The sequence below is a fragment of the Lepeophtheirus salmonis genome, chromosome 10 (genome assembly GCF_016086655.4).
Source record: "Lepeophtheirus salmonis chromosome 10, UVic_Lsal_1.4, whole genome shotgun sequence".
Taxonomy (NCBI): domain Eukaryota; kingdom Metazoa; phylum Arthropoda; class Copepoda; order Siphonostomatoida; family Caligidae; genus Lepeophtheirus; species Lepeophtheirus salmonis.
This window is the reverse complement of record NC_052140.2, coordinates 6,869,052-7,013,230: the sequence shown is the minus strand read 5'-3', so window position 1 is coordinate 7,013,230 and position 144,179 is coordinate 6,869,052. Positions and strand designations below refer to the sequence as shown.

At 32.1% G+C, this 144,179-nt stretch overlaps 2 protein-coding genes across 2 annotated transcripts; one reads left to right on the top strand and one right to left on the bottom strand.

Annotated features, from left to right (window-relative positions):
* The first annotated feature begins 27,038 nt into the window (after positions 1–27,038).
* On the top strand, positions 27,039–125,907 carry disp (RND transporter family member dispatched). Its single transcript, XM_040720330.2, has 10 exons — positions 27,039–27,438; positions 99,308–99,614; positions 101,889–102,043; positions 110,970–111,156; positions 112,567–112,758; positions 112,826–112,967; positions 114,204–114,437; positions 115,181–115,367; positions 123,060–123,419; positions 123,502–125,907. The coding sequence occupies exons 1-10, from the start codon at positions 27,413–27,415 to the stop codon at positions 125,777–125,779; spliced, it is 4,068 nt and encodes a 1,355-aa protein (XP_040576264.1). The 5' UTR covers positions 27,039–27,412; the 3' UTR covers positions 125,780–125,907.
* On the bottom strand, positions 103,453–104,632 carry LOC121125197 (uncharacterized). The gene is made up of 4 exons (XM_040720331.2): positions 104,511–104,632; positions 104,234–104,447; positions 103,990–104,178; positions 103,453–103,923 (listed from the first exon to the last, which is right to left on the bottom strand). Exons 1-4 carry the CDS (start codon positions 104,618–104,620, stop codon positions 103,639–103,641), a joined length of 798 nt encoding a protein of 265 aa, XP_040576265.1. The 5' UTR covers positions 104,621–104,632; the 3' UTR covers positions 103,453–103,638.
* Positions 125,908–144,179: the final 18,272 nt, after the last annotated feature.

Sequence of the window (144,179 nt, the reverse complement as noted above, 5' to 3'; positions counted from 1 at the left end):
AAAGGCCTGCAAATCCTTTTAGGTCAAGTATCCAGCGAATGATTGGTGAAAATGGGACCATACATACAATGATTTTTCTATTTTTCATTATTAGAGATTGTAAATGAAATTTCAAACCTCTGATTGCTTCCTTTATTGATCAAGATGCAGTTAAAGGTAGTTCAGATTTACATGACCGACCCTATATTATTTACTTTAAGAACAAAACGAGAAAGGATCAGGTATATCAGTATTATTTATTACTTATTGCCAATATAAAGAAGCTGAGAAACCAAGAAAATCCTCACTCACCTCAACATAAGTTGCAGTTAAAAAACACAGTACATTAATAATGTCAACGTCTTTTTTGAACACACTCTATCAGTAAATAAACATTATAGTCACTTATACATTGTGCATACTAAACAACAATGGAATAATCCTAAGAGGCTTTCATCTTGAGACAGATGTAGAACTACTACGACTTACTTAGTCTTTCCCTATATATGTAATTAATAAGTAACAACATTTTCTCTTACTCATCAAATATTCCTACTTATAACCACTTAATTTTATCTTATTGTTTCTTCCCCATTGCACAAATTATCTGTAGATACATACATGTACAGTAGACCGGTTTGATTTACAATTTCTTTCGAATTTCGATTACGGATAGGGCGGAAAAGTTGCCTAGAGCTATACAAATATCTAAGGTGTACAAAATTGCATCATTCTATAATTTCATCTTCAGGGGGCACATTTTGTTCAAATTTTTTTAAAGTAATGATAAAATTACCTTATTTTGCCTATATTTTTTGATAAACGCATATATCAGATTTTTTTAATATTCAATTGTTAAATATTAGTATAGTGTGCATTTAATATTTTCTAAACTTTTCCATAAAATGATAGTTTATCCTTCAAAAAGGGAAATCTCCTACTATTTTTTATGACTCGCGTATAATGTGTACCTGTTTAATGCATTTCAATGACTGATAGTTGAATAGTTGATTGTCCTTTTGTGGGAATACTTAAAGAGTTCTTATCATTGAACATAGAATTGACAAACCACAAGAGAGGGGAAATTAATGTGTTCATTTTATTCGGTCTTTCATACAGAAAATTGTCAAACGAAAGGCAAGCCATGCATTTTGCTTTGTTAAGGGCATCAAAGCTAACTAAGCGCGAAAATATTTGCAGGTTAGATTTAAGATCAATAATTATATTTGTATCCGCGAAATATTCTGCTTTTTATCACAAAATCCCAAACTTGGATGGTAGCTCCTGGGTCTAAGCCCTTGAGGTAATTCGGTATTCCCTCCGATACTATTGGACGTTAAATAGGATCGTCCGACGGTATGAACATTTTATGAAGAGGTCAACGTTTTAAATTGAGGAATTTTTCACAAGTTTTACATTATTTTATCTCTATTATGATTAATTAGTTAGTCAATACTTGTACTGTTGTTAGATTTCGTAGGCTAATGTGCTTCCAACCATCTGGACATATTAAGAAGTTATTTTTGGTATCAAATGCAACTAAAAAAAACGTCAAAGGATTCGTCTCATAAACTCATTTCTAAAACACTTTTTTTGAAACTTACCGGTATATGAGAATCATCGTCGATACAAATCGTCTCTGAAGCAAGAATATTTCAAAACATTGACAACCTCCATGATCAATATAAAAGCCTACTTAAAGTGAGCAAGGATAGAAGAAATTCGGCTGACTATCAAAAAAGCTAATAGTATTCAAAAATGTATTAAACCAATTATTCAATATTGCTTTATGATGATTTCGAAAAATTGAGAATGTGAACCAAAAATCAAAGTACCGAAAGAAGAAAGGAGTTTTATAGTAGGTCAACATGGACTTAGATGGATTTGTATTGGTTGGGTGGATGACAAGAATTCTGGATTGATTCAAAATAGAAAAAAAGTCTCAAAATATTAGGAATCGAATATATTTGAGTTAAAAAGAACATTCAGCCAACTCATCTTATGTGTGAGTCTTCTGAAACTTCAAATTGTACATATGCACGTCTGATTATGAAAAAAGTTTGCCAAACAGTTATTTAAGGAATTATATCAACTATAACTCAACTAAAAAACTACCACCCTTAATTGAAATTTGTGACTGAGCAGAAATTTCTAATAATGCTACGGCTCTGGTTGCTAATGCAGTAGTTCAAAATTTTGGAATAATTAATCATCAAAACAAAACAAACATGATTGATTGTAAAAAAGGCTTAGAGACAAAGATTAAAAAGTTGTGAAGCTCACATGAACTCAAATTTGCATAAAACTATAGGAGCAATCTATCTTGACGGAAGATAAGATAAAACATTAACCTCGATTGATGGTAATACAAAAACATTGGAAGTAATTACAAAGGAACACATTACGATTGTTGAAGAACCTGAATCAGACTATCTAGGACATATTACTTCTGGATCTGCCCACTGGTTACATGGATTATTTCTTCCCTTACATATTATTTCTTCCCTTGTTAGTTTTATAGCAAATAAAGATGTCAATATTGAAGACTTAAAGGGTATGATGGAAAAGTGAACAACACAGGGTTCAAAAATGGGATTATTTATTGCCTGGAAAGAACTCTTGAAAGACCTCATCAATGGGTGATTTGCCTTGTACATCAAAATGAACTTCAGCTAAGGTACCTTGTTACAACTTTGGATAGTAAAACTTCAAGACCCACTGGTTTAAGTGGAGAAATAGGGAAATAGCTTGCACAAGTTCAAAATTGTACAATACAAACCCCATCCATCAATCCCAACTTTTTTAATAAATTCTTTAATATTATTGTAATGACCAAGAATACCTGTTATATATTTGCAATGCAGTGCTTGTAGCAACTCACTGTCCAATAGAAATCCCGGGACATTGTCAAAGTCTAGATAGATTACAACTGCCTATAACATTTGAAGGCTTTATGTTTCCACAAAAAATCCATCTGAAAGCCTGGAAGAAATTGTCATTTTCATAATGTCGAAACCTAAAGCGTCCCTATGTATATTGTCCGATGTGGTTCCAAATAAAATAAAATTAAACCATCTGTTATAAACGGATCAAAACACCTATTTGAGTTCATAAAACGACTTTATGTCTTCAAACCCAAAAAATTGTCAAGCATATTATACAACAAAATGGCTACTTTTGTCATCCTGAATACATTTTGATGTCTATTTTAACCGATGACATCAGATATTTGAAGCAACGAAAAGTAATACTTCAGACACAGCTAGAAAATTTAGAATTCCAACTATTCAATTTCATGCGAAATATTATTATGAAATGATAGAAGGGAAAGAAAATGTTACAGGACCGCCAATGACAATGCACTTGACAAACAAATATATACAAAAAATAATTATATCAAAAGGAAAATATGAAAGCTTTTGGGATATACCATACCACACACAGGCGGTAGAGCGTATGATAAAAATGAGTTACAAAATCATCGGAGAGCGAATATGAAGAAAATAATAGAAATTGACATGTAAAAGCAACACCAACATTAAGAAATAAAAATGCCTGTATTTGAAACTAAAGATTAATATAAATTTTGTAAATTATGTAATACTAACTTAATACGTATAGGTTTTTATGTTTTTGTTTAAAAGCTTATAAGGATATAATTAGGAATAATCAGAGAGTTAGTCCGCTCAAGAAATCCTGAGCACGCTCTCGCTCAATCACTAATTTTGTGAGCGTGCTCCCGCTCAATGAAAAATGAGCGGCGCTCATTTTTTCGCCCGTATTGGAACCTGACCTTTATGTATGTATGTTACAAAAAAAAAAATACAATTAAATTTTTTTTCCCTAACAAACCTCTTTGTTCTAATAGACAATGGTAAAAAAGACATTTTGATAATAAAATCATGTATCCAACTTCAATATTAAGGCAGTTATGACCAATTTATCATCAGAATTTCACGTCATTTTTTCGTAGTGTTAAATCTGTTAATGTTATAACCTACACCAAAATCTGTGAAAAATAAAATATGATATTTCAAAAAAACAACACAACTTTCTTAAACATTAAGACAATTGAATAAAATTTTCATGAATTACAGAATACAGCACTGTACAAAAGATCATATCTTTCAAAATAGGTTAAAAATGAAGACAAAGTACTTTCATATTGCGCAGTAATAAAGATAGAAAGTGCTAATATCGGGTTTAAACTGGTGTATGTCGTATAACCAGATTTTTTGAAGTTTAATCAAATACTAGAAAAATAATTTTTTTCAAGTCCATTTTGCCTTTTATATAATCCATTACACTTTATTTGTAATTTTGAAAGTTATCTTGAAATGACTTTATGATTTATGAAAACCATACATGTTTTGCAATAGCTTATAATAATCAAAATGGTTGGTTCAATTAAAATAGGTATATGAAGAAATATATATGTCTTTTGTTGTGCATGGGATACAAAAAGTTTGGGAATCACTGTCATCACTGAGGTATTGTGCAATTTCCTGATAACTAGTTTGAGATTAAACATAGGGTTCTCAAATTTTTTAACTTAGGCTTGCTTAGATTTTGAGATCTTATGTCAATTTACAACATAAAAATATCAGAAAAGGGTATTTCAGTTAGGAAAATTTGTTTTACAAAATAGAAAGATTTATCTTCCAACGTAATTTCCACACACGAAGGAGATGGGAGTGTCTCTGAGGGAACTGATGTCTGAGTCTTCATAGAGTGACCAGCTTCGTGAGAGGCAGCAGAGAGCCACAGATACAGCATAAAAAAATATTCTAGCTTTTCTTGAGACATAACTTTAACTGTCTTTTCTTGTAATCTTTAAAATTATTCTTTAACTCTCAAACTTTTCGATGTTATCTCATAAGATGCAGAAAACTTAAAAATTAATACAAATTGATATAAATAAGCGAAAATTCGAGCAATTTTTTCACTCTTCTAAAATGGTGGACGCGCTCTCGCTCGTTATTCAAAATAATGACCGCACTCTCGCTCAAGAATTTTGAGCGGCGCTCTAAGGAGGGGCACTTATTAATGCTTTGTATTCTGCCGTAATAGGTATAAATTTAATAAGCTGGGTGTTTCCCCTCTGGATGTAAAATAATATATAAACATAACAGTTTAATACATTTTTCAAGATCAGGATATTTATTATGTGTCTGACTAACAAAACCATGGATTACTTAATATCCGCTCTCTCTCTCTATTTATATATGTACAGGGGAGGACGAGGCATCCTTGATAGTAAATTCTTCAAAAATGAACCACAAATTCTTCTTGGAAATCAAATACGAAACACTTTTAATCCATTAGAAAAGAAAAACCAAATCAATTTGACTAGAGGTGAGATATGAATTACGGAAGATGCAAACAGCTACATCAAGAGACACTCTTCTCCAATACAAGAGGAATATGATAAACTACGAATGAACTGACAATATCATTAGTATGTCATGGATATTCCCTCAAAAATGACTTCCTTCGATGAAGTTTGATGGGAGGTCCTTCCTCCAACCTCACTAATAAAGGTGATCTTCAATTCAAAGTTAGATCTGAAAGGAATAAAAGGAAATCTTGTATAACAAGTTAGAGCTCTTTCTTCGACAGAATTGAAACATACTTGATAATTGCTTTTGGAAGATTCTCTCAAGTTTTAACTTCAAAAAATGATATTTCATCACAAAATCTTTCACTGGACGATCCACAATTCCATGATTAATTATTTAGATCACAATTGAGGGTTTTTAATGGACAATCGATAAGTCCCTATCATGATTCATCACTTTTTAACAACTATTCTATTCTATAATTGTTATTTAATAAAAAAATGATTTATTTTAAAAGTTCTAATAGCGAGGTTGTGTGACTTGTGTCCATCCAGATGTTAAGTAATGTATGACTGGACCAAATTTGTTATCTCTATATTTTTATTTATCTATTGGTAGGAATTAATGTTATTTTTCTTTGTTCCCAGATATGATTAAATATATATGGGACACAATCCCCTTAAGTTTTTAAATTTTGGCCATAGGTCTTACAAAGTCAACTCACATTCGATATGTGTCGACCCAAATAATTTGTGCCTTATTTATAATATCCTTAGTGTATATATTTAAAATCAAGGATTTTGGTTTGTCAGGTAGCTCATTTATCGACACGAAAAAAATGAGCACCCAAAATATCAAAATTGAGCAAGTTTTACTTAAAGAAAAATGAAGTTTTATAAGAATAATGTAGAAGAATTAGAGTATTTTTTTATATATATTTTTATGACAGTTTATTCATATATTATATTATTTCGACAATTACATATTTTAGAAAGATTTTATGCCGATTACTTTTACCTTCAATCCGTATTTGTAGTTTTAAACATACTAAAAGACCGCTACACGTTAACATTAAAAGTTGGAGAAAATTTGAAGTTGGCTTGATTTTCAAAAATTTGGCAGAATTTTTTTTCAGTTGTTGCAAGGTTCAAGGGGATTATTCAGCAGTCAATTTTGCACCAAATGGATCATACCTTTAATTGAGTGTTGTCGGAATTTGGCTACCTCACATATCCGATCATGTAATCCTGACCCTGATTTCATATTATACCAAAATCAGTCCCCACAGAGAGCCTTATAAGGAGAGTGTAGGCGAAGATAGACGCAAACCCTCGCGACAACATCCTCAAAATGGCCAGGGACCTCAGGATTCGCAAAACGGCTGTCCGAAAAATCGTTAAGGAGGATTTGCACCTCAAGTCTAGGACAGACACAAAAGTTCATGATTTGACGACTTTACACAGACAAAGAAGGCTGGAACGATCGAAGATCCTCCTTAACAAAGTGAAAAAACCTAATAGGAACGTCCTCATTTTTTGAAGGAAATTTTTTTCACAGTTAGCCCAGTCTGCTGCTCCAACAGTACATCGTCAAGACCTCCAAGGACGCCCCTCCAGAGGTAAAATTCACCAGACGTTTGAAACAACCAGCCAATGCTATGATGCTCGGTGTCTGAACCCAAGACGGTATGATATTTCTACCGCTGTGGATAAAATATTCCTTGAAGGCCTATGAACATAAAATTATCTGGGCCAAGAAGTTGTTACCCGCCCTTAACGCAACCTACGACAATGGAACTCTGGGACTCAGTGAGACGGTTGTTTGCAAGATTAGGACGGAATTTGACGTCTCTAAATGTGATTTTGAGGCAAACGCATTACAAAAAAAAAATTCTTAAATGGCTCTCAGACAATTTTGACGACTTCATTACCCAAGAGTTTAGGCATCCAAACTCTCTGGATCTAAATTTGATGGAATTCTTTTTGCGTGGGCGTGATCAAATGACAAAGATAGCTTGCACACCCTGTATGTATATATGTAGTTTGGGTATAATGAGGATATTTTGGAGTTTGGATGCTTGTCCCAAGAAATTGGGTCAAATTTTCAAATTGTCCCTGTTTTCATGTAAGAATTACATTTCTTATCTAGTGTTGTGTCATTTAGGACGCAAAATTTCAGTCCCTTCTTAGTTCAGTCTTAGTCTGGTCAAGTTTAGCACTGTTTGTTAGTCCAACAGCTTATAAAGTTCGGTCCTTGATGAAGTTACTCCACTTTATTTCTGTTGTGTCTTGACGAGGGAGAGACACAAACTTATTTATAGGTGGAGAGATCCAGGATGACCGAGAGACAAATGAAAAGAAGAAATGGCGTGGAGGAATAAGACTACACTTATTATAAGATCATGTGTATTATTTATAATACAAAACCATACTCTAATTTATTTACAAAATACATGACTATTTATACTACGTAAAACACAGTACTTATAATACATACAAGAAAATACAAGACGATAAGAACATGAAAGGAAATATGAAAAACATAACAATTTCTTCTTTTTTTTAATGAGTTCTAGTACTGACAGTCCGGAGGACTAATAGAATCGGTCCAAAGACTGTACTGGACCGAATAAAGAAGGATCCCCCCAAATATAGTTCTAGCTACAATTACACTTAGACGTCATTAATATGTAATTTAAAAATAATATTGAAAATTTAAATTAAAGAAAAAACTCAGGTATACTTTTTGACCTCATATGTGGGGTCAAATTTGTCTTATCTGACTTTGTGTAGATGTCCATTTATTAAAAAAAAAAGGGAACCTTGTCACTTTTATAAAACGTAATGAATTTATTACGTTTTATTCTATATCGAAGAAAAAGCAATATTTTAATACAAAGAAACAGGTAAATCAATGATGTATCTATTAAATGGAGATTGAAAAGAATTTTTGAAACACATTATATACAGGGTGCGTCCTTTATTTAACAACAACCCCTTCCTTTTTTATAGATTTTCTACTAAACTAATCGAGGTTAATAAAAATACAAGGTTAGACCCTCATGAAATCTTGCTTGCTATAATTCTCAATTTGATGTATCGTAATAACTGCTGGACAAAGCAAACATATTTTGACAAAGCACGCTACAAAATATAATCTATGACGCCACTATTAAAAAGTGTGGTGGAAGTCAGCCGTACACGTTTTATGGTATAACCTTTTATTTTTATTAACCTTCAGTGAAACTATTGGCTCCAATATCAAATCTTCAAAAACCAGTAGATCTCTTAGTAAGTTAGAAGTAATGATGGGATTACACCATTGTTTTTCTGCTAATTATTAATCTACTACTTTTACTTAGTACACTAATTAGTGGAAATTATTAGAGGAATGCCCACCTAAATTGATTGAGTTAGTTTGAAGGCTAAGTGTAAAATATAAATAGTTGGATCCAACAGTTGTTATTACAAGGCTATAATCACCGAGGGGCCTGGATCCCCAATAATTTGTTCAATAATAGCATTTATCGGCTAATTATTGGTGAGTCATCCAAAAGTATATTTATTCGTTTTACACAAAAGAATAAAACAGAGAAAATGGAGAAAAATAGTAAAATCAGCATTCATCAAAATATACAATAAAAATCACAAAGTAATTGAAAATACATTAATATTCGTCCACAAATATTTTACCATTGTAATTACGGAAATATGGTTAATCGATTAATTATATTTTATGTTCATTTTGAAAGGTACAGTGACTTAGGAATTTAAAAAAATCCGATTTTTATAAAATATCTTCCTGCTCCATATAAATCATATCTTAGAGGGTCCGCGAAAAGTTCTGCTAAATATTTATTAAAGTACTAATGATATAACTATATACATAATTTGCATATAATTATAGACATAGGTCAATACAAGATTCAAAAACATGTGACATAACTCTCCTTCGAAATGGTCACCTTAGCCTTAACCACAGTCCGAAGTCTGTCTAGAAAGGACTTGCATACTACACTCATGGTGTGCAATCTCCTCCGTGCACAAGTCCATCTCGGACAAGAAGATCTTCACAGTGGCGCTTTTCTGAACAGGAGAAATGATCGCTTCTTGTCTGAATCAAGAGCTCAGATCGAGGGAACCTTCAGAACCAAACACTCAGGTCATGGTCCTCGGCATCGTAGCGTCCGACGGTAGCAAGATGCCTCCCTAATTCTTCAAGGTCAACGAGAAAATCAACACGGACGTCTACTACAAGGTCCTCAGGTACCACCATCTCTTGACATGGTTGAAGAGCACGCTCCCCAAGGAGAACTATGTTTTTACCTAAGAGAAGAGCCCCGACTGTTTATCTTTGCCCTAGATCTCATTAAGGGTACAAACGGGCATGCCAATAAGGTGTTGTCTTCTATTATGTTTTGAGAAGTAAAAATGTGCCCATTTCTAATGGTTACAGGTGAAGTCATGACTTCTTTGAAAAAACTAAGTAGTCATTGGGCTGCTATGAGTAGATCCTGGAACTCAATTCTGCACCACATTTTACCGCTCCTCCGGGCCGATGAACATATTATTTACAATTGGTTCTATAATAGTTTAGATTAAGTTTTTAAATTAAGTGGGCTTTCCTCGGTAAGAGAAATTGAATGTATAAACGTAGAACCAGATGGGACTAATTTTCTGACACTTAAAAGAATCCAAATGAAGACAAACTCATCTTTCGAGATATAATTCCGACCCTTTACTCCCTCAATGATTGGACTCCCAAATAAAAAAATAAAAAAGGCGGTGAGTACTCCGAATATAATTCGAAAATTAACAGTTGAGGGAAGTTTCTTAGGGTACGGCGGATCCAGGGAGAACGTCAATGACCATAATCCATAGACTGTCATGCGGAACCCTTTTTTTAAACGAAAACAAAAATGGTTTCGCTATAGAATGGCGACTTCGAGCTTCTTCACGAATAAATCGATTCCAGAAAAGGATAGACAGAGTTGTTCTCTTTGGAAGGAAGTAAAAGAAACAAGCTGGCACCTCTTCTACGACTGTTTGAGGATAATGGAAGTCCGTACCATCCTAGAGGCAAAAAATTAAGATGAATACGGGGTGGATATGACTATACAGGACTAAATGATCGCTACCTCAAATCAACATACATCGCATTTTAAAATTGACTTTTTAATAACACGTGTTTTGAGCATAGTGTATGCCATCGTTTCCCAAAGCGGGAGTTACAGCCTCCTGGGGGCGGTGCTTTTATGCAAAAAGGGGCGATTGGTAGGGCAAAAAACTGGTGATTTCATATTTTTACATGAAACAAACAAAATTTATTTACATATTTGTATACAAAATTTAAAAAATGGGATTACAAGTTAGCAGAATTGAATATATGGAATATTATCCGTTTGATAGGATAGAAATATGTTATATTGAGATCGTATTATGTTACTTTAGTATTGGTGCCTTTATTTTTTATCCTATAAACAGTATAATATCACTCTCTAATACGAACAGACTACTTAGAATAAATACTTATGCTTTAGTTAAAAACAGGGAATTACAAAAAAAAGTAAGATCAATAAGCTAAACTCATGGCTATCTACCCTAAAACAACAAACAAGTACTTAAAGTACCTCCAGTAATTATAAAGCTTTTGTATCAATAATCCTTTATTTTTTAAACTATTTAAGACACAAAAGTCCCTGAGTATCATGAAACCTATTTGTCTGCTCCTTCAAGAAATGTACAAGGCACGAAAAACTATCGGAAATATGGTTTTAATCAGTTCACAACAATCCACTAACGGGTTGCGTGCTTCATACAACATATCATTGATGATTGCTAGATCTGGTAAGGCTTACACGATTTGGCAGTTAGAAAGATTTTGTACAGAGTTGTACATAAGCCACCAGGCCAAATTATGGAGCTTATACCTTTCCCTAATAACTCAGTTCAAGGAAAAATAGATTAAATTCCTGAAAACTTAGAAGATAAATTATGCAGTATTCTTGCAGCAACATAATTTAGCTGGTAGTTAGATGAGTCCATTTTACTAGGAATATGTGCTTCTTGCTTATGTTTGTTTTTGTCGGAGCTGAAAAGTTGGTTCAAGAAATGATATTTGTAAGAAATATTAAACTTAATACTGAAGAAGAGTCAGTATTTGATACCATTGATAATTCTTTAAAGAGAAAAATAAACCATTTGCTAACATTCTTGCAGTGCAATAAATGGTGGGCCATCCATGATAGGTTGTCAAACCTGTATCTAGTGTACTTGATGTAATATGTGCAATCCACAGGCAGCATCTGGTAGGATAAAAATCTTAGAGGTCGACTTCACAAATTAATTTATAATGTTATCACAACAGTAAAGAAGATTTAGGCTCATTTCTTCCATTGACATTGATAATAATGAACAGTTTTATTGTTTATTCCTATACAGAAAAGTTACATGGCTATCAAAGGGAAACTTCCTAAAGTTCTTTTATTCTTTCTTCGACTCTAAAACTGGGCCTAGTGATGATCTAAAAAAAAACATCAAGGAGGGCATAGCTTATTGTCAGATATATTCAAAAAATTCAATGAAATTAATTTGCAGTGTCAAGGAAATTATACCGATCATTTCTAAGTTAGATCTATTATCTCATATTAGATATCTAAGTGTAAGTTATTGAAACGAAATTTAGCCCACAAGGAAACTTTAAATGTTTCCAAGCCGCTGTGAATTGGATAAAGAAAATAACATCTCAGATTATCACCTTCAAGTGTATTGTGCTTTCCTAGAAGAGTTGCAAAGATACATGTCTTACCGATTTCCGGATTTTTATAGCTAATTGGACTAGACTGGGTTGTTAATACAATCTTAGAAGTCAGCAGTGCAGAAACAAGAGAGGCAGAGCAAGAATGATTTTTAATCAAGAAGGATGGGTACATTGTATAAGTTTGTTCGTACGTCCTACTTTCTCGAGTTATTCGGACAGTTAGCACTTTGGGGGGATCATGAAAGTAAATGAAGGTCACATTATATGGAGGAGGTGTTTCGTGGACTGAGGGATGAGGCCGTAGGAGATCATATCTAATTAAGTAAAGCACTATAAACATAAAAAATAGAAATATACAACACAAACTCAAATGATTCTCTAATCTTAAGTGGAAACTGATTCAAGCAATTATGATCAATTGAGTCGATATCCATCTCCTCTTACTCCAATAACATATTCTTCGTTTCAAAGTTATTTTATTAATATTAAAGGCTACAATAACTGATTTTATACTATCCGCTGTCGCTGTCACCAATTTCGAGAAAGAAAGAGAAAGTATGACGTGCGGGCAAACTTATACAATGTACCAAGAGTTTTGGCTACAAAAAAAAGTATGGGACCTCTATTTAGTAATATGAAAGATAGTGAAAATATATGTCATTGCTTTTACATCATCATACTTTTATTCATTGGAGTATAACTTTTTTGAGGAGGTTTTACTACAAGGGGTCAGGGAAAATGTCATGTTTTATGTTATTAAATGTATTTTTTTCTTTGAATAACACCCACGACATTATATTAATTTTAATCTGTCGGAACAATTTAAAAAAATCAACGCAACACCGAATGTTTTAAAAATATAATTCGTACCTATATGGTTAGTGAAAATGTATTATTATTTTAAGATCTGAATAAAAAAATATATAATTTATAGTCCTTTTTGGACTCTGATTAGAATTGAGGATCGACGTCAGAGTAATTATTGCCAATGTCCTTGTTTAGTTCCTTCTCCCTCTCACGACTAGCTTTTTTATCCACTCTGAACCTCGATTGATAAAAGGGAAAGGAAATATTTAAAAAAAAACATATTGCATTTTCCTTATAATTATTATTTAGATAGTAATTATTAATTATTAAAACCATTGAATTTATTATCATATCAATAACTGAGTATGAAATGAAACAAATTCTATAGGAAGGCCAAAGATTGCAATGAATTAATATAAAAATCTTAAGTTTATGCAATACCTTTTTTAAGTTCCATTAAATTATACAGTTTTCATGTTATGAAAATTAATCAAAACAGCCGAAAGTGTGCTGTTTTTTGTTTTTTTAACATGTCCAAAGTACAATCAATATTCATCACTTTGTATAATAAATATCCCAGTTCAGTTACGGAGGATTAAGAGTATAAGGACACAATTGTATTTATGTTGAAATTTGTGATCTCAAATAAATACCTCTCTAATCTACTCTGGTAGAGTCATATCTCTTACTTATTGGTAATTCGATGTTACAAACTCAATGAATTGACATTATATATAATAGAAACCTATGTATATGTTATGGGTGATAAGATATCGAAAATACTTTTTGTATTTTGAAAAGATTAGGACAATAGGACATCATCCTTTGTCATAGACTTTATTAATTTTATATATGTATAGAAATTTTTATATCCTACACGGAAAAATTATTAAAGCCATATTTTATTGGAAAATGTACACATGTTCCTTGAAAACTATATAAATACACCTAAAAGAAACATTTCATGCCTATCTCTAAGGAGGAAAAAATGTACTAAGAACCGCAAGAATTGCTTTGCAATAATTATAACCAAATTTGAATCAAGAATCAAATGGACATTTTAAAAATACTTTTTATATTTTATGTATATTGATTTGACAAAAAAGAATGAATGTTTATTTTATTTTTTATATATGCTTGTGAATTTTGAATTATGTAAAGAAAATATACATATTGGATTGTTCCGAAATGATTGAGACTGCCCCAGTAAGATAAGAAACTACATTCAAAAGTTTTAAAAAAAGTACTCAATCATGTCACATAGTCTCCTCCGACTGGTCATGTCAATGGTTCTCCAACTCTTACACCTAGCTGCAGAGCTTCTCTTCGTTCCCTAACTTAATCATCCACTGAACGCGCCGTGCTAAGTCTTCATGACTATCAAAATCATAATCTCGGAGCAGGTGCTTCAGCTTACGGAAGAGAAATCGGTCGCAGAGATTTAGATCCGGGATATAGAGACTCTGTTTGATCGTTTCCATCTTTCTCCACTTTAAGAACTGCCTGGTGTAATTGTCTATGTGGGGGCGTGCGTTGTCCTACATGAGCAGAAGTTACTTCAGGGGAGCTTTGTTCTTCTTTAGGCTTCGGGGCTTGTCCTTTACCAGCTACTTGACTTGGGCAATATTGATGGGTGTCCTTGGGCGCCCCTGTTTATGACAAATTATACTCTCTTCTAAAACATTATTCAACTTGTGGGAAATGCCATGTAGATTTTTTGGTTTCTTATTTTTTTACAAGACAAAAGAGCTTAAAATTAACAGCATTTGTTTTGAAAGATTGGATGTACTAGTTGTAATATATATTGTATGCCGTGCAAGGATTCTGGTGAACTTTTAATGACACTTTACATGGAGCAACATATGCTGCACTTCCCATTAAATTCCCGTCTTTGGGGAATGAACGTGAACTTTGGCTGGAGAAGAAATTAAGTACCTTATGTCAACTTCAAAACACAATGTAAAGGCATTTTAAGGCAACCTAAATTTTAAATATAAGGCTTGTTATTAGTATTTTTATGAATTATCTTAGTTTTTTTACTGCCGATAGTATCAATTTTATATACGTATTTTTTGTAAATTTTAGTAGCAATGGGATGTAATCTTACCCCGAAGACATAATTTTAAACTAAAATGTTTTTTAATGTATATATTTTACGTAATGCTTTGGTATTTAAGTGTAAGAACGAAAAAAAATCTAGATTATTTTGATGCAATGTGTGTATATGATTTATATTTCCCGGTAAATTGTTTTTAAGCAGGACACTGCCGAATAAAAATATTAGATATCGGGAACCCGGGGAATATTAGGAATCTCTAGAAAATAATAAATACTATGAAATGGTAGGTATATGTTTTTAAAAAAGAATATTTTTTAACTAATGTCACCCAAATATTCTCTATTCTAAAAAAATCTGTAGTAAGCTGTCTGACAAAGGAAGTTGAAAAAGCAACCGCTCTTCTTAAACTATGTTTCCTATTTTGAAATTGAAAAAAAAACTATCATAGTCACCGCCATGAGGACACAGTACGATAAGAGTATTAAGATAGCATTGTTTCAGAAGGCCGTTGGAGAGCAGAATGGGGCCTCAAAGAGGATGATTTACAATCTCTCCATGCATTCCGCGCGGAGGAACACTGCTATCTCAATCCTCTTTTTGTACTGTGTGCTTATGGTGGCGACTAGGAAAATGTTTTTCTTAGCAATCGATAGCTAATTATGTGGTTTACAACATTGGTACTTAAAAATTGTCAAAAAATTACTCTTAACCTCAGTTGACACAGTTTGACTGTAAATTATGTGTACCAAATGCAAACATGTGACAAGGCTTAGGACACAAAATGCCGCAAACTTTTTGTATGTACCTACTTTATACCTGCCTCCTTATCACTTAGAGTGTGCATGATGGTTTTTTACAAGTCACGGATCCCGGTTTTTAAAGCTGAAATGTCAATTTCAGTCTACTTCAAAAACAGAACGTTTGTCCAATAAGTGATAGTTTACAAATCTTTTACTTGACACATAAATCATGTTCCAGCTCTTTGGTAAAATTCATTGCAGTGATGGTGGGTGCTTGAACTCAAGACTTGGGACTCGAATTAGACTTGAGGCCATATTTTGAAGACTTAAACAGCGTATTGCGTTTGTGAAAAAATATAAAGGTAATGATTGTACTTAAGAAATATGAGTGATAGTATTTGAGATTGAGGTTTGTGTATAAAAAAAAATTGACAAAAAGTTTAAATAAATTAACCTTTCTACATATTTTTATTGAAACTTTGTAATAATTTTTCAAATGAAAAATTAGTTATAAAATGTTGATCCACTCACAAATGAACAGATTACGTTTCTTAAAACTCTCAAAACTGTTAAGTATAGTTATTAAGAAATAAGTTTTTGGAAATGATTTTGATAATTACTTTAATGTTTGTACAGGCATGTATGAATACTTACTAAAAATTGCAATTTGAAGAGGATGTTTTATTTTCCAAAGCTGTTATAATTATTATTTTATTCTTGAAAAGAGATCAATTAAAACACAGTGGGGAATTTATTCACGAGTTTATATTTGTCTTTTTTCAAATTGGTTGATAGGAAACTACCACAAAAGTTGGAACTTGTATCAACTAATTGTACAAGTTTCAATTACTTCGTTTTAATTTCCATTATTTAATTACAACATTGATCATTCTAATGAACCAACTATTAATTGATACTAGGATTTCATTTGAATCTATTAAAATTACATGATTATGATGTATTTATGAGTAACGTACCTGTAGGAATTTGAACTTTATAATGTCCCACAGAATAATTATATTTTAGTCATTTGATTGAGAATAGACAAAAATAACACAATTAATATATCGATCATCAATGGAATATTCAATTAGTCCTCTCATGTACTGTAAATCCTTCATTTTAAATTAGTCATCTCATTTTTTGGTTGCAAGTTGTACACTGTATATATAATAAATCAATTTATATAAGTAATATGTTAATAATTTTTGGGCTAAGCAGCCCCTCCCACATGATGAAAGCAAGCAACAACCCTGAGTAGGGCTGGGACAACACGCTAAACCTACAGTTCGGGACAAACCGCTTCACGGCACACTAATCGGTACAGTATAATAGTCAAATGTTTTTTTCAATCTAATTAATGTAGTTTTTTGATATTTTATTCAAAAATATATTTTTTCTCTACAATTAAATTATTCTTAAATATACTGAACTTCTCTAAAAATTAAAGGTTGATATGAAATAAACACGGGTTATATAATACTATTATTCTTGAAGTTATAAAAAAAAATACAAAAATATGAGCTTGTCTACATTTTCCGTTAATAAACCAGACCGATTAGAAGACACAATATCACCAGCTGTCGAAAAAATTATTTCGCTTGATACAGTTGTACCTATGTTTGCAAAGTATCGTGAAGCTAACTTTGAAACATTGACAATTTTATATAAATTATCCCTTTACTATAGCAGAGGGGTTTCATCAACTGGGTTGCATTTTATGATTTTGGTGGTCTATCAATTTTTGTTCGAAAGATCTGTTTACTAAAAATTATACAAATGCAAAAGTTATTTCCTATATAAAAGGATGCTTATGGATTAAAATCATGCCTCACTATCCAGATCTATTAATTTGTTGATCGATATCAAAATATTGAATATGTAATTATATATATACGTACCACACCAAGGGAAAAACGTATCAAGCTGTAAGGGTGGTACTGAACCGAACCCTGTATCGTACCAGGCTTGTCCCTGACCTAAGATCACAATATTTTGATTTCCAAAATAAGGCATGGTAAATATTTTGAATTTTTTTAAATTGAAGGTTAAATTTTGATTCTTGTTCATTATTTTAAAACAAAAATAATATGAAACTAAATTTGGTCCTTCTTTTCTTTTTTAAAGTGACTTTTATTTATAAGTTTTTATTATTACTGAAAATCCTTGATGTATACTAAAATAAGGATACTAATTCGTCGCCTTTGAATTAAAATATCTTCTTTTTTCATAATAAAATAATTGATTTATCTATAAAAACACGGATATTTCCTGGAGTTTTAATAAAAGTCAACCGGACACACTGTTTAGGATATAAAAAGAGTAAGTGTCCGTTCAAATTAGAACAATTGGTCACCCTACAAGAAAAAATCTTGTTTTTTTAAATTTATGATTGTAGCCCCTCTACTTTGAAAAACAATGCATGGAGCCTCCATTAAAAAAAATTTGAACTTCTTTAACTTAACAAGATTTGAAAAATTATTCTAATTAGAAAAAAACTGGGCCTAACATATTTATTGATGTCCAATCCACTAATTTGAAAAGTTTCTCATATCAGGGGAGTCCGCAAGATTATGTATTTTTTTTAGAGGAAGTCTTGGTTTTTGTAATTTTTATGAAAAAAAATCCAAAAATTATGTTTTATTTCTAACAAAAAATTCAAAGATCAATTGCTATTCACAAAAAATTAAATTTTTTAAAAATTTTTTCAGAAATCTATAACGATTCTCAAAAAATTAATTAAAAAATCTACAGCTGAAATAAATTTTTCCAAAAAAAAATTTAAAATATTACATTTTTGGAGAAAACTTTCAAAACTCCAAGGCAATGCACAGAAAATTTAATTTTTTTGTAAAAAATTTGAAAATTATAATTAAATTTCAAATATTAAATTTTCTAGAAAAAAGAAAAATTCCTAAATTCCTCTAACTCACCCCCTCGGACGCCCCTGCATATTAATATTATTTAACTGGGATTAAATGATCGCCAAACAGGAGTTGAGTTGGAAAACATTCAACATTTTCAGGATTCAAAGTCGAAATTTCAGAGATTTTGTTGATTACAAAAATATGAATATTTTTCTAGCCAGATATTAATAAATAATTTTATTTTGAATAATACAAAAATGAGCCTTTCAACCTAAAAAGTGTGCTATTATGGTTAACAAATCTATTTTTATGTGAATTGATGATTAAAAACTCCTTTTTCAACTAAAATAAAATACAAAATTGAGTATAAAAGGGACTGATATATATTCTATTAATTTTAAATTCCTTTATTTAAAAATACCCCACAAATGTTTAAAAATTGAATAAATGATTAAATATTTATTTGACCAACTTTTTCTATAACCGGACTTCTTCTTCCTAAACTACAGTATTTTTCATATTCATATAATTTGTGTGGGAGTTTTAATGGTTCCTCCAATGAATTACTTTTTTTCTCTCTTTTATAGACCAAAGCTATTAAAAAACATGAAATTTGTAGACTCCAAAAACCTTAAAACACAAAATAGCACAACATTTCCTAAAAATACATTATCTACTATGAAAAAAGAAAAGAAAAAAAAGCTGAGAATTCCTAATATTTACACATAAAAGTTCAAAAATGAAACCACAGAATGGGTTTTATACATACAGAGGAGAAAATAAGTATTTGATCCCTTATCGATTTTGTAAGTTTACCCACTGAGAAAGAAAAAGACAGTCAATTAAAAATTTAATTTAAAAAAATAGATATTAGGTTAAAAAAGAATCGAATTGACTTTCTGAAATGTTAAATACTTAAGTGAATTTTACACTATAAACTCAAACAATGTTATTAGGAACTAAAACATTTGAATAATTAATTATAATTAAATTTGGGCAATTATCAAGACATGTTTTCAATAATTTAATGCATACTTGCACTTTTACTAGGCCGAACATTGTTCTTCATACCTCTGTTCGTCTCTTTCAAGAAAGTTTTACCGGTATCTTAACTCGAACTTGACAATATTTTCAAATAATTTTTGTCTTAATATTATGACAATCGGCTAGGAATATATTTGTTGTTTCTTTTTCAATTAGATTTTGCAGGATTTTGGTTATATTTGATAAAGTTTGAGGTTTAGTAAGGCTGCAAAACTGCTTTCCGACTGTAATGAATATATTTTTCAAAGACTTCCTTAATAAGGCGGCAAAAGGATTGACTGGTATAATCTTTTAGTTTTCAATATGGCCCAATATCACTAATTCCCAAAATAATTAAACTAATATAATATAAGTTTGTTGTTCAGACAATACAGTATCTTCTTGTAGCTGATGAGTTAGTTGTTTAAGAAAAGATGCACTATCCGTTTTGTTTGATTTATTTCTTCCTTCCTTTAAATCATCTAAGAAATCGATTAGATATTCGCCATGATCAAATTGATTATTGGAAGATCCATTTTTCTTCATGAACTAACGTAAAACAATTATTCAAAGATTAATGATGTTGTAGTTGGGCTCTTGTACCCAATAGGGCAGAATACATTTTCCATAATATCTTGAGTAAATCTTCCAGTTGAAATGAATGAAAATAATTCATCAAGGACCTCCTTATGCAACGGAAAGATGGAAGTTGTCGACAGTATGACCTTTTTCCTGCATGACATTGACGAATGGCTTCCATCACCTTTTTTAAAGTCCCAATAGCTTCATTTTATTCGTCAACATTTTGATGGCTTAAAGCCGTCATCGGTGATCGAGAGGTCATGAGTTCAAACCAGGAACGAATCAGATCAATAAATTCTGCCATTAATAAGATTGACCCATCAGACTCCTGGATTGTACAATATCTGAGGCCCACAATTGTTGAAAGGGGAAAAAGTCATTGTATCCGCAACATCCATTTTTGAAAAGTGGCTGGCGTTTATGTCAATTTCAATTTTAAATTCCTGTACTTTTTCTAACTCTACTAGTTTTTGATAATATTTTACATAAACAATAGGGGGTTGATAAATTTCTTTCTTCCCCAAAAAAGAATGGCAAAATAATTTCAATATTGTTTACTAAAGATGAAAAAAGATTTTTTAGAGGATGAGGAACATCATAAAGAATGGATAAATTTTCTTTCGGCTTATCTGGATGTGGGACAAAGTTGATAATTTCAGTTTTTCTTCCAAATTTAACTCACTACCAACGAAACATTATCTTTGGTAATTGATCTTACACGTAAATCAATTTTAGAAGCTCAATAAATATGTTAGGCCCAGTTTTTTTTTAATTGAAATCATTTTTCAAATCTTGTTAATTTAAAGAAGTTCAAATTTTGTTTTAATGGAGGCCCCACGCATCGTTTTTCCACAGTACAGATCCATTGAATGAATCTTGAGTATATAAATAACCAACAACTTCCTTCCATCTACTATCAATTCCAGCGAGCATGATGACAAGAATATCTGTCGCATATTCACTTGTGTGCTCTGGAAGAGTAACCTGGCCCATTTAGCCGTTGATCATCATCATTAGACTTTTTAATGACCATTTTATCCATCAATAATACATAATTTTTGCCCTTGTCACTGAAGGTTGATATTTTCAACGTCAAAAACTCAAAAACATCATTAGAGATAACGCTTTAAAATGAAATTCCTTCAGTTTCTCTTCGTTGTGTCCTCGGCGATGTTAAAGGAAATCCTTGGTAAAGAAGAGATTCACACCCTGACGAACCACAAGTAAATCTGAAAAGTATAATAAACCATTACAAATTCGGACGAATTTGTCTTTGAATTCTGTCTCAAAATAAGACATAAAATAATCGTAAATTATTTCTTTCTATTTATCTGATTACCTTAATTTTAGGGCTTTTTTAACTGTCGGACTTGACCAATTGATTCTAGAGTTCTTTCCTGTCTTTGACAAGCGTCATAATTGATTCTTCAAAGTGAGCCTAAATCAAATAATTTAAGTATGAATTGACTATATTACTTGAGTATTTGGCGAGAGTCCATTTCTGATGTTTGATGGCATTGATCAACAAGTTCCTTCGATAGATGTCTTTTGGAAAGTTGAAGATTTTTATGGGGGATCACCCTGAAGACTTTTTACTTGAAATTGATCTATTATTACAATGCACTGCACTACACTTTATCATTATGAAAAATATATTGTGATTAATAAGTATTGGCGGCTAATTATTATAATAATTAAATAAAGCCCAGAAAGTAGTACATCAATTGCCTTCAAGACCTATAAAATAAACCTTATGGCATCTGACAATTTAAAGCCAGTCAGCAAAGAAAGGAAAAAAACATGTTCTTTTTCTACTGAGTGTCCACTCTTGCCCTCGAGTCCTTTAGTAATAACCAGTGATGAAAATCTGGTGTATTTTTATGCTTGCCCATTATCTTGGATTTAGGAGTTGGTAGTCTGAAGAATGTTTTTTTTTTTCTGTAGCAGTTGTCATTATTATTTAATTTCTGAGTAGGGAGCATCTTTTCCTAAATAGATTCAATTATATTCAAAACCTGATTGAACATTAATACATAATACAGTATGCCCAAAAATTGATGGTGTTTTAAAAAAAAAAAATCATGAAATAACCTAAACAAGGGATTTTTTTTGCCGAAAAACTTTATTTAATTCCCAATATGACGACGACCTTTAAGCTTAATACATTTTTTATGCGTTTTGGTATCCCTTCATACGGATTATTCAAAGTATTGGGATAAATTTTTTCCCCAGCTTTTGTCAGTTTTTTTTCAACTCATCCCCTGAAGTTGCTGGCGTATTTTCATTGATTTCCCTCTGGACCAATGCTTACAAATTTTATTCACAAATAAATCAGGACAGTTGGCAGGCCATGTGCCTTTGCCCCCAGAAAGAAACCAAGTTGTCTGAACACCACTTTTGTGCCTTTTTGGATTTGTGAGCAGGGGCACCATCCTACAGGAAAATGGCTCTTGATGTGTCAGACAACATTTTCCTCTTCAAAGGAGATCCAGTTTCTTCAGCACGAGACAAAGCTGACATCAGAAACTTGCAGAGGATCTCCGTTACGTAGTACTCGGCCGTACCAGTTTGGTTTCGTGGAACCAGGTGAAGATCTGACACTACCTGGTGGCTGATAACGGCCCAAACCTGAATTTTCAAAGGAAATTTCACACTTGGAGTGGGTTCCACATCTCCTTTATCTCTTGGTCAAACCCGATCTGTTTGGGAATTTAGGGCATTAAATAGCTCAAAGGGACTTTCATCACTGAAGAGGATACATTTCTAGTCATCTGCAGTCCACTGTTTCCACTCACAACAGAATTGAAGCCGGGCCTTCCTTTGGTTTTCTGAAAGCTTGGGGTGCAGACGAGGTTTGTATGGCAAATCATTCAATGAGTGCCTCAGGTAGTTAAGGACAGATGACTTGGATATTGGATAGCCCTTTGAAGTCAATCTTGCTGCAAGTTTTTTTGTGGATTGCCTCTTTTTGTTCAAGGATTTTGAAATCACCGGTTTGCTAATTTTTTTCTTCCTTCTCGACCCTCATGATTTGCAAGGGGTAGTGTATCCTTCCTTTTCTTACACCAATTCTCAATGGTCCTGAGAAGAATCTGTAAACTTTGAGCAACGTCTCTCTGGCTTGATCCGCCCTCTATCATGCCAACAGCCTTGGTCCTAGTCTCCAAAGAGTGCTCTCACACCATTACGTATATTAAATTTCAACTAACATCCTGTGGTATTTTCTGGGCCCTTTTCAACTGATGTATGATGTAATCATCGAAAAGTATTGCATCAGAAAAATTCAATATTGCCTAATGATTGTATCAGCCAAATTTCATTTTATGTCGACGAAAAATATTTTTTTTTACTACAAAACGGATATTTTTAATTCCACCATCAATTTGGACATACTGTAGTCCGAGCGTAACCCTGATTGTTTGTTGCAGAGTTATAATTGTGAGGCTTTTTTGGACTCAAAGTAGAATTGGCGATCGATATCGGAGTAATTCTAGCAAATGTCCTTTTTTATATCCTTTTCTCCTTTATCTCTTGTAACAGCTGATTGTGGCTGATCTAATGAAACGTCAGTGGCATTATTCTTTATCTCCTCCCAAACATTCTTCAAATTGTCAGAGTTACCATGTTGATTTTCGGACTTTTTTTTTTAATTTGTACATTCTACACTGGGTTTTAATCATTAGTAATAACTTATAACTATGTTCATTGAATCTTCAACACAGCAATGAATTTGTTTAAATGATTTTTAGAAAATATATTTATGTTCATACAGGAGAGTCTGTATGTATCTATGTTGAAAGTAAGTCATTTTTGAGTGTAGATACTCGATCTAAGAAATAACAATACTATTGAGCGTCGTACAAGTAAATAAAAAGAGAGTATTTGTATGACTTTTATAGGACAACAGAGTTTTAGTCTGTACCAAAGTTAATACCATTGCGCGTGTACGACTGGTGTTTGACTTCCACCACGCTTTTTAATAGTGACGTCATAGAATATGATCAGTGCCCTGTTTTTTCAAAATATACTGGTCTTGCCTGGCAGTCAGTACGATACATTAAATTGAAAATTTTAGCAATAGTGACGTCATAGAATATGATTAGTTGCGTGTTTTGTCAAAATCTATATGCCCAGCAGACGGTACGATACATCTAATTGAAAACTCTAGTAAGCCCGATTACATGATGGTCTAAAATTGTATTTCTATTAACATTGTTCTGTTCAGGAAATCATGAACTCGTTCACGCTCAATTAAAAATGAGCAACGGTTATTTTTTCACTCGTATAGTTGTAATTGAATTTGACAAGTTTTAATGATTAGTTCAATTAAAATAGGTTTGTCTAGAAATTTTTATTTGTCTTTTGTTGTGCCTTGGTCACAAAAAGTTTGGGAGCCACTCTTCTCTAGTTTTTCTATTTATATTCAGGTTATATTAGGATTTATTTGGATTTTTAGATAACTAAGGATTTGATGCCGATTTATAGTTGTGAAATCCTTGTTGGACTCAAAGTACATAAGCTGCTCTCCTTCAAGTCCAAAGCATTTTCAAATATTTAGGGTACAATTTTGATTTGCGGTTTCTTTTTTTTAACATGCCCAAAATACACACGATTTTCATCACAAGTTATAATTCCACAGCAAATCTTCAAGTTTAATCTCTGTCTTTTATGACCATACACGAAAGTTCAATTTTGAAATAATTGTATGTAATAGGAAAGGAAGTTTCACTGCTCCAAAATTAAATAATAATGCCAACACCTAAGGAAAACTTATACGAAACATTTAGATTATTACTATTTATATTCTAAGCACATTTTGTATGTTAATTTTTTTTAATGTTCCTTTAATTGATTAGATGGAGTTGCACTGATTAAGTATAAGTAAACATTATAGTTACTTTTACTCCATCTGACCTAGAAATCTTTTGGTGAAATCCATATCTATATGGTATATTTCTTTCTCTAGGAATTAGCGGGTTTTTTTTTTAATAAACTAAACTTTGTCAATATTTCATTTAGTGACTTTTTTTTAAAGTAAAAAACCCCGTGACAACGGTGCTGAGAAGATGTTCTATCCTCAATAGTTAATAGAATAATGATAACAACAGCTTTATAAAATAAAATAAAAACAATGTTCAGATTACCTACTCAGATATTAAACTCACACTTGCTAAAATGCTAAAAATAAAACTTGTGTAAACACCCTAAAAGATCATCAGGACCATTTCTAGGACTGACAAATTTTATTAGGAACGGACTGATAAGACGCAAGTCGATGATTTTTTTAAATACCGCTCCATAGTGATAAAAATCGTATCTATTATGGATATATTAAAAAATTAAGAAACCGACAATCAATATGGTAACCCTGACATTTTGAAAAATATTTTGGGGGAGAGCAGCTTAGCTGTCATGACGTTTCATTGGATCAGCTACAAATCAGTTGTGTCGAGGGAGATAAGAGAATAAACAAGTATATAGGCAAGAATTACACCGATGTCAACCTCAATTCTACTCACACCCACACAAGGACTTACAATTATAACTCTGTAACAAATCCTCAAGCTCACTTAAGGTCTTTTATGAGCATACAACAATGTTCAATCAAGTTTTGAATATAATTGAATGTAGTAGGATAGGAGTTAAATAATAAAGGCAGGAAAAGAAAATTCATTCTTCACATTCCCAATTCCAAATAATAAACTGGATTTTAATCCCTACCGATTCAATTCCCCCTAAATCTTTTTTAAATTCAAGGAGGAAGCGATGTCATGAGTAGACTTTGGATTTGTGTGCAATCAATCAAAAATTGCTCATTTCAACTTCTTCTTTTTTTTTGAGAAACTGCTTATTTTTCTTTTTTTTGGTTTGAAAATTACTCATTTTTCTAAAATTGAATGAAATAAATATGGAAAGTTTGGGCTCTAGTTAGATTGTACAACAACTTTTCATGATTATATGTTGATATTTTTCGAGGGAATTTATCTACCTTCCAAAAACCTCCTTCATTAGGCTCTCTTTTTCGGGATAAAATATGTTTATGATGAATTCAGGGTTATGATTACATGATTTGATATGTGAGGGAGGCAGATTCTGACAACAAGCAATTAGAGGAAGGACATTGAATCTTTCAACAAATGATAAATACATTTGCACAAAATTCATCTTCCATTTATGCAAAAGATTAAACGTAATATCTGTGGTGGTGATGAGGAGATGCTTTCATCTAACAAGACTCCTGAAGATCTCGACAACTTCCAATTTCCTTCGCCTACTAATGTGGATGTCGTCTTTTAGTATGTTTAAAACTATCAATGGCAAAAATTAACAGAAGAACATTTCTCTAAAATATTGATTTGTCGATGTAATATAGAAAGATTTATGAATGAATTTTCATAGGTATATATAAAACAACACTAATTACTTTAAGTTATTCTGATAAAAATGTATTTTTCTTTAAATAAAAATGGCTCAGTTTGGATATTTTGGATCCTCATTTATCAAAATTTTAGCACTCTTTTTTTCCTCATTTTGGCCAAAAAAATAGCTTTAAAATCCTAAGTCTATTCATAGGCAATCTCACTTTTTGTTTGTGCCTCGTTGATGTTCTCTCTTTAAGAATAAGAATAACAACTTCAAAAAATAAAATAAAAACAATGTTCGGATTGTCTACTATGAACCAATGTCATTTTTTAAACATTTGTAGCTATATAATTAATAAACACTTTGACCCTTTGCTGGGGGAGGAAGACACATAATAGGTAATAAAATGGTAGTTGGTATGTGTGTTCTATTGAATCCAAGACGGCTGCTGAGGGAGCCGGGAGTGAAGGGAGAAAAAGCGGGAGAGAGGAAGAGATTATACTACAATAAATAAAGAAGAGAGTAATTCTTTACAATAACGAAAAGAAGAAGAAGAATAATAACAAACTCCAGGCTCTTAACATCTTCTTAATATAAGGTCTAACTCCTCTTAGATAAAAACCAGTCAATGAAGAGAAACCAAGAAGGTTGCTTCGCGCCACATTACACACACAAACGTCAGTCAGCGTCGTGAATATGGTGATACATTGTGCAGAGGGTTTCGCATCCCTATCTACTAGGAATCTTTCGGCGTATTGAAGACCACCTAAGACGAAAAAGATAATCATAAAAACATTACGAGTGTGTTTGCTTGTTGCTGCCTTGCTTCTGTCTCAATCATACTCATTAAAGCATTAAAACCCCCATTCAACAAAAACAACAAAATTGGGCAAAATGTTATTTAATAAAATATATTCAAGGTAAGAATAACCACTTGTTGCTCATTCAATTTGTTGCTAGATATGTATTATTATTAATCCTATAGATAGCTAAATGTAGTCCAATTAGAAATTATATAATTATGACGTACATGGACTGTTTTTAATTAAAAATTACAATGGGGCTCAGAATTTATAAATAAATTCCCGAATTCTTCCACGATTTTTTAATCAAATATTGTTAGATATGTGATATTGTATTGGATAAATGTCGTGGTTATGATGTACATGATTGCTTTTAATTACAAAGTCCTATATTGATCAGAATTATAAAATAAATTTGCGAATCCTTCCATGATTTTTTACTCAAACTTAACTAAATAATTGTTAGATATGTTTTATTAATAGCTACACGTAACCTAATTATACGTAAAGGTCGTCATTATGACGTACAGGGGTTGTTTTTTGCTACGAATTTTGGGCGTCCGCAGAGGGGCAGCTCCTTCCCTAATGAAGGAATGTTTGCTTTTTACTTGAAAATGTTTTCGGGTGGAGGAAAATGGGGATATTTTTTTTCCAAGGGTTTATTTTGAAAAAAAAGGGCATTTAACCAAATGATGGAGTAGAGGAAAATTTTTCCTTTTGAAATCTTTTGGGAAAAATCTCCAAAACCCCATCCAAAAAAAAAAATACATATTATATATATATATAATTCTGCGGACACCCCTGGAATTACAATTTTGATAAGAATTATTAAAAAATTCGCCAACTTTTATCGATTTGCCCAAATAATTGCTAAATATATTTTACATTATACCTAAATCATGTAACTCAGTTGTACATTAATGTCTTATTTATGACGTACACGAACTGCTTTGAATCACAAATAACAATATTCATCAGAATTATTTCCCAATCCTTCCACAATTTTTTTCAATCAAATTAAACAATAACTTTATTTTTCTATTTTAAGTAATAGCTAAACGTAACCAAATGATATAAAAATGTTATAATTATGACATACATGGACTACTTTTAAATAAAAATTTATAAAATAAAATTGCCAATCATCCTACGGTTTTATACTTCAACTTCAATCCAATCATTGCTTCATATATGACATACATATTTAATATTCACCCACTTTAACTTTAAAATATCATGATTATGACATACATAGACTTCTTTTAATTACAATGTTGATCATAATTTTATATCAATACGCCAATTCTATTACAATTTCTTTCTTTTGAGTTTAAACAAATAGTTGCTAGATAATTTTTACATAGCTAAAAGTAACCTAGTTTTACATTAGTGGAATTATTGTGAAGTAAATTGAATCCTTTTAAATTAAAATGTATAAAAATTCACAAATTCTCAAAAAAATTATTTCAATTTTAATCCAATTATTGATAGATATTTTACATACTAGCCACACGTAATCTAGTTATACATAAATGACATAATTTGACGTTCATGGACTGTTTTTAATTAATAATTACAATGTTGATCTAAGGTATTGCAAATTTGCCAATCCTTCCACGATTTTTTTATCAAATTTAATTAAATGCATACATAACAATTAAAGGTACCCATTTGTATTCAAATGACATGGTTTTGACGTCAAGGGACTGATTTTAATTACAATTTTGATCAAAATTATAATAAATTCACCAATCCTTCCTCGATTATTTCCTTCAATTTTAATCCAATAATTGCTAGATATTGTACTATATGGTTCTAGGGCAATTGCTCAAAAACATTTTTGTGTAATGAAATTTTGCTGAAGGAACATTTGATACATTTGGCCGAAAAATTAGATATAATTTATTGATATATTCCTTTATAGAGTTGTAATATTTATATTCTTTGACAAATACAACTTAAGACAATTATTACAATTGAAGTTAGATATTTAAGTGTCATAATATCATTTTAGAAAAATAAACTGAAAGAAATTGTTGAATTAGCTTATAAGTTACTTGTTATGTTCTCATAACTTGGCTAGAGATTGGTTTGAATTAGTTGTAGGTGTGAATTCAGAGTCCTAGATATTCAATTCCGATGATTTGAGTCCCTTAAGTGCACTTATTCCATTAGAATCCCTGTCGTGTTTGTTTATTATTTAATTTATTTAAAGTACTACAATGGCAAAGATTTGAAACAAATTCGAATCACATTCTACTGTGTTGTGTTTATATAATGATAATTAATGAATATAATTAATAAAATAATATTTTTCTGCAAAAGTAACCTCATTAATTTATTTATATTGTACATATATAACATATGAACAAAACCTATTTATCTTAATATAATTTTAAATTGAAATAAAATATAAAATCGCATATATCAATATATTAAGTATCATTTTTTGGTCAAATGTCCCAAATGGTTTTTCGGTAAATTACCTTGAGTAAATTGTCCTTTGACAAAAAAAAAAAAAAAAATCGGCTAATAGAACGCTTATGGAACTATACATTGTTAATGTATACATGTATAATATTATGAATTAGGAAAACAAAAATATTGTGATGATTCATTTTGGAGTAAGACAATATTATTAGTTGGACTTAAGAGACAAAAAAATATTTTTTCAGAATACAAAAATATATTTCAATCTTTCTTGTGAGCCTTTTCAATTGGTACTGAAAAATATTTTGTTATAAACTTCAAATAACATAGGAACATTTATGCATAAAAAAATTGTCAGATGAGAAGTCCATTTTTTATTTTTGTCTAAAAATTGCCAAATCAAAATTCGCGGAGAAAATTGCAAAATTAGCAATAATTTTTCCATAAAATGGCAAATATAATTAATTGGAATTGTAAAGAGGAATAAACAAATACCAATTTTTTTTTCGTACATAAAAAACAATAAATTTCCGGAGAGTAATGTCATTGAAAAAATAAACCGCGATAAATGGTTCATTTTTGAAAATATTTCAAAAATTTTATATAATAAAATCTTTTGGAAACTGTAAATACTTTTATGAACTCTGAGAGTGTATATTTTTTTGTCCCAAAATGCATCGTTTTGTGGCATTTTTTCGTAAAAATTGAAAATGAACGTTTGATGAAAAAAAGAGGAAAAAATGAAAAAAATTGAACAAATGACAAATATTTCATAAAGCATAATCCCCCCTTATATGACCCCCCCCCTTCCCAAAAAAAAAAAAGAAGCACCCATGCAAATTTTCAGAATGTAGAGATGCCTATGTTTCGAATGTTTATCAGAATTATAATACATTCCCCATAGACAATTTTGCATGTCAACTTAACTCGTTGACGAATTGATATTTTTTTCAAATACATGTCAATTTCTTGAGGAATCAAATTCTTAAAAAAATATGATTATTTATTCTAAAATAACCACACCTGAGATAATATGGAATAAATATATCTAGTCCTGAATCCTGAGAACCAGTGTATGAGCTGTCGATATTCGAATTTTTCGAGAAGGGGCGGGTGGAGTCATCAATCATCATCAAGCTGCAAGAGAAGAATTTGAAGACCCATGGATCTTTTAGGGAGAGTTAGAGAGAAGTTTCTCTATCAATTCCCAACACAGCATTGTCTCCTTGAAGGCCTCCATCATCAAGTACTCGAACAAAGTCTCCCCCGCGGACGTAGTCAAGGCCTGCAAATCCTTTAGTCCTCGTATGGAGCGAATGATTCGCAAAAATGAATTCTATGAATTTTTTCTTCTGAATTATTAGAAATTGTTAATTAAATTTCAAACCTCTACTTGCCTCCCTTATTGATCAAGATACAGTTCAAGGCTGTCCGGATTTACTAGAACGACCCTGTAGATAACGAATTATTTTCAATTTAGTTCATACCTACGGGTTGTCTTTCGAATCCCTCGAATCCCACTCTAAGGACGATGACATTATCTAATTTCGCCGCTTAAGACGATATGTCACGTCTGCTGCAATTAAAAAGAAGTAGAAATTGAAACAAGATATCCTGGATGAAATCTGTTAAAGGGATCGAATAATTGTTCGATATTTTACATAATAACTTAATGTAACCCAGTTATATCTAAATGACGTCATTATGACATACTTGGCTGCTTTGAAGTACAATTTTATTCAAAATTATAATAAATTCGCTAATCCTCCCACGATTATTTATTTCAATTTTAAACAAATAGATGATAATTCGTCTTGGTTAGCAAGGAACACGTCTTTGACTTACTGATGACCATTAGTTTTCTGAACTACATAACCTCATTCGAAGTAATTAGTTGCGATGTGTTCTACTATAGGCTAAGAAACGCAATCTATTTTTTCTAATTTCCCCTAATTACCATTCTATTTACATATGCGTACATAATAAAGATAGAAACACACTTCTTCAGTTTGTCATCTCTAATTGGATTGTGAATGAATATTTTTCTATTCTTTTACTTCATAAGTGTATATAAAAAATCCTTTGGCTCTTATGGTATGTTCTAAGTTGTTGTGTGTAGTCTAGGAATCCTCATTAAGATATAGCTGATATTATTAATTTAATTATAATTAGGAAATAGTACATTTTTATAGGATGTTGATGTTAATATTTAGGGTTGTAAATCATGTGTATTTTTTGGTGTGCGAGTTTTGTTGTTCTTGGCAATCTGAAGATTGTTTTTTTGTTTTTTAAATGTCTATAGCTGCTATCAATATTCTTTCATTCTTGAAGGGATACATCTAAGTACAAGGTCATCACAAGTGCATGAAATACGAAGAATAGGGGTAACAGGATAATATGGGTCCCGTGGTAATATGATTTATGAGTAAAGAAGGGATATTTGTAAAGAAAAAACAAAGTATAGCGATTAGGAAAGGAAAAACGGTTGATGCGTGTGCTCTTTTTTTTGTTTATTATTTCATACGTCTTGGGTAAGTTATCATCTTTCTCTCAAAGAAAAATTCTCACGTATCTTTGGTGTAAATTGATTTAAAAATCCATAATAAAATAAATACAGTATGTATGAATTTTAATATTTTCCATCTACTAATGCTATTTTAAATGTAAAAAGTACTCTTCTTTAGACCAGTATTTCATTTTCTCCCCTAAAATCATATAATAGCAGCTGATATTAATAATGGTTTTAATTCAGGATTACCATAGGTCTTGCTCCTGCATTCTCCTCGCGCTCTTACCCAAATCCCATCTCTACTTATGATTAAATAGGGGATCTGTTCAAAGAAATCGATTAGATAAGGAAAACCTTTTTACACATTCTTCAAATAGTAGTCAGGGTTACCATGTTCATTTTCGGTTTCTTTTTAACACAAATGCTTATAATTTATAACTCTACTAATAATTATACAAAAAAGGATTGCAATTCTAGAGATGTCAAACGAACAAATTATATTCGAATGGTGGTCTTTCTAAGTTTATGCTATTCAAACAGCAGTGATGGAATTAAATATTTCAAATAAAACTAAAAAAATGATAAGCTATTTTATACGGATTTCTTATCGAGACAACTAAGAAAATTAAATGACGTCCTCATCTGTTTTTTTTTGCAATCCTTCGTTTACTTATGATAATGTCATTAATGTTCATTAATACATCTTAATTAAAAACAGATTTATCATTTATAAGCATATCTTTCAATAGCCATTTCACATTAGAGAGTTTTATATATTAGAAGAGATGGATAAATTGGAGGAATTACAATGAGCAGAGGGAACTTGAATTCTCTCCTACCAAAAAGGTCATTCTAAAAATTAAAAGAAATATATACGTATATGGTGTATACGATGGTGATCTCTTTAAGTGGTACACTTTATATCATTTTCAATTCGGAATAATCACGGAGGACAACAAGACATCTTAACTCTGAACAGAGCAGCTGAGACGGTTAGAAAGAGGAAAAAAAATTATCAATTTTCTCAAGGCCAACAAAAGTTTGGACAAAGTTGATGATTTTTTTTACTGTTGATGCCATAGTGAATAAGTAGAACAGCCACTAAATCACAACCAAACATCCAGACAATGTCTTAGATTATGTTAGACATGTCTTCATAACTAAATATTCAGTGGCCAGCACATGCAATGTCTGTCCTCCTATTTTTGAAGAGATGAAGGAGCCGGCTCAATGCAGATCGAACTTTTGGATAAGAAAGTGCTATCTTAGGCCAGAGAAAAGTTAGGGGACTTTTGGGACCCCAACATGTGGCTGCCTTCCTCTCCATACGCAAACCCCTTGAACTACTCCATCTAGTTTAGTTTGGAGGAGAGGATGTGTGCTACTCCTCAGAAGAGTGTCCAGTCTCTAGAAGCTTCCATCAATATGTTGTTTACCAAGCTCGATTCGAAATGGATCGTACTTTTCATTTTTTCGAAAATCTAAAACCGGTAGTGTTTTTTTACTGTTGTTTTTATACCTAGATTTCAAAAATGTAATTTTCGATTTCACTTTAAAAATTAGAAAAATTTTATTTTCTAGTGCTGAGTTTCTTTATATAATTTATAGATATTCATATTAAGGGAATACATATGTACTGTCCTTGATGTGAAGAGGTCAAATATAAAGGAAATTTAATCATTAAATGATTTTAACCTAGTTATTTGTGCACTTTAAAATAGATAAATAAGAAGTAATTTCAATACTGTTTTATTTGGATAATTCCTAAAAATACATACTTATATTTATTAACCTTATAATGTATATCTGTTGATGCTATATTTTATCAATTTGTTTATTTTGATTTTAAATATCTATTAAGAGAAAATAAATATCATAATCCAGAATAATTTATGTACAAAAATTTTGCTTCATTAAATGATTAAAATATATAAATTAAATTCTAAGAAATTAAAGAGTTTCAACTTTTTCTTTCAGTATATCTTTCTTATAATTTATTTAATCATTAAAAGATTATAGAGGTCTTGCTTGGAGTCATTCTTTGACAACTCTCTACAGCTGACCTCCTGATTCCTAATTACTCCATATCTCCTTTCTTGTGAGAAGTACTGGGAAGGAGCTTATGTGATCATTTTAAAAACCCTCTCACAACTTTGTGCGTGGCATGGCCATTTCAACACTTTCATTGGTGCTTGGATAGAGTTTTTCAACTTGGAAGTTGTTAAGGAGCAGTTAAGAGGTAGCTCTGATACTCCGTCTGACAAGTTAATCAGATCAATGATGCTAGAAGCCCTATTGTTTGTAGCAGCATACATTTTCCTGATGCTGACAGATAGGCTACCCGGGTTTTCGGTTTATCAACTCTCTCCCATGATAGCCAGAATTCGTTCTACCCCTATGATTATCTACTTCTGGTCATCAGAGCAAACTAGAGCTTGTAAGATCATTTAACTGTGAGCATACCAAGCAGATCTTTTCACTTTTGGCATCACGAGTTCAAGGACCTATTTTTTCAGGGACGTGAGACTATTCAGTTGAAATATGACGTACTTTGGCAATTCTTTCCAACAGTACTCCTTCACCCCTTGGTATTGAACCAAGATGGATAATATACACGAATTATACACTCGACTATGAATTGCAAATTTTTTAGATTTGTCCTCTTTTGTTCATAATTTGAAAACCAGAGTCTTAAAAGTACTTTAGCGTTGGTGAGCCAGCGTCTCTTGTAAATATGTCCGATCTCCAAGAAAGCCATCCTTCCAGAAAAAAAACTCCTTCCCTGAAAACACATAACCGTAGTTTTAATCTAAAGAAAAATATTAAATAACCTCATCATAAAGTTTTACTGGTGGTGGCCAATAGAATTTGGGTAAATTTTGAATAGATATCCAAGCCTGTAACCGAGTATAGCATCTTTCCTATTGTTTCAGATAAAAAGAAAGAGTTGGGCCATCAAACACAAGAATTAGACAGCATAATAGAAATTCATTACTATGTAGTTTTCGCATAACTCCAGTATTTACACCAGTGTTCACTTTTGTTGAGCCCCTCCAATGGCCATGCCTTTTTTTTTTTTACCATACCCCTTTTCTTTTAACCATTTATATTTAAATCTTGCAATTTGTGTAGCGTAGTATTTTTCCTTGTTTGCTTTCTCTGGTATTAAATCTGGAAACAATTATCTACACACAAACTATACTTTATGGTTTTAAAAATTGATAAATGAAGTTCCAAATATTTAATTTTTTAGAAAAAAAAAAAAAAAATACAGAAATCCATAGTTACTTCGAATAATACATTTTTCAGAAAGAAAATTTCAAAAATCTATAGCTATTTACAAAAAATGAAATTTTTTAGAGAATTTTTTTCAAATATTACATTTCTTCGAAAATAATTCAAAATTCACAGCTATTCACAAAAAATCAATTTTTTTTGGAAAGAAGTACCATTTCAATTTAAATTTCAAATATAAAATATTATCCCTATTTTCGTGTAATTTTTTGCTTGCTGACTAAAAAATTTTTTTTTTTTAAATTGTAGTAAACAGCAAAAATTCGCCTCCAGCCACTCCTTGCAGACGCCCCTGAGTTGTGTCATTTCAAAGATCTATTGATTGCAATAAAAAAGTCATTACGCCCTGCGGACGCTCTGACAGGTGTTATTTAATAAATCTATAGATTGCAATAAAGAAGTCATTGCCTGAAATTTTAGAACTAAAATATGAATTTTGATTTCTTTTTAAATTATTTTCCAAATTCCAGAGGTTTCCTAATCTAATAATATTACCTTGAGTAGGAACCTAAGGCTTGAGTTGATTTATTTTAATACAATCATATATTATATATTATTATTAAATAATGTAAATATATATATATCCTCTCAAGTAAAATGCTTTTCTTACTAATAGATAAAAAATATAATTCATTTTATTTTCTTGAGCGTCATGCAAAACAATTAATTACAACTAATTTATAGTAGAATATTACATATAATTAATGATGTTGGTTTCCTGAAATACACAAGTAGTATTTCTTGTTCTTACTGATTTGAATCTTCCATCCATTTTTCATAAGAGTGTAATTTTCCCGGTGTTGCCGGGACATTAGGAAATGTAAATTAATTAAGAACTTTTCTGCTTAGCATAAAACCAAAAATAAAGACCGTAATATTTAAAAAAACTATTCTTATGTTGGTTATACTCAAGGTTAATATAAATACAAGGTTAGACAATTATGTAATCAAGCTTGGTAGAATTTTCAATTTGATGTATCGTACCAACTGTTGGGCAAGAAAGGCAGATTTTCTCAAAACATGCAACCACTCATAGTCTATGACGTCACTATTGCTAGAATTTTCAATTTGATGTAACGTACGGACTGCTAGGCAAGACATATAGATTGTGACAAAACAGGCGACCGATCATATTCAATGACGTCACTATTAAAAAGCGTCTCAAACATCAGTCGTACATGCGTGATGGTATAACCTTTTATTTCTATTAACCTTGGGATATACTAATGTATAGCCATTATATAGGCCCCTTTTCCTTCACACGATAAGGAAGTAATTGCTTTATTCTGGGTGAGACGCCGAACTTGCAGTATCGCAGGTGCTTAAAGGAGCATCAAGGAAACCTCCTAATATGCCAAAATACATCCTGGCTCTTTGAATGTATAGGTGAAGTACTTGGCTAAAATACAGTTTAAACCTTACCGCCGCCGCGTTTCTAGGGACCAAGGAACCCTTTTAATATAACCCAGTTCACGGGATGTGCAGGGCAACTGCTGGTACCGATTCAAGGTAAATTTCACCGCTGCCTCTTCTCTGACCGTCAAAAAACGCACATAATATCCCAAAATACACCCCGGCTCTCATGTTGTACAGGTGAAGTGCTGGGCCAAGATACAATGAAAGCTCTACCGCCACCGTGTTTCTAGGCACCGGAGAACACTTTTAATATTCTATAGTACACCCTATCCTACGGGTTGTGCAAACTGATGGGCCCGAAACAAGTTAATTTTCTCTGCCGTCCCTTCCCTGAGCATCAAGGAACTCCCTTAATATCCCAAAATACACCCTGGCTCTCAGGTTGTACTGTTTAATTACTGGGCTTCAAGGCAACTGCATTTATAAGCACCAAAAACCCCTTTCTAATATGTTAGAATATACCCTCTTATGGGTTATGTATATGAGCTACTGATCCCTAATGCAGGTGAAATTATTCCATTGCCACTTCCCTGAGCATCAAAGAACCCGTTTAATATCCAAAATACACCCTGGCCCTCAGGTTGTACAGGTGAAGGGCTAAAAAAATGCTACTTTATGAGTACTATGGCCTTGAAAGCCAAAAAATTGATACCAGAAACGTTTTTGGAGCCTTATAAACCTTACATAAAAATTTCAAGAAAATCCATTAATTAGTTTGGTCGTGATTGAAGGATAAACACACACACACACATTCACTTTTAATATATAGATATTTATTTATTCTAGTAGCTGGTGTTGTATCGATCATTATATAGTCCCGGTCAAGTTCAGTCCTAAAACTTATAAAGTTCGATCCTTGATGACGTCAATCAACTTTATTTCTTTACTTTTTTTTATCAGTTCTAGTACTAACAGTACCTATGGTCCTCAAGGACTTATAGGACTGGTCCTATATTAGGAAAAACCAAATAATGATTGACAGAACGCTACTTCTAGTCATCCCTAGTGAAGCAAATTTGCTGCACGCCATATTTCTATGTCAAAATTGGAGACAGCGACAGAGGATAATTTAAATATAATAATCGCAAACTTTTAAGAATAAGGATTATATTATAGGAAATATATTGTATATATCTACCCAATAATTCCCCGAGAAATCCTCAGCGTTACTTTCCATTTTTCATTATTGCTCATACGCAACTACTCAAAACTGATACCACAGGCTAGGTTTTTTTATTTTTTATTTATTATAATTCTCTTGAAAAAAATTTGAAAAAGGAAATTTCAAATATTACATTTTTTGAAATTTTCACAAGACGTGTTCTGTTCTCGAGAATTTGAGTTTGAGAAAAAAAAATTATCGTGTTGGGATGATGACGGATGAGTAGGGATATGACAATATTCCAAACCGAGCAGTATACTTCAATATTTTTCAGTGGATATGTCGTCCATCGAAGTGGCCAACATATACTCTACGTTTCTTTTTGATTAATTCTCTAGAGGATTTATAAAATTTTCCGATCTTTGCTGATGAGTACTTTCTGCTTCAGAGCGTTCACAAATACGAAGAAACAAAACTCCTTTGAACACACCAGTCTTTATATTTAGTTCAAATCAAAGACCTATCACAAAAACAAACAGAAAATGTGCCCTTATTATTTATGCACACGCCCTCAATATATAATTAATACGACAACAATATTGTTTTGTTGTCGTATAATGATAGTATTCATTTTGTTGAAATTATATTCTTAATTAATAAATTATATCTTGTTGAAGTTTAAAATTCAAAGTGTTCAGATTTTAATGGACCACTCGGTTTTCATTAATTTTCAACGGATCTCAATTATTAGCTTACGTTTTTTAAAGCGTTTAATTCTGTGAAAGTTGTTTGTGGTTAATTTAAAGTATTAAATATTGCTAATCGGTTATGAAAAAAAAAAAGGCAAAAATCTTTTTTTTCCGAATTGGTTCTGAAAAGAGAACATCACATAAACCATAAATGTTGAAATGGTTGCAAATTATGTTTAAGGGGATCATGAATTAAATAATATATATTTTGTGTTAAATTAGATCGAGTTTGAATTTTACGGATAAACACTTTTATCTATCGATAATAGCAGCTGTCTTTACGTACTCCAGAGCAAAATTATACCATATTTATAATAATATTTTTGATTGATAAATATAATTCCATTTCAATCTTCTTCGAAACAGATTCGACGAATGAAGCCAATATTTTTTTCATGATTTTATTTATCTGTTTAATATCTAATATTATTCATCAAAATCTCCTCCTTTGTCAGTAATATAAACCTCCAATCCATTCCTATGCAATGGGGGTCTTTAGGTTGTTGACATTGTGATAATCAGTACGACAGGTTCTAGCCTCCACATGCTGCAATATACTGAAGTCAGGTTTGGGCTAGATGGGAGGTAAAATCCCTTCGACTCTCAACAAGTCCCGTTGTTGTAAAGTATTCACCATTGAAATTCAGTACTTCCCAAGGCTTTTTAAACCCAAATATTTATTTATCAAGTCCCTCATAGTTTTCTCAGCGAGGTTATTTTCTCTTGCAAGCTTCCTTATGGTAGTTGAAGTATTAGATTGTATAATGGAGTTTATTTCCTTCATCTTGGCCTTGGTACGGACTGTGCGGAGTCTTCTATTGCTCCAGGCTATTTTAAAGGTTCCAGTAGCTTCAAAAAAAAAAAATGTTGGTGACAGTGTTCACTTGAACTACAAAGATATTGACTATGTCAACAAATCTGTCTACATTACAAATCTCCGCTTATACTTTTCGGACATCTATAATGAAGAAAAAAAACATGACATTTCTTTTAGATTTAGAAATAATACGTAAAGTTAAGAATATACCACGAAACCTTGTTGAAAATGTCATAACAATCATTACGAAGTAAGCAGTTTTTGAAATCACTGACATACGGTATATAATATTTCAGGTAAATACAATTAAATAGGGTCAGGCTCACACTTTTTCCATTCATTTCTGAAAAATTTCCGTTGAGGCGCTAATTTGTTCATTTTGTTCTTTTATTTGTTAATTTTTCCTTGTAAGATGTCCATTTTGAAGTACCACAGATGACGTCACTTAATCATTTTTTTTGTAGTATATGCTCGTATCCGGTTCCAAGACCCATCCTATCTCAAGAAAAAGTTTGGAAAAAATGGAATTTCACTTATTTTTCGAACTACCTATGACTTTATCATCAGGTAACACAGTAATTAGTAGTGATGTGCCGCGAGCTGAATTTTTGCTGTATGAGTATTTTTGAGTTTCTAAAAAAACTTGAGGAATTGCGAGCTTACTTGTTACTCGTTTGAATACTCGTTACTCACTCTAACACTTTTTGCTTTCTAAAAAACTCGTTACGAAAAAAAAATCATTTTTTTAAGAGTTATTGAAACAATAGATAAAATTTTTTAGATACTTGATTGGAGTCTAAGCTGCCTTTTGTTCAAGCATTTCTTTTTGGGCTACAGAAAATTTTTCTTGGACATAGTCATAGACTCATAGTTGTAAAGTTTTATTATTGGTAAAACAATTCAAAGTGACTTCAGGGATGTTTTCCATGTGGCGTTTCACACCAGAAACTTTTATATTTTTTCTATATTTTACATAGACTGATTTTATCTTTTTTAGATCTAGTAAAAAATTCTAAACACTCCAATTTTTACATTTTACCTTTTTCAAACTGGATAGTGAATGGGTAGATGGAGAGGAATTATTTCCATGATTTGAATTAAAACCTGGTATAACTGTTATAGTATATGCAAGGTTGACAATTTCCAATCTTGTGGTTCAACTAGAGATTCGAAAAGATAAACAGGGTCACATGTCATCAAATTCACCATTACTTTCCTCATCATTAAAATTATTAATGGCCAATTTATTATTACTATTTATCGAATACGAATACATTTTAAAATTTTAACCAATAAATTCATCTAAATATGTAATTATTATATATACAAAAAGTATAATGATGGTTAGAAAGTTAATACCCTAATACTAAAATGCTGCAAAAGAAATGTGGATTATGTTTAAGCTTAAATTTCAAGGGATCCACCAAACAAAATTGTAGCTAGCAGAGTGAAAATCAGAATTGAACATTCCAATTTATATTTAATGACGTTGACGTCTTCTCCCTCATACATTTAGAAATATTTATTAGTCTAGATAAATACCTACGATTTTGGCCTATGTCTTTTTGTCTGAGGATAACTTTTGAGTGTGTGCTTATTGAACTGCATAATTCCATGCAATGTCGATTACTCCCGCTAGACTTAAAACATTCAGACAAAGATTAATATTAAAACCAACTGGGATTATAAGTACACATTTAAAAAAAAGTCAACAGATTGTTGCCTCTGGGAAAACATAAATTCTAAATTTCAAATAGAAAGAAAGTTTGTCTAGGAATATTTACATGTTAGGATGGGGTCGAAAAATGAAAACTGAGCATCCCAAGTTCAGAGGTTTTGACGGGTTCCGAGCCTTTGAAGAGTTACCAGCTCTTTACACTCTGCTTTTAAAAAATCAAAGTACTTCTGTTTAAATTTTAGTTTAATAAAAAAACATGTTTTTGCCATTCTTGCTGTTAGTTTTTTTCAAAATAAGCAGATGTGATATCATTCCAAGCATTTTTTAAATGTTCAACTTACTTGTGGAGCACTTTTCTCGAACTTTTCTGTACAGGTGTTCCCACAATAGCTCTATTAGGTTCACATCAGGAGATTGAGCTGGTCATTGCATAATAGATAAGATTTGACAGGCTTCTTTCTTTTCTAAGAAGTTTTGCCGGGCGTGGATGTATATGTTGGGTGGTTGTCTAGTTGAAAAACAAACTTCCCTTCCAATTAATCGCTGTCCAAAAGGAATTACTTGTGTCTTGAGGATAGGATGATAACCATTCTGAAGAATTAACTACCAGACTCTCATACTTGCCAGACATGAGCATTACCTATGAAATTAAGCCGGGCCAAAACAACTAGATTTTTACAGACAAATAATGAAAAATATTTTATGGATCTGTTTTTTTAAGTCATAAACATTTATGAAAATGACGAAAAAGTATTTTTTTTTCCTAACTTTTTCTTGTCTGTGTACATGAATGCTATTTTTAAAGACTTCATATAAATTTATGGTCATGATTAGTAGTGTTGAGTTGATTGAGAGTATTCATTCGGTACTTTCCAGTTCTATTTGTGCCGGTTTTATTGGAATTTTTCATCCTAATATCGATGGTTTATAAAGACAAATAAGATATAATATAATAGTTGTTGAGAAAATAAATAAATTATTTTCCCAATAGATGGCTTTACCAATGTGTTTTTCACGGGCTATAATTTTGATTGGTGTACGCTAAATGGCGTTAGAAAGATAAGATTTTGTACTAAAAAACAGTTATGTCATTGTTTGACTAAGAATTGTTTCGGCGTGCGTCAAAGATGCGCACCAGGAAAGAGAAAATACTTCATATTTTACAGTTGATCTTTGAACAAGGCTAAAACTGATGCCAAGCAGCTGAAAATGGGGATATTGTTAATGGGTTTGATACTATAAGAGCCAATGATGCGGTATTTTGGTTTTGTGGATTCCACTTTCGTAATTTTGATGTCAAAGGTGCACCGTGCTCTGGAAGGCATATTGTCGAAAATAATTATAAAATAGTAGAACACGTCGAATTCTACCTTTATGTAAGCATTGTTTTAATTGCCAAAGAGATAAACATTAATTTAAAAAATATTATCCATTAAAAATAATGCTTCTATTTTTATAACACTATATAATAAAGAAGATTACACATATTTTACAAAAAAATATTCAGGTTTGTGCTATAATGCAATGTAAAACAAACATATTGTTATTTACTTAGTTATACAATTTGTTTTATTATATAAAATAAATACATACACGAAGGGATTTATTTGACCTCCAAGAAGTGGGATTGAATTGGATTGCAGTCCTTGGTCCTAAATAAGGGCGGATACATCACTAAAGATGTGCATAATTGAGTCTAAAAAAGTATTTGACACTTTGTGGAACAAATTAAACGATAAATAAATTAATTTTTTAAATAATAAATGACAATGTAGTCATTTTAATTCAATTTTGCAGGAGTCTTGCATGTGGCATCGAGCATGTATAGAGTATACGCCGTAGATAGAGCTCCCTCATGTATATCATATACATATTTTTGATCCAAGAAATAACAATATACTCCTATTCATAAAATATTGCAAGTGTTTTACATGTGGCATCAAGTGTGTCTATAGAGATACTGTTTATGTTAGTAACTGCTCTAAAGACTAAAGTACTCCCTGGCTCATTAGTCATCAGATCAATTTTTTTATTTAATTATCTCACTGTAAGAATAAAATTAAATAAAACACACCAAGAGTCCTAAATTTATGTTTGCTGATTTTGGATGGAGAAAATGAATTACTGCTATAAACTACATTTCAACTAACATTAGTGCAAGGAAAATATTATAATTATATTTAAATTCATGTATATTTTATTTTTATTCTGCATTTGAAAATCATTTTACACCGAAGATAGGCGATAATTTTTCTTTCAGAGGGAGATGTTAACACACGCATGACTTATAAAATAATGAACAAAAGAGAAGAAAGAGCACACGCAACAACGTTTTTCCTTTTCTAATCGCTATATCTTGTTTTTTTCTTTACACACATCCTCTCTTTATATATAAAATAATATACAACCACAATGTTGAAATATATCCCTCTAACAAAAAGAAAATGATACACACACAAAGGAGGGAGGGGGTATAAACTGGACTCTTAATCCTTAATAGGTTGAAGTAAAAGTAGATGTTATTCACACTTACATATGTTTTAAAATTATAAATTTTCTATCTATAAATTCATCTAAACCAGATGTTCCCAGAGTTTTTACAAAACGTTCTGTACCGGTAAATTTAGGATAGTATCCTTGAAAAGATGGAGTCTGTTTTTAAATGGGATCGAGTCCTGGGAGGCATAGTAGCTAGCCGCCAGTCTTCTTTAAAAAGTTATAGGTCGTATTCACCTTGTAATTTTATCTCCACTAACTTTCTGAGAGGTTCCACGATTTCACATTCGTCAAAGTGAAGAAAGAAGGACTTAACGAGCTTCTTAACAAATCTCTTTCATCTAGTATAGACTTATTTGTAAATACTGTGGATGTGGCAAGACGATATCTCATTCACTTCTCCCTTGAGTATGTAAACGGACTCATTATTACCGATTTCCATCCCACTTTCTCGATACCAGGATCTTCCGGACCGACCTTATGAAGCCGTTTGGAGACCAAAAACACCGGAAGGGTTGATCTCTTCTTGTTTTAATCCTATTAATTTAATAAATATGATTATATATCTACTAACGTATATTTTATCTTTGACACAGTGTAGTGCACGAGAGAAAAGGTCCTGAGGCAGTATAGTGCAAAGAATATAGATACATTCACTAAACTTCTTTTGTATCCTCCCTTCCAATTTTAATCCCATTTCCAATAAAATATTCTGCCTTAGACTTGCTATGCTTCCTAAAGGAAAATATAGATAGTGTTTAGAATATACATATATTCCATTATGGATTTTGCTAGTATATGTGGAAAAGCCTTCAAATGGAAAAGGTTCCTTGAATATTAATCAGTTCAAAGACTGTTTAATCAATTAAGTTGTATATGTTTCGTGAGGGGATCAACTAATTGCTATTGGAGGGAAATGCAGGAGTGCTGAAAATTGGGGGAAAAAATATAGCCGTCTAGGTGGTTAGATACCTTAGAGCCAACTAAATCAAAAAATATTTTATTTTATCATTATCTATTAGGCGTTATGGGTATTAATTAGACTTAGAATTTCTGAGCGAATTTCCTCAAAACATTGGTCACTTTTTTGGGGGGATGGGGGGAATACTCATTTTCCCTTGAATCGTGTGAAAAATGAGCTTTCCATATAATAATAGAAGCATGCAAGTGAAGGCTCAAGCTTGTGCCCAACAAAAACAGTAAAATAACTGAAAAATTACTCAAATGACAAAACGTAAGTTCATAACAACATTTCTCATATTTTATACTGACAATAAAATACAACGAAAGAATAAAACAATGATCTATTAAATGATTTTTAAAGTGGATTCATTTGTTCAAAGACATTCAAAATACAGTGATTTAAAAATGGGATAGGTGGCATTTAGGCCAGAACTTTAGAAGCATCTACATCCTGAACTGGAGAACAAAAAAGGCTGACTTTTTAACTAATATTAGAATATGTGCCAAATTTAAAAAAAGACAATCAAAGATGACGCTGTTTTTGAGTGAGTGACTTGACTTGGAATAACACACATATAACTCTCCAACTAATCCTCAAGGACTTTACGTCATTAATGAGATCACACAGTCGTGGGTATACTTTATACTCAGGTGTTTTCTCCTCAAGAATTATGATAACATAATTAGAAAATAAGAAATACTCTGTTCAGGCTACCAACAACAAATTAAGTTGGACACTAAAAAAATTCTTAGGATTTACAACTTGAAGTATGACAGTTGAGAAGAATGATGTTATTGCCTAGCTATCAGTTATTTTCCTTTAGCTTTTTGAAAGAAAGGTTTAGTGACTCAGGTTGAAGATCCCTACAATGGTTAAAAACACGTACTTATTCTTGTGTTTATTTATATATCAAACATAAATACTAGATTTACAAAAAAGTTTTCAAAGGAAAAAAGCTCTTTTTGACAGATTTTAATTTCCCTTGAGAAATTCAGTGGAAATTGAACTTTTTTATTGAGTACATAGTGTTATAGATCCTTGATTCTTATCTTCTCATATCTCAATATAATGTATTTAAAGTACATCCTGGTATTCGTTCCCCTATTTTGGCGTTCCGTTCATTTTTTTTCTTCGTTCTGCTATTATTTCTGACCGTTTCGCGTTCCAATCATAAGGTAGTAGTACCATATACCATATACGACAGCAAATTTCAACTTCCATTTTGAAAGGGTCAGGGAAGCCGCATTTGGGATCGAGGTTTCTATATTTTTTAACTCAATAATTTGGTGAATATTAGCATTCAAATGAGTTACAACAGATAGAAATCAGTTCCTTCATTGTCGAGATGGAGGCCAAAAGGCTAAGTATTTCCATTTTGATTCGCACCCAGCACAGCAACGAGACACGAAAAGCTGGACTATGAATTGGTCAATAAACTCCAGGAACAATCGCTACCTCTCTTACAAAAATAAACCTTAAGTTAACTGGATACTCGTCAACAGGTATAATTTGAGGGATGTTTGAAAGGTCTCCTGTCACTTTGTATTTGAAATTTGATGTTCTCCAAAGCGATTTGTAGTTTTTAAATTTCTTTTCAGCATCAGGATCTTTGGGGTTAGGCTCAGTAGAAGAACCTTACATAACTTTGAAATCCATTCTCTCAATTTACATTCATCAACTCTTGAAAGTGTTGACTGCGATAATGGTACTTCTTTTTTCTTTTTCAATCTCAAAATGATCGATATCCCTTATTTTCATACATACAGATTTCATTTCACCATTGGACCCTTCAATGTTAACAGTGTAGAATTTCTTCAATATCTGTAGCCGAGAGCGCACATCTATAGGTGCATGTGTATAGAAAGATGCATAACCAAAGCCATATCGAGCTTGAGCCCCAGCAATTTCATTTTCTGTTTAGCCAAAAAACAGAGCAGCATTATAAGCCATGAGTTGTTTCATATTAACATTATTGAATACACAAATTGTATGTCATTCTGTTGACGTCAAAACAAACTTTTCCCATTTGAACGCTGTGTCCAAATTTATCATTTTTCTCCCTTTTGGAGATAACTTTGGCATAAGACATTTTTCTTTGCTTAGATTTTTAAAAACATCCTCTGGAGGACGATCCGTTGGTTTGTCTTCCATAATGTTTTCGAAAGATTTTATCTAAAAGGTGATTGAATTAATTAATTGAGGGAGTATCTCTAATTAAAGTAATTCTTCACACGCTTGCGCAGAGAGACAATAATAAAAAGGAAGATCGTCAGAAAAAAATAATAATACCAGGGTAGTTAGCGTACACAGTAGTATGTTGGTCGAATGTAGATTCTGCAATCTTAATCTTCTTCTTGCACTGAGTCCTGATGGTGGTGACTATGACAATTTCTTTCTTAGCAATCGACAGCTAATTATGGGTTTTACAACATTGCTTATGGGAACTTTGGAAAAATAAAAAGAAGACACCTCTCAAAATTTGGATAATAGGGATGAGTAAATACTAACGGTTGGCCTGGCACTGAATCAGTGCACCTTTATCTGAACAATTAAAGGAACACTAAAATAACAATTGCTGCACCTTGTACATATAATAATTTATGAGTAATTGATTTTTTTGTATGGGGAACTAATTCGGGAGCACTCCTTAGGTATATAGCCATGCATTGGACGGACATAGGGTAAGGAATTTGAAATGCTTATATAATTTAATCATTGCAGTTCAAGATTTATTGCTATTCTTACATTGGGGTCTATAGGTATATATACATATATAATTATAGATATATTTCAGGTATTTATGGCTCAATATAAAGAAGAATTATCGAACGTGTTGCGTACCTTTTTATTATTTTATAGCTTACCAGGTTTACATAGAATTAGGTTAATGGAATTCTTGAATAATACATGTAGGTAAAAAGGAAAAGAATAATGTCAAAAGGACTTGTCAAATTGCTTTATTGGAAAATGAGTCGAGAAAAATATGAACTGACCGTATTCTTAATAAAAAAAGATTTAGAAAATCAGTCTGACAATTTGAAAAATGTTTGATAGATGAGATGCTCAACAGTCATGAGGTTTTATTAGATCAGCTACAAGCAGTCGTTTGAGTAAAGAAATAGACACAACCCCATTCTTTTCTCTCCAAGGCAAACTAATCCCAGGACAAGTTCTCCTCAAGACAAGTTCATCCCAATGCTAGTTCAACTCGAAGAAAGTTCATCTCTATGAAAAAAATATACATTTATATAATGAATTACAACTAACAAAGAGTTATCTGGCGTTCCTCGGGCCTGCGTTATATTATTTTTACAGCCATAAAAAAATAGCGCCTGTATATTATATGAAATATATTATTATTCTGAATTTCAAAAAAATAAAAGGTCTTATAAACTTCAAATAATATACCAACATATATGCATGGAAAAAATGGTCTAGATGAGAAGTCAATCGTTTTTTTGTGAAAAAATTGTCAAATCGAAATTTGTAAATAATGTTGTCAAAAAAATAACCCTCAATAACTGGTAATTCTCGAAAATATTGCAAAAATTACGAAATAAAATGTCTCGAAAATGGAAAATATCCTCGTACACTGTTAGAGCTTAGAATTATATGCCCAATATGTATCGTTTTGTGACATTTCTTCTTAAAAAATTGAAATTTGACATTTTATGAAAAAAAGTGAAGAAAAAAATAAAAAATATTCAGAAAAGGACGTATATTTCACGTAAATATCCATTTTTATGAGTCAAATTGATATGCAAACGACTTTCCAGAAAAATTTCTACAAACTTTGTTCTATTTACGAAAATATTGGTAAAAAATAAACCCCCCCCAAATTGACCCCCCCGTTTTAGCTTGACCACGTTCAAAATAGGCACTCATGCAAAGTTTAATCCTCTTAGGCCCAACGGTGTGAGCACCTATAAGAGAAACACAAACTCTATAATATTTGTAGCACTAGGCATAGTATAAATAAAACCATACAAAATACAAAAATTATTTAAAACATCAATATATAGTTTTTATAATTTTAATCATAATCTAAAAAGCTGCAATGTGAGAGGAATATACTTCAGTATGCAAGGAGTCAGAATATTCAAAACCCCACATAATGCGAAAATTTGCAGAGTTTGAAACTGCGTTATGTGGGAATGTATTTTGTAAGCAATTTTCACCGAAGAAATGCTAAGAAAGAGAAAAAAGAAGCACACGCAGCAACAATTTTTTTTCTTTTCTAATCGCTAAACTATGTTTTTTCTCTACAAAAATAAATTCCCTATAAGTATGAATTTTAGTACTACAATTGCACCATCTGATCTAGGAAATAAAAGTTAATATACCATCATTGTTCAAAAAGTAAGGTGACTCAGTATTTTTATAGGAAAAAATATTTATTTATTCATCAATATTTATGTTGTCCCCTTCAAAGACATGCCCCTCAGATATAATGCACTTGTGCCAACGCTTTTTCCAATCCTATACATATCTATCATAAGCAATTTTTGGTATAACCTTGAGCCCTTCCAGCAAAGCAGTCCTTTTTCCTCAATCGTTGCCAATCTCCGTCCTTTCATAGGTCTCTTCAGTTTTGGAAAGAAGGAAAAGTAATATGGGGGCAAATCAGGTGAATATGGGGGCAAATTTGATTAAAAAAGGTGAGGATTCCTAAAGTCAAAATGAAGGAGTTTCGGAAAAAACTTCTCTGACACTCGTCTCACGCCCAAAACGTTGGAAAAATTGGCACGAGCCAATCGTTATGACAATATCCTCAGCAACTTCTCTGATAGTGATTCGACGGTTTTCATAAACAATTTTCGTCACTGCTTCAACATTTTCATTTGGGGTTGACATTCTTGGGTGTCCAGAGTGAGGCACATCATTAGTATCTTTCTGGCCATCTTGGAAGAGTTTGTACCACTTGTATACATTATTTTTACTCCGAACAGTTTCACTGTATTCCATTCTCATCATTTCAAGTGTTTTTGAGCAATTAATTTCATTCTTTTAGACAATCGCCAAAAATGCAATGCACCGTTTTGCTTACTAGCATTAAAAAATATAAAAATTGAGTATAACAAATGTACCTTGACCGCGAAATTTGAAAAGTCCACTTACTTTTTGAACACACCTCGTAAATATTATATTATGTATATATATCCTTTTCAAAGAGGTTCCGGTTATCGAATCTACGCACTTTGTCTTCAAGAGAATAACTTCTCCCTAGCACGTTGTACATTTTCGAATTCAACCTGTCAAAACACCAATGATAAGAAAGAGTGTTGTAAAAATCGACAGTCTACCAAAAAGTAGGGTGTTGAGATGGAAATTTGAAACATGGAGCCCTTTTAGAATAGTCTCTTTTTCTCAAACATCAAAAAGCTGGAACCACAAAATCTACAATATAATTGTATACGATAATGCAGATTTTTTGGAGGGAAAAAATCAATGCTTTGTGTCAACTGATTTGGAGATATAAAAGTAATTTTTTGAAGGAGAAGTATTTATGTAACAATGTAATCAGTTTTTCATTGTTTTTCCTGCACCATTAACCTTTATATATTTACTATTGATTAGGGGGGAGGGGGCTTTTTTAAAAATGCATATCGGACTATTTTCGTTCAGAGTCAATTTTTACCCTTTAAAAAAATCCCCAAAGTAAAAGTAGGATCAATAAAACTTTTGTAAATGTTTTTTTATATGATAATAAAATGTTTTTATTGAGTCTGTATCTTGTTCTGAACTCGATATATTTCCATTTTTAGACTGAAAAATAATGAAAACCGTCACTCTTCGTTAGACCCTTATCATTTATTCATAATGCATAGTGATGAGGAATATTATAGAAAAACATTCAATGGTATAATTTACAAAAATATGCATATCCAAGGATTTTGTTGCATTTTGTAAGTAATCCCATTAAAAAAAAAAAAAAACAAGAAAAAACAACATTTACATAAGTTTTATTAATCCTACTTTTCATTTGGGGACTGTTTTAATGGTAAAAATTGACTCTAAACGATAAGAGTCCCGTATTACTATAATGCCAGATAATTCAGAGCTCAGATGACTGAGAGAAAAACTGAAATCCGTTTTGAATTCTGCACTTAAAAATATATTTCTTTAAAAATACAGTTTTATTAGGCATCAAAAATTAGAAGGGAAGGAAAGACTGCATTAACCAGTTGATTCATCTTGGATTGCTGCAAATCAAATGAACACTGATCAGAATTTAATCTGTTCAATAAAGTTCAATCTGTTCTAAAACTAATTCGACATATTACTTTGGTAGTATGTCTTCTTTATTACTTAAGACAACATCATCTTTCTATATTTTATGGGAGTACAAACATCGACACATTACGAAACAAACATCACATCAATCTTTCATGATCATCATCCACGCGTCCGTGGAACGGGAAGACTCATACTAGTATTTGATAAACTTTTGATTATAACTCCCCAACACATCCGATGCGCTACTCTCAACAATTCAGGAGTACTCTCACGAATGATTACTTTATAATTATATGTGGTGTCTTCAAAGGATACTAGCTTTGTAAAATAAAATAAAAAAAACCTTGTTGAGATTGCCAAAAGGAAAAACCTTACCCGCTTTTTAGGACATAATATATACGTCTCTGAAGTAGATTTTTTTCTTTGATTAACTTTATACATTTACAGTTCTTAATGCATAGTTTGTATTAAGATTCAAGGACAGGTATGCTGGACTGGGCCGGGACTGAACTAACCGAAACTGTAGTTCTTTATCCTTTATAAGAACCGGGGCAACAATACTTATACCTCTCGAGCAAACCTTCATGTTTACTCTCCGTCTTTTATGAGCGCACGAAGTTGTATTTACTTTATTTTTGAAGGTTCTCTCTCCAAGAATGAAAAATAATAATAATATCTTTAGAAAATTCAAAAAGCTTGTTCTGATTCCCAACTAGAAAAACCGCGCTCACTTTTTAGGATATATTTTATACAATTCTCTTTACAACTCTCACGGTCTCCCCTACTACTTACTTTCATATTATGTATTAAAAATGTAAGAGAAATCAAGCCTTCATTTTCAAATTGCAGATTTAAGTAAATACTTTCCCAATCTCTTTCCCACTTTGCCACGACTACCCATTGTTTGTGCAAATAGTCGAAATGAGAAAAAAGAAAAGCAAAACACAAACACATTTGATAAATTGAAATAAAGCATTTATTCGACTTCTGCAGTCAAAGTTTACAAAAAAAAAAGAAGAAAAAAAGAAAAAGCCCTTTTCATTTTATTGTTCAACAGAAGTAATTATAAATATATACACCTGTATTAAGCAACACAGCAAAAGAAACACAAAAAAGTGACCTCATAGTGGTAAAATTAACCAAAATAGAGCTGCATATGAGATACGCCAACATAAAAACAATCTTGAACAAAAAGAAATAAAAAGGAGACTATCCCGATATATATTTTTACTTCGTATATTATAGATACATACTAATATTTCATAGGCACATTTCAGCCAATTTTAGGCTTCGCATATCAATTTATGGGATTAATTAAGTTACGTTAAGATACTAGTTATGGGTTACAACCTTTGTTTCATTGATGAGACTTAGGGTGTTCCCGATATGGTCTCTTTCAAATAAAATCTATCTCATTCTTTTACTGGGCAAACAATTTTGGCTAATTTAAGTGTAATTTGCAGCCCTCCCAATAGGCTAGTTTGAATAATTGTTTTATATAAATTGAGGATACATTTATGAAGAATACAAATGTAATCCACATTCAATTATACCTGCATACATGTTGACGGCTATATATGTCTACATTCTAAAATAATAACTGCATTTAAATAATACGACTTTTCAACATTGCCAGAGCCAGAGAAAGTTTTAAGATATAAAGTATGGATTCATCCTCTTGACCCCGGTTGTGTAGTGGTACCAATGTGACCGTTTAAAAACAGTCGTGATTTTAATGGAAGACAAAATTGCTATTGATAAAATCTTAAGCTAAAGTAATGACCAGGTAATCAATCTGTCTATTGCACTCTTTTTAAGAAGTACATCAGTTATAACAGATGTATTCATTCATACAAGTTTGAGTTATACTCTGTGTATTAATGATTCCCTGGCGGCGAAAATACAACTACAATTTATTTTCCATTCCTTCCTTTTTTCTGATTGCATCATTGGAGGAGTAAATATTGAAATTTCTAAGAATTTTTGTTAATGCCAATACGTAGTGATGTTAATTTGCAAAACTCGTAAATTGCAACTCGAATTTTATGAAGTAAACAAAAAAAAAAAAAAAAGTGTGTCTAAAATGTGAGTACTTACTTAAAACTCGGCAATTATTTTTCTTTTTTTGAGAATATGAAGCATGTAGATCCTCATAAGTATTTTTTTTTAAAGATAGACCGAAGGAGAGTCAACTGAAGTCGGCCCAAATGTCGAAGTTCACACTTACCTTCGGCCGAAGTCGAAGGTGACATAATATATTTACAGACTGGAATAAATGACTAAACAGGATGATAAATGATGTTAAGTGAATTTAAGTATATATTGTGCTAACAATTGATAAAACATTTTTTAGTTTTTGAACGAATATATTTTAAAAAAATTTTATTAACTAAGGATTGCAGAAATACATATATATATAAAGTCCCATGGCAAAAGTAATAATGAAAAGTTCCATATTAATAGTCCTTAATAGTTGTAGTTGAAGAATGGGAGATTCTTAGTAAGAAAAATTTGGTCTTCCTCGTTTTTTGGGCTAAGACGAGTGCGCCTAACATTTATTACGTGGCCTGCAGTGGAAAATAATCTTATTTTTCGGAATCTGTTGCTGCGTGCTTTGAATCAGCTTTGTGATTGGAAGCTGCTGCAAGGCCCCTCTCTCCATGATGTTTTTACTACGATGACAAAGAAGATCCTTACCCTTCTCCGTATTTGAATTATATGGGAAAACACGAGCTTTGAACCTGTAGTACAATATTACTTAATTGCATGACTTAGAAAACTCTTTCTCTTCAGCTGACAAAACAGTCAGCCTTTTGACCTGACTCTTCTTGTACGGCTTTGATCTAAACAATCAAGACATTTAAGTGGTAGATTTAGTTGTACTGATATTCAACAATCATAAAATCCTACATTCAGCATTTCACTCCTTAACTTGGATCTGCAGCGGTAGAAAAAATATTTATCTTATTTTGACTTTTTGTACCTGAGAAGTATGAGCCAAACAACCAAAAATATCAAGCCCTGAGCCTTAAACGCCGCTTTCATATTGGCAGGATTGACACGAAGTATCAGGAAGACATTTTCGCTTTGGAACCCCAAGAAATTGAGTAACTTAAATATTTTTCTCGAAATAATTTCGCATTGTGAGATTTGTTAAATGCGGAAACACTCAGCATAACATTATTCCACAAAAACTCTTCGACATAGTGTGCTGTTAGACTTATGTATGAGTCATTGGCAAGGCTTGACCAGATACCAGTGGTAATTGAGAAAATGGTGTTTTTTTCTTGGGAAAGGGATACCATATTAAAAATTAATTGTTACAAATGACTAAAACATCAAAAATGAATAAAAATTTTCAAAAGTCTGATTTAATTAATTAATTTACTGATTATTCAAAGATTTGAAAGCTATGTATATTTATGGACATATGGATCGTGTTCATGAAAAAATTTAATTATATAAATAGCTGAATAAATAGAAAATCCATTATTATTTAATTATATTTGTATGTCGTCAATAGTTACTTCCTGAGTTTTGTACTTACAAAACCGACTACATGATAAAGTCAAAAAAAATTTCAAACAAATTCAAAAAAATTATGAAATATTTTTTTCTTTTCTTATGCCTTAATTATTATAAGATTTTTTTTTTTTTAATTTGACCTCATTTTAAAGTACTTTCGGAACGCTGGAACTTTGAATTTTGAATTTGGTCAACTTTAAAAATAGCAAACAATCTACTAAGCAGTCTTAAATCTCTAGTTGGCTTTTTTAAAATCTTTTCTACAATTTGTAAATTTGATGTAAATTGTGGTTCAGAGGGACTTATAATCCATAAAAATGTTATTTTGACAATTATCAATGTGTAACTAACTGATTTTACTATTGATAGAATTTTAATGTAATAACTGTTTAATTTTTTCTCTTAACATATTCAGTTTTATCGTACTCCCACAGTATGAGTCTGAAATCAAATATTTGATTTTGTAAATTGGTTTTAATATTTGTAAACATAATTGAATTCAAGATTTCTTCTTCTCAAATTCTGTGTAAATATTGGCTACCGATATAAATTTGTTAAAAAGTAACAGAATCCAATGTTTATAGGATAATACAACAAGTGTGACACATGAATACGAACTTAGTTTGCATAAATTGAGATCTCCTGTCCGTTGGGACAGCATATAATATGTTCGATTTATCAATTTGCCTGTCTCGGACAAGTGTAAATATAAAGTCTTGGAGTGAATTGCAAAAAATATGAATATTTGATTGAAAGAACTTTGACCACCACAAATCCCCGAATTCAGGACATTGGCTATATGGTGGTCAATATAGTCCAGGGGCTGGTAAATACCCTATAGTCATCTGAGGAGAAAATTGACAAGGCATATATTTAAAAAGTTTGTATGACTATCCGACCTCCCTGGAGGTCGTGTTTGAGGCAAATGGTGATCATATGAATGTTAAAGGATGCTTTATATATGGCAAATATATTTTTAGATACAGAAAACTGTGTTTAACTTCAACCCGCTGAATTGAGGTTAAAAAATTAATGGGATAGTAAAGTGTTAAAAGACTTTACAAACACCTGATATATGAACCACATACCGGAAAATACTACTATCAACTGATATCCTTATTTATTTTTTTTAAATGTCTGTGAGAGTCAATAAGATAGGATCTCTCATATTGGTTATATTATCTCCTTTACCTAAATTAACTGTGGATAAAAACATTACCAAAAAAAAGAAGAGAAAGATGGTTCTTACATCATTGTAGTTGATGTTTAACCACATAAAAAACTTTTTTAAGGCAGTTTTTCGCCGCTTTTTATGAAACAAAAAACATTTGCAACAAGGGATGTGTATTAATGGTATAAACCACCTTTATTATTTTTATTTGAGTATAGCTCTTACAAAATTATGTGTAGGTATTAGGGATCTCACGTATTATGGATCCGAACCGGGTTTCAGACCGCTTCACTGAGAAAATCACGGAACCATTTTTCGAAATATGTAAAAGAACTGGTTCCTATAAAATGAAACAGTTCGTGAACTGTGAATATTCAACTTTTTTTACAGGCCCCAGTGTTACCATAGATGCAAATTATATGAAATGCGGGTATGTAAAAAAAAGAAAACGAAAATTTACGTAGTCACCTAGACAATTAGAAGAATGTTAGGGAGGACAACACCTTAGCAGCTGTAAGCAGCTATAAGGTGAAGGATATAAACACAAACCACACTCCGTGTCTATAGAGTAAAGACATAGGCAGGAAGGACTCCGATGTCAATCCTCTATTTCTACAACTAGTTCATCTAGTTTTGTACCATCCTTATTTATTCAGTCCAGTACAATCTTAGGATCGGTCTCTGGGATTTATATGACTGTCAATAAAAGAAATATTTTAAAAAGAAGAAATAAACTTAAGTGACTTCATCAAGGATCCTGCCTTATAAGTTTTAGGACTGGTATAGTTAGGACCATACTTACACTTAAAAGGACGGAGTTGTAGTCTTCAGTCCTTAATAAGGACCGACACAACATAACTTATAAGCTTATAACTCCCGAACAAACCCTCAATTCACTCATGAGCACACAAACTAGTGATTACTTCATAATTAAATGTTCTCTCTTCAAGAATGAAAGATTAGTAATAACTGCTGTGGAAAGTAAAAAAACAGGCTTTTGAGGACATATTTTAAACACCTCTCCTTACAACTCCCCTGGTCTCCCCTACTACTTAAATTATGTATTAAATGTAAGAGTAATCAGGCCTACATTTTGAAATTGCAGATTTAAGTAAATACTTTGGGTACCCTCACCACTTATCTGAGCATAGCAGTTTGCGAACCGATTCAGACTCACGATCTGTTACATCACTATTATACTTACTACCACACAAAATATACACCATTCATACCTAAAAGAGGATTAAACACACTGAAACTTTTCCTCTCCTCACTCACTCACTTTCTTCTCCTTTGTACACATATGATATAGGTATGTATAGTTTGTGATTTATGTGTCATCTTCACAACTACAATATAAGTTTTCTTGCACTTTTAACAAAGTTTTGATAAATGTTTATAGACATTTTAAGTGAATAAGAACATGAAAAAGGCACTTTGTGTATTTTTAATATTATCTGAGTTTATAAAAGATGTGGGTTTGTAAAAGGTATTTATTATTTCAAAAAGTCTCAAGACTTGATTGAATTGAGAATAATATTTAACATGGCTTATCCTATAGGGTCGTCAAGTACAAGTTGAGCGCACCAATTAGCCTATAAAGGCGGGTCACCATGTTTATTGTACGTGTACACCTATACGCAGTGATCCTAATAAATAAAATTTTGGGCACGCTAAAAAAAAAAGAAACTGAAAATCAACATGGTGGCCATGGTCATTTGAAGATTGTTTTAAAGAAGAGCAGCTTACCTGGCTTTAAGTTTAATTAGATCAGCTACAAGCAGCTTTGAGATTAAGGAAATAAATACTTATAGATCCCACTATACATAGGTATATCTAGCAATGATATAGATAGAAATTACTCTGCTGTGGTTCCTCAGTTCTACTTCGAGTCCAAAGATAATTTACACTTATAACCAAGGTTGTGTCTGGTTCAGATTCAGCAGTTCTATCGGTCCTGGGATCAGCTCTTTCCTTTCAACGGTTTCGGTCTCGATTCAGCATTATCGGTCTTGGTTCTTTTTTATACAGGCTTAGTTTGGGAACAGGCTCTTAAAACAAGAGGTGTTGCTACAAAATTCGGGCATAGGAAATGGCAGGGCCACAGCTACCTTATAAGCAGAGTGCGTATTGCCCAAAGCTCCAGCAGGGGCCCCGAAAACTAAGGTTGATAAGACAATGGGTTTCAAAGTAGTGCCACGAGGGGAGGCTAGGAGGAGGGTAGCTCGGGCAGATGGTCGAATTATCTGGCTAACTACCAGATGATTTCATGCCTTTGTTCAGTTTATTTTTGGATTAAAGGTTGCGTGATACAATAAAGAACGACGTGTTTCATTTACATCAAATTATGCAGATGGAATATTAAAAGGTTATAAATATACCAAAAAATACAACAAACGAAAATATGCACGAGAACCGAGACCGATAATCAATATATTGCAGTCTCGGTTCTAGCAGTTCAAGAACCGGAAGTGCTTGAACCGCTATACCGATACAGGCACAACCTTGTTTATAACTCGTGATCCTAATTGGTTTGTTTAAAAAAGAAACTGAAAATCCACATGTTAATCCTGACCCTTAGAAGATTGTTTTAGAGGAGAGCGGCTTAGTTGGCTTGAAGTTTTGTTAGATTAGTTGGGATTAAGGAAATAAATACAAATTGTTGTTGTAAAAATATATTTTCTTGGAACTATTTGCATTTTTTGGTATTTTTAATCAAGGTTTGGTGAATTTGATTAATGTATTCACTTTTAAGGGGTTCTTTTGCTTTTTCTATTTCCTTTTTTTGGGTATAAGGATATCCATTGCTACCAATGTAATATCAGCTGTCTTCCCATACATCACATTCAATCTCATCAAAGTTCATGAGTACATTTTTAGTACCAAAAGTTCATGAAAAGTAATTAATATTTCATAGAAGTTTTTATCGAAGATGAAATATTTGAACTATAATAATCACAAATTATATCTTGTTGATGCACAAATATAATGCTGTTATGATTTATTACCGTAAGTTCGAGTCTCTGTTTACTGTATATCAACAAAATAAAATTCGCTTAATATTTGATTTAACGCTAACTTAAGTTCATTTACTACGTAAAAAAAAAGATGTTCACAATTGGAGGTTAAAGATTTTATTAGGTTTTCTTATTTTAGGTTTATTTCAACAAAAGTGCAATTGTAAATTTTTTATTTTACACAGATCAACTTACAGCAATATTTGTTATATGTATCGATGAACCGACCATTCAGTCACTACATAGGAGATACAATTTATATCTTCATCGCAATAAAAAAATAATCAGGTCCATTTTTATTTATTTGTCATTAATGATTCATGAATCAATTTACTTCTGATTACTATTGATTAAAATAAAAGCTGTAAGTCTTAAAGTTATAATAGTCCTTTAATTATCGAACGAGTTGCCGCATTTGTATGGTATAGTAGGATTAAAAAGTTGAGACCCTATACTGCAACTTGTGTTGGACTACAGTCAAAATTTTGGAGTTAGTGTTAGGACAATGTTGAAATTTTTGAGTTCTGTTCAGTTTGATTTTTTCTCTCCACATTTGTACAATGTATTGTCAGTAGTGATGGGACGACTTTAGTATATATTAATTTATTATTATTTGGATATCCACATCATTGCTTTAAGTATTGCGATGTCTCTAAAATGGACTTTAATATTACATCATCAGATCTATAATTAATTACTGTAATAATGATAATTACTAAAAATGGATGTTATACTTGGAATACGGTGTTTTTAATGGGCCGAAAATACGAAAACTCTTCAGAGATGAAGAGTAAATCAATTAAATGAATGATCTTGAAGGGTATGCTAGTTTGTTTGTTTTTTTCAAATATGTGGATAACTTCCTAGGAAATTACAATGTAATTAATTATAAAGAGATAGTGAATATAAGAGGATTTACAAAGTATTAAATGTTATATTTATTAGGAAGTGATAAAATATAAATGTTGAATTAGTCTATGTCAAGTCATACGTCCTCTTCCAGACACTAAAATTCTAAATTAATAACATACGATGCATTAATATGATAAATAAGCTATAATTATTAATTATATTAAAAATGTCACACAAAAACATTTGATTAAAGTGTTTTTCATTTGCTTGGATTGATTCATTCATTAAAGACGGAAAGACTTTTATGTTCTTTAAGAATTAGGGAAAAGAAAATATCTGAGATACTTAATCCTCAACAAGAGTTGCTTTAATTCATATATCCAAGGAGAGGATGACCGAAAAAAAGTATATCCAAGGAAGAAAAATAAGCTAAGCCTCAAACGAGAATGGAGTCGACTCCCTCTTAGGTTAGAAATCTATCCATCTATATATACTAATTAATATATTCAAGGGTTAAAACTATGACGGCATCCGTTTACTTTCAGATAAAATGCTCCGGATGTGGAATATAAAATAAAGATATGTTAATTAGGTACAAAAATAATATGAAATTATAACAATAAACTAAAATATATAAAAATTTAAATGTAATTTTCTATTTGAGAATTGTTAAAGCCTAAGATTATTCATAAAGACCGGAAGAAGTAGAATTCTATATTCTCCGAGAGTTAGGACTAAAGGGAATCGGAGGAAGATACTTCTAACTTGATCATGTATCTCAAGAGATGCTTTAATTCGGAACTCCATATTCCAAAGGCAACGACGGGATGAACTTTCATCCGTGGAAAACTACAAGGCTTAATAAGAGAGCAGAGACGACTCTTTCATTGGGAAGAAGAATCCTGTACTACAACAATGAAGAGATCCATTCACGAGGAATAGGGAATTTCAATATTTCAAATATAATTAGTAATTTGTATATTTGTGCAAAGAGCGGTAATATATTTTCATTGTCAGATTTTGATATTTATATTAATTATTGTTATTTATTATGGTTATGACGTCATTATCGTTACATTGAATTGGGTAACATTTTAAAGAGAATGTTGCATATTTGCTTGTCCACCCCCTTAAAATTGGATCACTCAAAAAATACAAAATCGAACCAAAATCCTTGAATATGCTTATTTTTAAATAAAACTTGGAATATTTTTCTATGATAAACCTTATCATTTTGAATGATGAATAAGTTGTAGGTGTCTAAATAAGAGTTTTTTATCATTTTTCAACCCAAAAATGGAAATATGTTGAGTTCAGAACAAGATACAGGAACAATAAAAACATTTTTTTAATCATGAAAAACTATTTTACATCCGTTTTATTCATCATACTTCAATTTCTTGATGGTCTTAATAATGAAAAATGTCTCTGAACGATAGTAGTCCCGAAATACTATAATCTCAAATATTTCTTAACCCTAATGACCCAGAAAAAACTGAGATCAGTTATGGATTTTGGGCTTAAAGATAACTTATATTCTTGGCTTCATTTCATTGGTATAAATTTGGGCCCTCTAATTGTTTCCCTTTGTAATCGATGGAGATATTTTGATAAATATTTTATCTCATAATCTCCCCCATTTTTTTAAATGATACAATGCCTCTGAAAACAATTAACTTTGTAATAATACTAACTCATATATTTAACGTATAATTATATGTAATTAAAGAGCTTATTAGCTCATTTAATATAATTTATTATACAATTCTCCAGTATGATGCACAAAACAAACATATTACAGAAAGTACATGGTGGTAATATCAAATCGGCGCAGTGTTTAAAAATCTTTTCATTCTCACTAAGACCACATTTTTTAGCGGATTTACTTGAAAATTGTACATTTGTATGTAGAGAAAGAGCTCCTTTAATGTATCCATTTTATATTTATTCATAAATATACAATATGTTGATTGTTGTGTACAAATTGCGAATTTGTAAGAGCTACAACTTGCATAAGGAAATTTTAAAAGGTGCAACCAAAAAATGAGATCAAGAATATTTGGATATAAATAATGCAATTATTGAATATTCCATGAATGAAATCTGAACAGCTACAAATTCAATCATTAATGAAGGTTGGGTCATATGAAATTAATTCATATTTCGCTATATTAAAGTAAAAAAATTAGTTATCTAGCTTACGTACCAGTTGAGAAAATGACACTACAACGTGATTGACGAATGACTATTTGAAAACTCCAAGAAGTTAAGCGTCCCATGACCACCGTCTACGCCGTCAGCAAGTTTGAAACGTTCAAAAATTTCAAACTGGCCCCGGATGAGTTAAAGAAAACAACCCAGGCTAATCCCCTAAAGTCGATGAGGACCCACACAAGAGATCTCTGGGTTTCACACTGACTGTCCAGAAAGCTATCAAAAATGTCGATGGAAAGAACCTTGTGAGGGTTGAGAGGCCACTTTTGACACCAGTAACCCACATTCTCCGTTCCAAGACTTTTGGATGAATCTTATGAACTATTTTTTTGCACTTTTGGCCTTTTACGCCCCCACCCACGACTACAACTTTTAACAATTAATTACAAAACAAACAAACCTGACCTCTCTAGCTTACGTACAAGTCTAGAAAAGGACACTTGAACGTGACGACTGATTGTGTACAGACCTGTGCCTATCCTTCTCTGGTGTAATGCATATATATGATGAACAAAATTAACATTTACATATTTTCTTGATTTTTGTGTAAGATTGTTAACTAAAAAAGTTTTTACATTTATGTGAAATTGGTTTGAAAGGTTGAGAGATTTTATAAATAAATAAAGTTACGATTAGAATTGATGACATATTAAAAATTGCTTATGTTTGCAAAGTTTTTATACTGAATGTGATGTTGATTATTTGATGATGTTATCATGAAACTGTTTTTTTAACTTTGGTATTTGAAATGTGGCAATTAAAAGCATCAAAGTATTTAAATCTCCTCTGCTTTTATGTAAGCTCTTTGGGTTGTTTTTACTTGCATTATTCCATTACAATATGCCTATTTTTTAACAAAAACTATGTTTATGCAATCTGTTGTTTTTATGTCATTAATTATGCAAAAAAAAAAAAAAAAAAATGTCTCTTCTTTTAACATGGAAGAATTGCTTGCTGCAAAATAGATTTGCTATAATAAAACAGTCAGTTTGTAAAGATATATTAGTTATCAGTGATGCTCATTCGGAGCATTTTGGCGTTTCATTAGATTAAAGGTCTCAAGGGAAAGAAGTTATATTCCTACTTTATTTGAGCATTAAAAAAACAAACAAAAAAACGAAAGCTCCTGCTCAACCAAAACAAAAACGTAGAAGAACTTAGAAAGAAGCAAATGATTAGTTTTTAATTTTTTTCCAAAAATATCTTGATTCCGATACTTTAATATTTCAAATAATAGTTCAAAATATCATGCTGATATCAGGGGCGTCCACAGGATTATATATATATATCTCTCTCTCTCTATTTTTTATTTTTTTTTAAGGTGATGTAAATAGTATGTATCTTTTTCATAAAAGATTGAATTGTTTTACAATGATAATGGTTTGAAAATTTCCATAGTTAAATTTCAAATATTAATTTTTTTTGAAAAATTTCAAAAATAAAATTAAAAATTTTTAAATTTTATGCAAAAATTTTCAAATTTTTAATTTACAAAAAAAAATTTTAATTTCACAGCTATTGACAAAAATTTCAAAAATTCATTTTCACAACAAAAAATAATTTTTTGGAAAAAAAAATTTCAAATGCTAATTTTTTTGCTCGGCTGCATAATATGCCCGAATGACGAAAAAAAGAATATATATATAAAAAATGAAAAATTCCTTATATTGGGGTGAGTCCCACCGCTTGCAGATATGTATATATATATATATTGGTTTTTGATATTTTTTGCAAAAATATCAAAAATTAAATATATATATAAAAAAATCAAATATACAATTTGATATTTTAAATTTTTTTCAAAAATCTACAATGCACAAAATATGAAAATTTTTGGAAAAAAATTCTAGAATCACCAGTTTTTTTTAAAGAATATAATTTATGGACAAAAATTAAATTTTTCGGAGAAAAATTTAATCAATACTTATTTACAGAAAGTTAAATTTTGTGGAAAATTAAATTTTTAGGAAAATAATTTGGAAAATTTTATTATTATTATTCTTTTTTAATAATAAATTTTTATTTTTTCATAAATTTCATTAGAAAAACAATATATAAAAATCAGAATTGCAAATTAGACATTATTTTACCGATGCCCATCCCAATTCTGGAAAAAATACCTGATTCTCCGATTTTGATTAATTGACCCATCGCTACAAATGATTATAATGTTATAACATTCCTGTTCTAAAAATCATTATGAATCAAATAAGGAAGATTATCCTCATCATAAAGTTCAAACCCCACTCTCATCATATATTTTTATACAAGAAGCCCCTGAAATTAAAATTTTAAAATAAGTACCATGCTCTAATTGCAAAAATACAACATCTTCAAGCGAAACTTGTCAGGAACAAGACTTGAATAAAAACTGTAAAAAGATATCAAAAAAGCTGGTATCTGTAACTGATACAGTAGAGGCTATGATATATTATTTTTTTGGTCACAAACCCTTTATTGAAGGGTTCTTGAATGAAAATAAGTCCAAGATTGTCCCATCCACCTAGCCGTAGACTCCCAGGCCTCATAAATTAAGATTCACTTCAGTATTTAATATTTAAAAAGTAAATTCGGTACTTTTTGAACTTTATATTTATTTTTAAAAACTAAATTTTTAAATGAATTTTTTTATAAAGATAATAAGACAAAATATAAACAACTATTTTAAATCATGAGGGAATAAAAACTGTATATTAGTCGTTGCAATAGCTGTAGATGTAGACCTTATATTTCCGTGGTATTTTTGTTGTTGATGAATATTTTCTGTCGGTCCACTCTTTCTCTTGAGTTCTATACATGAGATCAGCTACAAGCATATGGTGTCCATTAATTTGGCTGAAATTGATGTTCCCTTTGAATTTTTGGATTAAAATATGTAATTTTCGTTACTGTCAAACAGATTTATAGTTGTTGTCTGTTGGAAAAATGATGCTTTTGTCCTATATTTTACTTTTTCGTTAATCCATGATTATTTCTCCAAAAGGAATAACCCATCATGTCTAATGATAAATAATTGATTATGGGGAAGTGATTATCACTTTTTGTATTCGAATTGTTCCTTATTATGCTAACTTTATTACCTATTTGGTCTCTGATTCGAATTCATTACATAGTGAGGTTTCGATAGAATGTATGCATTGAAATTTTGGGGTATAATTCCATCATTTTTCCAACAGAAAAAAAACCAATTTATGGTTCTTATGATAATAAAAATTACATACTTTGATTTAACAATTAAAAGGGAACAGTAATTTTAACCAAAAATAAGCAATAACGACGTATGATCCGAATTTTTTCATAAATTAAGCCGAAAAATCATTGAAGCAAAATGTCCTGAGGTGAAATGGTTTAAGGGGAGAGTACCTGTGCGAAAGCAGATGTGTGAAAGAGAGTTCGCTAACACAAAAATACTCTATGTATTTTGTTGTAAGCTCTCGTTTCACTATTCTCATTTGATACGTCATGGCTATTATATAATATCTTTTTTGGGAAATAAACAAATTAATAAGTTATTTTACGTTTGTTCTGTTTCCAAAAGGACAGGAATACATTATAATGCACGAATGTCGTGCCCTTTCTTTTGTTTTTAAATTTCATACCTTTTCATACATTTCATTTAGTTGTATTGTTTGGCTTTATTTTTAGAACATTTTAATTCTTAAATAATCTTTTAGCATGAAATTAAATCAGTATAAATAAACAAAGAAGATTTCCGGTTCGAATATCAATTTAGTAGTGTACCTTTTCAAGCATGTCACTAACCAGGTACCCTTAGTTTTAGTACCGGTATACCGAATAACTAGTAGTTGGACAATTCTTTCCAACTATAGAATTGTTTTTCTATAATCTATTGTTGAAAAATGTTCACAGCTTAATAAGATATTAATCGAATTCAACCAATCAATGTAAAGAACAGTAATAAAAGGAAAAGAAGCTGGCAAATTGATTGTTGACAACAGAATTAGTCACGACTCATTAATTAGGATAAACAAAACTATGATCAGTGATGAAAATCTAGTTTAGAATAGGGATATTAAAAAAAAAAAAAAAAAAAATCAACATGTTGATCCTGACAATTGGAAGAATGTTTTGAAGGAGAGAAAGAATAATGCTCATGACTTTTCATTAGATCAGCTACAATCAGCTGTGATGTGGAAGGAAGGAGAAAATGATATAATCAAGGATATTTTCTAGAATTACTCCAATGTCGATCTTCAATTCTAGTCTGAGTCCAACGAGTACTTAGAATTATTACTCTGCAACAAATCCTCTGATTTACGCTCCATTTTTCATGTGCAGAGGTTTGTATATAATTGAATCTATTTAGGAAAGGATGTTTACCACTTAGGAATTATATAAAACTATTAAAGAAAAGATCATTCAGATTACCAATTCAAAAAACAAAACAAAAAAACCGGGCTAGCTAAAACTCCACCAGATTTTTATATCTCCAACTGTTTTAAATTTTTTTTTTTATGTGTCGATCCCAAATCGTCTGTAGACGACTTATGTACCGGCCGGGGTGTCGTACTTGGTAGAGCAGCCACCACACTGCGATCTATTGAGACTCAGCCCTTTTGACTGGATGATTTGTCTTGAAAGTTAGAAATGAATTCAAAAGAGTATCAACGTATTCTCGCTTGTTTATGTTTCAAATAAAAAACAACTTATTTTTTGTTCATTATTTAATCAGTCGTTGGGTTGTTAACTTCTCCCTCTGAAGTAAGTATTATAACCTATCTATGGTTGTAAATTCTCTTAAAAACTCATAACTAAATAAATAAAATATGTATATGAATAATTTAATTTTAATTATAAGATGTTTTTTTTTTACATTACACACTACTCAACTCTACATTGAGTTTTTTTTTATAATTTTATTTTCTGTTTGAAAGTCGAGGTTTCGAGTAGACTAATATGCTCGTCGTGAGTAAAATAATGCCATGTACTGCAAATTCTTTAGATACGTTTTGATTTACCTAGAATTGAACTTATATGGTTAGAGGTGTCCACGCTCAGACTGTTATAAAGGATAATCTGATAGTCTAAAGATTGTAACCGTCTGCCCACGGTCATCTAGGGATCTTTTTTTAATTAAAAGTGATTTAAATATTAATTAAGTAATAGATCAGTCCTCAATTATTTTTTTTTTTGTCAAGATTGTAATGTACATTTAGTGATGAAAATCTATATGGTAACCCTGACAATCTGTAGGATGCTTAAAAGGAGAGTAGCTTAGCTGTCATTACTTTTTGTTAGATGTACAGCTACAATTAGCTGTCCAAGGGAGGAGAGAAGAAGGAAATTAACAAGGAAGTTGATAGAAATTACTCTGATGTCGATCGTCCATTCTACCGAGTGTTCTATTGAAATCTGAACACTTACTAATTCAATACTTAATTACGGTTGAGTGTTTGAAATTAATTTATATTTCCATATATTAAAGCGTAAGCAATTAGTTACAAAGCAATTCTAAGCTCTCTAGCTTACGTACAAGTGTAGGAAATGACAGTTGAAGATGATTGGCGAGTTCCATTCGCGCACTCAAAGCATCCAGAAACACCCTCTACGCCATCAACAAGTCCGAACGTTAGAGAGGAAGAAGTGCTCTGTTAAAAAGGCAAAACTGGATCGGGATGAATCAAAGAAAACAGCCAGGCCAGGCCCCTCGGGGTTTCACACCAGACTGTCCAGAGAGCTATCAAAAGGGATTGGAGAGGCCACTTTTGACACCAGCTAGTAAAGTAACCCATATTCTCTGTTGCAAGACTCTTTTCAATGACTATTTTGAGTTCTTTTGAACTATTTTTGACAATTTAGCCCCCACCACCTAAATGCCTGATGTCAACCTGTGGTGTCCTTCACCCGAACACATAGGCCCTCAAAGTGACTGTCGCCCAGTCCTGGGATGCCTTGATACAGGCATATGCAGCGGGTGACAGACGTTCTGCCGCCACCTGATAGCCATCATTGCCGCTAACATTTATGATTAAGAGAGCTCAGACACACATGTATTCATAAAATTATTTTTTTTGGAAAATTTTATTTTTAATTAATAAATTATATCTTGTTGAAGTTGAAAATTCAAAGTGTTCAGATTTTAATGGACTCCTCAACATATCGTAAAGGCTACTCTTCGTCTTTTATAAGCACACATGAATGTTCAATCTGGTTTTGAATATAATTTAGAATAGTAGGAAGGGCAGTTGATTATTCAGTAGTTAAATAATAGTGACAGCAGTTCATTCTTCAGATTATCAATTCCATAATAGCGGACCATGAAAAAGATACATACTATTTACATCACTATGTATGCCTCTGCCATTTTGGGTTGCATAGGACCCTCCAAAAGCTAAGGAAGGTGCTGCTGCAATTAATATCCCTCTTTACCAAAGGACTGAAACTAGAATGAAAAGGACACAAAGAGACCTTTTTAATTATAATTATATATCTTTCATACTCCCTATCTCTTTTTAACTTAGGGTGTAAGATGGAATCTTAGAAAAACATCTGTGATCTTTCATAGATGTACATCGAAAAGTATAGAATTAATAAAGTGGTATAATTAAATATTTTCAACATTTTGTAAATTAATGTGCATGTACTCTGAGAATATTATTTATAATTATGTGTTATATTTTGAATATTACATTCATGAAACATAATTCTTTCACTGTATGATATTTTTATGTAGAGGGTAGGTATTTTAAATTTGGAGGATTTAAGAAATATATTTATCACAGGTATTTTCCCAAAATTAATTCAGTAATTCACAAATCTTTTGTTCTTAGATGTAGGGGTTAATAGGGAAGTCAATTACTCAAGCCAAACACTTTCAGCTTCAAACATAGACTCCAATCTGGCCTTAAACCTGATAGAGGCCTTGATGAGGAATTCCTAGTCCATGTTGTCCACTGCCATGAATATGTAAGCCCCCAAGGAGTCAAAAGTGGCATGTTCACTATATGGGCTCCCTCTCCAAGACATAGTAGTCCAAGAAGGTAAAACATTTCTGCAGGAAGAACATGGCTGGCTTCTGGCTTGCAGACTTTTGTCCTTCGTTCTCACCCGACGTAAACCCCCAGGACTTTGCTATTTGGAAAGTCTTAGAGGGCAATACGGACAAGACTTCTCTCGTCGATGCCCTGAAGGCTATTATCACAGAGGAGTAGACAGCTTGCCCTCAGACTTCATCAAGGCCAGCTGTTTTTCTTCTCGTCTCCGTATTGAAGCCATCATTCATTATGAAGGAGGACATATTGAATAAAAAGTGCAGAAAATTACTAAATTATCAACTTTTGCTTCAAAAGTTTATCATAAAAATGGCACAATATTTAAATTTATTTGAAGTGAATACGGTTTATAAAATTTTCTAATTTTTGAGTGCTCACCCTGTATTTTTTTACTTCTTAGATATTTTTATTCAGAATAAGTCATTTTTTGATATGATTTTTATAAGTCTATGCTTGCCAGGACATATACCCTAAAACTGTGTCTACGATCCAAAGTTTTAACCATTCAAGGGAATTAGAAAATTAGGGCTCTCCTCCGCTATTTGATAACAAAACTTGGAGTACAGCCCTGAATTCTCATGAGATTTCTTTTTGAAATATTGAATAATCCGAGTACATTCGTTTAAATACTTCAAACTTCTTAACAAAAGTTCAAAAAAAGTTTTCTTTCAACTTTTTACATTTCATGTATTCATTTTTTCTTTTTAAATTCTAAAAAGTATTCAACCATACTTATATATCATTTCATAAATGAGGTTATGATTTTGCATTAAGGATTACCAATCTTATTTCATTGTATTTTTATTTATGTAAAATTAGAAAGGGATATTCTTAACAAAGAGATAATTCATAATAATAAATTGGGAATAAAGTAATTTCGTATATTTTGCTTTAATTCAATGCTTTATAAAAAGTGTTATAAAGATCCAATTAAAGCCAAGTATGCCCCGTTCTCTTTGATAAGTGTTTGTAGCATACATTCACACATTTTTTTGAAAAAAAATCCAAAAAATAAAAGTTTCTTTAACAAAATTCAAAAATCTATAGCTATTCACAAAAAAATCGAATTTTCTTTTTACAGAAAAAAATTCCCTAAGTTAAATTTCAAATATTCATTTTTTTGAAAAATTTCAAAAATGAAATTTAAAATTTATAAATTTTATACAAAAATATCAATTTTTTAAACTTTTACGGAAAAAAATTTCAAAATTCCACGGCGATTCACAAAAAAAAAATAAAAAATCCAAAGCTATTCACAAAAAATTAAGTTTTTTTTTAAAAAAAAAATTCCCTAAGAAATTTGATTTTCCAAAAATATCAATTTCTAAGTTAAATTTCAAAAAAAAATAAAAATTAATTTTTTTGAAAAAATTTTTTTAACAAAAATTTCCAAAGTTAAATTTAAAATTAATTTTAAAAATTTTATGCAAAAATTTTCAAATTTTTAATTTACGAAAAAAAAATTTTAATTTCACAGCTATTCACAAAAATTTCAAAAATTCATTTTCACAACAAAAAATAATTTTTTGGAAAAAAAAATTTCAAATGCTAAATTTTTTGCTCGGCTGCATAATATGCCCGAATGACGAAAAAAAGAATATATATATAAAAAATGAAAAATTCCTTATATTGGGGTGAGTCCCACCGCTTGCAGACTCACCCAGATATGTCTACGAAATATTGGGCTCTAAGTATTTTACATATGAAGTAAAAAAAAATATTGGGATTTTCCTAACTTTTTTTAAGGTTGTTTCTAAGTTGACGCATCACATAATTTGTAATTCCATATTTTAGCTCAAATTGTCCTTTTGCAAAAACAATAACAAAAATGTTATCGGCAAAGAGTTAAGTATCTTTTATATTTTTGAATCGCTGAATTTGCTTGTCATTTCTGTTTACATTTTATTTTAACTCCAAATGTGAATTAGACATAAAAAGGTAAGCCTTACTTTTTCTTACGTGATATAATAAAGTACATTGAAAGGTTTTTTCTATCAAAAAGTGTTATGTGAAGTGCTTGTACGTGTTTTTGTTTTATAACTCTGAAAGCTGAGTCGTTTGTGGACAATCGTACGGATAAAGTATAATATTACAAGTAGTGTCGACCCATACCTTATATCACTTCTTCAATTAATTTAGACAGATATCTTCCTTTACTGTCTTTATTTTATATATCCTATGACACATGGCCTGAAAAATTCATCTGAGGAAACAGTTATCTGTTTTCATCCGGAGTAAATAAGCCAGTAAATACCATTTACATCATTACGGTCCGAATAGCTTTAGATTCAAATCCTTATAGGAATGGAAAATTCGTTAAAATCTTCATGTTGACAACTACTGAAATTGTGTGTCGTGAGAAAGGACATGCTTTTGCCAACATTAGAATAAAAGAAATACAGTGGTAGATAGGATTTCTGAACAATTGGGAGATTTGGACCATTAAGTGAAGCACAGAGTTAAGTCATTTTTGACTTTTTCTGTTGCGATTGATGAGGGTATTGAAACAAAACTGCGCTTAAAACTACAACATACGCACTTAGATGAGCTTCTGAAATGAGTTGTTTATGAAGACTTGATACCTACTATTGATGCACTTGTGCAGGGTAAACGATGGCAAGTGTCAGGAGCAAATACTAAGCAATATGAGTCATTGCTATAGATTCATTTGTTCAAAGTGTTTTCTAAATATCGAAAAAACAGTGGTTTAAAGTTCCATAAAGCTGTAACCAGATGTACTGCAACATTTTTTATAACCACTGCGATCAGTTATGTATCATGATGCACTTAAATAAATGTTTAACAGAATAAAAAGATTGTTAGAATTGTACCTAATTTTTGTGAGTTCTTATGTTCTAGTTATTAGTATTAGTTACTAATGCAAAGAAAAATAAGTTACCTTTTAGTTAGTTTTATGCTATTTTGTAATGATTTTACTGGCCGGCCGCTTGAGATCAGATAAGCTGGATTTGGCCCAAACCTAAATGAGATTGACACCCCTGCTCTACTACAACTCAAATAAAAGCTATTTATTTTTTCTATTGTTTAAATATACTAAGTTGATGATAAAGTAGACATGAATGTGCCACTCTTCTTCATTAAACACACACATATATATAACTTAATATTACTCACTATCTGTCGTGCTAATTGAATTAGCTTATGTACATATATGTTGCAGTAAATGTCTGAAGTAGTTGTAACATCATTAGAAACAATCCTTTAGGTCACTACAGACATTTTGTACAAATATAAACATGAAATTCTATGTTTGTTTTGGTATATTAGGGTGGCCTCAAAAAAATAAAGTATTTTTTTTTCTATTTGATTGCGTACAAAATTGAATCTCTACGGGGTGGTCCATTGACATCTGAACACTGATGACTAATTCAATAATAATGAAAGTTGAGTGATTGAAATTAATTCATATTATGATGAATTAAAGCATAAACAATTGGTTACAAAACAAAACAAAGCTGAGCTTACGTACAAGTCGAGAAAGTGACACTTGATCCACAAATTTCCATTCGCGCACTCCAAACAGTTGTGCATCTCCAGGACGACTGTCTACCACGTCAGCAAGTCCAACACGTTGGAAAGGAAGAGGGGCTAAGGACGGCTATGTTAATGATTATTAGAGCTCAGACTCACATCCATTTAAAGTATTAATTTTGTTGGAACTCTATTGTTAGTTAATACTTTTTGTTAATTATATTTTGTTGAAGTTTAAAATTAAAACCTTTCAGATTTTAATGGACCACTCGATAAGAATGAATCATTCCTCTAGAACAGAAATTGTATTAAAAGCCTCCCCAAATCATATAATAACTGAATAGCTGTGATCCTCCCTGCTAAGGTACAGGAGGAGCAAGGGCTTATCCTCGATTTGTAAGACAATAATAATGAAAAATTGCATCGTTATTATTGGGGATGAAAATATTTAGAGTTGTAAAAAGAAGGTGACCTGATAGACAAACGCTGTTAGACTAATTACGCTAATATATTACTCATAGGTAAAAAACATATATATATATAGATTTATTTTATGATGTAAAAACAATTCTTCTTTCTGAGGGAGATGTTAACACAGGAGTCAGGACTGATTAAATAATGAACAAAAAAGAAGAAAGAGCACACGTTCAACTGTTTTCCTCCTCTAATCACTATACTTTGATTTTTTCTTCTTTACAAACAGCCCATCTTTAATATTCAGTAGTAAACCTTATAGTCTAATAATTACTGCATCTGACCTAGGAATAATCTTTGAATTCTATATATATTGGGTATATTTCCTTCTCTAGAAACGACCGAGTATTGAACTAACGCATATTTCTCCAGAATATGTTGTCCATGGAGCTGCATCTTTCCATTGATACTTTTAAAAGTTTCACTTGTCCAGTATTTAATATTTATATCTTCTAAAGCAATTATAATTATTCTTTAGTTCTTTAGGAAGGAACATTTCAGTGTAAAGTTTACCTGTTCGTCTAGACTGATGGAGAGTAACACTGATGATTGGTTGGGAGTTATAATTGTTAGGCCTTGATGGACTCAGAGTAGAATTGAGGATTGAGATCAGTCATTCCTCTCTTTGCAATTACTTGATAAGGACTGGGACTCTTTTTTCTTTTTTTTTTTCTCATGCTGATATTAGCTTATCTAAGGAAATATCATGACAGCTATTATCTATGTTGCTCTCCCCCCCAAAAAAAATTCAAATTGTCAAGGTGACTACGTTAATTTTCACTTTCTTTTTATTAACACACTGGCAGTTCATATTTTTTGCTACTCTATTTTATTATTATTTATTCCTCCTGTTTTGAAAGCTGTAACGTATCAGCAAACAAGAAGCACTATGGTCAGAGGCGTCTGCAGGATTATATATGTATATGTTTTTGTGGGATTTTTGGGAAAAAATTTCAAAAATCCATAGAAATTGACATCAAATTAAATTTTTCAGAAAAAAATTTCAAAAATTAAATTTCAAACTTTTTTGAAAAAAAATCAAAAATCCAGTGCTATTGACACAAAATTAATTTTTTTTGTGAAAAAATTTCTAATATTACAATTTTTGTAAATAATATTCAAATATTACATTATACGAATGAGGCGGGAAAATTATAGTAAAAACAATAATTCATTAATCTGGGATGGGCTACAGCCCCTCCTGCATATCCCCTGTAGACACCTCAAATAGTTAACAGTTCTCTCGGTTGGCAGACCTGTAGTCTATCAATGTTATCATACTGTTATGATATCTCTCAGCGGGAGGGGGAGGGGCGGAGTTACATTCGCTACATAAACCATCCTTATTTCAAAATATATATATTATTTTTTTGGTTATCATATTTTTTATGGTATGGGGCCCCCATAGAAAAACTTGCAAGAGGGTTGAACCTCCCATTTTGAAGCTTATTTAAACTTTAACAATTACTTGAGCGTAGGGGTAACTGAGACATAACTAGAATGCATACTTTTAGAAAAAGTACGAATCCTGAGTTTGTTTTATTTAATTAGTTTGACCCTTACTTTTAAAATATGTAAATTTATTGAGTACAAAAAGTTTTGTTGAAGATTTATTTTTACTCCCTATACTCGTTCCTTGGAAGTTGTAACAGCCTCATTTATATATTTAGAAACAATTGTACGTTGTATATTCTATGCATAATATTGGTTCCTTTAAAAAAAGCTAAAATTATCTTAAATCATTCTTCTATCTCCAATTTTGAACCAATAATAGTCTATGTACATGTATATGCATTAGGGGTACTCTCTTGGGATCTCGGGATTTATCGGAGTTGTACGGTAAATTTTCGGGGAGCCCTGCATTTAAATATATAATGAATAAGTTTCCTTTAATAATCTTCTAGCGGTAGTACCCGGGATTGTCCGAAGTAATTAGGATTTGATAAAACGAGAAACTTTACATTGATAATATATAAGATAACTTGTCACTGGTGTTGTATAGATCTAAAAAAAAACTATCAGTCGTCAGTAGTGGCGTCACTAATCCCTTTCATACTTTCATAGCATCCGTTCCCTCCAATTTTTTTTCTCATATCTCCTCCGAGGTCATTAAGAGCCTGTTTCGGAACCAAATAAAACACCCTCTTATTTGTCTCTTTCTATATCAATACATCATTTTCCTTCTGTCTTTCTGTATCTCTCTCCTTCTCTCCGTCTCTTCCCTTTTCTATTCTCCCTCTGTATCTTTCTACATTCCTCTCCTTGTCACTATTCTTCTACCTTCATTCTTTGTTTCTATTCACAACATGAGGGTACATCTACTCTCAAGGTTCCAACTACAAGACTATGACAGATCAAAAAAATTATGGAAATTTGAAAAGTCCATTGCTCACCTCTCGAATAAAGCGGGAACATCTCCATCGTTAGAGGGGCCTCCTGAACGACTTTGTGACGTCCTTTGTAATTACTCTCATCTGGTTTCCGTTCGGGAAATAACGTCCGACTACGTGGCTGCTATCAAGTCCAATCATATTCCTTGGATCAATGAGAATTTGCCTGAGGGAAATGTATTACCCAAGCAGGGTAGAGAACTAGCTCATACTTCCAATCTCTCTCAGTTTGGGTTATTAATTTCTGCAAACTAGAACCGTGATCCTAAAAACCAACCCATATACTTTATGAAATTTTGTGAATAACTAGATTTTTGAAACTTTTTTGAAAGAACTTTAATTTTTGGATTTTTTTTCAAAAAAATTCCAAGAACCAAGCCAAAAAAAAAAAATATATTATATAATCTTGCAGACACCCCTGATACTGTTAGTTGGGAATGTATTGCCTAGGATCCGGCTCAATTAAAATTCCCCGGAATATGAAAAATACTTTTTGTACTTTTTTCAATTTTACATACATTGGAAATAAATTGAATTAAAGGATTTTTGCCTTTATTTTACTCTAGTGTTTTTCTTAAAGAAATACTTTTCTTTAAATAATTTACTTATAATACCTTATGTTTACATGTACATATATATATTCAAGGTTGAATTAAAGCCAAGGAGGGTTGGTTAAATATCTAAAAGTCCCTTGGGTCTTTCTTTGTCTATTTATTTTACTTTTATGTTTTTTTACATATCTCTTTGTAGCTATTTCTTCATAGAGAAATATTTTTGCATGAGATGAGTCTATTTATACTTTACCTATTAAATGTGTAACTTATTGAACCAATCATTGTTTTCTCATAGAATATTGGAGGAAAAAACAAATTGCATTTTCATGATACAGTCTCTTAAACAGTGGCTCTTAATCTATTTTTACCTCTATTCCACAAAAATATCTATATTAATAAAGCAAACTATGATTATCTGTATCTGTATCTACAGGTTTGAGCACCGGACTGTTAAATTTCTTATTAATGTAGGAAGATTTAGTGATTACTTTTTGACGTCCTTTATCCATAAACAAACTATAATAAAAGATTTCGTCATTTCCTCATCATGCATGAACCAAAAGCCAGCGGATCTCACATCTTCCGATTCCTTATTGAGAATGAAGGAATTTCATGAACAAATAACAAAATTGTTCACTTTTTTAAATGTTTAAATTTTTATTAAGTACATATAGGAAGAAAAAAAAACATAAATTTATCAATCAGTATTAGTTGTTAATAATTTGTTATTTTAAAAAGTTAATTAATCTCCGTGCTTAGGAGTCAATTAATTTCTGATTGGCTCATATTATGGAGTTCGACGTAAATTAAACCTCTTTGCCCCTTGGCCTCTGGATGACTGGATTTAGCTATTTTCATTGAAAAATTGCATTGGCAGCACGTTTTATTTTATAAATGTGGATAATTAGTTGATTAAATTATAATTAGTTATTGTTTATTTAGTAAAGGACTTTAAAATATTGGTTGTTTTTTTTTTCAGAATAAATCCGGTTTCAAATACCAAATTTGGACAAACTGAACCAATGTAGAATTATTACATAACACTTTTAAAATTTAAGAATAACCTTCTATGTATATGATTGATTTTATTTAATGGTACACAATTTATTTTTTTCAATTTCCCAAGAGTAAAATTTAAATGGGAGGTTTTGTGAGGACATTGATTTAACAAAATCATCTGAAAATAGTGTTTGGCCCAATTTTTGTTTGTACGTGATCCCTCAGCTATAATAATCGCCTTATTACGAGGCCTACATCCATTGCATACCTTAACTATTTAGTCAGACTCGAGCTTGATCCACTCTAAACAGAGTATTCCAAGGGGTTCGTGTATGAAGAGGAGGGAGGTCACAAAAGTCCGGAAATTGTAAGTACCCGGGTCTTAACGGTGAAATGACTTGGAGCTCCGTCTTGAGTGAAAAAAAAAGTTTGCCCGAACATTTATCTGGCCCAAGATAGCCATTTCTTATCCATAAGTTCGATATATCTGCATTGAACTGCTCCTTCTCCTCCATAAAAAGGGGATGGCAGACTCAATAACAGCCAAGACCATGGTTCCGGCTGGATTTTTTGTTCTGAAGACATGTTTCACTGACGCTAAGAACTTGTTTGGATGTTTGGTTGTGTCGTAGCGGCTTTTCTGCTTATTCACTGCGCCATCAACAGTTACAAATTTTACATTAGAAAATACCTGGCTTGACCTTCAGAAAAAAGTCTGCCCTCCCTTTTTTGTGGAGAAGAAGCGGCTCAATGCATATTTATAAATCATAAAGAATTGATTACAAAACAAAACAAACTGGAGCTCTCCAGCTTACGTAATAGTCGAGAAAATTATTCTTGAAAACCGAAGAATTAATTGTCTTTTTTAAGCAGTTTTCATAATCAATTAATTCCTTTCTTACTAGATTCAAATATATTCAAAACCTGATTGAACATTTGCGTGTGCTCTCAAAAACCAAGCGTAACCCCGAGGATTTGTTGCGGATTTGTAATTCTAAGTCCTGATTGGACTTAGAAGTAGTGAAATTGAGGATTAGCATTGGAGTAATTTTTGGCAAAGTCCTTTTTTACTTCCTTCTCTCCCTTGTCACAGCTGATTGTAATTCCTCTCCTTCAAAATATTCTTCAAAGTGTCAGGTTTTAGGTTACTTTTGTTCATGATAAACAGGATTTTCATCACTGATCATATGTTTGGCTTCCCCTTTTCCTCGCCCTTACAAAAATACCATTCCTAAATTCCCTTGCCTACATAGATGTTCCCATGGAAATGAATGCCTCATATTGTCTTCCCAATTATACTTTAAAAAAGTACATAATTTTGCAATAATATATACTCCCTTAAATTGCAAAAGAAACGTATAAATCAGAGGAAAAGTGTATATAAGATCTTACAGTGTTATTGACAGGCTATTATACTCAAATTACCAGCAGAAAATGAAATATCTTTACTTTATACTTCAATAGAAACTTTTCCTTTGTTATCCTTCATTTCAACTTTAAATAAACTACTACAAAATCTTATGATACTCTTTTAATGTTTGTGAATTTTTTTCTATGTTTTTATGTGCGGAATAAATTGAGAAAAAAATAACGAATATTTTCATATGTATTTTATAACGATGTGATAGCTATTTGTAAAAATATAATATATGCAAACAAAGATTAAGGACCGTAAATGGCACAAAAAAGCAAGCGTATATTTACGTACTAAACTCTGCATTGGTTAAAATCCATTTTTTCAAAGAGCCATGCTGTTGTGGGAAATGGAGAGTTGGTTCATTAAAAAGAGGAGAATCGGAGAAAAAGTTTAAGAGCACCTTCTCTAAAAGTAAGAATTCTCACTTATCTTTGGTTTAAACTGTTTTTCATATATCTATATATATGTTTCTGAATATAATTATGATATTTTCCCTTTAGGTAAAATATTAAAGGTAGAAAGTTCTCTCTATTCAGTAATTCATTTTTCATCATATGACAGGCAGTTGATATTAACAATGGTCTTAATTCAGTTATACCGTATGCCTCGCTCCCACCTTCTCGTCGCGCTCTAACATCAATCCCATTTCTAGTCAATATATGAGTAGTACTTGTTATACATCGTGGGAATTTAATACCGGAAAATCTAAGGATAATGAATGTTAAAGTATAATTTATTTCACAAAATTAATTCACAAAATATTATTCTTTTGCATGACGGGCTACAAAGTGAAGCCAATCACTGACACACATAGCCTCCAGCTTTAACCACAGCCTTCAACTTGCCCTTGAACATGGTGCATTCCTTGATGAGTAATTACTTGCTTCGATAATAAAACCCTGAAAAGAGTCAATGGTGTTATGCCCACGTTTATTGGACAAGATACTTTGTAGTCCTAAGGGTTTAGATCCGGGTAGCTAGGAGACTACATTTCCTTTGCCCAAGATATAATGGTTTGATTTATCCGGTTCCAAATACCCGATTTGGACAAACCCCACCAATTTCAAATTATAGCATTACCATGGATCTGTTAACATCAATTTCAGCTCTCTAGCATCAAAGTATATGGAGTTAAAGAAAATTGTGAATATAAATCAGGATTGAGCAATTTATAAATTATAACTATCTTAAATGAATTCTAATGTTTTTTTATAACTTTCTCCAGAAACGTCTATATCTTTAAAAAAGTTTTTTTTTTTTTGCGTATAGCACGCACATTTTATGGTTCTTTTGGAAAAATAGGAAATATTGTGAACTTTTGGAAAGAGTTTTTGGAGAACCGTCGAAAGAGGATCCTAGATAGTACTTTAGAACCTTATTATCGCATCATATTCACAGGGTGGAGATTTTAAATCCGAAACCAGTTTAGATTTCAATCTCTGAGTAATTTTGAGATCTCTGTTTGTCAAAGTTTGCTCATCAGATTTATCTAACAAAACTGTATAAGCATAATTCAAATTCTTTGAGATGTAATACAAATAGTAACCCCGTGCGTCTATGGTTGTGCGGCTCTGTGGGAGTTGATGTATTCACATCTATTGTGGACCACACCTTTTAAATTAGCATTATTAGTTTGTGTGTTTATATCTTTTAAATTTGTTATAAAATGAATCGGAAATATTATTACATAGTATTGAACCATAAATCATCATCAAATATATTGTTATTTTTTTCGGTTAAGTTTCCGTTCAGCAAAGTCGTCGTACGGTGAAGTGTATGTTCGGCTATGTGGTAATTTGGGAAAGTGGCTTTCGACAATAAGATCTTCGGCAAAGGGTCCTAGAACCGGTTCTACCAGGCCCCAAAGTTCAATAACCCGTGTCTACCCAGTTCTAAAAATCAAAAAATATCCGAAACCCATCCCTAAGGATCGTCTAATTAGGTGGGGGGGGTTAATTTTTGAAAATGAGCCAATTGTTTTTCAGGCCTACTTTTCAGTAGAAAAGCATATTTTTAGCACTTTAGAAAAAATATTTTTTAATTTCCGGCCAACCACTATTAAGTAAATAACGTTTCACCCATTAATACGTATTTTTCAATATATTTTCGAAGTAAAAGAAGAAACTTGAGAATGTCTTGATCATTAAAGGCTTTTTATGATTAAAGCAATAGTTATATAACATTTTAAGTTTATAAAGTAGAGTTCAAACTTCTTTTAGCGTGTGTATAATTTTTAGAGTTACAGTCTTCAATGAGCGTGTTTGACCTCTAAAGGTATTTGCAAATTACTTTTTAACGACATTCTCTATTGGTTAAGGGATTCAAAAGTTTCAATTTTAAAGTTATGCTGTTGAGTTTCATGCTTCATTAAATTTCCTATGCTCAAGTGATGCACAAAAATATAATCCTTATTTTTCATTATGAAGAAAATCAAATTGCAACCCAACGAAATACTTTAGATACTCAAATGTTCAGAACCATTGTACCCAGTTTCTTCAAATAAGTATCAGAGGTCCTTCCTAAATTTTCTTGCAAGTGGCTAAAGTAATAGTAATTACTGTTATATGGAGTGCCAAAAAATATGTACGCGCACTAAAATAAAAAGTTAGAAGAAGTTGACCTTTTTTGAGACTTTTGACCGTTTATTTGCCCTTAAAACTGTACTTTATATATCTAAAATTAAATAAAACTATTATTTTAAGCATAAAAAGGCGCTAATGATCACGAAATTCATAATTTTCTGTCGAATTACTTTGAAAAAAGATTAAAAAAATACGCATTCATTAGTGAAAAGTAATTTTTGGGGTACGGGGGGGGGGGCGGAAATTAAAAATTATTTTTTTAGAGTACTTAAAAGATGCTCTTGTATCGAAAAATTGAACTTAATTTTAACCCCCCTAGATTAATGTGGATATATTGTATTCCTTAAGCATTTGTCCCTGATAAAAGTTTTTGCTTTTTGTTTTCGCTGTCTACCACAAAGTTTCTTCTGATACAATATATTGTAGAAACTTTCATATACTAAATAAGAAAATGATGAACTAAAACCTTTACCTGTGATATACTTCTTTTTTTTTTTTTAATATCATAGAATAAATATACTCAAAACTGAAATTCGATATTTAGGTATACTTAATGAATAAATGCCTATTAGGGTGAGGGTAACTTTATCTAAACACGGTGAACCACATCCATAGACATATATACAACGAAATATGGTGCTCAAGATCTATCTACTTTCAATTAGCATAAATGTGTCATTTTTTATATTTATCCAAAAACAAAATCTGAGGGGCAGATACAATAATTGAGAATATATTTACCTAAGTGTACCCTCCGTTGGCCTCAATAACGGCCTCTATTTGTTCTATTCGTGTAGACCCTAAAACTGCTGGATTGTTATAATATAAAAGGATATCGTATGAAAAGTCGCTCTTACTGAGACTTCCTTTAATCAATTAAAAACAAAAAGTTTATTATTAGAGAGGAGATGTGTGTAAAGAAAAAAACCCTGTATAGCGATAAGCGAAAAGGAAAACCGATGGATCCGTGTCCGCTTTTTTCTTTTGTGTACATTATTTAGTCAGTCGTGTGTGTCATAACATCTCGCATTAAAAAAAGAATTCTCGCCTACCTTTGGTGTAAATTCATTTAAAAATGCATAATATTTAAAGATATATATGGTGATAAACGTTAAAACTCTTCATCTTTAAACAGTCTAATGTCTAAAAAGTTTGGTATTGAGGAAATGTGCCTGGATCTTATATACTGCTGTGATAAAAGTATTTATTTATTTTTAATGTCGACCACTAAGTTTTTTATGCCATCAGGTGCTGCGTGTAGATTGCACAAAGCATTATTTGTACACCAGGTATGGTTTTGATGAAGGAACGATGACGAACTATTATGGATGGTTATTGGGCCGTAAGAATGTTAGCAATTGGGTTTTTTCTCTCTTGGAAAAAATTATCAATGATAACAAATACCTACTCTCCTTTAGTATTTTAATAAGATTTCTTAGAAATATCATTTCTTGAAGCAACTTTTTATCTTTGACAAAAACTAATATAAGTGCGAAGCACATATTCCTTTCTTAGTAAAATGGACTGATCTAACTGAAAGCTAAATTATGTTGCGGTAAGAATGCTGCACAATTTATCTTCTATGTTTTCATCCATTCAATCTATTCTTCTTTAATCGGAGTTATTAGTGAGAGATATATATGTCATAATTTGGCCTGGTGACTAATGTACAACTGTGTGCCTAATTTTTCTTACTGCCTAATTGTGTAAGCTTTTTCAGATCTAGCAAAAAGTAGACCTATGTTCTAGGAAGCACGCAAATTGTTTGGGGATTAACTTGAACTGATTAAAACCATATTTTAAATAGTTATTTGTGCCTTGAATATTTCCCGAAGGAGCAGACAAATAGTTTTCATGACTCTCAAATACTTTTTGATTTAAATTGTTTAAGAAATATAATGCAAAAAATTTCCAAATACAGTTTTATAGTTACTGGACTTCCTTTAAGTACTTGCTTGATGTTTTAAGGTACATCATTTGGGTTATAGTTTATGGGTCTTAATTTTTTGCAATTCCGCGTTTCTAAGTAAAGTATAAGTATTTATTCTAGATAGCCTGTTTGCATTAGAGAGTAATAGCATACTGAGTATAGGATAAAATATAAAGACACCAATTATGAAGTACAATAATACGATCTCAATATAACGTACTTCTACCCTATCAACCGGATACAATTCAACATATTCAATTCTACTACCTTGTAATCTCATTTTTTTAATTTTGTAGATCAATTTATTTAATCTTCGCTTTTTTACTCTTCTACCCCCAATCGCCCCTTTTCGCATTACAGACCCCAACATCAAATCACCCCCTCCCACAGGGGAGTGGTGTCGCTCACTTTGGGAAGGACAGGTCTAGGGGGTTGATGGCTCTGCGGTGTCCAGATGTGCATGTTGGCCTGGAGCCACTCATGGGCTTTCTTTGTGGTGTGTGGTGGGCAAGTGCTCCATCTTGTTGAAACACCCAGGGAGAATTTCCAATGATGGATTAGATCTTTGAGAGAACTTTGGTGTCCAGAATTTGGACGTACTCACCAGCATTCAGCCTCTATCCTAAGGGGAACCAAAGGGATTTAATGACCTTTCCTTTGGATGTGACCAGGCCTAACATAATTACTGAAGAAGGGTATTTATAGGTGAAAATATGTCGGGACTCCTTTGGTACATCTCCAAACGTTACTACTCGTTCATGCTGTCTGTTGAAGACGCGGTCTACAGTAAAGGTCTTCTCATTAGAAAAGACCACAATGAGTCCACAGTCCCTTTTTGAATTAATGCTATTAACATTTTCTAATCATTGTATTTATACATAAAACATACACTTCTCCTCAAAATTTTTCATACCCCAGTTAATTTTATTGATTTTTCATTTTTGTGATGAAACTAATACATCTTTGTCGAGTTTTTTTTTTTTTTTTTATGAATTATATGTACCAATAAGTGAAAAAATGACGTCATTACAAAATTAAAGGATTTTTTGATTTCATGGGTATTTTATTGATGGATAACCAAAAAAAGGCGATGTTCATAAATATTCATACTCATGTCAAACGGTTTGATCTTTGTCCTAAAGTACTTTCAAGATATTTTAATCTTCTGAAAACCAAATATTAAACAAGAGAAGAAATATCCTCTTTCCAGAAGAGTATATTTTTTGCCATCGTGGTCAAGGTGAAGGAGCTCAGTAAGGACTTTTGAATGCCTACAGTGAAGGAAAAGGTTACAAGGTCATTTCAATGCAGTATGAAGTCCCTCTGGTGACCATCCAGATCATAATTAATAAGCACAAGAGGTTCAACACTATTAAAAACCTCAGCGAGTGTGGAAGTGTAATGTACCCCCCAAACTTTCCAGAAAACATGTAAACGCTCGCCTAGCCTTTGCTAGAGGTTATCTGAAGCAAGAGCCCATCTTTTGCTCAACCGTCTTGTGGTCTGACGAGACGAAGTTAAAGCTGGCCATTATGCATCTTTATAAAAAATTAACAAAAGTATGAATCATTTCGAGGACAAGTGTATATTTAAATATATATGTATATATTGCACATACAATAATCCAAAATGTGATTTTTATAGTTTTTGTCAACTATTCCAAAATGAGTCTCACCTTAATGTTGATTTGATCCGTAATTTTTTTTAGTCTTCATATAAATTGACGAATATAAAAGTATTATTAAGTAATTTAAGTATTGGTTTACTTTATTTAATTATTAGGATGCCGATATTAAGAACATTATTATAACTTCTTTGTGTTTTCCAAAGTAGCTATGTAATATGAGGAAAGGAAATTGATCATTCATCTATATCTCAATGCGATCCGATAATTGAACTTAATTTATTAATTGTAATAATAAGTAGCGGGGTTGTCAAAGGCAGTGATCTTTTGATCTAGAGTAGAGACGAGGGCAGGTACAAAATAATAGCATCAATAACAGTTTTTAATTGAGATGAAATATGTTGCAATTAAATGCAGACTGACTGATGGGAAGGTAAGGTCAACGTCATTTTTACAAAAACCCAACAATTAATATATGCAAAAAGGACTAAGAAATACTTAACCCTTACAAACGTCATCCTCATTATTAATTTACAAATCAAAGTTATTAAAGATAGTTTTTCTGTTAAATGAAGACTATGCCACTAATGTTATTTAATTTTTAATAGTTCTTTTGTTTGTTTTTATATTTATTTTCTGTTTGATCTTTTCTTTTTAACTTAAAATTATATGTTTTAATTGATGTGCTAAGCTTTTGGTTTAGTGGAAAAATTTATATTTGGTTCTGAATAAAGTTATGTTATGTGGCCAAAAAAAAAAAAAAAAAAAAGAAGACTGATGGGACATAAAAATTGTGACTTGAACATAACATTAAGTATACATAAATTTTCCCTTAAAACTTTGGAGTTGAAATCTGTATATATAATAGGTTGGGGGGGGGAAAAAGTAATTTCAAAGTCCATTGTTTTAAGGATAATCTGCTCACATTTTGGCATTCAGAATATTTTTTTAATGGGGAATGTGTGTTCTTTACTAATATTTGTTTGTAACCAAAACGACAGAAAGTACAGCCCCGTCTTGCGGCAAATTAATGCAACTCCCTGAATGATAATATTATTTCATAAAAATAAGATACGAATGTTACTGATATAGAAGGGAGTGTGAAAAATTTCCTGTCGTAGCTTAATGGACACCATGCTTGGGATAAATTATTCTCTTGAACTCAATGTGCTTAGGTTCATGTCTCGGCCGTTCCTTTAGAAGGAAGTATACTTAATGTATATGGACTTCAAGATGGAATAATTGTAATACTATAATGTTTAATTTTACTTTATCAGTGCAAATCGATCTGACCAATTAAAGAAACATAAAAAAGGACTTACAAAACACTGTCCCTAACTAAAGCCGCCTAGACAGCTGTCCCGGTTTTTAGCACTAGTTTATGCCCTTTGCCATGGCTGCAGAATAAAGTTTTTAATTTACTAAGCCCTTGGTATGTCAAACTACCAATCGAAATCCCTTTTTCGTCCCTAGTGTTGTGTCATTCCTTATTTATTTGGTACAATCCAGTCTTAGGAGTGGATCTATTAGTTCTTGGGACCAGTCCTTCGACTGTCAGTACTAGAACCCAATAAAAAAAAAAAATAAGTTGATGTGACCTTCATCTGTCTTAGGACTTATATGTATGACTGCACTAGACCCGACCAAGACTGAAGAGTACTCTAGTCTTCGGTCATAAATAATGATCGACACAGCACTAGTCGTATTTATGCATTTTTCTCAATGGATCTTATATAAAGACATGAATACATTATATTATTTAAAAAACAACAGCAGGCCTTCAAACGCATTTTCTCATTATATATTGTTGAAAACTTAATATTCCTGGATTGTACAAGGATCCTTTATAACCCTTCACGCATGTACATTGTACATACATTAACACGAAAATGCTGTCAAGACAATAATGATAGGATGTTATATTATATTTTACACATAAATTATCTGTTCGTTCTTTCACTCAACAAATGATTATAGATGCATTATCATTATTTGAATGGGCATGCCCCATAATATACACAAGATATTAGTCTTTTTTATCATTTGTTCCAAAATAGCAAGCACATATGTACAGGGTGCGCAAGCTGTCTGAGCCGCAAAAATGATTTTTTTTTTTCAAATGCAATTTTTTCACTAATCAGTTATCAGATATAAAAAATATAACCATATTCTGAAAGCTTGATAAATTTTGATTTATTTTATTTTGTGAAATTATTCGCCATTGGGTGTCTCGGCAAATATTGGAATTATTTTTTAATCCGATTATAAGTTCGTCTTTTTTATTGCATGGGACTGTGTTTGTTAATCGTTCCATCGCGTTCAAAACCAAAAAAAAATCAATCGATTAAGACTTGTCGAGTTTAAAAAGTCCTAAATTTCCTTCGAGATAAAGTCGTCCCAATTGTATTGGAGCCATTTGTGCTTGGAGTTAACAAATGTTTTCGTGAAATCAAAGCTGGATCAGTGTATCTGACCGACCAACTTCTCAAGCAATTACTTGATGGACTTCCCTGTGTCCTCATTGACAATTTGTTGGATTCTGAACACGAATTTTAGCGTCTGGAAACAGTCACTTTGACTGTTTTTTTGGACCCCTGTTCCACCTTTTAACCTCCGTCGTAGTGATACTGAAGAATATATCGAACTTCCACTTCCATTTTGAAACGCTGTAACACACAACAGGTTTCACCAAACACAAAACTGTAAATGATTTTTTTTAAGTGTGCACTGAACCTTTAAGCACACTGTAAGGTTTTTATGATGCAATAAATTAATCGTGAGGTATAGCTCACTAAAGACATCTAGCGAAAAAGGCTCATTATTTTTTCCTATACATAATACCATGTGGAAATTTATGTGGTAATAAGCATAAGTTTCTAAGATGATCAATTTTGAAATAGAATAATAAAATATATTATATGGCTCTAAAATGTATTATGAGACACCCTAATTGGGGTAAATTTGACATGGCTTTGTGGATGCTTCTGATATTATCAGGTGTCTCCCAAATCCTCCATTTGTTGGAGGTACATCCAGAGCATGAATAACTTTAAATTTGAGTATAGATTGGTCAAACTTTGCAAAATAGGAGATGTAGCCTATATGACGCTTTACAAACACGTGCTGTACTTGGATAAAATAATGGAAATTGTCGAGTCCAACCGTCATGTAATTACACTATTTTATTGCCAAAGAAATAAACATTAACGGAAAAAAATAAAATCAATTAAAAATAATGGATCTATGGATTTCTACGTCGAATATATTATGTTTTTGTCAAAATCTTGTAAGTAGTCAAATTAAATAAATGATTCAAAAGATATTGGGCCCGTGGCTCTAGAAAAATCAACCTACGCATCCACAATATCTAATGATGTAAATCGTTAGTAGTTTTTAGCTGTCCCGTTATTTTGGAATTGATAATCTGAAGAATGAACTTCCTTTTCCATAGTTTTAATCATTATTAGTTCAGTCCTGAGTAGTGAACTTCCTGGTCTACTAAAAATCAGCTTTATTCAAAACCTTATTGAACATTTGTGTAGCAACGTACAAGGAAAGTTTAGAAAAAAATGGAATTTCACTTATTTTTCTGACTACCTATGACTTTATCATCAGGTAGCACAGTAATTAGGTAATTAAAATGAAGAAAAATCTATATAGCTATAAACATTTATTTGTAAAAAATCAATGTATTTTTGTTTAAATTTTAGCTTGATCAAAAATCTTCCCTTTACCCTTATAACTGCTTAACAGACTTTTGACATTTTTGCTTTAAGTTTTTTTAAGATAGGCAGGTGTGAAATCATTACAAGCATTTATCAAAATATTCCACAACTCATTCTTACTTGTGGGGCACTTTTCAGAAACTTTGCATAATATATCAGATGTGAAGAAAGGCTTCTTTCTTTTCCAAGAAGTTTTTACAGAGATTGGATGTATATTTTGGGTAGTTGTTTTGTTAAAAAACAAACTTCCTTCCAATTAATCTCTCTCCAGAATGAATGGCTTGCGTATTCAGGATAGAATATTTACCATTCTGAAGGAATTAACTACCAATCTTGCCAGAGAGAAAGATAGCAGATGAAATTAAGCCGGGCTAAAACAGCTAAATTTGTTAGGACAAATAATAAAAAAAAATATTTGATACAATCTACTTTTTTCATAATAATTTTTTTCGGGCTAAAGTAAGAAATATTTTTTCCAAACGTTTACTTGACAGTGTAGGTTTAAAGTTGGAAATAATAACTCAACCTAGCAAAATATCACTCATATAGTGTACGTTTATTCAAAAATATCGTCATCTATTTATAGGTTATTTTAATAGTTTTCTCCTTACGAATTCAATACATATTAATAAGAAATATCCAAGGGGTATCTAAGTGAGGAAAAATGAGTTTATTTTTCTCACTTCTTTGATATAGCCCCATAAAAGACAGAGAGTAGCCTTGAAGATTTGTTACAGAGCTATAATTTGTAAGTCCTTGTTGGACTCATAGTAGAATTAAAGATCGACGTAGGAGTAATATTTGTCAATGCCCTTGTTTATTATCTTATCCTTCCTCTCCTCCCTTGTCAAAGCTGATTCTATATCATCGAATGACACGTCATGACAGCTCTCCTCCAAAACATTCTTCAAATTATGAGGGTGACCATGTTGATTTTCGGTTTCTTTTTTAACATGTCCAAAATACACACGATTCTCATCAATATTTATATATCTGAGTAACTGCTTCTTTTTACTTAAATAAGAAAAAAGGATAATGTCTCTGAATAAGATGAAGATAGAAATTTCAATATTAAATATACTGTTTTACGTCGATATACAATCATAAATGAAACATTGGTTCAATATATGTACACTAAGGTAGATATCTACTAAAAGCCATATATATGTAATAAGAACCAATACATTTCCCTATCAGTTATCAAGTCCATCATTCATGTCCGACAAGGAATCGAGTCATGAATAAACTCTGTTGCCGAAGAGTTTACATTGCCTGAGGAGATAATAAAATATATTATTAGTTATTTTAAAACAAAAAAGCTACATTTTGACTAAAATTTATTTAATATAAGTTTAAGTTTCGGACAAAGTTATGTATTTTTCTTTAGAATTCTCTTGAAACACAAACTATTAAATAAAACCATAGTTATCAGTATTTGAATCATAATTTTGCTCGACAAATTTTTAAAAGTTATAAAAAAACAAATTTCATAAACCTAATCATCTACAAAGGGTGTTTACATTCTGTATTTTGTTTATCGTGGTTATGTAATCTTGAACATAGTTCACATATGTATTTTTTTGTTTACTTATTATTATATCCATTAAAATTTGGTTTAAAACATGGTACCTTTTTTACGACACAACTTTGTGGCGGCTAAGTAAAACTACTTTTTCGCCGGGAAAAGGGCAAACTTGAGTTATCTTGCATATGTTCAAGTCGAGAAAACGACATTTGAACGTGATCGATGAATTTTCATTAGTGCCCTTCTTGACGCTTAGCCTCTCCAGCAGAACTGTCTACGCTGTTAGCAAGTCCAAACGTTGGAGAGGAAGAAGGCATCTGTCTAAAAAGACAAATTGGATACGGATGAGTTAAAGAAAACGGCCCAGGCAAATCCCCTCAAGTCGATGAGGGCCCATGCAAGAGATCTCGGGGTTTCACGCCAGACTGTACAGAAAGCTATCAAAAAGTAGATGGAAATACCTTTATGAGAGGGGAGAGGCCACTTTTGACAGCAGCAATGAAAAAATCATCTCCTCCGTTCCAAAACTCTTTTGAACGATTTTTGAATGATGTTATGAATACTTTTAAACTCTTTTTTGACACGTTTGGCCCCCTTAATCTGTAATACCAACCCACTTCACTACGCCATTTGGGTGCCTGTCGAGATAAAAGCTGCAGTGTCCATCATCCAAACGCTGATGTCCTATAATCCATTGTCAGCAAACACGGGGACGCCATGACAGAGGACTGGATCTGCAACGGGCCCCGGTCTTCCGCCTCCACCTGGAAGCCATCGTTGTAGCTAAGGTTGGCTACATTAATGATTAACAGAGCTCAGACACACACATCTATTTATAGTACTAATTTTGTTGAAATTATATTATTAATGAATAAATTATATCTGTTTGATTTTTAAAATTCAATGTCTTCAGATTTTAATGGAGCAATTGGTAATATTATTTATTTTCTTTTAGTGAGGCAGCACCATGAGTTCTGAATATGAAAAATTTGTGACTACGTACATTAGTTCCTCAATTTCCATTATTGTATAAATGTAATTACTCTATATGATTTGAAAAATACCCCTCCATGCGGAAGAAATATTACTCACTAATTGTAATCCTATTGACTACGGGCATGAATAAATACTTTTCTATTCACTTCATTCCCTACATCATCAAATAAATTAGATAGATATGTAAATATACATACTTTTTTATTACACCGTATATATCTTCACTAAAAGGAATAACCAATCAAGTTCCTCTATCAATTAATTTGTCTTAGGCCAAAACATTCCTATCAAATCTCAAATAAAATCATTTTGACACTTTTTACATCTTTTTTTTAATTTGTATTTTAAAACCAGGGTAATACCCGGCATTTCTCGGAGTTATAAGGTATCGTAAAACAGACAAACATTGATTTAATAATATAGAAGATAATTTCCTGATTTACTCACCGTTTTACATGAGCACACTTGCACGTAGTTACTCAATATATATATGTTCTTTCCTCAAAAATGAAATAATAATAGTAACTGCCCGAGAGAAAAAATAATAATATGACGTGGCAGGAATACTTTAGTCTCTAGAGTGCTTTTTGGTTGAGACGAAGCGACACACCCTTGATGCTACAGGACTGCAATATTGCATTGCCATGACTACATTGATATTTCTTAGATCAAAAGTATTGATATGATATACATCAGGGAGCACTATATATAGTCTGCCCTATATAGACGATCGATGCTACATGCAAAACACCAGCTTTACAAAATGTTTAGCACGCCAGTACCCTTATCGTATATTGTAGGTTTTGTCTGAAGTAGTCCCAAAGAAAAATTTGATCTAGACAAATTCTATAGCTGAATTGTTGCCATTATGATAGTTGGTACGCCATGACACGGCCTTCATTGTCAAGAGCTGCAACTCTGTTTGCGGGGTGAGGACATATTGAACAATAAACATAGCTAATTATATCACAAATTGGTTTTCAGTTATGCATATTTTCCTAATTCCATGAAAATAACCTTTTTCTTAATTTAGTTTGGGGTTCCCACTTAGCAGATTTAGACCAAAAATATATATCTACGATTTGAAAACGATAAGATTTCAGTACACAGTCTCAAATTACGGTCCGGACTGAAATATTGGTACAAATTGGTCTAGAAAAATTCCTTCAAGACTGAATGGGGGAAAAAAATTCTTTCTTGAACCGAGTCTCAATACTCAATACAATTTTCCCTGTCAGTACATTTTTTGGAAAAAGAAGGTTGAATACCACCATAAACCAACTAATTTGGTTTGGAGTATCGAATTTCGATACCTATCTTACAAATTTTTAGGCATATTATTACAGAATATACATACCCTAATTATTCATATACCGGGTAGTACATTTAAATCTTACTAATTCAATGATTAATGAAGGTTGAGAGTTTGAAATTAATTAATGTTCCGGTATATTAAAGCATAAACTATTAGTTATAAAACAAAGCAAACCTGAGTTCTCTAGCCTACGTACAAGTCGAGGAAATGTCACGTGAACGTGATTGAGAATCTCCAAGTAGTTGGACGTCTCCAGGACCACAGTCTATGCCGTCTAAAACGTTGGATAGGAAGAAAGGTCTGTGAAAAGGGCCAAGTTGGATCCAGAGGAGTTAAAGAAAACATCCCATCAGAGAGCTATCAAAAAGTGGGTGTACAGAGCCTTGTGAGGTTGGAAAGGCCAATTTTCTGACATTGCAATCATAGAACCCCATGTTCTCCGTTACACGACTCTTTGAGTTCTTTTGAACTCTTTTTTGGCACTTTTGGCCTCCTACAGCACTTATGTTAACCCCCTCAACTACATTTTTGGGTGCATGTAAAGGGGAAGAGCTACAGTGACCGCCATCCAAACACCGAATCCTTCAAAGCTACGGTCAGCCAGTACTGGGATGCCATGGCAGAAGACTACTTCCGCCGCGGGTGCCAGGCTTTTCCAGCCACCGGCCTGGAAGCCGTCATTGTCGCTAAGGGCGGCTACATTAATAATTAAAGGAGCTGAGACACAGGTCTATTTTTAGTATTAATTTTGTTGAAAGAATATTGTTAATTAATATATGCAATATTTTCATATTTTAATGGACCACTCAGTATTACCTATATATCCGTTGCATATTTTAGTGGTTATCGAGTTCACGTTGCAATTCCATCAATAGTTTCTTAAAATCTATAATATCTATGTTTGTTTATGTGTGTGTATGCCTATAAACTGTGAACATAAGTAATAATCTAAGCCATTACATGAAGTTTACAATAATATATCTTTGCAGTAGTATCCGGCATTGCTCAGAAGTATGAGGCGTCGACGAACATTCAAACTTTTATTTCAGTAATAATTAAAAATGAAAACTCCCCCAAAAATCCTCCGTGTTTCTCTCTGTTTTTTATGAGAACATTCAATCAAGAATGAAAAAATAATAATAACACTTGAGAAAAATAAAGGTGACGTGATGAGGTTGTGAGTACTTAAATCTCGATATCTATCATAAAATACAATTGAACAAAACCATGTAAAAAATATTAACTTCCAAATAATACATTTTACCTCATTTTGAAGGAATTGTATTCAAGATAACTTTATAAATATTTGGATAATGCTGTTGCATAGTGTTACTATTCAACAATATCTATTATTCATATTGGAAAAGACTCATGGGTTGACGAACAAGAATAATACCAGACAGGAACAATGATTTCCACTTTGTTATAATCCAGGATGTGTCAGAAGAAGATGCAGTTAGCTTTGGTGAGGCAACCATTGACAAGATTCGGGGAGACACTCAAAGATCGTAGCGTAGGAGAGCAGGAGGAAATAAGAGACATCAGCGAGAAAAACTGTAAGGTTCAGTCCAGTTGGAGCTCTCTGGAATAGGAATAGAGAGATTAGAACGATGACCTTCGTATTCATAAACTTTAATTATTGTCCAAGAAGTATAAAAACAATCAATTGTCTCCCAAGGGACTCGAGCCCTGAGAATGGTAGATTTAGGACTTATTGATTCCTATTCCCATTTATGATACTTTTTTGGGGGATGATAGAACAAAGACAAATCTTTTTCCTTGGATTATTACTCTCTACTTTCTCACATACTGTGCATTTGTCCGGCTACAGCGACCCCCTTCGGATCTAGTTTTACCATTGTACTGGTTCTGGTTTTGGAGTTTTAATTTACATTAACTGGATGGATGGAGTTCCCCAAGGAAGAAATTACAGCTTCTAACAAGACAGTGCCATCAAGTCCAAAAAAAGTAAAGGATGTATTTGCCACAAAATGCCCTCACTTCTGGAGCCTGAATTTTTGACCTGCAATCAGCCTGCACCAGAATCCATACAATTTATATCCCTGAGGGGAGGGTTGAGCATGAGTCCTGTGGAGGCGTTGAAGAAGTCCATTACCCGTACAATGGCAAAACTGGATCCGCACGAAGTCTCCCGGGCCTTCCAAAGCTTCCGTTGCCGTGTGGCCGAGGTTATCAAGAGAGTCGGATTTCATTATAAATAATTGAATTTCATTCAATGTAGCTTTCAAATGACAAAGTATTTATGGTTCTACGCCATTTTTTTTCGTTCGTTATAAGTCTTTATAGATTTTCTCAATTTAGAGAGTGTCAACTAGCTCTATTGCCATTTTCGTAATGAAATTACTTTAGTTAATTATTCACTTAAGTCACGGCGTTACCTCACTAACACAAAAATACCCTATTGTATTTTTGTGTCAGCTGTCGATTTACTCCTCTGACTTTATACGTCATGGCTATTTCATAATTGTTTATTTTTAATACATAAACGATGTAATAACTAATACATTATGCAATAATTATGCTCCGTTTTCAAAAGGACAGGAATACAATTTCTTGTTGATCCCTCGTAGTCGTTGTATATTTATATATTGGCCATTTTATTATATCTATGAAGTAATTTTGGCTATCATTTAAAAGTACAAATGTATAGCCACGCTTTTAAGAAAATATGATATACAGTATTGAATAAAATACTATATAGGATTTTAATATTAATAGGACTAATGATAGTCTGGGAGTACATTTGAGATAAATAGGAGTTGGTATGAATGACTTATTTGGCTAACTGCCAGATGATTTCGGGACTTTTTTCTGTTTCTTTTTGAAATAAAGGTTGCATTATACAATAAAGGTAAGGACGTAAGATACACAATCCTTGTCTCTCTAGCTATTTATTATGCAAATGTACTCAAATGTGAACAGATTGATAAAGCTTCTATATTATTTATGAACATATCTTTTTAAATTTTTGATTTTTTCAAAGAGCATTTCTCTATAGAGCACACATCCTACATTAGTTTTGACAATATCTTCTGAATTATTTATAATATATTCTATTTACTCATTATATTTGCATCTATGTTATTAGTAGACGACGAACTGAATCACTTGTTACACATTCAATCAGTTTGTTGTTTAAAAAAAAGTTTTATTTGACATCTTCCATAGCAAAGAGAATTAATGGTCCATAACAAATAAAAGGCCATTGTGTTTTTATGAAAAGGTGGAGAAGATATTGAAGTTATTGTAGCTATTTAGATGTACATACATGATTAATGATGAATCTATTTTTGCAGCAGTATTGATGTGATTGCAAAATTGTACAAGTTGTATATAATAATCTATAAGGATTCCATTGTTTAGCTCAAATTAATCTTATTGTCTTGTACAGAGATGACCCTAAATACTGTAAAATTTTATAATAAGATAAAAAAACACTTTATTTCTAATATTAGTAACGAAAAAAATAGTTGGTACGGGCCATCTCCATGGGAATATTGCCCCATTCCCTAACTAGAGAACCTTTCAGTGCATCCAAATTAGAATGGGGCTTCTTGGAGGCTCTATCCTTCGAAATGAAACATATTCTAAAATCCATCGGATTGTAATTCGGACTGAAAGGAGACTAAAAGTTGTTGCTCCAAAAGCCATGAAAATGATTCTCATACCACATTTGCGTCATATTAGGCTTGTGAGAGTAAGTACCATCCTATTGAAAGGTATAAATTTCTTAGCCGAAGTGGGAATAGGAGCATGACTGGAGATTTTTCTACAAGATGGCACTCAATGCCGTTAATTTTGTCCACCTATACAAGAACATCTAAAAGGAGGACACTTCCGAGTTCTTTCTTTTTTCTTTTCATTTTTACGAAGTCAAGCCTAAAGTATGTTCATTATTGCCTGTTGCAGTTTTTGTTTCTTTGTTTATTATAATGTTTGATTAAGTGCGTTGAGATGTGCATGGTTAACAATATGAATTATTATGTATTGTAAAACTGGGAGATAAACCCACTCTGGAAGATGAATGAAGAATTCGGATCCACACATTATATTTCCACGATTTCTAAGAATTAACATTAAGATTGTACAAAAGAAAATCAGGAAGCATGTCTCTACGGTTTAACATGCTTCATTCTTCCACCAAATGCAAATTGGGAATCAACTGAAGGGGTGTAACTACAAAGAAGTATTGCACGTATTAAATTTTACTCATTGATTTTTGCTCAGCCTATATAAGAGCGAAATGAGTCCACTTTTGTGGGAGAGACGTAATTTAATCATTTATGTGGTTATATAGATTCAGTAGATACAGGGTCTGAATTATTTGTTTTAATTTTAAAGTGATGGATTTATAAGGTGTTTTTTTTTGTTTATAAATTACTATGCTTCTTTATTTATTCTCCATCTCCTTTAAAAAAAAAATTTTCAATTTTTTTTTTTTTTTTGAGGTTGAATAGAGCCACAATAGAAAAAACTAGAGGCTCAATAAAGTAACGCAGGGAGGCGTGCCAGACTTCAACAAACTGAGAAATGTATGTTAGCTTGAGTAAATTCCTGAGTGTACGGATACTTTTGCCCGAGTATGATACCACTGATGACGTCACTTTATTATCTTACTTATTTGTATATATTATATTCCTCTCATGGGTGTTTGAAGCTAATCTTATAAAATATAATGACTGCTAAACTTCTCTCCTTCCCAACATTCTTCAAATTGTCAGTCTTACCATATCATTCATCAAATTTTATTTTTTGAACATACGGAAAGTCCTTTGAATTTACAACTCTAGGCATATAAGCCATTGAATTTGAAAATACATTTGATGAATACTCCCCCAAAAATAAAAAATGTGGGTTTATTAACAGAAATGAAATAATTTACTTTCAATTCATTATATGTATTTTTCATGAGCTTTTGTTGGTTTACACAATAATAATCTACTGGGTTTCATTAATTATTCATCAATGGTTTTGTTTTTAATGTAATGTAGTTTGGGCATGTATGTACAAAAGTATAGAAATGGTTTGATGGTTTTGTATGGTCGAAAAGAATTATTTTGTTTTATTTATAATTAAATTTGAGATTATTATCCTTTTAAATGCATTATCTTATTTGAGAATCTAATTGTTTTAAATTGTCTAAAAGGAGCTTTGATGAAAGAAAGTACCGGTTGTCGTGTTGAAATCTGGACACAACAAATTTTTTTTTTTTTTTTTTCATCAGCTGACAAAAATATTAACACAATCATTCGAAAAATAGCCTCTTAAATATACATTTTTATTTATTTTTGCTTCCCCTTTGGAAACAGATTGACTACCAAGTAGTACTACTTAATGACTTTGCAAGCAAAAGTGCTTCCTTAGGTTTGCAAGATCACAAAGCACTCAAAGAAAGCCGCCGATTATTGCTTTCAACAGGAGGGGCTGTCTCCGATCTACCGTGCATATATATATATATTTTACTTTCTTCATATCATGAAATATTGTATTTATATTAAGTATTGCAGAGTAATTGTTAAAAAGAATAAGTGAGTTGAGTATATTAAATGCTTATTAGTATGGCTTGCATCAAGTATATATTTTTGTATGTGGATTAATTATCAATTTGTTATATATCTATTCATGCTATATGATTATAAAAAGTATAATCTTTGTAACATGAAAGAAAAAGAAAGTATTATTTCTGATAAGAAATTGAGTTAATTCTCTTTGATATGTAGCTATTCTGCCGTCAATTAGTAAAAGCTATTATCCACATATTTTTCAGTTTCTTGCATTGCCTCCACCGAAACAATGATGTTTTCCAGATTTGCTTGCTTTGATAAATTAGTCATGAACACTATTGTTAATCAATCACAAAAAATAATGGTTATTCACATGTGGATAATAGGTTTTACAAGTAGAGGGCAGTGTTGAGACACGGTCCAAGACCACAAAAAAAAATTGCTTTGTTCTTAAGTGATTTTGCTGAAAGAGGGGGAGACAAAATTTGCAGTAATATTTGAAACAAAAATAATCAACCTTTGGGGTTATTCCATGTCTCTAAGTATACAAATATCGGAGCAACAACCACAAAGGAAATGCCTGTGCAATCTCCTCCACGCCGGTGTCAGTACCAAGAAGCATGGAAAGACCGTTGACAACTCTATCCGTACTGCTTACAACATAACATCAGAAGGTTAATTACAGCACCATTCAATCAAGATGAACCAATACTTTAGAACCTACATTTATTTCAGCAAAATATATCCATGACATTTATATTTAATTAATTAAGAACTCTTTTGCTTAATATAAAAAAATGACTTTAAAATTTTAAGAATTATTCACATGCTGGTTTTATGAGTATGAGTACCTTTGCTAATATATAGGCATTATATAGGCCCTCTTCTTTCATGCTATGAAAATAAGTAACTTTATTCGGATTCAGGCGCTGAACTCGCAGTCTCAGCCGCCACTTCTCTGAACATCAAAAAACCATCCAAAATACAACCCAGCCCTCAGCTAGTACAGGTGAAGTACAACGCCAAAATACAGTTTAAACTCTACCGCTGCTGTGTTTCTAGGCACCAAAGAGCCCTTTTATTTTTTTTATAATACACCCCAGCCCGAAGGTTGTGCAAGTGAACTGCTGGGTCCCAGTTATCAGTCCCTGAGTATCAAGAAACTCTCCTAATATGCAAAAATAGACCCAGGCACTTAGGTTGTAACGGTGAAGTACTGGGCCTCAAGGCAGTTTAAATTTGCAATTCTAAGTACCAAGGATCCCTTCCTTGAGTATCAAAGAACCCTCCTAATATCCCAAAATACTGAGAGTTTTCAGGTTATACACCTAATAGACTGAGCCTCGAGGCAGTTTAAACTACACTGTAGCCGCATTTCAAAGCACCAAGAACCCCTTCTAATATGATAGAATTTACTCTTGCCTACGGATTGAGGGCTGATAGTCCTTAAAGCAGGTTAAATTCTTCCACCTCTTCTTTCCTGAGCATCAAATAACCCTTATAATATTCAAAATACACCCCGGTCCTCAGGTTGTACAGGTAAAGTGCTAAAAATGTTTTTTAAAGGCCGCTATTATCCCAAAGACTAATTTTTTTTTCATTAGATCCATATCTGGAGCCATTAGACCCTACATAAAAAAAATCTGCTAAATCTAGCCATTGGTTCGGCCGTGATTGAAGACAAACTTACACACACAGACAGATATTAACATTTAATATGTAAATAACATTTTTCGTTATTTAGACATGCCCCTTTTGGGTCCACACTCGGTATACCTATTTGGACTTATATTTGTGGCAGTAAGGCAATGTCGCAAATAGCTATTAGACACAATGGTTAAATTTGAATTTTTGTTTGTTTTTTTCAAAAATTTGAAAATTTTGTTAAAATAAATATTTTTATTAAAATATCCCTGTGTACCTATTGAACGTTAATTCTATACCTTTATTTCAGATATTTGAGACTCCTTGCCGTGTATCCTCTCTTTCTTATGATCTTCATATCCCTCACTTCCATTGCATCCATAGTAGCATCCCTTCTCCTTCATCCTCTTCCAGACTTCTCTGAGCCTCAAGCCGGCTTTGAAACTCGAGGAACCGATATAAGTTCACGCATCATCGCATGGGATAACTTGATTGATTCCGTGAGCCATTTGGGACCATTGACTAGCAATCCAATGGAGTGGAGACGGGTCACATCCCTTCCTCGGAAACGGAGAAAAAAAAAGTCTAAAAAGAAGGAGTCTGTTCTTCGATTACGGGTAAGGAAAGTTTTTGTCTAATGGTTCTTGATGGGTTATATATACCTATAACATACAAACATATAATGGGTTAACTCATTAAAAAACCATTGTGTATCTTTTTGCTTTTCTTAATGCTTAACTAATTCAGATCATTTAGTTTTATACAATATACCTCATTCATTATAGTTTTCTTTAGAGGGGATTGGAGTAAGGGAATTCGGAAGGTTAATCTATCAAAACGACGTAGCTCATTGAATAATTCACTTAGGAATAGTTATTATCCTGAAATCACTGTTCGTGGGTTCGAATCCCAGTAGTTTTTCCTAGAGAAGGAAATATACATTATATTAGGGTTGGATTCGAGTATTGATCGAACTTGAAAAATATTTTTAAGAGACGAATTTCTATGTACATTTCTCAAACTCGTTCAAAATATATTTAGTAAAACTCAAAGTAGTTTGAACTCGAACTACAGAAACTCAAAATATTTATTTATTTTAGATATCCAGTAATATCTAATTATTTCTGCGAAATACAAATTTATAAATAACTATTCAAAATAAAGGATACTCATGGGCAGAAATCTACAAATATTTTTTATCTAATTATTCGCAACAATGGATAGGAATGACACCATAACCTACAAATTAAACAATTATACAAGTTATAACTATTTCTAAGTTACAGTTTTAACTGCACAGGCCAAGGGCCCTGGAATATTTCAATTTTATAACTTGATATGGTAGTAAACAACCTAAATTATCTTATTTATGTTATTTCATGATAGTAAACCCAACGTAAATTACGAGTATCTTCTCCTTACTCAAACTCGACTCGACTTCAATCAACTCGACCGAACTTGAGAATTTTAACTCAAATCCAAATCTACATTATACATAAAATATTTATTTATAGGAAGTCCCTGCATAACGTGATTTCAGAAACACCGGATTACGCGGTGTTTGGAATTATTCTGACTCACCATATAGTGCAGATATTCACCTCATGTCGCATTTTGATATATTCTGACAATAGATTTCGAAAAATATATATAAATAAATATATTTTTGAAGTTGTGTATGAGTTCATTCATATTATGTTCATATATTCATTTAATAGAACTTTATAATTTTCCCAAGTTAGCTGTACTTGATTTGATACCTAAACTTGAAACTTTTGATTTACTTAATATACAAACATATGATTAAAAAGGTTGCTGAATGAACATTGCTTAGGTTCCGATCATTTAAATTTTACAGTATTTAAATGACCGGATTAAAAATTCATAAAATACAAAAACGGAGACAAATACAGGCCTTAGAAGTAAAATAAAAGTTTTCTAGAATTTTGAGGTACATACCTAGAGCTATGTTTCATTCTGATAAGACCATATTTCCTAACTTTGGATGGCAAGTATGTTTTTTCGCTAATAAGTGTATCTTTTTTATTAAATAAGATCAAAGTTTTTGTAAGGTATTGGCTATACATTCGAAAATACACCAAAAAAAAAATTAAAAACCAACAAAACGAATGATTGTACTAATGGAAAAATGTAGAACCTACATTGAATATATACCAATTCAAAATTAGGAAGAGATTAGCAAGTTATTCTTAATAAGTATCTTCATTATGTTTGAAGGAGGAACAAATTTCTGATTATTATGTTTTCTATCAACAATTCTTACTAAACTATAGAGAAATTTAAAGCATTAATAAAATAGATCGAAATAAAATATATGATACTATTGGCCCATGGGACTGTCAGTTCTTAAAAACGTCGGTCCTTAACTGTCAGGGACTTTTAATTTTTTCTAAAAAAGTCGAACAAATAAAATAAATAACATCTTATAACAAATAAGGCTCCGGACAGCACTGCTATGAGCCTTTAATATATAACTTATTTTGATTTTTCTGTCAATTTTACAATTGCGCCCATAATGTCATAACAGGTAGGACAGCCAATAAGACCAATAAGGGGGGGGGGTAATTTCTGTTTTAGTGTGGCTTTATAGATAAATCAATGTATCCGACCCTCAAATATACAAATAAAGGATCCCACAATGTGGAGGAGGAGTTGATTTAAAATTCTTATTTTTAAATTACAAAAAAGATCAATTTAAAAGAACGTTCAATTGCGTCTAGTCAAAAGATTTTACATTACAATTTCTGTCTCAAATATTTGCACAAGTAAAAGGCCTCACACATCTTTATTTGACAAGCCCTCTCATGTTCTAAGACTGGCACTGGAAGTATATGCAAACGTCTCTTTTAACTAATATTATTTCTTTCTAGAGCTCTTCCTCTGGATCTCCATCAAAAAAACTTTTACGTAGAAAGCGTAGAAACGAAGACTCTGTTCTTTCGCGAATATGGGATCATAAAGATATAGGATGGCTTTGCGGTGATCCTCTTCCGGATTATGCTCGAGTGGTGTTTGAGTCTGCACGGTAAGCTGTTTATATATTTATATAATTGTTATTTGAGTAAGGGTGGAGATCATCCTTTGGTTTCGCATGAAATATGTAAGGGTGAACTACCAAATCTAACGACCGTCAAATGTCAAAAAAGTGTTAATTTTGGGGCAATTTATCTCTTAGAATATTATGATCGTTAATACGGCGTACTCTCGCTTAGACAAAAATACCCAATGTATTTGGTTTTCAGGTGTCAATTCCTTTGTCTCACATGATCCGTCATAATTATTTCATCATTTATTATTTTTGATCAATAAACGAATTTATATGTTATTCTACCGCTTCCAAAAGGACAGGGATGCAATTTCTTGTTGATCCCTTGTCGTATTTCTATGTATAAATTTTGGCAATCATATACAAATATGCTCTTAAAAAAAGAAATTGAAAAAAAAACCAAAAAAAATTTGTTTTGTAATATTTGACAAAATTAGTTTTTTTTGAAAAAAATTTCCTAAATTCATATTTAGAATATTAATTTTCTGAAAAAAATAAACATATTAATTTTTTCTAAAAAAATTCCAAAAATCCACAGCTGTTTACAAAAATTAAGTTTTTCTGATAAAATTAGAAAAATTTAAAAAATCCATAACTATTAACAGAAAATACAATTTTTTGGAAAATATTTGAAAAATTAAATATTTTGGAAAGAAAAAAATGACAAATTAAACTATATGTACTTCAAATATTAATTTTTCTATTAAAATTGCAAAAATTCCTTAATTTGGGGTTGGGGATACAGCCCTTTTTGCACTAAGCCCCCCCTGTGGACACCCATGTTAAAGTATATAATAAAATACTATGCAGAATTTAATATTATGAAATACATATATGTAATTCATTTCAATAATTGTATAGAGAAAAATATAAAAAATGATAGTCTGGGAGGACATATGAGATGAACAACAGTCGGTATGATTGACTTATTTGTCTAACAACCAGGGTTTTTTTGTTTGTTTGTTTTTCGGGTTTTTTTTTTTTTTTTGGGGGGGGTTGCTTCTTTTTATATAAAAGGTTGCGTGATACGATAAAGGTTACGACTTGCCAAACGCCCTCAATTTAATTTTCAAAATATATGCATAAACTCTCTATACACATACAGATCTTGAATGGTGGAAGCTAAATTTTTGGCAAAAGTTTATAATTTTAACATCATATTTAAAAAAAATACATTTTGGAATCAAAGCGTGACAATTCCCTTCCTAAATACAGGAAGCGTTTCAAATCACATAACTTTTTCTTTTTGGCAAGTGAAATAGTTGAGGTTTTGTTGAGATTTTTTATATATAGCTTAGAAAGAAGTTATTCATAACTTCAACATGTTCTTTGGTTCGATGGTCGTCAGATATGCGAATATACAATTAGGAACCTTATAAATTGTTTTTATGTTTTTTTATGTACTATATATCTAATTTACAAGGGATTAAGTCCGGTTTACAAAATAAGACATAAGTTACATTTCCATTATTTCCTTTGAAGAAGTTGATTTGATGGTTTATCAATACAAATTTGTAATTGCGACCATTTGACCCCTCTTCTGTGGTCTTTTATAAATGTCCACATGGTTGAAGCTATGAAATTGGCATTTTAAAGACTGGAGGCTGCAAAAATCTCCCATCCGTCTCAATGAAGGTTGGAGGAACAAGGATCTGCTCTTTTGCAAGGGAGTTTCTCTTCTTCAGAATTTGAATAAGTTTGGGAACATCGTTCATTGTGAATGAGAGTAATTTTCTTAGTTCCTTCTCTTCAATGGGCTGTATGATATCCCCATACACTTGTCGTCTCTTGAGCAAGTTCTCTAATTTAGTTTCATCTACTGGGTGATTCGGAGTAAAGTCTGGGCTTATGTCCTCAATCTATTCATTGTAAAAAACCAAGATTTTTATTATTTTCAATGGGATTTGATTTATTTTGAGTCTTACTTCATTGGGGCATTTGGTCCTTTCCTTAGTTCTTTTAATTATTTCTATGAATTTTTCCTTTATACCCACAGCACGACTAAATGAACTCACAATAGTACGCCTTTCCTCCTCCAATTTCTTGCCATACTCATGGAGAGAATCACATTCACAAAATTCGATATAATAACCGTCTGGGTCTCGAACAAATATCTACATAAAAATAACGTAAATAAATCAATATTCATGTTTTTGATTAGATTCTCACCTGATTTACGACGCCATTTTTAATCGTAGGATTAGGAACAGTGGAGTTTATTCGATAGGATATTCCGTCCTCTTGTAATTTAGTTTTTGCATCCTCCACATTTTCCACTTCAAGAGCAATATGTCCAACAATCAAATTGTCCGGTCCGTGTACAACTGGATTTCCTTTGATCAAATGAATATCCACATTTTTAGCTGAGACCCAGCCTCCATATCTAATTTAGTATAATGTCTAGTGATTTGGTTTGTATTTAGAATAATTTTTGATGAATACATACCTATCAAAGTCTGGACGGTAGGTTTGCTCTAGGCCAAGGACTTGGGTGTAAAAACCAAGGGATCGTCCCACATCAGACACAACAAGAGCTATATGATTAACATGGACCATTGCTCGATGTGAAAATGTGAGGCTTTTATTCATATTGTGTATGTTTTTATAGCGTTGATGTAAACATATTGGACCTGTACGCCAAATGTTGTTTTTTTTAGTGTCATTATTAATAAAATAGTTGTATTCATTATAAGCAATTAAATATATCAATTATAAAAAGTTGTTCAAAGGGTTTACGGTTTGACTTATCTTGTTATTTTATTATTGATTAACAATCCAAGAGATTGAAAGAAGACAATATTCAACCTCGATATATTTTTGACCTTTGATTTTTTTACTCCCATTTTTTGACGACATCGTTATCTTTCCAAAATGTTGAGCAATATTACTTTTTGGGCAGCCTCGATCCCCTTAGATTTCTTTTCAATAACATCCCTATTCCCAATAGACATCCATAGCGATTAGAAGGTAACATTGTCCGAGGCGTTTATGAAAAAAGCTTGGAGGTAGAGGAGGCTGATTCCCCTAGCCCATGAACAAATGCAGCAAGTTTAAGAATATTAATTTATATTTTAGAAAAACTCTATTAGATGACATTAGGTAGAGGGAGAGCGGCGGCGGAATATATTTGCAAATGGAGGTTCCCCTCTGTTTGTAAAACCTATTAGTCACATGTGAACAACCTCCTTTATTTGTTACTTTAAAATCTAATTAGATTTACTAAGAGTAGCTAATTAATGGGTATTAATTATGGGTATGTTTTATTAACAATAGAGTGCATGACTAATTTATCAAAGCAAGCAAATCTATAAAACAGCATTGATTCTGTTGAGGTAAGGCAAAAAACGTGATACCGTTAACTAAAAGAAATCATAATTCCCAGCACTAATTCAAATATATTTAAAATGTATTACATATTGCAAATAAAAGTACTTTACGTTCTAAATCATGTACAACCAGACCTTATTATGAAAACAGGAGAGGATAATAATGCACTCCCGTGACAAAAGCAGCAAACAACTAATATTTTTTAATAGTATATGTAACTAAATATGTGGGATCAGTGTTAGGACTGATCGCCTTATCACTTTTACCCCCTCCCCCACCCTTTCAGGTTTTTTTTATCTGTCTGATCTGTTATACCCATTCAACGGTTCTAAGGTCCTAGTTTTAGTTTTATTTTCTTCACTCAGCCTTGAATACAATAGGAACTAAAAAAATAATGGATAATAGCTAGAAAGTAGAATAATACGTTTTAGTCACACAAAGTCTTTAGTCTTCTCTCTTTCACAGAGGTAATTAATTATGATTAAACTTCAGCGACTCAAATGACGTAGTTACTCGTAACTACGTCATTTCAGCTGCTGTTGTTTCTATAAAACACCAATAAGGAGTGGTCCTAGGACTGACTAATTTTATGAGAATCAGACTCATAGAACTACAACCTTTTTGTTTTTTTATAGTGAGTACGTCTTGTATTGGTCATCAAAGTGAATTTACAACGATTTTTTTTTGCCGGAGGATAAAGTTAATATTCTTCCTGAATATTTCTTATATCCACATATTCAAGTTTATTATTATTTTGTACCTAGATGCACCTTTATTCTATTTCAACATTTCTTAATTATCCAATATAAATCCTTCTTGCATTAATTTATTTTTTATTTAAATCAAGGAACTGTGAATTTAGTACCTATCGCAAATCTTATACAACAAAATCTAAATTATCGCCTGGTACTTTTTAATTTATAAAGAATGCGCCCTATTTTTATTATGATAAACTTAATATTCTCTTGATGGGGATCAATATAGATCATACGAAAATGGCTTGCTTTTAATGTAACTCTGTTTATCTCATACAATATCTCTGACACTCGACTCCTTATCCCTTCAGTAATCATATACTTTGAGAAAAATGTTATGGGGGCTCTCTTTCAATTTTGCAAAAAAAAAAAAACATTGTCTCTCCTCTAGTTTTTTTCCATATATGGTTCCAAATGGTAAGGTATTTGTTATGGTTTCTGTAAATGAACCAATGCATGGAATTGTCTAATCTTTTACAGTTTATGGGAAGTAATATTTCCATAAAACAACCCTTTTTATCCAAAAATCCCATTAGTTAGTTGTTGATATCATATATTGTATTTTCGTAGATTCAAGGACCTGTAATCTGTTATTCTGTCTATTTCCTAGTACCCTCTCTTAATCTCCAACACCAATAGGTCGAATTAACAAACTCATTGAAAATTTACCTGCCATAATCGAATTTCTTTTTTATTGATATCTCTGACACAAATTCCAGTTGAACATTTTTAATCAAAGGCTCCTGCCAGCCCATTATTTAATTATGATGTTATTCTCCAAAAGATATTAACTAAAGCAGTGGCTCCTAATATTTTGGCAGGGCGTTGGCTCTGAATTTCTTGTACCGAAACACTGTCAATAACACTTTGACCTTTAAGAAGTATTTTCCAACCATCTCGAGTCATAGCCGAAATTTATTTTGAGCCATGAAAATATTGTAACTTTCCAAAAATTTCTCACACAAAGTAATAAAAAAACCACCATATTCCTTCGGGCATTCTATTCGTTTCTATGTAATTGTTTGGTCTTTAATTCTAGGAAATAAAAAAAGTATTACATATTTCATCTATTCTGGTCACAAGTTCTCTAATATAAGGAGGTCCTTAGCAGATGGGGGATCTTTGGCAAAATAAAGGCTGACTGAAAGAGTTTCATATTCTGTGTGTGTTGAAATTAATTATGATGACAAAAAAAACACAACAGTGGAATTGACGTAGTTCATGGACAACGCGATTGGGAGACATTATTCTATTGAACTCAATGTGCAAAAGTTCGCCCCCTCCCCCTGTCATTCCTAGAGAAAGAAGTGTACTATATGTATATTGACTTCACACAAGGCTTCTAGGTTAGACAGAGTGAATGTAATACTATAATGTTTACGTATACTTAATCACTGCAGCTCAATTTAACCAATTAAAGGAACATTTAAAAAAACCTAATCGAGTCAAGAACTTTTTTAATCTCACTGTCGTTTTTAATAATCCTAAAAAAGTATGTTTGGGATATGTTTAAATAATTTGAGAGCAACTTCACATAGCCGCCTTTTGTCGATGATTGTTTTGAACTTCTTCTTTGCGTTCTTGTTGTTTTCTTGCCTGTTGGGTATTGTGTCTCTTTTTTTGATCAATAGTCATATTCAAATCAGGAAGTAAAATAATTTTTCCATCTCCATCCAAGAATATGGAGTCAATACAATCGTAGAAATGAGAGTTGTCTTTATTCAGACCATACAAAGATAGAATTCTTTAATTGATGGATACCACACCATAGTTTCCCAAATTATCACCAGATATTAATCTTGGATAGAGTTTTTTTTTATGGCTAAGATAATTGCCCAAGAGGGATGGCTTCCACCTCCTCTTTGAGCAGAAACTATAAACGTATTATACTCAGCCCTAAAATATTCGAGTTTATTGGTCGAAACTAACAATTGTTATTTCTAAAACAATGTAAGAGTTTTATTGTTTCAACAGTTGTCTGGAGTAAATAACTTTTATAATATAAATACTAATACATTCATTAGAGTGATCACAATCTTTTTAATGAGAAAGTGCACATTTAAAAGCTGTATGTGACAAGGATAAGGATGACAAAAATAGTGGCCCATTACTCTAAATCTCTTCGAAACTCAAAAAAAATAGTTTCATTTTTTTGGTTAATTTTAGTATAAGGTTTGGAGTAGGATTTATCTTTTGGGATTCTGTTTTCTAGAAATTTCCTGGGGCTTTAACCCTACAGGACGTTCTGACGAAATCCTGCATTTAATTATTTTTTATTATAAGCTTCATTTAATTACATATAATTAATTAAATTAAACGTTGAATCGATACATATTAAATGAATAGTCACCCGGTTTGAAGTATTTACAATTTATGGTTTGCAAATGATGTGGTAAACAGGGTGAGAACTCAAAAATTAGTATCCTCTTTGAGTCCATCTAGCTTCAGTTTTAAAAGTCTGACAATTTTTGCGCCATTCGAAAGAGCTGACAAAAAGCTATAATTTGATGCTTGTTTTGTTTTTGTGCGATCGAAAATGTTCATACAACAAGCAAAATGGAAGAAGGTGTGCCATATCCTACACGCACAAGTCGATCAGTTCTGAATCAAGAGCTCAGGCCGAGGGAACCTTCAGGACAAAACATCCAGCTCAGTTCATGGTTCTCAGCGTCGTGGCGTCCGACGGTAGCAAGATGCCTCCCTCATTCTTCAAGGTCAACGAGAAAGTCAACACTGCTTTTTTTTTTGTCTACTACAGGGTCCTCAGGTACCATGTCTTGCCATAATTGAAGAGCACGTTCCACAGGGACAACTTTGTCTTTACCCAAGACTGCACTCTGGCGCACACGCCCAAGAAGGTGCAGCATTTCTGCTTGGAGAACATGGCTGTCTTCTGGCTGGCAGACTTCTGACCTTCGTCCTCATCCAACGTGAAACCCCTGGACTTCGATGTTTGGAGTGTCTTGGAGGGCAAGACAAACAAGACTTATTCCTCGAATGTCGATGCCCTGAAGGCCATGATCACAGATTGTTCCACTCATCTGTGATTATGGCCTTGATGGCACTTGTCCTCCCAGTGACATCCTTATAAAACAACACATAGATTAAATTTTCACATACCTCACATAGTAAAAAATAGTTTTTTATCACCTGTTAAACTCTTGAGTGTTTGAAAGGAATCCAATTCGTACTTTTGATGGCATTGATCCACAACTTCCTCTGATTGATGTACTTTAGAAATTTTAACATTTTCAAGGGCGATAAGCCAGCAGACTTTTTACTCGAAGTTGAAGTTTCATTAAAATACACTGCACTTCACGTTACCACTATGAAAAATATTTTGAAATTAATAAGTATTGCCTAATTATGATAAATAATTAAATTAAGCTTACAATGTAGTACACGGACAATTTAATGCCAATCAGAGAAGAGATGAAAAAAAACATGCTCCTCTTTTACTGATTGTCCACTCTTTCCCTTTAATTCTAGGATGTTTTTGATGTTTTATTTTAATTTTTGGAGTGTGGTCTTTATTTTGATGTAGTTTGATACTGTATTTTATTTTAATTTTTTAAAATTATTTACAATGACTTGTTGCAAGGAAAAGAAATCGTAAATACAGGGCCGTCTATAGGATTATAAGTTGCTGTTTTTTTAGGAGGAGGCTTGGTTTTTGAACGTTTTTTCCCGAAAAATTTGAAATATTAATTTTTTTAGAAAAAAAATTCATAAATCCATAGTTTTTTCGGAAAAATAAACATTTTGGAAATAAAATCCCAAAATTATATTTAAACATTAAATTGATCGAAATAAAAATTGAAATATTATTTTTTTGGAAAAAAAAATTCGAAAATTCATCATTATTCTCAAAAAAAAAAATTTTTTTGGAAAAAATAATCAAAAACCCTAGCTAGTCACTAAATAGCCATTTAAAGAAAACTTAATTTTTTGAAAAAAAAATTTAGAAATTATATTTCAAATCTAATTTCTATGGGAAACCAAATTTGAAAAATTAAATTAAATTTCCAATATTGAATTGTCTAGTAAAAAGCAAAAATTCCTTATTTTGGGAAGGGGGGCTGGTTTACAAACCCTCCAGCCCACACCTCGTGGACGCCCCTATAATGTAGTTGTGCGGGTGTACAAAAAAACAAACAGTCGATTATCCCCCATTACATGATAAACAACTTATCGATTATAATAATTACGTCATATAATTTTCGTATCATTTGTTTAACTGTTAGCAATTAAAATGCTAAAAATACTTTAAATTCTTCATCTCATTTTTTTTCTTGCATAATTGAGATTGAGAAACATAACTAAATTTGATTTGAGGCGGTTGTTTTCCACTCTACCAAGTGCCCATTCTATTTTACGTTTTGTGTTACTTTTGACCTATCAAAGTGTAGGTGCCTCTTACGGTGACAATATATAATCTTCATACCAAGTCTAACAAGGACTTACAATTATAACACCGTAAAAATCCTTAGGTTTACGTCTTTCAATGTTTCAAATTTTCAATCAGATTTTGAATATAATTGAATGTAATAGGAAAGGAAGTTCAATAACTAATAATGAAACCAGCTAAGGAAAAGTAGATCTATTCTTCAGATTACCAATTACAAATTAACAGGACAGTTAAAAAACACAGCGGATATACATAATTTGTGATCCGTCTAATGTACATATCTAGTTCTTTTAGAACAATATAAATTTATATATATATAACAACTAATGTTCATGTCTAGTTATTTTAGTACAGTATAGATTCTTAATTCTTATATAACAGTTAATGTCTTCTTTTTTATTACTTTCACTCATAGAAATACTACGCTTTTTTCGAAAGAATCCATCATTTCCATGTGTTCCCTTGATCATCGTATCCTACGTTCGGAGCCAGGATTCACAGAGATATGTGAAACCAAGGGGCCTGCACATTGTTGCCCTGGATGGTCTCTGGGTGGATATATTGCTCTCCTTAATAATAAAACATCCTGCTATACGATTCAGGTAAGGCTTTATCTAGAGTTATAAAAAATATGACCAACAAGGAATCTTCATAAAGTGACGACAATCATTGTAGTAACTCGGATCATTTGAAAATTGTTAAGGAGAGGACCAACTTAGCAGTCATGACATTTTCATATGCAGGGGCGTCCGCAAGGGGTGGGATGGAGGGGCTGTAGGCCCCCAAATGAAGAAATTTTTGATTTTTCTTCAAAAAAAATTTACCGCATAATCTGGCAAATTATGCGGTAGAGCGAAAAATGGAATACTTGAAAATTATTCTACAAAATTTACTTTTTGTAAATAGCTGTAAATTTTGATTTTTTTTTCGAAAAAATTTAATTTTTCAATTTTTTTTTCTAAAAAATTTAATTTTCTGGGAGTAACTACGAATTTTGGAAAAATTTATAATTTAATTTTCGATATTTTTTTCAAAAAAAATTAGTTTTCTGTAAATAGCTATGGATTTTTGAAAATGTTTTCCAAAATTTTAACTTTTGGATTTTTTTTTGAAAAAAAAAAAAAACCAAAAACCATGCCCTCCCCAAAATATAATCCTGCGGACACCCTTTCGGGGCGTAAGCTTAAAGTTTTTTGAAATAAATTTAACTGTTAAAATTTTTGGTCTGGGTATTCATTTGACCAAATAACGGCTTTGTTAGAAATAAAATCCTAAATTTAAAAAAATCCCTCTCATTTTCCCATTCATCATTTCTTTCACAAAGAGATTATTTTTGATTGATAAATACAAAAGTATTTTCATTATATTACAGTTAGTGTTGTATCGATCCCGGGACTATTTTCCTAATCAGTTTTCCTCGACCTTTTTCAGTCATTTTTTTATTTATCGGTCCTATCTTTTTTACAATTCAACGGTCCTAATGTCCGATTCATCGGTCCTAATGTCTGATTCATCGGACCTTCAGTCCTAGCTATCTTTTTATTTTATTCACTGCTAGTTCAGAGTGAAGAATATAAAAACTAGAAAATAATAATGATAGCTAGAACTTATAAAAATACAATTTTGACACACACTTCCTATTTTTAAGTTAAGATATCTTGTCTTTTTAATAGAGTAATGAAATTTCAGCGACTCGAATGACGTAGTTAGTAGGTACTACGTCATTTCAGCTACTGTAGTTTCTATTAAAGACCGTTAGGACCGGTTTATTTTATTATGTATATAACGGAATAATATATAAAACGAAAACCACTCTCAGTGACGTCAGGAAGGATCGATTGTACCTTCTTTACGGACCAAAAAGTGGAACAGGACTTAGATCCTTGGTCCTAATTAAGGACCAGTACAACACTAGTCACAACTACAAAAAGTTTCACACTCTTTTTAGGTCATATTTCTACAACTCTATCATATCATTGATAAATCTTCTATTTTTTCAACTCCCACTCTAGGATGAAGACATTGATGAAACGTTTCACCTTCTCAAAAACTGTTCCAAATATTATCAATCCGGAGAACTTCTTCCAAATTGTCATTTGTCCACATTACGTCCCTGTAGTCATATTCCCCCAACTTGTACACAGTACAATGCTGTGTATCATATTTTTCATTTCCTCGTGGACAAAAATTTTCTCTCATCAGAGGTGTGTTGGGACATACAATTTAAAGGTTATTTACATTTACATGGTATATATATATATCTCATTTCAGGGAAGTCGTAGTAACATCTTGAGCCACACAATTTCTTTTTTACCAGTAGCACGAAGCTCAATTACTCTAAACTACTTTAGACCCATTATAGAACGCATGCCCATAGAGGATGGAGTTACATGTATTGTTGCTATGGAACTAGGTAATTTTGTATATTAACAGGGCTCTCAAGGTATCTAAATGAATATGCAGTAAGTCTGAATTTCCACTCCTACCGAGGGGTTCATTAAAATCTGAACACTATAAATTTTAAACTTCAAGATCATATAATTTATTAATTAACAATAGAATTTCAACAAAATTAATACATTAAATAGATGTGTGTCTGAGCTCTCTTAATCATTAATGTAGCCGCTCTTAGTGGCAGTTATGGCTCTCAGGCGGTGATGGAAGGGGGGGGCACCCGCTACAGATGTAGTCTTCTGTGATGGCATCCCATTTCTGGCTGACAATGACTTTGAGGATCAAGTCAAGGGGTTGGTGTCAGGGATATAAGTGGTCAAAAGTGTCAAAAAAAGAGGTCAAAAGTACTCAAAATACTAATTCAATAAAGGCTTGCAACGCTTCTTTTATTGCTGGTGTCAAAAGTAGCATCTCCATCCTCACAAGGTTCTTTCCGCCCAGTTTTTTTATAGATCTCTGGACGGTCTGTTATAAAAGCCTGAGAACTCTTGCCTAGTCCTTCGCGGATTTGAAGTATTGGCCTGGGAAGTTTTCTTCAACTTCTCCGGATTCAGTTTGCCCTTTTTGACTGAAAGTTCTTCCTCTACAACGTTTTGATCTTGCTGACGACATAGACGGTGGTACTGGAGACACCCAACTGCTTGGAGTGCGCAAATGGAAATTCGTCGATCACGTTCAAGTGCCATTTGTCACTAACTGTACGTAAGTCAGAGAGCGCAAGTTTGGTTTATTTTTTTAAACTAATTTTCTATGCTTTAATATATATGAAATATAAATTAATTTCAATTACTCAACCTATATTAATTATTGAATTAGTAAGTGTTCACATTTTAATGAACCACCCAGTATTGGTTACAATGCAAAATTCCACATAGCAAATGTACTTATTGTAATTAATTTTACAAGGAACAAAGGAAGTATGAAAGCAATTAATGTTGCTCTGTTAAACTTCAAAGTCCATGTTACATGCTCAGAATATGGCAGTCTTGACAAGCCAGTGAGACAGATTGACAGGGCTGGACGAAGTCCCTCGTCAATTGTGAGATTTTTTTGCCTTTTCTCCTTGTTTCTTCTCGGAGGAGTAGTTTTGATGACGTCTGCAGCTGATTCAAAATCTTAGACACAACTGATTTAAAAACTTGAGAGCCCTGATTTTTAACGCCTGGATTGCATGATTACAGCATGTTTATTACAGGTTTAAAAGAATCTCTATTCAACGAATATATGATTGAAGATGGATCATATTTAGTGCTTGGAGGCTGCCTTATATTTGTTTGTGTACTCTCTTACACAGCCTCATTCTTCATTACTCTTTCCACTCTTCTGACCATCACTTTCTCACTGGGAACTGCTTACTTTATTTATACTTTTATTCTGGAGATTGATTTTTTCCCATTTATGAACATTTTGGCCGTTGTTATTGCAATAGGTAAAATCAGCATTCATCAGAGGAGTCCCCCAAATTAAGGATTTGATCCCTTTTAGTATAGTTATTTTTTTTGTATTTAAAGGTTTATTTTCCTTCTTAAAAAACTTCATACTGGCAAATTATGCATCAGAGCAAAAAAATCAATTTTTCCGTCAATAGTTTTGGATTTTTAAGCAAAAAATTCCAAAAAATTTAATATTTCCAATTTTTTTCTAGATTTTTTTTTTCGTAACTTTTTGAATTTTTTGTTTGAAAAAGTTTACTATTTCAAATTATTTTTTGAAAAATATTTAGTTTTATGTAAATAGATTTGGATTTTTGACATGTTTTTCCAAAAAAATTAAGTTATGTGAATATCTATATATTTTTAATTTTTTTTTTTCCAAAAAATTACTTTTTCGTAACAGTTTTGAATTTTTGAAATTTATTTCAAAAATTTTAAATTTTAAAAATGCATTTTGTGTTAATAGCTATGGATTTTACATTTTTTTTTTAGACAAAATAATAATTTTTTGTAAATAGAATTAATTTTGGAATTTTTCGTCTAAAAAGTTATGATTAAATTTTTTTTTTTTAAATTCAAAAATATTTTATTTTCTTCAAATTTTTTTCAAGAAAATAAAATATTTAATTTTTTCTGAATATCTATGGATTTACAAAAAACCAAATCCTGCTGCGGACGCCTCTGATAATTAATTCGTAATGACAATTTTACAAATAATAGTTATATTATATCTATTTAGGTGTTGGTTCTGATGACACATTTATTATGGTGAAGTCATGGAATCTTCATAGAGATCAAGAATTGGAATCTCGTTTAAGGTCATCCATATCATCTTCTATATTATCAATATTTGTTACTTCCCTGACTACCTCTGGTGCTTTTTTAGTTTCGTATGTCTCAAATATTACCTCCATCAAATGTTTTAGGTGGGTTCCCCATATCAGGTTTTTTTCCCCCTATGAAATAATATTGTTTTATAATAGATCATTAGTGTGTTTACTTAACCTGTCCCACAGTTTGAAAAGTAGCGTTTTACGAAATCTATTAATTTTTTTTGAAAATAATTTCAAAACACATTTCAAATATTAAATTTATTGGAAAAAATTGGGATACTTTTTTTCAATATGGCGACATTATGATAAATGTATCTTTTGATATGAATACTATAATTTATATTAATTCAAAAAAGTGATTTAAGTCCTTAGGAGCCACGGTTTTTAAGTTAACTGAACCAGATAAATATATGTTTCTTGGTAACACTGATCATAGAAGATACTGAGACGTCATGACGTGAAAATTATTTTTATAGAAGATTGTATAAGTATTCACGTAGCGAGAATAACGAAAAGAAGAAAGGGATTAGCTGGTTAATAACAAGCCTTGCCAACTGGAATTGATTATGATGATGATATCAAAATTCGATTTCAAGTTCAAATACTGCACGATCAAAATGATTGAATTTGTATTTAATATGTTTATACAAAAATTTAAACAAACATCATTCATATTAATAACTTGGTTGACCCTTTTACATTGGTTTGATATTGTATTTGACTTTTAAAAAATCCTCTTCGCCTGTTCATTGAAGTAGAAAACTTAAAATTCGTTTTTCTCTGATTCAACAAAAAAATCCCAGCTTGCTTTTATGTTATTACCAAACATTTGAAAAAAAAATTCAATAAATATATTTTTTTGAGCAGCTGTGGACTGGTTATATATTTTGCAAGAAAATTCACAAAATTTGAAGTTTAATTAATTTTTTTTAATTTAAACTTTTGACTTTAAAAAAAAAATTCAAAAAACCAATTCCTCATCACAATATAATCCTGCGGACGGCCCTGACGCTGTAGGGAAATCTTTATTAAATGACGTCATCATGGACATTAGCTAGTGATTTCATCATCAAGGTGTCCTTCCCAACTTTTATAAGACTAATTAATACATTAATTAGGCTTACATTAGTAATTATCGTGGTTTGTTGAATAATTAAAGTATTAAACTAATGAAATGGTAATAACCAGAAAATGCATTACATTAATATTAGTAAATAGATGGCGCTCTAAAATTCGGGATATTTAACAAGGACAAGTAGTAGAGATGAGGTCGATTTAAATTCCATAAACATTGACTAAGTCCCATGGTGACCGAGTCATCTTTTATTCGTATGAGAAACAATGGACCTTCGACAAATCTCACAACATCCAGAACGACAGATGTTTGGACAGAGAGAGAGCTAACGTCCCCCACATATTTGAAACCAAGTTTACAACCAGCATGATGATCCTTGGGATCATTGGGAGCAACTGCAGTGCTATTAACCCCATCTTCTCTTACCCAAAAGAGAGGTTGGGTGACGACGGGCACTGTGAACTCTTGTCTAACCAAGTGATATTAGGATAAAAGCTAGACCAATGGTGTCGAGCTCCTGTTTCAATAAGACTCGATCCCTTCTCGCAAGGTATACAAGACCGTAAACACTTGTTAAAAGAAGAGAAGGTATGAACACCTGTCCCTCTAACTCCCCTATATGAATCCCATTGATTACTTCTTTTAGACGGAGTTAAAGAGGAAGTTCTCTGTCAATTCACAAAACAGCATAGACTTCTTGATGGCCTCCATCATCAAGTACTGGAACAAAGTCTCTCTTGCAGAGGTGTTCAAGCCTGCAAATCCTGTAGGCCTCGGATCGAGCAAATGATTGGCGAACATAAAATAAAAACATTCAATTCATTTTATTACAAGTTGTAAATAAAATTTCAAACCTCTACTTGCTTCCCTGATTGATCAGGATGCAATTAAAGGTAGTCCGGATTTACCTGAACGACCCTGTATATAGAGCATTTTTACCATTTTTACGTAACGGCACAATTTTGTTGTTGTTCCTTTTTTGGGTATAAACAACCAAGTTGTATAACAATGAAAATTATTTTTTCATTTATATTAAAGACAATATTGAAGTATTGGTTTTCAAAATAGGACCAACAAATGGAAGGACTTTAACCTCACTGTCTATTAAAAATGTATCCCTCTAATGCTTCGTTTGAATATATGGTATATATTACTCTAAAATGTATAATTAAATACGCCGCTATACAATCTCATTTCCGTTTTGTTGTAGATACAAATTAACTACAACAATGGAAAGAACAAAATATATTTTTTTTCAACTGTCCTACTTTTCTTCACCTTAATTGTACAAATCTAACTATTTCTAGGATTTTTTGTACATATAACTTTGATTTAAATCAATCATCAGTGTTTATCATTGGCATCAAGTATGTGTTAAGCCTTTTTTACTTTAGAAACTATTTGCTAGTTTGATCAAGGTTTATTGGAAAATTGTACTTTGTATATAGTAAATGTCAACTATGAGCCCCCTAGATGGCGTCTCCTTCCATTCCGGGGCATCCTCGGGAATATATATTGTTGATGCAATTTATAACATATGTGAAAACGCTCTATAAAAAATTACAATAATTTCACATTATTTATTATTTACTGACGGGATCCGAATGTTTAAAAAAATATGTTATTGATTGTGTTGAAACGTTTCTGATTGATTTTGATGTATGTATGTATTTGCAATAGATTTCACGTTGCTTCAAGTGGGGAGGGGGGAAGAGGAGGAATAAACGAGGAAACCTTACTTTCTAATGAGGTTCCGCGGGTGTGCATTGTGGTGGTGGTGGTCTTTCTACAACAACAGTAAACACATAAAAAATGAAAGTTTTCACATACCTACTACCTATATACGACTATGATTAGCGTATTTTTTTTGTGTAAAGGTATAACGTTAAAAATCAAACAACATCAATAACGAATACTATAAACGTTGGAAATGTTTATAGATGGCGTTCCTCCTGTTTTTCATTACTCCCTACGAATCTCTCAATTCGAATAACGTGTAAAAATAGCCCCTCTCACTTTTAATAAACTTCCATAGCCCGTTGAGGGAAATGAGGGGATGATATTGGGAGGAGATTGGATACTAAGGTCCTTTAAATAGGTATAAATAAGATAGGCCTAGTTGCCTTTATATCTAGTTATGTGAGGGTATTCGTAATGGTTCGTGGTATGTTATGGTTGATGAATGCGAGTAACTCATATTACTATTTATTCAATACCTTTTTTGTAGTGACTCCCAACGGTTTTCCGATACAGCTTACTTTCGGAGGGTCTAAGAATCTATACCATATTTCTATCGGTTTTTTATTACTATAAGTATTTTTATTTTAACCGGCTATATCACTTATTGCATGGGCTATGCGTAATCCCAACTTTCAAACTTTTTGTAAATCCTTGTTTATTCGTTTTATTAGATTTTGTTTCTTAAACTTTTTGAAAGGCAAGACTAGACACTTGAAAGTCATTTTTTAAAGGCCACCACACTTCTAGACATTGAATATCATGAAGGAAATTCAGCATAAATTAAGAAGAGAGCATGTAGTGTCATAATCAAGTGATTTTATATTCCATGATATTCAGGATAATTACTAGTTTAATATTCAAAATGGCCGCCAGTAGACAAGTAAAGTTTTGGAAGGTACATTTTTGAAACCAAATTACTAAGTACTGAGTAAACATAACTTCTCACGACTACGCAGACTTTTGGTCAAACTAAAGGTGTTAAACTATCTATTTACAGTGGTCATAGGAGGATTTTGTCGATCAGTAGTACAAAAATGACAAATTTAAGCTAGCATCAGACACCATTAGAAGAGCCTAGTAAAAATACTTAGTCCCCTATAACAATTTATGGAGGTTTAGCACCTAAAACAATGTTTGTACTATAACCAAGCCAAAAATGGAGTAAATTAGACCATTGGAGGCTGAGAAATAGTTACCCTAACATGACAGGTCAACTGTGAAAATATGATTTTGAGAAAAACAAGTTTTTATGAATAAGTAACATCACAGAAGGATGCAAAGGCATAATTACGGTCCTAAATAGTGTTTTTGGCTAGAAAGTAGATTGGTACAATCATTTTAGAAGCAACCACCTAAATAAGAGTTAAAAAAATTCTGAGATCTGGAATTTTGGGACCGTGCACACCTGGATTTCATGACGCTCTTCTTTCCCGGTACATAGGCATATTTCAAAAGCTTACTATTTATTTCCTGAAGACTAAATATCAAATGAGGGGCACATTTCATGCCAATCTTATCAAAAACTTGAAAAAATGAAGTTCTGATGAGAACGAGTCCAAATTTATGGATTTTTGTTATGTATGAGCCAAGCTAACCCCCAACAATGAGTATAAACATATAATGAGCTGTCTGGAACAAAAGAACGTAATTATCAGCCCATTTTGATGTGAAAATTCAAAATTTTAAAGATAGATTTTGATTATGAGCTATAGGATAATTAATGATGTGAAGTTGAAGTTTGTTAACATGCCAAAATCTAAAAAAAAAATTTTTGGATACAAGACGACTTTACAAAGTCGTCTTGTCTTAAGAACTATGGTAAAATGTTATCCCAAAAATAAAATAGATTTTATTAAACCATAGACAGTCGACATAGACTCAAAGTTACAGCATTTTTTTTAAATTTTGTAAAATCAATGACAATGCTAAAATACTTGTATGAGCTCAGGGCATTATTAAAAAAATATATATCCTTCTTCAAAAGGTTATTCATAATACTATTATTTTGGGGGTCTCAACAAGATATAATTTGCTATTATCATAGTTTAAATATTATAATTTGATTTTCGATAAAAAAAATCATGAAACATTCATTATTTTTAACGAATTTGAATACAAATCAATTACTTATCAATACTTATCAATTTTGATGAGGTTGCATGTAATACATAGAATAAAAAGTTATATTACGTTCGCAGCGATTCGAAATAATTATATAAAATGCCACTATCACAAGAAGAACAAAATTGAGTTTTCTTGATTCTGGCGTAAAGTTTCAGGAATATACCAAGGTTAATAGAAATTCATGGTTAGACCATAATGTAATCGGGCTTACTAGAATTTTCAATCTGATGTATTGTACGGCCTGCTGGCAAGACTGTCAGGTTTTGACAAAACACGGAACCACTCATGGTCTATTACTAGAATTTTCAATTTAATGTATCGTACCTAATACTGGGTAAGAAAAACAGATTTTGACAAAACACGCAACCACTCATCTACTATGACGTCAATATTAAAAGTGTGGGGAATTCAAACATCAGTTGTACAGCCGTTATGGTATAACCTTGTATATCTATTAACCTTGGAATATACTAAAGTTACAGAAAAAATTTCAAGGACAAAGTGGCAAGATAAAAAAAGGAAAAGTGTCTAAATGGAAAAAATGGCAAGATTCTTTTAAACTGATATAATATCTATCACCAATATAATATATAATAAGAGAAAAGAGCAATAAACAAACACGAGAGTGGTTCCAATGGAAGGAGTGCTAATCACTTAATTCTCCGTTATTAATTAGTTGTTGTCAGGCTAATCACGAATATGGACTGCCTTCCACGTGACAATGATTTTGTCCTCAAAAACATGAAGATTTCAAATTTAAATTTTGAAATTCGATGGAGATCGGCCTTGGTCTTTGCACATTCCGGATTGGGACGTGAGTCACATTTGGGACTTCCTGATTTAAAATCTTCATTTTCTTGTGGACAAAAATCCCGTTTGCTGTGAAGTCATAAACTTCACTAAAGTTTGTTGATTCAACAAACTTTCTTCTGACAACAAAAGATACGCTATCATACAGCTGTATCATAACTAAATCACCGGCGCAATTAAGCACTGATTTGATCTCAACGCTCTATATTATGATTCATTGATAACACAGTGGAACACTCATTTTGTACAAAACACTTTTACATAAGTTCAATTAATCCTACTTTTAATTTGGGGATTGTTTTAAGGGTAAAAAAGGATTCTGAACGATAATAGTCCCGAATTAATCGCCCAAGATATTTCAGAATTCAGATGACTTAGAAAAAACTGAGATCCGTTTTGGATTGTTTGCTCATAGAACAATTCGTATATTGTCTTCAATTCATTAGTACAAAATTCCACTCCCCCTAATTGTTCCTACGTGTAATATATTAGGGTGGTGGGGAAAAAGTAATTATGTATTTCTTGCCTCTTTTTTTATTTTAAGTATACCTTGTTCATTATTGGCCATATTGGATTATACAATATAGTGTTGTAAGGTGTTGGTGTATACTGCAAACGCTTTATTACAGTATTACGCATGGCTGATTCAGTCCTGAATTAAAAGCTACATTGTTCCATTTAATTAATAATTTTAAAGTTAGGAAAATAAAGATGACAAGGTGAATACCAAGGTTAATAGAAGTACAAGGTTAGACCATCATGTAATTGAGCTAACTAAAATTAATACTATAATACTGGAACTTATATGATTTATAGTAACAGTATATACTTTTTGACGCCACTTTTAAAAAGAATGGTGGAAGTCAAACATGAATTGGGAAAGTGTTATGGTATAACCTTGTATTTTTGTTATCCTTGGTGTATACAAGAAAAAGTTGTAGTGCCTTACATAATAATTTTCTCATGCCTCGTCCTTCAGTCCACTGATCAACCACCCTTGCATATTTCATAAGAGACAAACTCACAGCCTTCTCTACATAATGAGACCTTCCATCCACTTTCATAATCTTCCAAAGTGTTATAGGTCCGAATATCTCGAATTCCTTTACTCTATTAACATATTCTTTGCATTGATTCGCTTCACCTTGGTGAATTTATTTTCTTATTATTAAAAGAGGTTGTGATAGTTTAACTTTAATTTTCCGATTAAGCAGTCTCCAATTTCAAGATAGAAAGATAAATTATGGCGTAGCGACAAACTTATATGATGTAGCCCAAAATAAATTGAGTCGTTATTATCCAAATACGGGCAGTTTACATATTTGATTGGTTTGATTTTAAATTGAATTAGAATATATAATTCTATTAATAATGGAAATTTCGATTGGAAGACGTGCTAATCACTTCTCCGTTATCAATTAATTATCATTCGACATGATAGATTATTCATATTAGAAAACACTCATAGATTGCCTAACAAGCATAATATTATAAGCATTTGAATCGCTGTCTTGTTTGTTTATTATTTAATGTACTACAAGGATACAGATTGGAACTAAATTTAAACAACTTACAACTGTGTTGGGTTGGTATAATGATCGTTAATGAATATAATTAATAAAAGAATAGTATTCGTCAAAAGAACATACATTAATTTACTTATATATGACATTTATAGAATATGAACAATAACTATTTATAATCCTTCAAAGAAATGTCATAAGAAAAATTGTCCTTCGGCAAAAATATTTTTGACCAACTCTCCCAGAACAATTTCCGTGGCCAGATTGATTCCTTTCTCTAAAAGGTCTACTTATATTACATAAATTGTGCAACTCCATCTGACAAATAACTGGCTAGTCAAAAACAGTTATCAATTTAAATTCATAATTTTGAGAAATTTAAGATTTATTTTTGCAAAAATGCGATTTCAAATGATTGATTTGGAAAGAGTTACACCATTGCATGAACTTTATTTCAGTCGGGCTTTAATTTATCCTCATTTGTATATCTTTTTTTTTTTGTTTTTTTTTCAGCTTATTTGCAAGTATTGCCATAATGTGCAATTTTTTTCTCATGTTATCCTGGACACCCGCTTGTCTTTCATTTCAATACAAGTATCTTTCTTGTACAACTAAAAAATCCCAAATCCCAAAGTCAGATGACACTCCAAAGGACCGGAACTTTATTTCTTTCATACGTAAAATCAAGGATTGGATTCAAATATTTTTCGAAAAAATCCTTCCATATTTTGTCATTCGACCGAGATTTTTTTGGATACTAAGCTTCGGTACACTCGGTATTGTGTCTCTATTTATTGTACTCCATTCCCCGGGACTGAAACTTCCAGACAAGGAGAGATTTCGTCTTTTTCCATGGGATCATCCTTTTGAAAGGTAAGGACTAATTTTTTACATAAATTCATTTTGAAGTTAATTTATTTTGATCAAAAAATTTCATTTCTTTATTGTCTTTTAGATATGACTCTGAATTTCGTTCCATGTTTGGATTTGAGTTGGCTGTCTCTCGGGAGTCAAACCTTAAGCTCCCACTTACATTTGTTTGGGGAGTAAAACCCAAAGATAATGGAAATCAATTGGATCCAGGAAATAAAGGGAATCTGGAACTAGATCCTTTTTTTGATATAACTGCACCTGAGTCTCAGAGATGGCTCCTCCAATTCTGTGTCCAGCTGAGAAGACAATCCTTTTATTCATCCCCCTCGTTTGGTCCTCCACTTCTCTCCAATTGTTTTATTGAAACCTTCAAATCCTGGATGGAAAGAAGATGCGAAGATGGACTCACAGAGGAAAATAGATACCCTTGTTGTCAGAAATCCAAGTTTCCCTTTGAGAAATCAATCTTTCAAAAATGCCTCTTGCAGTCTATTGAAAATCTATACACGACTCCTACTGACTTTTGGATTCCGAGTATGGCTGGACCAAAGTTCAATATAACGAATCATCATGTATCTGCTGTAATCATTGAGTACGACTCCGATATTCTCTTTTCTTTTTCTCATGAGGAAATGAAAAAGTTTTATGATAGAGTCAACTCCTGGTTTGAGAATGAGATTATGCCCTATGCTCCTCCAGAGATGAAGGGGGGCTTTTTTCTGAGTCACCTAGGGTTTTTTGATGTTCAAAACTCATTGAGTCAGGGAACGCTCAGTTCTGTGTTCATTGCTACAGGGATATCCGGAGTTGTTCTCTTTGCAACGACCAGGACTCCACTCTTGGCTCTGTTTTGTGCTCTTAATGTTGCCAACATCATATTTGGAACTTTGGCTCTTTTAGTCTTATTGGGATGGAAATTAAATATCCTCGAATCTGTTGCCGTGACACTCACAGTCGGATTGAGTGCAGACTTTGCATTGCACTATGGCGTTTCCTATGTACCACCGGGAGCTAAAAGTGACATAGAAATTCGAGTTATTCAGTCCCTATCGAATATGGCGGGTCCAGTATCCATGGCTGCCCTCACCACGCTTTGCTCCGGAATAACACTGATTCCTACTCGAGTTCTTCCATACATACAAATCGGTACATTTATCATCGTGGTTATGAGTGTGTCATGGACGTACTCCACTTTCTTCCTACAGTCTCTCATTCGCACATACGGAACTGGTAGTCAGCTTCAATGTGAACGCTCTCAAAAAAATAAATTTAACATGAGTAATGGCGGAAGCCAAGTGCCTATAGAGCCCCATCATTTGAATTCCATTCGGCCAAAGAAAAGTACACACGTACCTGTCCCTCCCGTGGTCCCACGTGGAGATCCATGTGCATCCATTCTGAAGGTGTCCCTTGTAAAGTATGAAAAGGAACCAGTTCGAAATGGATATGGTAATTGTAATAATATTCGTAAATCAAAGAAGAACCATGTTCACCTTGACGGAACTTCCACACTTCCTTCACCCAGAAGTTCATTAAAAGTAAAAACACAATCTCAGTCAGCGGATAAAGACGTAACTCAGAGTTTGACGAAGCTCTGCACTGCCCTGGTGCATTCCGAAGTTATTGATCGAATTGCTGATAAATCTCAAGCTCCTTCTTGTCCACCTCCTCCCCCGCCCCCGCCGAAGAAAAATAAACTGCCAAATACAAAGAAGAAAATGAATCGAAAGTCAAAGAGAATCCTACGACGTGGAAGCCTTCCTCTCACCTTTCTTAGTCCCGCCCCCTCTTTTGAGAACATTCAACTCGGGGTGAATGGTCTTCCCCGGCCACAGAGCTTCTGTTTCTTTGTCAATGACGACGGAGAGATAGTGAGTGAGAAAGAGCGGAGAGCTCGACTAGCCAACACAGGGAATCATCAATCCCCCAAGGACTTTACACGAATGCTTCTACAGCGTCATAGACACGTCACAGACTCTGCTGTTTCACGGAGTGAAATTAATTTAGCGGAAGTGATGATGAGTTGTCAGAAGAGTAATGAGAAATTGAGATATAGAGAAGAGAACAACATCAATGCTTTGGGGTGTGTTAGTGGTAATAAAGGGAAAATGGATTCTGAGAATCCAAGGGAATCAGATACCAAAAATCCCTCTGAGAGTATACCGGAAGATATAGAAGAGGCCGAGCAAGAAGAAGAGGATGAGGAGCAAGAAGGAGGCTCTTGGAACTTTTTTCGGCGCCATCCCAGTACTTCAACCATTTTATTTACTGATGATTCATATGATCCTAAACCCATCCTGCCCAATAAAACCCCTGATACACCTGATATTTGGATACCTAGGACTATACTCAAGGCATGAAATCCCTCTTCCTTCCATCTCCCCTCCTCACATACATACCTCCGTATTATTTCCTCGTGGAATCTATTATACCGTTTCATAATGCTAATGATGATCTTAATAAAATTCATTAATTTACTAAAAGTCAATTTATTTAAGTAGTTTAGTTTTTTTACTTAATTTTCGACATGCTTTCTCGTATATCTGTCTATATATATATATCGTCTTCTTTATTCACAAGATGATTGTGACATTTATTTTCTTGTGTACATTAGGGTGTTCGAAAATCCGAATGTGATAAATTTTTAATATCTAGAAAAACCATTACATGCCAAATTTCATGATGATTGAGAGTATTTTGAAAGTTCTCTAATTCTGTTCAAACTTTATTTATACATATTTTATGGATTTTTATATGTTTGACTCGGATTGTTTGTTATGTTGAATCCGTTCTTATTTAGAGCTGAAAACTAGAGTCAATTTCAGTTCAGTCACGGTCCGGTCCAGTTCACTCCTAAAAACTTTTAAGGTTCTGTCTTTGATGACACCATTCAACTTTATTTCTTATTTGTTTACTCAGTTCTAGTACTTACAGTCCTAAAGACCTGTCTCAAGACTGGAATGGACTGAACCGAATAAATGAGGGCCGACACAGTTGTTTCTTTGTTTTTAGGAGGATTACGGAAAAAGCTACAAACTGATTACTGTAAAGCATTGTAAGAAGATTGAATATGTTAACAATAAGAGGACATTGAATTTTGAGAGATCCAGGTCAAATGTCATTTGTTTTTCTGGTTGTAAGTAGCAAGGCGTAGATTGTTTTCATATTTCTGGGGCTTAGCCCCAAAAATTATCAACACCGTATTATAATTAATTATATAAATGGGTTCATTATTTATACAAAGTGTGTTCAAAAAGGGAAGTGACTTTAAAAATTTCGCAGGTAACGTATATTTTGTAATGCTAGATTTTTTTAATATTCGAAAAAGAATATATATTTATTGTTTAAAAATATCTAATATATTTAGTTTGTATGAGAGGCATACCAAATATGTGTTTCCCGCAAAATTTGAAAAGCAGTCTTACTTTTTGAATACACAAATTATAACTGATAAAAATTTCTTTTTTTAGGATGATGAGCCCCCATAAAAGAGTTTAGGAACGGGACTGAGACATATTAAATCATAAATAATTAGTAACAAAACAAACAAAAAATGAGCCTTCTAGCTTAGGTACAAGTCGAAAAAATGACAATTGAACGTCATCGACGACTTCCAGACGAACAACTCCAAGCATTTGGGAGTCTTCTGAGCCACCGTCGACGCCGTCAGCAAGTCCAAAACGTTGGAGATGAAGAGAGGATCTGTCAAAAAGGTCAAACTGGACCTGGAGGAGTTAACTAAATTTTGGTCAGTCAAGATCCAAGACCATTTGTTTGTCTGTTTGTAAGTAGGATTATGGAAAAAGATACCAACCGATTTTGTTAAAACTTTGTAAGAAGATTAAATATTTTAACAATAAGATACTATTAGATTTTGAGAGATCTAGGTCAAAGGTCATTTTTTTTTACTGTTAAGCAGGATTGCGGAAAAAAATATTTTACTTTAATAGGTCAAGGTCCCACAAACATTAATAACGCAGAATTGACCATAACTTTTGTACAAATTGAAGAAGAGATCAGCTTAGCTGTCATAACGTGTAGTTTGTTTTACTACAATTATCCTTGATGAGAGAGGAGGGGTGATGGGAATAAACAAGGACATTGTCAAGAAATACTCATATGTCCATCCTTGATTCAACTTTCAGTCCAACAAGGACTTACAATTTTAACTACGCAACAAATCCTCAAGGTTACTCTCTGTCATTTATGAGCACACACGAATCTTCAATCAGGATTTGAATTTGATTGAATATTAATCAAGTTCACTACTCAAGAATTAATTAATAATAATAACAGCTGTGGAATAGAAAATTCATTCTTCGGATTACCAATTCAAAAAAAAAAACGGACCAGCTAAAAAATACATACGATTTACATTGCTACTTATATCTATAGGTTGGGTGGGGTTTTGCTCAAATTTGAAATCAAAATATCGGGAAAAGTTGTGGTATATTTCAATAAACGTATTAGGGAACTTCTGAAACTTTTGACACAACTTTTTCTGATATCCTGATTTCAAATTTGATTAAACCCCATCAAAAAGATCCACCCACCCTATTGTACATTACATATAAGCATTCATACGACTGAAAATAAACCTCATTCATTCTGATAAACATCATAATCATCCTCTCAAGAGACACATAAATTAAAAAAAGTCTATGGGGACAAGGAAATGGAATAATTATCTGATCTAATCTACTTTTCACAACACTTTTTTCATTTATGAATCCTTTGTATTTACAAAAAACATATGTGTAATGTAAAGGGATTCTGCAATTTTGTCCTTTGTATTTAATATAGATGCATAAAATATGACCTGCCGGCTTGCTAAAAGAATGAAATTGAAAATTAACAAGGGAATCCTGAAAATTTGAAGGAGACCAGTTTAACTGTCTTTACAATTATTAAATTAGCTTAAGCAGTCGTGCAAGAAAGGAAATAAGTACGAGTCTCACTCCGTTTATACATTCTGTCAAAAAAGTACCGGGAATTGTTAAATAAAACACAAATTTCCCATTAAAATTTATTTTTTCGCCTTCAAAGTAATCTACATTTGATGCAATAAGCTAACGTTTTTCCACTACTCGAAACATTTTTTATGCACATTTTTTGGCATGGACTGAACTAATTTGGTCCAACAAAAAAGCTCGCTCTGGACTAGTCTCAAATGTAGTAAAAAATGCGGTATACATCGGTCCAAAGTAAGGATTTGGTCTAGTTCTGTCTCAAAAGAAATCGTTCTAGACCGATTTCACAGATAAATTGATATAACAGGACATCTTATGTATTTTCAAGTACAATGACGTCATACAATGTCTAAACAGAGATAGATCGGATGAATTTTAATCCTGTCGTCTCTTGCGGAATACGAAATTCGAACATCAAGTTAGAAGTATCTTCTTTCGATTCTCTTAGATCCTAACTCTTGGATAAAATAGAAGTCAACTTTTCCCGGTCTTAATTAATTAAAAATGATCGGAATACGAAATTCGGAATGGTCTTCAAAATAAACACTTGTCTACTCTACCAAGGCTGGAAGAGTATGTATTCCATTCAATTAATACCCTAGAAGCCATATCTGCTCAGTTGGAGATTACAGTTGCAGGAAGAGGTTTTGGATTTATCTTTTCAGGGGTGTCTACTTTTTTAATTATTTTAATGTTTTTTATATTTGAGTATCCTAAATTTGCTGTTAGATGTAATTTATTGTGCGAGGTTTTTCCAAAAAGTAAGATTAATTTTCTAATTTTGCAGGCAAACTACATTCATTATGCTCAATTTTTTATTTAGTACACTCGCCACGAACAAATATTTTCTATTAAATCTATACAATACCGGGCCGTGCAAAATTATTTACCGATGATGTAAATATACTTTTTAGGAGGTTTTGTGGCAACCTATCTGATTGTTTCGTATTTTTACTGTTAAAATGAACAAAAATCCTTCCTGTGACAGCGTAACAACTTCCACACGTGAGACCATGTCCAATCAGGAAACAAAGAAGATCGAAATTGCAGCCCTCCTCCGAGCGGGAGTGCCTCATAACAAAATTAAGGAAAAGGTTGGGGCCTCGTTGAAGACAATTTACAACGTTTCCAAGCGCTTGGAGGCTCGGGGTGATCTCAAGCATTCCCCTGGGGCTGGCAGGAAGCCCACTGTCTCAACAAGGTAAGTAAAGGCAGTGTTCAAGAGGACTCCCAACAGGTCCATTGCCGACATGGCCAGAAAGATGGGAACGTCGACATCAACTGTTTCAAGGGCATTGAAATGGCTGGAGGAAAGTCCCCGAGGCGTACTGAACGCCCTCTGCTAACTGAACGTCAGCGAGAAGTCAGACTTGAGCGTGCCAAGAAAATCTTGAATGATATCAAGAGCTCATCTGGACGCATCATCCTTTTTTCAGATGAGAAAACTTTTACGGTCGATCCTGTTTTCAACAGGCAAAATGACCGTGTTGTGAGCTTTGGAGATGTTTGGAGATCCAATGGGAAGGCCATGAAGCCGGTATGGTTCCCCACTGGCTCAGATCAACAGCGGAGGATTATGTGAAAATTCTGGCGTCCAAGGTCCTTCCGTGGATCAAATTCATAGTCGGCAACTCTCCTTGGGTTTTTCAACAAGATGGAGCACCCGCCCACGCTTCCAAGAAACTTCAGGAGTGGCTCAAGGACAACATGAACTTTTGGCCAAGGACTACTGGCCCCCTCAGAGCCCAAATCTGAACCCACTAGACTTCCCTATCTAGGCGTACGTGGAGACCAAGGCCTGCAAAAAACGACACAAGAACATAAATGCCTTAAAGGCTGCTGTCAACAAGGTCTGGGCCTCCATGGACGCAGATTACATCCAGCAAGTCTATGGCAGCTTCAGACGTCGCCTGACCAGTGTCATTGAGTCAAATGTTGGCTGCATTGATTAAATTTGATCACAAACTATTTTATTATTCTAAAAATGTATGAATAAATTGTTTCTCAAGTCAATCAAATGTCATTATTGTCTGCGATATGTTCTGAACAAAAATCGGTAAATAATTCTGCACGGCCCGGTATGTTTAGTTTGTTTGTGAGAGTCATAAAGGTTAGAATTATTTTGTGTGTTCGACAATTTTTTAGTATTAAAGAACATGGATCAAAGAATTAACAACCTTTGACAATGGTTAAAGAGGAGTGTGTAGATATGCGTGGTATGTGAATAAATACAATGAGTTATATGTACCTTCAAAAAATAGATATACATACATACTCTCTTTTTCACTTTCTTGCGTGAATTGAAATTCTCAAGGGGAATCATAGAGAGTGTTTTTGAGTTATATGAAGATAATAAATTACGACAGCATACGTATTGAACTCATTTTTGCAAAGTTTTATATATATATTAATATGTGTATAGTAATTATAAGAATGTTAACTCTCATATAATAAGAAACAAAAAATAAAAATAAATTTGAAAAAAAGTTTATTTTATTAGAGTGTAAATTAAAATAATAAATAAAATAAAATATATTGAAGCTTCTTTAAATAAAATATTTAATAAATTGATTTAATTCTCTCTAGACGAATCTTCTTTTTGTCCGTAATAAAAATATCCCGCGGTTCAAATTTTACTTCTTAAAAGAGCTACGTAATTGTCCATGAGTGAAAAGTTTGTCTGGTAAATACAATCCCACGTATGAAAGTTTATCATACATCGTTCAAGAATAACATTATAATGTAGTAGATAAAAATATGTTTTTTCTTTGGTAGGAACTTGTCTTGGGGTGAACTTCGCTTTCGATGAACTTGTCTTGTATATTTTTTGAGAAAAAGTTTCAAAAATTCAGAGCTAACATCTATTGACAGTTACTCACCAAAGTTTTTGTATATTTTGAACGTTCAGTTATTATATACCAGTCGTTTGAGTAATTTGATGTGTGTGCATTGAGGTGTCGTTAAATATTTGTTGTCCAAAATGACTGAAACAGCTAGATATGTACATCTATCTAGCATCTCTTACCTTTTTTTTTAAAACAAATGTCTATTAAAATACAAAATTACTCAAATATGTATACTTTTTTTTCACTTTTAAATGAATTGGTTTAAGAATACATTGAAATAACCTTTACAAAGAAAGCAATAACACTAATTGCACTTGATAAACCATCTTTGATGTGTATTATTAGTGTTTTTCAATATAAAAAAGTGATTTAATGTCCATACAATTTAGTAAAAATACATATAAATTAATGTGGATTTTTTCACATTGAAATAAAATTTCTAAGAATTCAAGTATACAATATTTAGTAAGAATATATAATTAGATGCACTAGTTGAACTTTGATAATTTTTTTCATATACAAAAGTGGAGTCATGTATACAAAATTAGTAAAAGTACTCAAAAATATTCAAGGGTGACCTCTGAAACTCTGGTGAGTAACTGATAACAGATGCTAGATAGATGTAACTAGATGTTTCTGCCATTTTGGACAACAAATATTTAATGAAATCCATTATTTATTTTTGGTTTAGGGGGAAACCTAAATACATATTTAAATTTTATGAAAAAAATTTAAAATATTAAAGTTTTACGAAAAAATTTAACAAATCCACAGCTGCTCACAAAAAGTCAGATTTTTTGGAAAAAATTTGAAAAATAAAACCTGAATAATGTGAATTTTAAATATATATATTTCTGAATAGCCGTGGATTCTTGAAATTGAAAAAAAAATTGATATTTGAAATTTCATCTGTCAAATTTAATTTTTTTGAATAGTTAAGGATTTTTGAACTTTATTCCCAACAAATTTAATTTTATTCTAAATTATTTAATATTTGATTTGATTTTTTTTTCTTTTGAGTAGCTGTTGATTTTTCAAACTTATTTCGTTCAAATTTAATATTTGATTTTTTTTTCATAAAATTTAATATGTGTATTTAACTGCCTAAAACTGTAGAACAGGTATTAGGATAATATTGTAGCTATTATTTTGTAAAATACATGTAACCTCATCTCACACTGATCAGTGCTTATTTAATTTACAAAATTTGCACAATGTAATAAATATCTCATAGAGAATAAAAAATGAAATGTTGAAATTGTAAACTAACTGCATAATAAAATTTATTTTTTACCAATATCTTATATTTATTAAAGCACATTTAGCATTTTAATTGATATTAAGAGTGCAAAATGAATCGAATGTTAATAAAAAAAGATACAAAATTTAATTATTTAGTTATTATGATCGGTACTGTTTATCATGTAATTAAATTCGTTTTATTTTTGGGGATTTTTTTTAACGAACCGTTTTATAAAAGGGTATTCACAAACAGGAATTAATTATAAATGACAACAAAATAGAGTTTGTTTCAAAAACATTAAAAACCACATAAGAGTATGTTTATAATAAAATTAACTTTTTGAGGGCACTACGATGTAAGTGGTTGTTGGCCTTATTCTTAAAATTATAGTTTTAAGTCAATATTTTCATATTTGGTGATAGCGTGCTATTAAGTACCAAATTATTTAGTCCAACTAAGAAGAAAATTAAAATTTTGATATGTCAAATAAATACATCAGAGTGTAACATTGAATAGACACGCGTGACATTGAATAGACACACATGAGTCTCACGCAATTGGAGAAGGACCTCGTCTAGAGCTCCCAATCTGTTCGACGGCATGTCGAGACAATTATTGCTTTTGAAGGAGGGCGTGTAGAATAAAAATATAGCTAAATTTTGTATTTGAACATATCATAAATTGGTTTTTAAGTTGTATTTTCTTGATTCCACAAACATCATATGTATATGTATTTGTTACGGGGAATCTGGGAAATCGGGCATTTTACAAAATGACCGGACAATCTATAAAATTTCCAATAGAGTAGTCAATGTTCATTTTAACTTCATTTATATTGTCAGGTGAAATGGTTGTGGGTAATTTGATTATTAAACAATTCATTGCAAGCAATTTGATAGTCTAGTGCAGGGATGTCCAACCTGTGGATTGTAGCCCGGATTACAATTGTGTAGGTGTGGCCCACGACTCATTCTCACTTCAAATAGTATTTTTTAGCAAAATTGTCGTAATTTCATTAAAACGCATGGAATGCTCATAATTCATACAAACATTGAAAAATATTTGAGGGTATCTCGTATTTTCTGAGACTTTAACAATGTTACTAACTAGTTTGGGGTTTTTAAAGCAGTTTGGCCTTCAAAAATTAGATTTTGCCTTTTTTTTTTTGTCTAAAATTTAAAGAAAATTGTATTTAATATTTTTGGTTTATTTAGCCAGCGCTGCATTGAGCATTAAGAACCCCTTTTATAGTCTGTAATAGACCTCGGTCCTTGGATTGTGCATAGAAATTCCCATCACTTACAATCTCAGGAATCATATTACAGAGCAAATTGAGACATTCAAGGCAATCTCAAGATATGGCAACGTGACAACAAGGCAAGTAATTTGGCTGATAGAAAGTGATTTGTTCAATATGCGATGAATGACCGCTTTCACTATGGTATTGAGCGAACTTCATAACATGTATGGACATCCGATAAAGGTTGGACTTGAGGGCATACAAAGAGTGGGATATAAGCACGGAGTAGCATCTACTAGAGATGTGCGGAAATATAGACCAGGAAAGGACTGAAGGGGAGGGCATAGAGAGAACCTCAGTTAATGACAAGAAATGGGTATTCTGTCAACAATCTGTATTCGGAGAACAAAATTGTTCCATATGCGGCCTCAAATGAAACGCTTCAAAACCTTCCAGCGTTGCGATGGGGGAAATTAAGATGATTGGACATATCTAAAGTGCTTATATTGACAATCTGCTCAGAACAGCCAAGAGAGAGGAGCTAATCACAAGCAAACAGGATTATGCAACTCTCCTCAAGGCAGTTTAAGGAGACTGAGGTAGTATCAAAGTCCAATTTCCAAGTATCGACCGTTGAAAAACTGATCCCTATTACGTCTTAGCTGTTGTGATTCCTGCAGAAGAGAAAGGATAATATGGATTAGGGATAAAAAATGATTTCTTAAAACACCTGAATGTAAGAAAGTAGTTTGAGCTTTACAAGGAGTAATTCCTCCGTGGTGATGAAGTTCCCAGAGAAAAGGAAGTTACATTGCGACTGACCGCATCAATTCTGTCGCATAGAAATGAACAAGTGGTGCAATTGCACGACTCCGAACCAATAAGTTCATCTGCAAAAAAAGGGACACCTTTGTAATAGCAAATACCATAATAGCACAACATGCAGCAAAAGTATTTGGTGAATGCGTTCATGTTTAGGATATATTAAGTAAAAATACTTTGGTAATATTCGGTATGTTCAAAAAGATGATTTTTTTGAAATTATTACATTTGATATTGAAAAGTAAATTAAATAAGTTTTTTGTTTATGTCTATTTGGAAGGCACTAATAAAGTTTGTATGAAATATACAACCGTGTAGTTCGAATATTATCAAATATGATCAACAATTCAAATGTAAATTTTTATTAGATCTTTATTTGTTGCTGTAGTCATCTTGATATACTCACATTTTATCATGTTCTTTCAAATTGATCACCTTTTTGGCTTACATTTGAATATTAAAAAACACATGAACCCTCTGCTTGTACAAGAGCCGCATAACGGTCATAAACCATCATCAAAGTTACACATACCTTTACAGAGCCCACTTAGTATAATAACAAAAAAAGTTCAATGCCTTGAGATGGTTGAATAACGAAATTTTTGATGTTCAATGAAGCGGTGGATGTGGCTAATGACCCACCTTTTCAACCAGCGTATCAATTGCATGACCCATGGGCTGGGGTGTATTATAAGATATTGAAGGGGGCCATAATGTTCATGGAAGGGTGGCGGTGGGCAATGATCCACATCTTGAACCTTTGCACAATCCGTGGGGGGGAGGGGGTTGTATTATAGGATATCAAAAGGGATCCTTGATGCTCAGGGAAGGGGAGGTGATAGGTTTTGATCCTCCTTGTGACAAAAGCAGTTCATTTGCATAACCCATGGTATTATAGGACATAAGAAGATATCTTTGATACTCAGGGAAGCGGTGGCGGTGGGTAATGTGGACAAACAATTCACTTGCGTAACCCGTGGGCTAGCGTGTATTATAACATATTAGAAGGGGTTCTTTATACTCTTGGATAGTGGTAGGTATAGGTTTTGATCCCTCTTAGGGATGACCTGTCCCCCTGCACCACCTATTGACAGAGGTACATTTTGCAAAATATAATTGAGTCTCTTTTGACAATTTCTTATCATACAATAGTTTGATTGTGTGAATATAATATAAATAACAATGAAAATACATTAGATTATCAAATTGCTTCCAAATTAGTTGTCCTTAATTAATTAATTGTCTTAATTAAGTCCTTAATGATCAAATTGCTTCCATTTAATTATACAATCAAATTACCCTCAACCATTTCACTTGAAAATGTAAATGAAGTTAAAATAAAGATTCACTACTCTATTGGAAATTTAATAGATTGTCCAGGAATTTTGCACATTGCTCACTCTGACGGGCATTTACGCATTGCCTGTAACGTATGCACTCTTTTTTTCAATTTAAAACTCACTCAAAATTTATATGATACATCATCAAGGAAAAAAACAAAAATGCATCCAAATGATATATTTTTTGTGGGTTCCATCTTCGACTAGGAGGACCTAGACTTTTATTACTGGTTTTATGTGTTAAAATTGTATTGAAATGGTCACTTTCCATGAAAAGGTCACTTAGTCCATGGGAAATAATTTTTTTAATTTTTACATGGAATTTAATTTGAATTAAACATAATTGCAAACTTTCATATTTATCACTCCAATAGTTGAGTTGCGATATGCTAAAGAAATAAAAAAAGATCATGAGCTAAATTTCAATAAATTGACGTTATTTTAGGCATATATATATTTTTTTAAATAATTATAATATATATTTTATTGTAAGCTCAGTATATTGGTTTAACAAAAAAAAAACACTTTAATTTGAAGTATATGGATAGTATTCAAGCAAATACTCCGTTATGTAAATTTTCAAAACTTTATGGCCGTTGAGCTTATATTTTTCAAAACTGTTCAATTTTTTTCTGTACAATTAGGAACCAGTTTTTTAACCTACGTCATTTATTCTTTTTAAAAAAATTGATTTTATTGTCACCCATACAAGTTAGAATATCTATACAAATAGCAACTAGTATAACCAAATTGTACAAATTACAATTTCACTATACTCGTACATTGTACTAAATTAAAATTGCGAAATTATTATGAATGTATGACTAATATAACTCTGCCCATTTGAACTTTAGAATGTGTCACAGATTATTCTTATATGTTACTAATTTAAACCCACGGAATATTCAATTTTTACATCATCCTCATCTCAAGTATTGTAAATCCTGCATTTAAAATTATTTATCTCATTTTTTGTTTGCAACTTAAATAATTTACAAATTGTTCACAACAAGAAAAATATATTTTGTTTAATCATTCAATTAATTAATCAACTTTTCTCTTTTTGTTCATAAAATACAAAAGAATTACTTATATTTGAATTCTTCAATCAGTTTTATTTTCTTACCAGATAAATAGATCAAATCTACTTCCCAATTTGGTTATGTGATATTGTGCAATTCTATTGACTTTTATTACTTTAAAATAAATGATACAAATGGTGTCAAGCAGTCCATTACTTTTAGTTACGATTATCTTGGGAGAACATGAACAAATAGGTGCATACAGGTTGACCCATTAGTTCAAGGACATCTTCAACACCCCAGAAAATACACTCAAATATTTATTTCCCGAAACATCTTTTTATATCATTGCAATCACCGTAAAATTTTCTTCAAAATGAGTGCCACTTCTTTTCGCATGGCCACTATTTATGAAAACTACATCCCTCAGGTGCTTTGGAACTTCTTTACACATTGTGCGAATGTTCTCCTCAGACAAGTTGTCCACTGCCGAAACTATGGCGGCCTTCATGTTGTCTACAATGAGGTAAGAAATCACACTAACTCCAGAATGGACTATATAGAGATGTCCATTAATTTGAGATTTGGGAAAGAAGGGGGACACATGTCCTTGGCCTTGCACAGATTTTGCATTAGAGGAACGTGAGGTAAGTTGAAACACCTTTTGGTTTTTACGTCCTCAAAAAGTTCAGAACCATCTATTTTGGCTAATATTTTGCAACTATATAGGTAGGCAAAAGGGTTATATTCTTTCTTATTTTTTCAATAATATAAATATTGGCAAATGTATCAACTTACCTCAGGGTAGGGGTAAGTTGATACATGTCATGGGGAAAGTTGATACATGTAGCTGAATGACTGATTAAGATAAGAAACAATTCAGAAAAATCGACACATGTATGATATGAAAATTATCAAGTCTATTCAAATTTATTCCATAATTAAATATACATCACACCCTGGTCAATAAATACACTGTCATGGTTTTATCTTTCCAAATACACAAATATTTCACTTGGCTCATAGATAATAATCATAATTTAAAAAATAAATATTCTCTTTTATTCACATTTTGGTGGTGTTTTTGTGAGAATAGACCATGATATATTGCAGCGTCTATTTTTGGATAATTTTTGCATAATACTTTAGGAGAGACTTCACTCATTGTTGACGATTTCCCACTTTATATTGAACTACAAGAATTTTCTGAAGAGATGGACGGAAAAGATGTTTTACTCTTGTTTGGCATTTCACATTCAATAATTTCAGAAGCAACATTATCCGATTCTTCGAAAATATCATAGTTTAAGGGGAATATAGCCGTGTTTCTTAAACCATGATACGATATTATCTGGGGTTAAAGCTTGAAGTATTAGTTGGCTTTAAAGCTGAACCAACTCATAGATTGAGACCCTTTTCCTGGATTAGATCATAGATAGGCGTCCATGCTACGATTGAAGTAATTTTTAAGTGGACCATAGTACCTAACATTCAATGGCTGTAGTCTATGTAAAGTATGAGGAGGCAAGGTCAAATAACAGTTCCAGACCCCTTACAGAGTGTCACAGCTTCAATCGAAATATGGGAACAGTGATTATCCAGATTCAAAAGGACAGGCATATATTCAAATGTTATGTTACATCACCTTCCCCTACTGTTCGTGCATGCAGAAGAGGAACATGTTAAATGTTGATTCATGTATAAACTTACTCCTTACAAAGTGTCTCAACTTGCCCCAATCCTATGCCATTCAGTTCAAAAGTCATCAAGAAGTAAACAAAAAAAATATGCTCAAATTTAATTATTCACATCATTCACAAATGTCTAATGAACAATTCCAACAAGTGAAAATTAATAAAATAACCATTTAAGACATGAACTAAAAACTATATTGACATAAAATATGCAAATTTGACAAATATATAAATTTTGATCCTTAAATCTTCTCCATTTTACTGTATCTTCATATAAAACTTAATGAGAAGTTAAAATGGAGTGCCCATCAATATGTTAAAAGTAAAAAACTCTCAATTTTCTACAGTTCTCTCATATTAAGCCCCTTCCAAGTGCTGGATCCAGGAAAGTAATTGAGTCTGTAACATATCTGGATAAGCACGTTGATTGACCTTCACTCCCTCGGGAATGAAGATCAAGGGTGTCTTCATCCTGCAAGAGTGGACGCCCACTCATATAGATAGTATTAAAGTTAAAGATAGAACCCTTGTAAAAGGTTTTTTCTAATAATATATATAGTTGCACTCTGAGCCTCTGTTGGTTGAGTACCCAGTTCATAATGAGTAATACTTAACAGTCTCAACATATATGGCATGTTTGCAGAGGTGGTATCAATCTCCCTGATAAGAGGGCATATCTGTAATTATAATTACTAAAGGGGAGACTTTGGCGTAACATCAACTATTTTACTGATTCGGACTCCGTCGTTGTTTTTATTGAAAAAAATTGCCCGTAATAAGCTACCACTGATGCTAAATCCTTATCTATTTAAAAATAAGGTTAATTAAAGTCATTATATAAATTATCCTTTTGATCTTATTTTACTATCAGTAAAAACTTGAATTAAATCCACCAACCAACGATTAAGGGTTCTCTTAAAATTAAGTTATTTTGGAAATGGGGTCCTTTCTTAATTTGCTTCATGCCTATGATTCTCTAAAGAAACTACTAAGTATAATTTTTTTAAACCATTAGTAATATAAATTGGAAACTGTAGCAAATAATTATTTTTTAGTGGAATTCAGGAACTGATTGATTACATCCAGAGCTGATATCTCATAACGTTAAAAATAATAATCTATAGTTAAGGCTTCAGAGGCAGATCGGAAGTAGAGGAACCAAAAATATTTGTTTTCATTATAAAGAATTTCGAAACGCTCTTCATTACGCCCTCCTTGGTCCTAATAGTATAGCACTTAAAATACATAATCTGACATAAATCACTTCAGGTCACCAAATGAATGCTACCTTAGATATTATTTATAAGCATCCCCATCAATGTGTTTGACTTTACAATAGATTGACCAACTTGTCTGAAATCATATTCAAATTTTAACTGAAAATCTTTAAAACGCAAATTAAACTGCTAAAGTAAGTTAAGCAAAACATCTGTATATTCTTTCAGGCATTCTGGTTAAACTTTTTCAAATGAATTCAGAGATCGGAAATGAACCAAATTTCCCTCACTCATTTGCGTAATCCATAAACATTTTTTAACTTTGAATGATTTCACATTATCATACATTTGTGTGATAATTTGGTTTTTACTTTGAAGCTTGAAGTTTAATGCATTCAATTGACCTGTAATATCTGTTAGAAAAGCAAGATCATACAAGAAAGTAGAATAAGCCAACAAAGGTTCTGGCTTATTTTTCATTTTCTTCAACTTCGTGATCAGGATAATCTTCCTTATTTGATGCCCAATGAGTTTTAGCATAGAAATGTTATAACATTATAATTGTTTGCTTCCTTTAATGTTCTTCTGCGTCTCTTTTTCGGTTAAACGGGAGCTTTCATTTGTTTTTTTAAATCTTAGAATGTTCAAATAAAGTAGGAATTGCATTATGTACCAAACGCCACCGTTCTTCTGGAGACTTCCGCTGAAACATTGATTCTTCAAAGTGAGCCGAAAGTGAATAATTTAAGTATGAATAATATGAATATGGAGCCCAGTGACATCCTTATAAAACAACACATAGATTAAATTTTCACATAGCTCACATAGTAAAAAATAGTTTTTTTATCACCTGTTAAACTCTTGAGTGTTTGAAAGGAATCCAATTCGCACTTTTAATGGCATTGATCCACAACTTCCTCTGATTGATGTCTTTTGGAAATTTTAACATTTTCAAGGGCGATAAGCCAGCAGACTTTTTACTCAAAGTTGATCTATTATTACAATACACTGTACTACACTTTACCATTATTAAAAATTGTTTTCAATACCTTTAAAATAGACCTTATGGCAGCTGACAATTTTAAGCCAATCAGCAAAGAGAAGTAAAAATATGCTCTTCTTCTACTGAGTGTCCACTTTTTTCCTTGAGTCCTTTACCATGGACTATTAATTGTCCGTACTCCTCACATAAAAATACATACATACTGACAAATATTATGGATAATGTAACAAGAAGACGAAAAAGGAGGGGAAGCGAGACGGTCGTAAACAAGAATTGAGATAAACATAACTAATTATTAGTTTACAAGTCTTGGCTAAATCTTTTTCTTCAAGGGGAACCCCGAATGCTTAAAAATGTTTATTACATCTATCTGCTGGGACAGGAGAGCCTCCAGGCATGATGGAATTCTTTTTTCATTCTCCTTCACTGCGTACAGAATTCCCTGGACAATTTTAAATGCCTCATGGTGCTTGGAGGATGTTGTAATCAAGAGTCATGAGTCATGTACTCCACCATTCCATATTTTTAACATGTGAATGCCGTATACTGAAAATAAATTTCAAATCAGTAATAATTTATCATGTCTTTTCAGTCCATGTGTTATATTAGAGTGTAATACATATTAAAAAAATATTATAACATCGTTATACAATCTTATTTCATAGTCCATTAATAAACAAGAAGAATAGAAAGAATGATGAAGAATTTCTCTAATAATGATACTTTTCTCGTCCCTAAACGATCAAAAAGAAGACACCCGAAAACCAGAATTACTATGCCGAAGGCTGAAAGATTACTTCAATTTGAATGACTCGCCGTATGCTGTATATATGAGTCTCACACGAATAATCAGATTAACTTAATGTAAATTCATTAGGAAAAAAAGAAGAATCAAAGGAACTTAATGTAAACTTGGATAACATTCTTTTACAGGGATCTCCTTTTATAAGGACGTTAACATGGGAAGAAATAAATCTGTATAGAGTCTCCGAAATTGCAGACGCAGAGACCAGGGAGAAAATCAAAGTTGAGAATAATCATAGCAAGCAGTTTAAGTACCTGAAAAACAGGAATGTTTTATCTATACCTCGAGTGGAAAAAATAATTTTGGGCGGACAAGTTCTGGAGAGGACCGAAGATATTTTTGGATACTTTCATGATAATTTTGAGAAATACTTGTAGGGAGACGCGATAACTTTCCAAGAAGAAGAGTAATTCGGAATTTCGGTGTATTTTCAGAGGACAATATAATAGTATATATAAGCCGACATTTCAAGGCGGAATTGTTCTATTATCGAAAAAAGGGCAACGGCACCGATTTCAACAATTGGAGGTCAATAACAATATTAGATGTTGCATATAGGATTCTAGCAGGTGTACTATCAACACAAATTGAGCCTATTTTGAACGCCAAGCTTGGTATTCAGCCAAAGGGGTTTTTTTTTTAAAGGAAGGAGAATATCAGATATTTCATGAAATACCCAATTCACAATTGAAGCTGTGTCTGAAAGAGGATCATATGAAGCCTTGATCCCTGTTGACTTTTCCAAAGCTTTTGACTCTATAAAACATCGACTGTCACGTTAGGCAATCTGGAAGGAAAATAGATCAAAATAAAGAAAAGTTGTCGTCAGGGTTGCCCCGTGTCACTGCTACTCTTCATTGCTGCTCTTAATGAACTTACGGACACGATTAAACCAAAATGGAGGGGTTTTGGAGTAAGTTTTGGACAACAGAAGCGTTTCCTCGACCTTAATGCTGATGATATTTATTACATTAATGATTGAGGCAAACTCATAAAAACAACTAAAAAGAAGGATTGAAATGATATTCGATATTTTTGAGGTCAGAACTGGTCTCAAGATAAATAAGAAGAATAGTTGACCTATTGGGTTCATGGAGGCCTTCGGAAAAATTCACGTGAGGGGCTGTTTTATTAATTAAAGAGCTTTAATATTTGGATTAGAATGGAACAAAAATAGATTTATATAAGGTGGAATCAAATCCAAAATTGGGGGAATTAATTTTAAATGAAGAAAAGTCTTGGTTAGAAAAACTTTTTATAAAAATGATACCAAAAATGTATCAAAATATACTAATTGATCTCACAAAAAGTCAAGATGCTGAATGGAAAGGATATATCTCTTCAAGCAACAAGAAGTGGAGCAGCTTTGGAGTAGGAAGCGGTGGAGAAAAATATTATTTCCGTCCATGACGCTTTCTCTGACAATAGTTTCTCAAACGGGGAGTTACTATATCTGTTAATAAGAAGCTCAAAGCGGAACCAAACACCTGCACCTTGGCCTGTGAAACTTTAATATGGAGAAATTACATTAGACGAATCAATGAAGGTGGCCAAAGAATACATAAGAAACTCCCACCAATTCTGATTAAAAGAAGGGTAAGATTTACCTGTGGAATCTTGGACGGTCGTAAATTTAATGCTAGGTTACAGATCTCGGCCGGATGTATCTCCTTCTATGAACCATGTAAATAAAGACTGTGGGAAAATGTATAACTCGTTCATCCACGCTTTCGCTGAGTGCCCCCGTCTGGAAATACTTAGACTATTTATATTTATAAATATGAAGGGTCTCATAAATACAAAGTCAAGTTATATATCGTCCATTATTCTTTTTTTCTCCCACCACTTTTGAGTTTTAGCAGCCTTTTGGGCTGGTGCTAAATCTTGTTGTCAAACATAAACTTCCTGAGGATAGTTTTGGTCCAGCCAAGGCTTCACAACCTCGTTCATGACCTACAGACACTCCCCTGTGTTGATTTTGAGACCCCTGGGGAAGCAGTACAAGGCATTGCCTTGCATTCAGATGCAACCACACCCAACATTATGATCCCGGCTAGGTGTTTCATACTATTGATAGGGAGGAACCTCTTTGGGACTTGTGGCCAAATAACAATCGTTCTGTGTACTTGTGGCCTGGTCAACAGTACAAAACTTTCCATCACTGAAGATACGCACAACGTTATAATTTTTCTTTATCCAGTTCAAAAGTATTTTTCCTTTGGTCACTCTCATTGCCATGATGGCCTTGGTAATGAGCTGCCGATACCTTTTCTTGTATCTTTTGAGCCCTAGGTCCCTTGCTGCATCAATTGTAGTCGTCTTGGACAACCCTTTAGCCTTTCCCAGGTTCGCCATTGATATTTGGGTGTTTTCATAGATTCTGGCCTCGATCTCGACCAACTTAGGTCTGTCCGCTTCCTATTGTGTCCACCACTAACTTTTTTCGTCTCAAGACCCTTTCCGGACTTGATCATAGACTTGACTTTATAAATAAAAGTTCTGGAGCACTTCTCCTTGTCCATGATCTTTGAGATAGACAAATTGCTCCTAGAAGGACT

What these genes read in the sequence shown, in the direction of transcription:
- disp (XM_040720330.2), top strand. Translation starts at nt 27,413, where the DNA reads ATGTTATTTAATAAAATATATTCAAG. An exon ending in GGCCGTTGTTATTGCAATAG is followed by an intron (nt 114,438 to 115,180) that starts GTAAAATCAGCA and finishes ATATCTATTTAG; the next exon opens with GTGTTGGTTCTGATGACACA. An exon ending in ACCTCCATCAAATGTTTTAG is followed by an intron (nt 115,368 to 123,059) that starts GTGGGTTCCCCA and finishes TTTTTTTTTCAG; the next exon opens with CTTATTTGCAAGTATTGCCA.
- LOC121125197 (XM_040720331.2), bottom strand. Translation starts at nt 104,620, where the DNA reads ATGGTCCATGTTAATCATATAGCTCTTGTTGTGTCTGATGTGGGACGA. An exon ending in TACCGTCCAGACTTTGATAG is followed by an intron (nt 104,448 to 104,510) that starts GTATGTATTCAT and finishes ATACTAAATTAG; the next exon opens with ATATGGAGGCTGGGTCTCAG. An exon ending in GGACCAAATGCCCCAATGAA is followed by an intron (nt 103,924 to 103,989) that starts GTAAGACTCAAA and finishes TACAATGAATAG; the next exon opens with ATTGAGGACATAAGCCCAGA.